This window comes from Salminus brasiliensis, chromosome 6 (assembly GCF_030463535.1).
Source record: "Salminus brasiliensis chromosome 6, fSalBra1.hap2, whole genome shotgun sequence".
Lineage (NCBI taxonomy): Eukaryota > Metazoa > Chordata > Actinopteri > Characiformes > Bryconidae > Salminus > Salminus brasiliensis.
In genome coordinates this window covers 10,828,636-10,946,264 of record NC_132883.1, presented here as the reverse complement: position 1 = coordinate 10,946,264, position 117,629 = coordinate 10,828,636, and the positions used below count along the sequence as shown (strand labels likewise).

General features: G+C 40.8%; 8 protein-coding genes across 15 annotated transcripts; 1 reads left to right on the top strand and 7 right to left on the bottom strand.

The window, feature by feature from the left end:
* Positions 1-11,535: 11,535 nt before the first annotated feature.
* Positions 11,536-17,015, bottom strand: LOC140557306 (uncharacterized). Its single transcript, XM_072681620.1, has 7 exons — positions 16,888-17,015; positions 16,324-16,662; positions 15,570-15,635; positions 15,033-15,098; positions 14,256-14,354; positions 13,320-13,372; positions 11,536-11,970 (listed from the first exon to the last, which is right to left on the bottom strand). Exons 1-7 carry the CDS (start codon positions 16,922-16,924, stop codon positions 11,812-11,814), a joined length of 819 nt encoding a protein of 272 aa, XP_072537721.1. The 5' UTR covers positions 16,925-17,015; the 3' UTR covers positions 11,536-11,811.
* A 1,190-nt stretch (positions 17,016-18,205) lies between these two features.
* Positions 18,206-24,910, bottom strand: LOC140556802 (polymeric immunoglobulin receptor-like). 2 transcript variants are annotated; one of them, XM_072680869.1, is made up of 7 exons: positions 24,786-24,910; positions 24,327-24,665; positions 23,339-23,677; positions 21,914-22,234; positions 21,012-21,104; positions 19,205-19,274; positions 18,206-19,040 (listed from the first exon to the last, which is right to left on the bottom strand). In XM_072680869.1, exons 1-6 carry the CDS (start codon positions 24,862-24,864, stop codon positions 19,243-19,245), a joined length of 1,203 nt encoding a protein of 400 aa, XP_072536970.1. In that variant the 5' UTR covers positions 24,865-24,910; the 3' UTR covers positions 18,206-19,040; positions 19,205-19,242. The 2 variants fall into 2 exon arrangements, with proteins under 2 accessions (XP_072536970.1, XP_072536971.1); XM_072680870.1 differs by lacking the exon at positions 21,012-21,104.
* Positions 24,911-27,869: 2,959 nt separating this feature from the next.
* Positions 27,870-36,912, bottom strand: lmod1a (leiomodin 1a (smooth muscle)). Its single transcript, XM_072681606.1, has 3 exons — positions 36,560-36,912; positions 29,342-31,267; positions 27,870-28,956 (listed from the first exon to the last, which is right to left on the bottom strand). The coding sequence occupies exons 1-3, from the start codon at positions 36,806-36,808 to the stop codon at positions 28,930-28,932; spliced, it is 2,202 nt and encodes a 733-aa protein (XP_072537707.1). The 5' UTR covers positions 36,809-36,912; the 3' UTR covers positions 27,870-28,929.
* A 900-nt stretch (positions 36,913-37,812) lies between these two features.
* Positions 37,813-68,929, bottom strand: kdm5bb (lysine demethylase 5Bb). 5 transcript variants are annotated; one of them, XM_072681600.1, is made up of 28 exons: positions 68,587-68,929; positions 61,424-61,501; positions 60,948-61,070; positions 59,318-59,488; positions 58,643-58,699; positions 56,803-56,943; positions 56,270-56,372; positions 55,962-56,080; positions 55,658-55,816; positions 54,794-54,913; positions 54,104-54,262; positions 53,204-53,385; positions 51,166-51,328; positions 49,869-49,988; positions 49,239-49,433; positions 47,916-48,097; positions 47,590-47,714; positions 45,938-46,088; positions 45,654-45,768; positions 44,283-44,653; positions 43,242-43,380; positions 42,859-43,038; positions 42,487-42,645; positions 41,867-42,340; positions 41,157-41,232; positions 40,718-40,914; positions 39,913-40,173; positions 37,813-38,868 (listed from the first exon to the last, which is right to left on the bottom strand). In XM_072681600.1, the coding sequence occupies exons 1-28, from the start codon at positions 68,737-68,739 to the stop codon at positions 38,731-38,733; spliced, it is 4,611 nt and encodes a 1,536-aa protein (XP_072537701.1). In that variant the 5' UTR covers positions 68,740-68,929; the 3' UTR covers positions 37,813-38,730. The 5 variants fall into 5 exon arrangements, with proteins under 5 accessions (XP_072537701.1, XP_072537704.1, XP_072537702.1 ...); XM_072681603.1 differs by having other exon boundaries at positions 37,813-38,813; XM_072681601.1 differs by having other exon boundaries at positions 41,157-41,229.
* Positions 68,930-71,975: 3,046 nt separating this feature from the next.
* tuba5 (tubulin alpha 5) lies at positions 71,976-77,432 on the bottom strand. Of its 2 annotated transcripts, XM_072681598.1 has the most exons (5): positions 77,324-77,432; positions 74,327-74,549; positions 73,814-73,962; positions 72,797-73,477; positions 71,976-72,615 (listed from the first exon to the last, which is right to left on the bottom strand). In XM_072681598.1, exons 1-5 carry the CDS (start codon positions 77,324-77,326, stop codon positions 72,322-72,324), a joined length of 1,350 nt encoding a protein of 449 aa, XP_072537699.1. In that variant the 5' UTR covers positions 77,327-77,432; the 3' UTR covers positions 71,976-72,321. The 2 variants fall into 2 exon arrangements, with proteins under 2 accessions (XP_072537699.1, XP_072537700.1); XM_072681599.1 differs by lacking the exons at positions 74,327-74,549; positions 77,324-77,432 and adding an exon at positions 74,615-77,275.
* Positions 77,433-79,215: 1,783 nt separating this feature from the next.
* Positions 79,216-93,052, bottom strand: klhl12 (kelch-like family member 12). Of its 2 annotated transcripts, none has more exons than XM_072681597.1 (12): positions 92,758-93,052; positions 91,111-91,360; positions 88,501-88,654; positions 86,239-86,456; positions 83,903-84,052; positions 83,526-83,640; positions 83,206-83,312; positions 82,015-82,210; positions 81,449-81,607; positions 81,074-81,172; positions 80,768-80,954; positions 79,216-80,574 (listed from the first exon to the last, which is right to left on the bottom strand). In XM_072681597.1, exons 2-12 carry the CDS (start codon positions 91,291-91,293, stop codon positions 80,448-80,450), a joined length of 1,695 nt encoding a protein of 564 aa, XP_072537698.1. In that variant the 5' UTR covers positions 91,294-91,360; positions 92,758-93,052; the 3' UTR covers positions 79,216-80,447. The 2 variants fall into 2 exon arrangements, with proteins under 2 accessions (XP_072537698.1, XP_072537697.1); XM_072681596.1 differs by lacking the exon at positions 92,758-93,052 and adding an exon at positions 92,601-92,747.
* Positions 93,053-95,792: 2,740 nt separating this feature from the next.
* On the bottom strand, positions 95,793-101,154 carry adipor1b (adiponectin receptor 1b). The gene is made up of 8 exons (XM_072680868.1): positions 100,779-101,154; positions 99,570-99,776; positions 99,143-99,313; positions 98,852-99,023; positions 98,392-98,578; positions 98,002-98,189; positions 97,625-97,818; positions 95,793-96,939 (listed from the first exon to the last, which is right to left on the bottom strand). The coding sequence occupies exons 2-8, from the start codon at positions 99,705-99,707 to the stop codon at positions 96,811-96,813; spliced, it is 1,179 nt and encodes a 392-aa protein (XP_072536969.1). The 5' UTR covers positions 99,708-99,776; positions 100,779-101,154; the 3' UTR covers positions 95,793-96,810.
* Positions 101,155-102,207: 1,053 nt separating this feature from the next.
* Positions 102,208-116,904, top strand: ptpn1 (protein tyrosine phosphatase non-receptor type 1). Its single transcript, XM_072681594.1, has 9 exons — positions 102,208-102,476; positions 103,527-103,617; positions 106,306-106,406; positions 111,298-111,396; positions 112,271-112,408; positions 113,209-113,418; positions 114,023-114,184; positions 114,681-114,862; positions 115,823-116,904. The coding sequence occupies exons 1-9, from the start codon at positions 102,420-102,422 to the stop codon at positions 116,142-116,144; spliced, it is 1,362 nt and encodes a 453-aa protein (XP_072537695.1). The 5' UTR covers positions 102,208-102,419; the 3' UTR covers positions 116,145-116,904.
* The last annotated feature ends 725 nt before the right edge of the window (positions 116,905-117,629 follow it).

The following is a 117,629-nucleotide window of genomic DNA, read 5'->3' as shown; positions in this document are numbered from 1 at the left end:
ATTAACATGGTGCACGTCCTCCTATAGATTGAATAAGGGAGAGCAAATAGAGTCTACAAAAAAGTTTTGATGTCACAGTGGAAAACCACAAAGCCAAAGTTAAGGCTGCAGTTTAGAGCCTATGAAACCTTTGCTTAGCTAGCTGGCCAGCTATGTTAGCCAGCTCATTCGATCTGCAGGTGGCTAGCTTAAAGTACCATCAACGGTTGGTGTAATGTAGTTGGTAACACCATTTTCCTCCGGGCAGCAGGTGGGTGTTCAGTTCTCTGCCCAGGCTACACCACTAGGAGACCCTGGGAAATGCTAAAATATTAAATATAGGTCAAATAATTTAATGTTTATATATATATATATATACTTGACTAATTGAAGGCATTGTCAACAACACATGAATCTCAGGAGATGGTATGCACAAGATGTCACAGGTGGTGGGAGTCACTGGGGTCATGCCAACTGAGTGGTAAAAAAGACATTTAGTGGGAGCATTTAGTGTGAACATCAAAATCATGAAAGAACTGTTGTACGACTGTGTATACAAACAGTTTTAGCATTTCTGAAAGCTCAATAAGTTTAGTGACATGCTAAGTTCAATAAAAAGGGAATGCTAGCAAATCTGGATCAACCAGTCTGCTTAATGTGCCTAAAAAACAGTCTAAAATACTCCTAAGAGCATTTACTCTACTTTGTGCTCTCATATATGAGACTTTATCCTCTAAATATGTGAGATTTGAGTCTCAGTTAGCTGGATGTTCCGGGGTACACATCAATGTCCATGGATCATTGGTTCTTTGGTAATTTGGTTAGATCACTGTCAAGTCTAACTGCCTTTAACTTAAGCCGTTTTCCCACTGCTATTTTGCAGAATGTCTGACTAATGTCTGACTGAAGGGGACAAGTTCCAGCATGAATGCCACATCAGTGCATACCCTCTATACTGTTTACACCCCTGAAAAATATTTCAAGAAAATCAATAGTTATGCAGTGGTGTGTGCCACTAATGCAGGTTAACTGTTTGCAAGTTAAAGCAAAAAGCATGTCCTCAAAGTTAGGACTTTTAGAGTAGTTTAGAAAACTCCAGCTTCACAGGTAAACAACATAAAACCATAACACCACAGCTACCATTTTAACCTCATGTTTTGAGAAGACTTTAGTTTAAAGCAGAATCACTGCTTGGTGGTTCATTACAGGCATAAGGACCAACTTCACTGTTAAAGAATTCCTATACAAGAACAAGTTGTAGGGCACCAATATGGCTCTGCCTGCAGTACTCATTTTCATCCATCAGAACAGCAGATTCAGTATCACAAACCTGATCAGGTGGAAGATCTGAGATTTGATTTTCCTGATCTGGTGGTTTCAAAGCTGAAACAAAAATAAGTAGTATGTGAAGTAGAAGCATGTCTCAAATGCCTTAGCAGCAGCAACAGCAATGCTTTTGCACATACACACACACACACACACACCAGCCACTATTTTTTAAGGTCTACCTTTGTTAAGGATCAGTTTCTAAACATGGAACCACTCTTGGGTGTATATTTGTGGGTGGTGAACAACTCCTAACACAGCAACTCTGCTGTGCTAGACACACTGGTTTCAGCATTCAACCACAATATTACAAATCAATGTCACTGGTGTATCACCCCAAAATAATCAATCAACAACAGTTCATATACACTAAAAAATAAAGGTGCTACAAAAGCTTCTTTTAAACGATGCCATAGAAGAACCACTTTTAGTTCCATAAAGAACCATGTTTGTATTAGAGATGTGACCTATACAATAATAAATCATCTTTACATTAAGAGAAGTTTTAAAGGTTCCTCACACTCACACATTTCTATGATAAACAGGGTTCTTTGGGCCCTGTGTTATATATGTACTGTCTATCCTCTCATATGGCTACATCTTTTAAAAGAACAATTCTACAGTTAACATCAACACATAGCTGAGCCTCACATATTTAATCCAAAAAATAAAAATTGATTATCGTAACCGATAATATAGATCATTAATTTGAGCTACTACCAATTGCACACAACTTTTAAAAAAATCACAAACTTAATTTGTCTTTAGTTCTACCCTACAAATGGACAAGCAAATGAACCCTGTTAAGAAACACATTTCTAGTTGACAACGTGTTGTCTGAACATGGTAAATTGGTAAATTAAAATATGTCTTGTCATAAATTAAATTAAAATAATGTCTTGTCTCTTTCTTATTGGAGAAAATCTATAGCATTAATGAATAATTTATTTGCCCCATTTTATCTCATCATGTATAGTTTGTCTACTTTGCATTTTGTTTTATTATTAATAGAATACATTTTAAAATCTCATTAATTTATTTTAATCATTGTATTAAAATTATAAAATTGCAGGTAATAGAAAATGGAAATCAAAAGTGCATGTACCAACCTGGGATGTGTGCACTGGGCTGTCTCCCATAAAGAAACGCGAGAGTCACAAGAGCACAGCATAGCAGCAGCCCAAGCACACCTCCATAAACAGGAAGCTCTGGTAAAAGAAAGGGGAGCTGAAAGTGTGATTTGTAAACTCTGGTTTACAAACAGTTCATTCTAGCCACTATTAGTGAAAATGATCAGCAAGTTAAGATTGATATTCATATTCCTATTGTCTGTTCAGGGTCCGTCTTTGACCATTAAAAAAAGAGATTAAAGAAAAGATTTCAGAACAGAGCTAGAATATTAATTGAAAATGGAAACAATTAACATCAATGCTTACTAAGCAGGCTGGAAGAATGCGTGGACTGTGTTGTCAGTGAGGCTCGGTCAAGTGCGGTGGATTTATCTGAAAAAATATATACAGATACAAATATTGCGATTGCTGTAAAGTGCCCAATATCTAGTTTTGATTTGTATAAGAAAAAGGAACAAAGAGCGTCATGCAAATGAAGACTTACTAAAACTATTTAATCTGACATTTAACATTTTGTAAAACAACATAATTTTTAACTTAAGGCCTTAATATATTATTAGGTAAATAATTAAACAGGCAAGTAATTTAACTATAACTATTAAACTATGCAGTTTCACTTTTAAAAGATGAATTTGCTTCAAAACATTGAGAAAATGCAAACTTTTTTCTCTGTAAATTAGCCAATTCATTTGAGGTCTAGATTACAAATTTATTAAGTAATATGTTCATTCTTAAAGTAGCACATACATCCTCTATTCTCAAGGAGCAAATGTTAATATTAAACACAAAAATATTTAATGTATTTAAATAAATAGTAATTACTAAAGTAGTTTATTAGTACTTTCTAGAACTACTGTTTATGTGTAAATTATACTGTGTATTATTTCTATTATTACATTTTTTTATACACATAATACATTAAACCTAATTTATAATTTAATCAAAATATATAGTGATATTTTGGGAAAATCTGTGTAAATTTTCATTAAATGTACTTTCTCCTTGATGTACAGACTGACAACACTGGTGGCACAATGTTTTGGTAAACTCTTTCTGTAAAGTTATATTTACACAGGACTTCTCAACTTTGGATGCTCCTCTGATCGTGGATATGGTTGTTGAAAAATGAAAAATGTTGAAATCATTGTTCAATCATTTATCATTTATTGATTCTGCTCATTTTTTAACAATGGCTTAATGATCATGGTATTTTGTATAGATGCTCATTTTATTTACCTGTACCAATCTGTGAAACTGTGAAAGCACTGGACAGGTCTGTGGGTTTAGGGGTCAGAGGAGTGGACAGTGGAGCAGCAGTGGGCTTTGGAGTAGCTGTAAAAAATCAACATGAAACCAGCAACACTCATGAAGGCAAGGCAAGGCAACAGCATTATTTGACTGGATTCAGGAGTGATCTATGATGCACAGCGTAATACAATTTAATTTCAGGTGTTGTAATCCAGTGTAAAACATCTGTTAATCTATATTATATCTATATATAATATCTATATATATTATATTCAGATTAAGAACAAAATGTTTCTGACATGCCAGTTCTGATGTTTAGGTGTAGGAAGTTTAATTAATGCTTACCTTTCCTGACGATGACCTCTACGTCAGTGAGGATGTCTTTTCCCCATTTATTCACTCCACAGTAATAAACTCCAGAGTCTTTCAATCTGAGGTTTCTAATGGTGACAGAAATGCTCCTTGCAGACACAGTGTTTACTATAGAGTATCTGTCATTAAAGACGACTTCTCCATCCTTCTGTGCCCCAATTAAAACATCAGAATGACCACATGGATCACGACAAAAATATTTGGACATATAATGGTATGTATCTGGATAGCTGCAGTATATTTCCACGCAGCCTCCTTCTGTTCCAAAAAACACTTTTCTAGGTTTCTTCTCCATGGCTGAACACATCAGAACTGGTAAAACAAAATAAATAAAAAGATACATTAAAACTTTTGTAAAATTTGTAAAAAGCTGTTGAAAATGAACAATGTTGGAAACAGGGTTTGTTCTAAATGCAGTAGAGGAGGGTATTCCAAGACTTGATAGGTTTAAAGCTATATTCATATTCAAGACCAGTTTTTTGTTTTATGTATGAGAGATTCTTCTTTTTATATACTAACATTTTTCTGCTCGTGTCACATTTCATATTTCATCTAGGCAAAGAGAAAATAATAGCTATGTCAAAGAAATAATGATATTTAAACAATCTGTTACTTAATCTGTTTCTTGTAACTTTTTAAATTTTGCAACTGGATCAACAGATTTATTAACTTACCTTGAAACAGTGTCAGAATCAGAAGGGCTACTTTCCCTCTACTCATCATAACCTTTCAAAATTGCTTCAGATTGAGTAAAGCCTAGAACTCAAGACACTATGAACTACATAACTTGTGTGTAGTGTCATGTATAAGCAGAGAGCTGCATGATATGTGACGTGAACACCACTGCATGCAGGCAGGAAACAATAGCTGAAGGCCAATGTTCTGATGCACAGAACCCAAAAGCTAAACCATACTGCTCAGGCAGACCACCACCTCAATTACAGGACATAAATAACGTTTATTTAACAAGTATTTGATATAAGCTATACGATTTTCCTCCTGGTGGCTTGCAATCAACCCTACTGCCCTCTTTATGTAAACCATTATTTTCATGATATTGACTATTTAGTGTCCTAAATATCTTAGTAATACATTGTAAAATGAAATACCTCTTTTTAGATATGACGACCCCTAATTCCACACAGGCATAAAACACCACATGAAATTCTAGGCCAAGTCACCTTAGACAAATGAAAAATGTTATAGTTATTTTTTAAAGGTGTCTATTTTCAAAGATTAGTACATTTAATAAACGTAAACAACGTTACTTAATATACATAATTCTTACTAATAATACTAATACACAATATAATACTACCACAAAGTTGAACAAGGAATGCATATAGTCTAAAGCATTTGCCCCTCTGAGAACTAGAACTTTGCATTGATGAGTAGAGAGACCCCTTGTTTCAGAGACATGTCTTTCATATTGGAAAGCACTGCTATTTCAGTCATGGGAATTTACTGTTGTACATCACATAGTTCAGTCACTGAAATACACTAAAGAACATTCTGATAAGGCAGGAATATCTTTGTGGTGACAGTCTGACGTGCAAGGGGAAAACATGCCCAGCAGCCGGCAGCCGGCAGACGCTTTGGCTTCTTGTATTCAGTGTACTTTCCATTTGCAGGGTTTGTGCAAATGTTTGCAGCACAAAAGCTGCAAGAGGAGATCACAAAGCAAATCAAAATGCCACACCGGAAATACTGGGTAGGGGCACACTCACCCAAACGTTAGGGGCAGCTTCAGAAACACTGTAAATGTGGCATTAGCATACAGAAGCTTCTCAAGCCACTTCTAACTTCTAGTGCTCTGAAGGACTAGGAAACATTTTCATTGAAGGAAAGAAAACTGAATCCTCACCTGACATCCAATCAACTTTCCAAGGCATAAAAGGCCCAAGTCATAGAAAACTGGGTTTTTTTTGTTTTTTGTTTTTTGTTTTTTTTTTACAGTGAAGCAGTGAAGTCATTGCTAAATTTCTAAAACTTGTGTAAATCCATAGTCCATGTTGTGCATTTACAGAAAAATAAGATGTAAAATTAATGTACATATCACTCTCAAAGAGAGGGGGGTAAGTAATTAATTCACATAACTCCACCAAAAACATTCCTCAAAAGTCTAGTTCTGGGGTTCCGAGTGGTCCAGTGGGACATGCTGCTTGCCATCAGTAGCCAGAGTCAGAGAGAGCACAATTGGCTTTGCTCTCTCAGAGGTGGGTTGATGGCTCTGCATTGATTATTATAGGAGAATATTACAAGCAGTGTTGACTATGTGTTACATGTGTTACTGGGGTACTATGTGGTACAGGCCAGTGTTTCCAGCACACAAAACTGGACATAGTGACTTAAGAGCTACATAAAAGTGTATGTTTACTAGAATGAAGCTCATCATTACAGGCATATAGTTTCACAAGGACAAGGAATATGACAGTAAAATCAAGGCTAGATCGTCTCTGAACTGCCCCACTGAGAACCTCCTCTTCTTTTGACAAGTAAAATAAAATAAAAAAATTGATCTGGAATAACACAACAACTTAATGTATATTTACTATTAATCTCATCAATCCATTTTTTTTATATTACATTTCTTTTTACTTTATACACACTACCAGATTATTATTTTAGATGTGTCCTTTTTTCAACCTCACCCTTTTATTTGCCCCAAGTCAAAAAATAACATGCTGACCTTTCTGACCATTTCTCTAACAGACACCATTGTTTTGAATGCCCCATATTGAAAACCACGGTGACCGTTCTCAGGTATACTATGTTGGTATACAAATGATGGTTGTCATATTGTGTACATTTGCTTAATACCAGTATTGATATTTGTCAAATACTGTGATCATAAAGCTGTGATATTTTCTGAGACAGTTATCATACTGTAAAAATCCTAGTGTAGCATCACAAAGTTCAGCCACCCTATAACAAATCCCTCTAAAAAGATGTAAATGTGCTCCTCTGTGTTAGCAGTCTGATATGCAATTCTAGGAGAAAATCTAGGGGGGGATCTCTTTCTTGGGCTTGCTAACTTGTTGGGCCTCCCTAAATTTACATGTATTGTGTTTATTGAAACCGAAATCATGGTAAAACAATTAGTCACCACGCCAGAAATGTCCAGTTTCCCCATTACACTACGAGGAGTAAAGGCTAGCATGTGCTTACTCAGAGTCATATGAAGCAATGTCACTGGAGAGGTCACCATGCATTCAGAACATTAACTGACATTACTACAATGTCAGCTAAGTTGGAGGGAGGGAGGCCCATTTATGCTGTCTTGGACTCCTGGCCTCTGTGACACTGTAGTAGACCAAATGTGTGATCTCCCAATGATAGAGACCTACAAACAACTGACATCCTGAGAGAGAGAGAGAGAGAGAGAGAGAGAGAGAGAAAGAGAGCGAGAGAGAGAGAGAGAGAGAGAGAGAGAGAGAGAGAGAGAGAGAGAGAGAGCGTGAGAGAGTAATTTGAATAGAACACAAAGACAAAAAGGCAGAGGAGGTAAAGGAGGGGAAAGCGCAACAGGAAGGAAGGGTGACGCAGAAAGAGAGTGAAAGGTGTAACCTGAAGTTGACCAAGGAGAGAGAAACTGTTATAAAGGACCTGCTTAACAATAAGGTATGTGTCCACAAGCCAAAGGACCCACTGCTGGTTATTTGTGAGGAACTGTTTTCTCTCAATAGAGGGTATGCATTGACATCACATTCCCACTGGAACTGGAAAGGGGCGAAAACATTCTGGGAAAACGAAAATGAAAAAAAGCAATTATCAGCTCAGGTTAAAGGCAGTTGGACTCAATAGTGACCAAAGAACCAATGGCCTGTAGACATTGATGTGTACGTCCAACAAACTGAGGCTCAAAATACACCTGTTTATGGGATAAAACTTCTCACGGTCGAGTGAATGGTCTTAGGAGTGTTTTGGACTGTTTTTAGGTACATTTAGTGAACTTGTTTATCCAGGTTTGTTCGCTTGGATTTTCACACACAGGTGGTCTCAAATCTGTCAAAAAAAGAAACCAGATATGTGGAAAACAAACTTGATGGATTATGAGTGTCAACAACAGAGAATCCCACCAATATTTTCAGAGTTTTATGCAAAATATGCAGAAAAACCCAGTGACACAGCTCGGCCGGATGCACTTGTAGCAGTGGCACACACACTACCATGCCATTACCATGTCTGTGTCACTGAATGGTACACCATCAAAATAACATCTGGTCACTGTGGCTACGCAGTGTTGAATGGTCTCCTGTAGAGAACCACAAGAGACACAAGAACACAGCATAGCAATGCACCAAACCCCTCTGTAAACAGGAAGCTCTACAAGCTGAACAAAAAAAGTTGTAATCACTGAAAATTCAAACAATATTTCACAGAAACACCTTTGAATGTGTGGGACTCACTCTGGGAATGCTTATTACTCTTTCTAGGGGGCAGAATGCCCCCCAATGCTGATAGCATCAGTTGATGAAGGGTGATAGCTGGTGGGTGGATATTGCAAATGTATACATTTGGGGTGAAAACTGGGACAGTAAGTACGTGAATTTGCCTAAATGTTGTTTAACAAACCTATTTACAACCCTGTTATTGTGGCTCAGAATGAAACACTGATTTTCTCTCATGGATAGAGCATACTAAGCTCTGCTTCTTATTGGCTGGTTTAGGGCACTGCAACAGCCTCAGAGAAGCAACATATTATAGCATAAAAACACTGTAATTATTCCAGTCTTACTGACATGTGTTTAGCTACAGTTTGGTAGTCAGCTGAGATTTTAGGGAAGCAGACAATGGAGATAAGAGATGGTAAAAGCTAGTATCCTATAGCATGAGTGTTAAGCCGGTAGTGGATCAATGTTTGCTCCCCCTGGCTTTCACTTTGATGCTTACAGAGTTTGAGCTCTCCTTCTCCTTGGCTGATAGTGTTGTAGTACTAGAGTCTCCAGACCATAAACGAGTGGTCTCGGTCTCGTCTCAACCATAAGCTGACTTTCAGAGAGATCTGGTCCATCTTGGCACCCAAACAGACTGGTGTTGGTCGTTAATATGCATGAGCTCATTTACAGGTCAATTTTATTGACTTTTTCTGAGATACTGTGGTGGCGGAAAGACAGCAACGAGCTGTGAAACACTACTGGAACTATATGAACAGGACCTAAATACTGTGCTGCTCATTGCAGAAGGTGTAGCTCTGATACTGCAGAATAGGGCTGCACACGCTATTTTGTTGTTCTGCAATGTTTAAAATTACATGAATTCACCAGATTTGTTGTGATATTATTAATGCATTCTGTGTATGGATGATTGGAATAAAATCTGCCTCTGGGAGAGATATCATGAAATATGAGTATGAAAAACAGTGTGAAGTTTCCTTTTGCATCAAGCAAGTTGGAGCATGATGTGTATGATTTAATTTGTCTTATGTGACATTGAGAAGCCTTATTGCCGAGGTTTATGAATCTGGCCCTATGTGTTTTTATGTGACTTTGACAACAGACAACTAGCATAATCTTACCCTGGAAAACTGAAAAAGAGGTCAGTCAACTTTCAGGTTGTGCTGAATATAATGTATGATTACCAAACATTAAATATTAATTTATTTTGAAACTAGTCAAGTGTTGATGTTAACGACAGAGATCAAAACCACATTCAGAGATTTCAGTTTGGATCTTTAGAAGTAGGTAAACATGTTCACACTTACGTGTCCTGGTGAAGACAGCTAGTTCAGTGAGGCTGTCTTTTCCCCATTTATCCACTCCACAGTAATTTACCCCAGAGTCTTCTAATAATCTAATTTCTGATGGTGACAGAAATGCTCCTTGTAGACACTGTGTTCAGTATAAAGGATCTGCCTTTAGAAATGACTTCATTAATCTTCCTCAATCTGTGTTTCAATTAAAACATTAGAATGACTACATGGATCACAGCAAAAGTACTTGGACACATATTGGTATGTATCTGGATAGCTGCAGCTGATTTCCACACTTCCTGCTTCTGTTCCAACAAACACAGTTCCAGCTTTTGTTTTCAACTTACATCAATACTAAAAAAAAAATAATACAGATTCATTACAAACCGCAACACAGAGATAAGTGTTGTTAACAGAAATAATGCACAGTCTCAGAAACCTTTTTATTATTTATATATATATATATTTTATTAATTTTACTTATTCTTTCAACTTATAGCATTGGCAAGTTTGCAAGAGTTTTTTTTTTTTTAATTGCCACCATTTACTGCAGGTCTTCCTTAATGTAGATCTTAATTTGGTCAAAGGAAAAATGTTGTATTGGTTAAAAGTATAATCTCTAACTCTGACACACTTCTGTGCTTATGTGTGGTCATAGTGGTATTTTCCGGTGTGTCTGTACCCTGTGATGGCAATGACCACTGATGCTGGGAGTCGTCTTCTTTTTTTTAATATTTTAATAATAATATTTTTATATTTTTATATTTAATATTTTTAATATTTGTTTTAATATGTAAACATTTTAGATGACATCAAGCCTGTACATTTAAATTGCTTTAAACTAGTGCAATATTGAATATAGAGAGTATGTATAATGTATGTAAAATGTATGTATAATGCATAATGCGTATGTAAGATAAGATAAGATAAGATAAGATAGATAAGATAAGATAGTCCTTTATTAGTCCCGCAGTGGGGAAATTCACAGTGTAACAGCAGAAAGGGATAGCAGGACACTCAGTTACAAAAATTTGGATAAATAATTTACACTATGTACACAATATAAATAAGAATTAAAAAAGCAATAAACAATATTATCTACAGCAAAAGACTCGCACATGGGGGTGGGATATTGCACATAGTATTCCCTGAACATGAACATGTGTGTGTAGTTAAGTGTGTGTGTATGTGGTCCGCTGGGAGCAGTGTTGGTTGTGTAGTCTGACGGCAGCAGGAAGGAAGGACCTTCCTGCTGCCGTCAGACTACACAACCAACACTGTGTATAGTATATATAGTATTTATATAAATAAATATTCAGTATTTCTATGGTGCAACAGATAACACCACTACCACACCATGTGGGAGACCAGGGTTCGATTCCGGGGCTGGGTATCTATTCTGTGCTACACCAATAAGAGTCCTTGGGCAAGACTCCTAACACTACACTGGCCCAACGCTGTAATATAAGTATCCTTGTAAGTCGCTCTGGATAAGAGCGTCAGCTAAATGCCAAGAATGTAAATGTACTTGAATAACTAAGCAGTTTATCAGAGCAGAGATCTCATGCGTTTCTCATTTGTGCCCAAAACACCTCACAGTTAAACTCTGGGTTGACAAAGCTGTAAAATGTGTTGAAATGAGCTAAACACACATCAGAAGGGAAATTACCGACTGATTTTACTTGGTAAGACTTGAGAAGGCAAAAAGCTAAACAGCTACAATTTCTTCAACTTGCTAACAGCACATCCCGCTGATGAACCAAATGATGGGACGATAACACTGGTAGGTGGTAACACATCTGGTAGGTGTTTTATTTACAGTGTTAAAAACTATGCTATAATATGTAGCTTCTGCAGGATATTGACATCTGTTTCATTCTGAGGCAAAAGAACAAGGTTGTAAATAGGCTTGTTTAACAGCATCCTGGCATTTTCTACACCCTAACCAAAGTCAGTCACTTCTACTTACTACTTAAACAACGTCAAAATTAAAAATACTAATAATAAAAGCACTGTTTGGCACATTAAATTATTAAATAAGATTAAATTGGGCTCTTTTCCTCTTCAGTGAGGAGCAATGACAGAGTAAAGCGAGGAGTCTTCTTTTGCTGGAGGAACATGCTGAATGACTGAGTAGGTCACTTCTGAAGGGTCATCCTCAACAGCTGGACCAGCTAAACTGTACACAGCCAGCATTTCTTCATAATCATGGCAATCTTCATCCTTCAGTGAGAGAGAGAGTGAGCAAAATGGAGGGTGACATGCTATTCAAATCAGAAACAACGAGCCAAACCAGGCATGTGCTTATATAGTGCTTGTTGAGCAGAAGAAAGAAGGAAGAAAGACAGAGAAAAACAGCAACATGAGGGAAGACCTAGAATTAGAAACAGAGTGAAGATGATTTGTTGACCAAAGTGAGACAGAGTAACTGACAGTTAACTATTCTGCTCCATGGGATGATCTTTTCGGTGCAAATGCTGCAAATCAGTTGCACCATTTGCTTCACAGCTGTGTGTTTAGCACTTTTTGGATTCGAGTTTAGATTAGTCTTTAGTGTGATATAGACACCGGTGGAGAAAATACTCTTGTATTTGTAAGTAGACATGCTCTGAAAGTCCTCCAATTATATTTCTGTTTGAGGTAAAGTGCATAACACTTTTCTCTGATATTAAAAATGTTGTTCTAGATATTCTAGACATATACAAGTATTAATAGTTGTGTAACTACAGATAAAATAAAGTTTAAAAAAGATATCACTCAGAAACAAGTGATATTTAAATGTTTTGAAATAATGTAGCAGCCAACTGTTTCTTTTGCCAATAGTCGAGTATACCACACAGTGCTTTGTTCATGTTTACGACCTTGAAATTCTTTTTTATAGCAGTACATTGAAGACTTTTTTACATTTAAATGCAGATTTATAATGAAACGCAGAATGTAAATTAAACAACCGAATTTCCCCTGTGGGTGTGCATACTTAAAGACATTTCTAAATTCAAATCAGAAGTTGTTTTTGCATTTTATTCCTGTGTACAATGGTTTACAACTTTAGTATGCTTTTGAAATTTTAATATACCTTAAATTACCAGCTATGGTGCTGTCCTTGTAAAAGTACAGTGAAAGCAAACCAAAAACCAAATTTGTTTTAAAAGGAGAAATTTATTTATTAATTTATGGATTTATTGTTTGTTAATATTATAATAATTGTTAGAATAACTTATATATCAATACATGTACTGTGTTTCTTTCTGATGTATGACCAAAAGTGTGTGAGGCTGTATCCTGTCTGATGATTTGGAAATAAAAAAAGATACTGTTAAAAAAAAAGCTGAAAGCACAAAATCAGCTCCCAACAGTCCTTTATACTGTTGAATCCTTTACCTCTCTGCTTGTGTCTTCGATTTAGGAAATGGGTCAAATTTTACTATACAGATATTGTAAGTTGCAATGTATTGGACTAAAAAGTCTTTATTTACTTAAATAGTAAATAAAGTTTAAAAAGTAAAAAAAAATAAAAAATAATAAAAACAAGCTCATTTTCCTTTTGCTGAAACAGAATTCTATTCACGTACCTGATCAGGTGTTGGATCTGAAAATTGATTTTCTGGGGTAGGAGGTTTCAAAGCTGAATGACAAAAACACCACAGATGTGTGTGAGAAACACTAATAATCATACCTTACATGTTAACAGAAACAGCAGTACTGCTTAAAATCCTCTACATTATGCTCTAACCAGATAAAAATACCAGCAACACTGCTGCTGCCTGATGCATTTGTGTCAGCACCAAACATACTATCATGCCAATGAAATATCAGTGCTGGTCCTGCTATTATTTAGATCTGAGAATCTAAATGATATCTGGATAATTCACCAATGAAATGACAGAACAGAAACGGGTGTCTGTACATCTATGTAGTGGACCTATATGTTATGTGGTTTGCCTAATACTTGCCTATTACTTGATTCTTTCGGATTGTGTGTGGTATTGGCCTTTATTGCTTTATTCAGGATTTTTGTTATTATTCAGTACACCTTTTTTTCAGACTGTCAACTTTTGATTTTTGTTTCTAAGAAATATCTTAGATATTATATATTGCACATTGTATTGTATATAGTATTTTGAAATAAATCAGTTTTTTTGGGCTGAAACCTACTAGAATTGTACCTTCATTTAATCTGTGAATGCTCATGATGTTCAATAAAGTAAAATAAAGGCAAAACATTAAATGTTATTTTATGTGGTCATTGTTATATTTGATCAACTCTACCACAGGTGTGAAACTACCAACTACTATCAGATAATATACAGAGCTATGCAGTCATCTTTGATTTTGCTTTAAATTCTAGCTAGTTTAATAAATCAAGTCAGGTAGCTTTTTCCAATCCACAGCTATTGCCAAACTAAAATATGTCTTTGAATGGTGACAGAGTAGATGTACAAGTTTAGTGTTTCTATTCAACTGAATGGTGAGTGTAAGTTGAAAGTGTATTTCAGAACAGGGCTTACATGTGGAGTGTGTGTGGGACCATTTTCTGTAGAGAGCCAGAAGAGCTGCAAAAACACAGCACAGCAACAGGCCAAGCGCCCCTCCATATACAGGATGCTCTAAAAAAAATGTGTGAAAATGATCAGTGCAGTTTATCCCATGGCCAAAATTCTAACAAATCTACACTTCTTTCAGAAAATGCATCACATTTGTTGCAAATGTTCCACTGTGCGCAACATTGTAAGATGTTTACAGCCCATTGCACTGTAGATAACCTCCCTGGATGTGGACGGAATAGAAAAACTGATGAAGATTTCAATGAAGCATTAGTCTAATGGTGGCTTAATTAATTGGGACACTACAGTAGGAGATCCTGGAGGACTTCACTGTCACCCACACAGAGACACAAAAAAGCCAGAACTTACGTAGGATATAGGCTTAGACTGTCTGTGAACAGATGTGATCGAAACTGACCTTTTGGAAAGCACCATTTACAGGAAATGAAATGAGGCCTTAAAAAAAAAAAAACATGGTGGAGGTCCAAAGACATCCGGGGTGGAAAAGAAAAAACATGTGAAACCAAAGTATTTGTAATTGCAACAATGATCTGGGTGAAGTCATGCATTTGCTGAAAGAAATGCAGGGCTGCAAATATTTTGTGACAATAAACTGTAAGCATTTTTAATTACTTACTTTTAATGAGAGGTCTATTCAGGTCTTGTCTTTGAACAACAAAGATACTTTATAATATAATTTAAATAATAAATAAAAATGAGCAATCAATACAAATTATTCACCATGCATGACTGATGAATGTATGGACTGCATTGTGGATGATGCTCTTTCTCGTGTAGTGAAATCATCTGGAAAATATAAAGTGTCACACGTTGCATGTGCTATAAAAATGACAAAATTAGAAAGATTATTTTAGCAATTAGACATTTTTACCAGTAGAAATTTCTAATTTCTAATCTAAATTCTCAAATCTATGTGATTTCTATGACATTTTGTTATCTGTAGAAAAAAAATAACAGTAGCAGCCACCTTATAGCTTGAGTTGTCTCTTGCTTGGTGTTATCCATTATGTCAGACAAGTATCTTTGTAGCTCCAATGCAAAACTTTACCATCACTTAGTTCTTGTGACTAAATAAACCATTTATCTGGTATTTTACTGATGCTCCCAACTGATTAACAATCTTAGCATTTTTAATTGCTCACTCTTAATGAGAGGTGTATTCAGGGCTTGTCTTTAAACAACAAATATAATTTAGAATATCATTTATAAAAATTTTAAACATTTATAAATAATTAATAAGTAAAAGAAATTATTCACCATGTATGCCTGATAAATGTATGGACTGCATCGTGGATGAGGCTTGTTCTTGTTTAGTAAAATTATCTGGAAAATATAAAGTGTTTAACAGTATGTAAAACACTTGTGTTAGACAAATAGCTTTGTAGCTCCAATGCAAAACTGTAAATTTAACATATTTACCATCGTTGAGTTCTTGTGACTAAATAAACTTATCTGGTATTTTATTATACTCCCAACTGATTAACAATCTTAGTGAGGTTTTATAGATGGCATATTGGAATACGTGCCTACTGTCCAGTACCTACATTTACATTTATGGCATTTAACTGAAGCTGTTATCCAGAGCGACTTACAAGGTTACTTGTATTACCGAGGTGGGCCAATGTAGTGTTAGGAGTCTTGCCCAGGGACTCTTATTGATGTAGCATAGCATAATCACCCAGACTGGGAATCGAACCCCAGTCTCCCAGGCTCTACACCAACCAATGCCTACAGAAGGTTTAGGGCTTTGATGAATAGACTGTGGAGTAGCAGTTGGCTCAGGGATGATTAGATCAAACAGAGGTTTTGAGTAATTAGTCTGTACTGCTTCAAGCAGAAAACACACTAGATAGCAGTTTAAATAGACTCCTAATGTCAGAACACTGGAAAACACACAAAGTTTAGAAGATGCTTATACAGGCTTTGATTGGCATACAGCATAATATGAAAGTTAGAAGAACTATTTTTCATTCATCTCACATAAAAATGTTCATGTTCTGTTCATGCTTACCTTTCCTGACAGAGATCACTGCTTTAATAAGTTTGTCTGGTCCCCATTTATCCACTCCACAGTAATAAACCCCAGAGTCTTCTAGTCTGAGATCTTTGATGGTGACAGAAAAACTCAGAGATGATGTAGTGCTTAGTATGGAGTATCTACCTTCAGAGATGACTTTATTAATCTTCTCAGATTTAATTAAAACATCATAATAACCACATGGATAACGGCAGAAATATTTGGGCGTGTGTAGGTATCCGTCTGCATAATTACAGGACAATTCCACTCTGTCTCCTACTGTTCCAGAAAAGACGTTTCCAGTGTCCCTTTGTGTTTCAGCACAGATCAGAACTAGAAAAATAATACAAAGCCCTTACAAATTTCAACCCAACAAACTGAATTTGCATCAACACAGCATCAAAAACACTGCATCAGAACTGAAAATTATTAAGGAGATTAACGAGTCTTTAACACTTTATTATGTTCATCTCAGGGAAATATAGTAACACCCAGCATTAAACTTAAAGACAGTAATGTAACCAGGTCAAACTGGACAAAAATGTCATTGTAACTTACCTTGGATAAGTGTGAAAACCCCCAGAAGTGTCCACATTCTGCTTGTTTTCAAAGACAGATGAGACCTGAACTCCACACAGAGTATGTTACACAACTCTGACTTCTGACTTGCTTTAAAATAATCAAGAGGAAGAAGCAGTGGCATGAACTCTGAAGGAAGGAAACACCTCCACCTCTGATTAAACTTGGTGATATACAAACATCTACAGTGTCTCCACAATCCAATAGAACATCCTTTTTCATGAAACTCTGAGAAGGTCTTGGGGGCACAAGGTCCTTTTATTATATAAATCTTTTTATAAATTATTCTTTATTATGAAATATTCTGAATCTTTATTAGATGCATGTATGGTTATCTCTAGTTTTAATTGTTTCACTGAGTTATAGCAACACTATGCAGCATGTTTACCTTAAACAGCTTCAAATCATTGTGAGGCTACATTGATTTTGGTGAAGTGGGCAGGACCATGCTCGCCAGGAAGAGGCGCTGTCCAAGATTTCGGGCCCTATAAAAATATATTACACTGGGCCCCACACCTCTAACAATTCTGTTAAATGTTTAATCAATATTTTTAATAATTACTTATTAATAATACTCAGTTAATACACTTTAAGGGCTCCTGTCAATCACAGGCCCGTAGAAACTCCCCAATATACACTCAGGCCCACTTCCAGCACCCCTGCTCGCCAGAACTGGGTAATGCTGCATAACCAAGACAGGACAAACATTCACCATTTTGTGTTGGACACAGATGGAATTTGGCCTCTGCCTTTAACCCATCCGTGCAGTGGAAACACAGTGGTAGCTTGCAAATCCTAGGCATTGAACCCATAACCCTACTAACCACTAACTAACTGCTGTGCCACCACGGCCCACATTGCCCGAGTCATACTTGTTTCAAATCTAGTAATATTACTCAACAGCCTCAGTCTTCATGCTTCCCTTACTTTAACTGCCGGTTGTGCATCTCCCAGCATGTCAAAGTGTGAGTTACACTTCCTGACAGTAGGGGGAGCTCATGAGCAAGAAATACAAATTCTTGCATGATGCAGCTTTAAAGTAAGAAATGTAAAATATCCTGGTATAGGATGGCATAGCACAATAGGTCTTTGACATTTTAAATGGCTTTGCAACACAATAAAATTGTGGATTGTTTTTGTTTACGTATAACCCTTAGTGGACATTTTGCTGTAAATAGCTTTTGTCCTGGGCTAAAACAACTGGTTTCCTTTGTCTTTTTAGTTCTGCTTTTGGTTGCAGGAGATGGAGGGTACCATTGTACTACAATATGAACAGTAAACAGCAATTACTATGAAACATTATATACATTTTTATTCTTCTGTATAAAAGTAGTTTTCTTGAACAAGCACTACACAATTAAGCTTTTTTTTAGGCTCATTACATTTACAGTATGTGGCACAGAACTACAATCATCCTGAGGGTCATGCATTTTAAATGAATTGAAAGCAAATCATTTCTGCTTTTGATTTGTCCCTATTTGAGACACACTGCTAAGATTTTATACACCCTACATAATAGAGGGCAGTAAAGGCGTTAAGTTACAATGCATATTACAATAGCTTTATTTACCTTGTTTACATGTGTTTCAAAGGTGCAGAAAGCTAAACTCTTCACAGAGAGAACAGAAAGAGCACATACTACACCCTCCACCCTTCACTCCAAACACTGTTAGACCAGCTTCAGACTCTAAAGAGGAACAGTAAGTGATGTAGGGCAGCATATTCTTGTCTATAAATGCTTGGAAATCACATTAGAGAGACAGTTTAGTCAGCAATACTAATGTTGCTAAAATGAACCACCAAAGTAAAACGTTTTTGTAGTTTTGCAGGACCTCACCAGCATCGCTACACAAGCCATGTTCATGAGGTCCTGGGTTCTGCATCTAAAATCATCTAAAATCTGTCATCTATATCTTAAGGCTCTGAGGGCAAGGCTTGAGTCCTTTACCAGGCAGGGTCACATGAAATGCTGCATGAACATAACATGTCATTTTTTGCCACAGAATCTTTCAAAATAAAGAGCAGATAATTTTTATTCCCAAACTCGACGATGCCATCGACGATTCTGTGCAGGAGATGGCCGATGTCCAGCAAAAGCTAGCCTGGGTTCTTGTTTTCTTAGTGTGTAGTTGCTGTTTTGGAAATACAAGGGTTTTTTTTACATGACACTGACAATATACAGTATTAAGCATATTAAGACAACATTTCTTGCGCGCAAATCTGTGCGACAGAATAGTTGCTGTTCACTGATTCATCAGTGTGATTCAGAAGCCTAACGAGAATTTGAGTGATTTACCTGAAGGACTTGAAGAGGCTGCTATGAGTTATAGTACATCATGTTTGAATACAGAATACAGATGGTGTTTCTACAAAGCAGAAGCAAATGTGGCATCAGCATTTTGTATTTTATCCCTCAACACCCACCACACACCCAGCCAACTAGCTGGCTAGAGGCTAAATACAACAGCTCCTTCAGGAGACTATAAAAGTGTAGCTAACAAAAGGTTAAAAGTTAACACTAGGGCTAATGAAGCAAGAGCTAATGCTGTTATTAGGTGTTCTAGAGCTATCACTAGACCAAGGTGCTAAAATTTCTTCAGCTAGCTAACCACACACACACACACACACACTGTACCAACTGGACAGCAACACAATCTGGTAAGATAATTCATGTTACCGTTCTAAGCGATGCTACCCCACTACAGCAAGCCATCTCTATGATATATAAAAGCAGAGCTCAATTTCTCACAAGCCCACCATTTAAACAAAAGGTTTAAAAAACAAAATATAGGGCAAAATAATAGGGTTGAAAATAGGCTTGTAAAACCATATCTGGAGATATTTCACCCCAACCCATCACAGTTTGTGAAGCTTCAAGGCAGAGGCAGACATACTTGCAGGAGTTGTTAAAAGAAAAACAAAAAACAAAAGTGTCAGGCTGGAACAACAATCAAATACTAAAGCTAACAAACTAAAAAACAGTCCAAACAAACACACTAACTAAAGCTAACAAGCAAACTAACAAAGAAAGCAAACAGGGTAGAAAGAACAACACTGAAACTTAACTTAGACACAAGCAAATAGGCCAAACTAACATACCATAAACTGGCATGAACGGGCAACCACATGAACATGCACAATACACAGGGACACTCAAGGAACACCTGGGACTACCAAGTGGGGCATGGCTAGTGAGAAGACACAGATGGGAACACTGACGAACAGGCGGGGCAAGGACTGACAAACGAACAGAGCCATGTGCTTGAGAGCCCATGGTGAGACCAAACAAAGGGGCAGGTGTGACACAAACAAAATCACACACATACTATCTATACATTAAATACATGATAAAAATACATTAAATACTCAATACATGCTTTCTTTGCCACTGGCAACTAATTTTATATCAAATTATTTTGACACAGTATTCACATCCTGACATCACAGTTTATTCTTATTGTCAAAAGAATTTGCATTCTTAAATGTATCTGCAAAATATTAAAGAGCACCATCAACTGTCATACCAAAAGTCCATACCAACTCAAGTCTCACAAATATGAATCATGTGATTTGGTCTGACAGCTGTCAGTTTAGCAAGTATAGGGGAAATGAAATTGTGAAACCCAAAGCAAAACCACAGCACACAATGAGAACATCCACAGTACACCCCTTCTAATGAATGCATTCAGCTACTTTAGGTTGCACCATTTGCTGACACACACACACAGCTTGTACTGCAAATAGAATAGGACTCTATGGAACAGATAAACATGAACCTATTGGCAACATGCTAGAGGGGTATAAAGCCCCCCAGCATTGAGCTGTGGAGCAGTGAGAACTGTCTTCTCTGGAATGACAGTGCTCCATCCAATACCATTGGGATGAGTTGGGGAGTTGGGGATTAGATGGGACAGTGAAGACAGATGCGGGTGTCCTAATACTTTTGTCCATACAGTGTAAGTCTGATTTGAACAGATTTATACTTTGAATACTCTCAGAAAATGAAAACAGTATGATTTTAGGTTTCCCCTTTCAGATCTGCTGAAATGAGTTTGATTTCTAAATGTTTATGTCCTGCATCATAAGAGGATTAAACACTGTACCTGTTGTTAGGGGTTCAGATGTGCTGGATGTGTGTTTTCTGCTGCTCTGTTTGGTAGATGCTGGGGCATGAGTGGATGTAAAGTGAAATGGTTCTGTGGGCGGAAATGGAGATGAGCAAAATAGAGAACACAAATGGTTGTGGACACCCCGTCTAATGAAGTTGCAACCATTGCACAGATGTGAAAATGCACACACACAGCTGGTATTGCCAATAGAATAGGACTCTCTGGAGCAGATAAACATATTCGCACCATGCTGCCTAATGCCAGGTGTGGGCTAGAGGGGTCCCTCCCAACATTGAGCTGTGGAGCAGTGGAACTACTTTGTTCTCTGGAATGATGGTGCTCCATCCAATACTTGTGGGGGAGTTGTGGATGAGGTGGGGTGGTGATTATCCAACATCCTGACCTCACCTATACACATGGCACTGAATGCAATCAAATCCTCACAGCAATGCTCCAATCAAAATGTTTATGTTCTGAATAAAGAGAGGGTTGAACACTGTACCTTGCCTTTATGAATCTTACTTTGTGCACTGGGGCGCAGTTATGCTGGAACAGAAAAGGGCCTTTCCCAAACTCCACAAAGTTTCCACAAAGTTGGAAGCATTAAGATTTCCCTGTACTGGAACTAAAGGGCCTAAGCCAACATTATCCCTCCTCAACCAAACCTTACAGTTTACCACACCCAGACTTATCCATCAGACTGTCAGATAGAGAAGCATGATTCACCTCTCCACAGAAAAAGAATTCATTGCTTCAGAGTCACGAGGTACAATGTACATGTGCGCAACCACCTGGATGCAGTAAATTGATGCTACTGTATTTGCTACCAGCTGCTATAGTAACATACCAGCATTTACAATTTGATGAATTTTCAATTCATCAAGACTTTTACGCACCTCTGCTGACGAACACATTCACTTTATCCAATATGTCGTGACCTGACATTTCCACTCCGCAGTAATACACTCCAGAATCTTCTTTTACAAGGTTTCTGATGGTTACAATGAAGTTCTGTTCGGTCACATTATCCAACCCAGTGTATCTTATTGTTGAGTTGGAGCTCTCGGATTTAATTAAAATATCATCATCATCTTTACAAGGATTGCGGCAGAAGTACTTGATGTAATCTTGGTATCCATCAGGATAGTGACAGCAGATGTCCACAGAGGCTCCCTCCATGCCAAGATAACTGTCTTCCAGTTTGTTGTTCATTGTCACTGGAAAACAATACAAACAACACCAAATTACACACAATTGTTATTTTTTTGTGTTCCATAGATAGGCTCACAGTCCAAGGGAACACAGAGTCAAATATTACAAATATTACAATATTACAAATCATTAAGCAGCGTTTGAATGACAAATATATATACATATACACTGTATATATATACACCAAATGCACAAAAGTATTAGGACATTTGCTCAGTCACTGTTTCTTGTTTCCAAAATCAAGGGTATTAAAAAAAGAGTTTATCCTGCTTTTGTTGGACTAACTGAGGATTTTACTGCATTCAGTGACAAGAGCATTAGTGAGGTCAGGCTATTGGATGATCCCCATCCTGCCTCATCCCAAGTCCCCCACTCATCCCTAAAAGGGGTCTCCACATCTATTTGGACATATAGTTTATGCAGCACGGCCTGTTCTGAAGTTTGGACACCCTAAGCATTGCAAAGGCTCCGATTATGTTTTACAAGTTCTAAGACCTTGATTAGCAAATAAGACCTGAGGCATGTCTTGTAATTAGTTGTAATTATTAACTGTCAGCTGAAGCAAAACTAGCAGCAGGCTGCTATTAGTAATAGCACAATGCTCTAAAAAAAGTAACTGATGTCCACAAGACAGAAGGAGAAGTTCAGCCATGTAACTCCTCTGCTGTGTTCTTTTCACTGGCTTCCCGCAGCTGCTGCCCAGATCAGATTCAAAACCCTGCCGCTGGCCTACAGAGCCAAGAATGGACCAGCCTCTTCGTATTTGATGGCAGTGGTCAAAAGCCGATCAGTACAAAGAGCCCTTCGAGCTTCAAGTATGGCTTGGCCTTGACCTGCCAAGATCCACGGAAGACAAGCATCCAGGCTTTTTCTGTTCTGAAACAGAAGTGGTGGGATGAACTTCCTCTCGGTGTCTGAACGGCAGAGCCGCTCGCTGTCTTCAAATGCAGACTGAAGGCCCAGCTCTTTTGTGTTTAGTAGTATAGCTTAAAGGTATTTTTTGGATCTTAGCCAATACAAACTAGCTAAGGAAGTGAAGCACTTTTGTAAGTCAATAATAATCAGAATGAGAGTGTCTGCTAAATGCCTTAAATGTAAGAAGAACTCACCTCCACTGATGAACACCTTCACTTTATTCAGTATGTCATGACCTGATTTTTCTACTCCACAGTAATAAACACCGAAGTCTTCTACTATGAGGGTTTTGATGGTGACAATGAAGACAAGTTTGGACACACTGTCCAGCCCAGTGTATCTTTCTTTTGAGATATTAGTACCAGAGGTGTCAGATTGAATTAAAAAATCATCATATGTACAAGGATCACGGCAGAAGTACTTGATGTAATCTTGGTATCCATCAGGATAATCGCAGTAAATGTTCAGAGTGCTTCCTTTTGTCCCAACGTAGGTGTCTCTTGATCTCTCATTCACTGCCACATAGGTCAAATCTAGTAAAAGAAACGAATATATTATATTTGGGCACAGGTTTGCTACTCAATTTGCTATATTTGCTCGTCATCACACTCGTAAAGCGATATACACACCCCATGTTGGATGGTGTCTCTTAGCCTACATGTCTCAACCACGTTCTCACACGTTTGCAAGAAACAGCAAAGCCAATCCTGTTAGTGATGTGGTTTAGGGAAGCGGGGGATTGACTAGACATTGATAGACCACTGTATTTCAATTTTTGAATAAAATGAATTCTATGGACAGTCGCTCCATATTCTACTCCCTTGCTGTTATATAAGGAATTCTTTGAAAAAGCTTAAAGGGGCCATAGAATGTCAAATTGTGTTTTTTCCTGCCATGGCTGACCAATCTGGAAGATTATTGTCTCCTCTTTCAAAAGAAAATGTGGCATAATCTAAAAATGGTTATGTTTAACAGTGTATTTACTCTCCAACTCTCCACACACCCAGTCCACCAGCCAAAGCCCCAGTCAAATGTGGCAAAATGGCAACATGCAACAGTAGCACAGTAACAGGAATCTATGCTCAGCTAAAAGCTAACGCTAATGTCTTCTCTCCAACTTCCATACCCTTGAAAACAAACTGGACTACCTCAGCTGACTACCAAACTGGAGCTCATACTCACCTCCACTGACAAACACCTTCACTTTATTCAGTATGTCATGACCTGATTTTTCTACTCCACAGTAATAAACTCCAGCATCTTCCATTGCGATGTTTTTGATGATGACAATGAAGACAAGTTTGGACACACTGTCCAGCCCAGTGTATCTTTCTTTTGAGATATTAGTACCAGAGCCCTCAGATTGAATTAAATAATCATCATATGTACAAGGATCCCGGCAGAAGTACTTGATGTAATCTTGGTATCCATCAGGATAATCGCAGTAAATGTTCAGAGTGCTTCCTTCTACACCAACATAAGTGTCCTTTGGTTTGTTGTTCGTTGCCACAAAGGTCAAAACTAGGAAAAAAGACAAATTGAAGTATTATACTGTTTTTTAATGGATTTCGTAAATAAGCGCAGTTGTAGATAATGCTGTAGCAGACAAATGGCAGTCATAGTGGAAAACGGTGCATTTACCTTGGAACAGTGATATAATCCTCAGAAGTGAAATCATTTTACGAAGCTCCAGATGATCCAGATGATAAGATACAAACATCAACAAGCTATACAGTCTCTCTCTCTCTGTTTCTGTATATACTGTCTAAAAGGTGAGAGACATTACTCCCATGGTTTAAAGTTATATTTTTTTACTTTTAAAGAAGGTTTTTGAAAATGTGAGCCCTACTAATGTTATTTCTTCTGGTTCCGCACAGTAGACGAGCAGACAAGAGGAACAAAAAGTTGAGGAAGGAAGCCTCAGAGGGGCAGCCTTGCAGCACACCAACCAAACACAGCTATGTCATACATATATAAACCCTTTATATAAACCACCACACAAAGAGCTCCTTAGTTCAGTAGTAGGGATACTGCAAAGGGCAAAATTACCCATTTCTACATGTTTATGCAAAATCTGTTTTGCACCAAGCCATTCAAACGTTTTTAGACAAGACATTCCTTGAAATATCCTACAATCCAAATACAATAGTAGGCAGTAGTAATTTACATTATACAGTATTATTACATGCCTGTCTTTTCTGGAGACTTTTACATTGAATTGAAATTAAATGTGATATATATATATGTGATATATCAGATACCCAGATATATCAGTTATCAGTAGGTGTTAGTTTGATGAAAGTCATTAAACTGAGACCTTTAGTTAGGGTGACCAGAAGAAGAAAACACTAGAGACACACATAGGCATCCGTCATTGTTAGGATGTTGTGGCTAGCGGGGGGTTAAGTAGGCCCAAATTGTGTGTATGTGTGAGGGTAGGTAGGGTAGGTTTTGCCAAAACTAATGAATGGTCTAATCTGCCATACTGCTAAATAATCTCCTTACACTTTCAAAAACATGTAACAAATAACATGTATTTAATGTTTGTGTGAGTGTAAAATAATATTAATAAATGCATTAATTAAATAGAAAAAGTCAGATAAGTCAAACTGATTTGTGTTTATTATTTAGTGTTTGGGCATTTTCAGGCTGTGGTCAATCGGCTACGGGAGGCAGCTTGGCCAGTGGTTGACGTCGTTGCAGATACATGTAAACCCATAGTGGCGGTAAGAAGGCCGGATGTAAGGAGACGTGTTTAAAAGCTGTAAAAATCTGCACGCTGACGTGAGATCAGTGTGAAATTCCAGCTGGACACATTTTTCACATCCCAAAAAAATGTCTGGGGTAAGTCTGGGTCACCCTCTGTTATTGGCCCTGCTAATAATACACTTACTGCCAATATTATGTTCTTACCAGAAGCAGTGCAGCATGACTGGTAAAGCAAATGTTTCTGCTGTTGTTTGTGAACTAGGTCTTTACTTCCAGCAGAACACAAGCAATGCTACCAAAAACAGATCTGATGCATAATCAAGCGTAAATTGACTGATTGCATGCTTGTGACGCCATCATTAGTTTAGGTGCTGAGATAACACTGGAAACCTATTAGTGTAGCAGACATTAACATTATGCAAGTGATATACATATACAACCAAAACCTAGAGGCATTCTCAACACAAAGTATGCCAAGTTCAGATACCTAACCCTAACCCTAGTTCTTGGTAGAACTGACTTGGCAGATTAGACACGTGAGTACGAACTCTGTGTATGTACCAACGCTGTACAGTAATTTTGCGATTGAAACAGCAGGGTAGTACATAATGAATTCTGGGATATTTGGCTGTGCCAAGTCCACACAAGTCACATTCTGATGCATCCTCGATAGCACGGGTGGACAAAGAACAAATCTGGGCTGTACTTGACTAGTTGTGAACTGATGATGTTTCCACTGGAGTCCACTGGAACACGAGTACAGACAAGAACACAGATTGAGAGTTGGCCCTAGTCAATGTTGCTAATAACAGCTATATGAAGGTAAAATATGTAGCTAGTTAATATAAGGGTTTTTTGTAAGAGCTGAGGAAAAAAACTAAGTAGTGGTGTATAATTTCACTGTAGTGCACTGTGTAATACATTCACCACGCCAAATTACTCTCCTGTAATACTGGAAGGTTCAGAAAAAAGACACTGTTTGCTTTTTTATTTTGATTTATAACCAAGCATTTACTCATCCAAACTTCATAAACACTGTGTGTCATTTATTTACACATTGACCAGCTAGACAACCTTTGGCGGTAGCATTAGTCCTTGATGTTCAATAACAAACATTTTGGATTCAAATGCGAAAAGATGGGAATCAGTGGCTCTGATCAAATTACCTGTACAATATAAAGTCCATTATACACTAGATTATTATTGATGGTAAAAATAAGGGATCTGGGCATCAGAACTCCATGTGGTGCCACCTTAGTTGATCCTCAAGGACACAAGGTGACAGTTTTATTCGATGACTTGTTTGACGTTAAGCGAATGTTAACTTAAGGAATTCAGCTATCACAGGCTAGATAACCTGTCCTGACTCTCATTGGTGAAGTATGTTATTTTATCATGTCATTTCTTAATGTTGCCTAAAGTGCCCAAAAGACTGAACATGATTGTTTTTTTCTTTTCCATTCTGCTCTACAGGTGGTTTACTTCCAGTCTAAATGTCCTGGAACCATCCTCTACTTTGGGCAGGACTTAATATAGAAAAGCGGTTATTAAAATAAGTTTTAAACATCAGGTTAAAACATGTCCTGCACAATGTCTTCGTAAGTGCCATTATGAAACCAAAAACTAAAAATGACCATATCCTCCTGACACCCAGCAATTCATTTTTTGGCCTCTGTAGTGGACATTAGTTTGAGAGACACAAGTCAAGCACAATTCATGCAATCTATTTGAACCCTACTGTACTGTCAGGAGGACATGTTGTGGTTTCTAGTGATTGGAGATGTTATACATTTTGGCCACAGAGTGCACAAACTTGCCTATAAGGACTTTGTAGTGATGCCCTAGTTGTAGGGGTGTGGCTAACAGGGCAGGATCTTTATTTTCAAAATGGGGGACACCACAACTTTCACAATATATGGCAACAAAGGGTGCAAGTGTTATATTCGGTTCTGCTGCTAATAATCAAATTGTTTCTTCAATATGAGATTCCTAACTTCAATTTATTTAGTGTTCAGAAATCTTAGCACACAAACCAACAGGAGGTGCACATCTCAGAAGGGCACCTTTTAGTGTTCAGCTGTGTTTCCTTTATCCAACTTTTTTAAGTTCATGAAATGAAAAGAATGTTGAACAAAAATCCACATGTAAATGAATTCAATGCCTTTATATTACCTCCACATTTTGAGCACAAGCAACACCCGGTGTCCAATACAAGGAACCACAATACTTTAATTATCTAAAAAAAAAAAAAAAAAAAAGATAAAATCTGGGTCTCAGAAAGATGTGTTGTTGTGAAAAATCAGTCTAATCACTCTAAACAACAGGTAAAATATTATAATTATTATAATTATTACTGTTATTCATGTAGACAATATTTTATCATTTGTAAACTACTTTGAGTATTTTAACTCCTTGTATTTTTGATGTATGACAGCAATCAGAAGGAGGAGCACAGGGGTTTCTAGTGTGCAATTACTTGTCAGTGGTCAAAAAACTAAATACTTACATTAATAACAACAGTGTCATTGTCATTTCTACTGTTGCTTCAATTCTCTCTCAAAACATATGATTTCAGTCACATAATGTCTGTTTCATTGCATTTTTTTATATTAAAATATTTTCAAAACATTTTAACAAACATTGTGATGAGCCACATATGTACGTTTCCTTAAAGTCCACACGCGCACAAACAAAACAAACTGAAATAACGTACACTAGTTTAGTATCATGTGCTCATTATAATCCTGCATCACACTTTTCTTCCTTTCTTCCAATTCTGCATTATTTTCCAACTTCCAAAATGTTCATTTCTTTCAGTGGACTCTGAAGTGGCCCCCTCCCCAACTGAGCTGTAAAATGCAAAAAATACTTTTAGCTATTTAGTGCATTAAGTGCGCAGATTAGTCTGTCAGACCATTCAGGATCCAACTGATTAGTATGAACATCACTCTGATGCATAAGCGCTCCCTGACAGCACTGTAACTGCTGTCGGCCTCACGAAGTCAAACGCATCAATGACTTCCCATAAGTCGCTGTTAAAGTTGTCTCAATCCTCTTCTGTTTTTCCTGCCAGCTGCTACCTCAGACGCTTCGGAACCTCAACCTTAGAGGCAGAGAAGGGTTTCGGGGATGGTTGGGGGATTGGAAAAGAAAAAAAAATGTTAAGATCTTATGTCTAAATAATCACCAAGGCTTGAAACACACACTATATGGACAAAAGTATCAGGGCACCTGCTCATACATTGTTTCTGTGTAGTGTTATAGTGTATCTACACCAGCACATTCAGTCTTAAGCCTGCCATCTCTCAACTCTAGTTTCATTAGCAGTTGTGCAACAACCCTGGATACAATTCAGATTTTCTTTAAAATATTATTAGAATATTGAATTGTAAACCTGATATTGTGGCTTAAATTTAAGATAAGATAAGATAAGATAATCCTTTATTAGTCCCACAAACTTGGAGCTTAAGAGATTCCTAGTTTCTTACCTTTTTGAGTGCGTTCACACTGCAGTTCCTGATGGAGTCCAGCAGCTGATCCCTGGAGCTCCTCTCTGTTCCACGGCCTGAGACTCTGCTGCTGTCTGGTTTGCGCTGGGAGACGGGGGTCAGCGACCTTCGCAGGGCCTGAACATCCAGTGCTGGGGCAGGAGGGGGAGGTGGAGCAGGGGGAGAAGGGGTTGGTGGGGGTCCTGGGCTTGACTGCACTTTTTTGACTCCACCTTTCTTACCTGGTGCGCTAGAGGATACAGGGCCAGGCGAGGGCTTATTTGAAGAGGATTTAGGGTCTGTGGCAGGATTGTTAAATTTGGAAACTTTTGTTAATATGGACTCCTTCCTCTCAGCATGGTTGGACTTTGGTGGTGCTTTGAGCTTGGGTGTTTCAGGTAAAACCTCTTTTTTCTTGCCTTTTGGTGAGGCTAGGCAGGCTTCCTGCTTTGCGAGCCGTTGTGCTTCCAGTCGTTTCTGGCGCTGGCGGTCCATATTACGACTCAAGATGTTAGTCATAGTCATCCGTGGCCCAGCTAGCTCAAAGTGATACCCCAGCTTAAGTAATGAGGTGTTGTCCCGTAGAACCTTAGTCATCTCCATCTCTGTCTTCCCTCCAAGGATGTGCCTCTGGTTGTGAAAGCGAAGCTGTGTGAGAGTTACATTGTGCTGCAAAGACTGAATGATGGCCAGGATGCCTTTGCCAGTGAGATGGTTGGAGTCCAGATTGATTTCGGTCAGCGTCACATTGTTCCGTAAGGTCCCGGCAATGGCGAAAGCGACATGATCGTCTGCCCTCGTGTTAGCAAGAGCGAATGTTTTGACATGAGAGTTGCTGCGGAGTCCCTCAGCAAACTGAATCAGTGTATCTGTCTTAATAGCATCAGAGTTGTTAATGTTGAGCTCTGTAAGTTCAGGGTCATCACTGCGAACCTGCTCCAAGAGGTCATCAAACATACTGGAACCAGTGTCGCTGTCCAAACAATCATCTCCGTCGTCATCCTCGTCGTCATCCTCAGTTTTAATAGACTGGTCATCTGCACTCGCACAGTTCTCTCTGTTGCAAGTTTCAGCTTTTCTCACTACGTCCTTCTCTTTATCTTTCCCTCTTTCTTGCTCTTTCTCATCTTCCTGCTCTTTCTTTCTCTCTTTCCACCTGTCTCGCTCTTTCTCTCTCCCTTGCCATTTCTCTTGCTCTTTCTCTCTCTCCTTCTCTTTCCCTGTTCCAGCTGTATCTCTTGGAGAATACAACCTCTTTTTCTCATCGTTCTTCTCCTGTTCCTTCTCTTTTTTTTCCTCCACATCTCTTTGCCTGTTCCTCTTTTCTCCCACTCTGCTGGCTTCTGTTTGGCTCTTTGCTTCCTCCAGCCTGGACACAAGGCCTTTCGTTCTGCTCTCTCTCTTTTTCTCCACATCTTCCTCTTTTTCTCTCTTTTCCTTGTCTTCTGCGTCTTTATTCCCCTGTAGCTTGGATATTAACCCCTTGGTTCTTAAGTTTTCTCCTCTCTTGCTCTCATCCTTTTTCTCCCTCTCTTTGCTATCGTCCTTTTTTTCTTGTAGCTTGGAGATGAGGTCTGAAGTCTTGCTGCTGCCTCGATCTTTCCTGTTTGCTTCTTTCTGTTTTTCTTTTTCATTTTCTGCCTCTCTTTTTATCTTCTCTTCACCTATTTCCTTTGCTATTTTTTCCTTTTTCTGAAACTCTAACTTTGTGTTTTGGTTAGACTCTTGGACTTCAACTCCTCTGAACTTCTCGCCATCCTCACAGTTTTTGTCCACAGGTTTTTCCTCGTGGCTCTTTTCCTTTTCATTCACTGCATCATCCATGTCGGACGCCTCGCGGCTTCGCGACCTGGAGAAGCTCCTATGCTCTCTGCTCCTCATCCTCCTGAGCCGGTCTCGTCTACGGCCTTCACCCTTAGACTCCCCCTGTGGCACAATCACAACACAGCATACATTTTCTGTAAATACACATGCATGACGGACTAATGGGGCCAACAGCTGCTTTTTCATTAGTTTATCTACAAATGTGTAGTGAGCAAGACCTTTAATGGTAAGTGTCGTCTCTCAGCCTACTTGTCTGATTTGCCTTTGGCTCATCATCCTGGGAACACTGATAAAACTTGGCTACACACTGTTGATGCTCGCACTTGAACTGCATTCTGTGATTCGAATTATTTTATAAAAGCTGTAGTTCACACAAAAGCAACATGATCATGAATTATGGCTGGTTGCAGTTGAATGCAGAGTGCTATTCTTAGCCTCCATCAGCAGGGAATGAGCTTGGCAGATTTGTGTGCCATTGTTTGAAGATGTCTAAGAACTCTCAGACGTGCCCTTATAAGGCAGCAATGCACGGAACACTCACGCCTGGAATTCCACCTACCAGAGTTCTTCAACATCTGGCTACGTCCTAATCATTTTCCCCTCCAAAGGCAGAGCAACACTGCCACAACCTGATTCCCATAAAACGCTGAATCAATTTAACCCATTAAACCCTTGGCTTCTTTGTGAGTTTCAATTTTAAGACCTATTATTTAGTAACTGCTAGAAAGCATTGTGTTACAGCTATACATTATTCTGTAACTTCTATAGATCATTCAGTAACTGCTAGAAAGCATTGTGTTACAGCTATACATTATTCTGTAACTTCTATAGATCATTCAGTAACTGCTATAAATAATTCTGTAACTGGTATACATTATTCTGTAACTTCTATAGATCATTCAGTAACTGCTAGAAAGCATTGTGTTACTGCTATACATTATTTTGTAACTTCTATAGATCATTCAGTGACTGCTAGAAATAATTCAGTAACTGCTAGAAATCATTCTGTAACTTGTATACATTATTCCATAATTGCTAGAAAACTTTCAGTAACTGCTAGAAATCATTCTGTAACTGATAGCATTATTTCATAATTGCTAGAAATTATTCAGTAACTGATGAAAATCATCCTGTAACTGGTAGGAATTATTCAGCAACTGCTAGAAATCATTGTGTTACTGCTGTACAGTATTCTGTAACTTTTATAGATCATTCAGTAACTGTAAGACATCATTCAGAAACTGCTAGAAATCATTCTGTAACTGATAGACATTATTCCATAATTGCTAGAAATCATTCAGTAACTGCTATTATTAATTCATTAGAGGACTGAAATTATTCAGTATCTGCTACAAAAATAATTCAGTTGCTGCTATACATTACTCAGTAGCTAGGTAAAAAGTATTCATTAACTGTTAGACAGTATTTAGTAACTGCAATGAAACGGCACATAAAACCCTACTGCAAGAATGTTAATGTAAAACGAATACCGGCTACTAACTGACAACACTGGTTTCATTGACTTGTTTGTGAAAGATAAACAATGATAAACATTTACAGTGATTGCGGTTGCTATTATCATGATCACTGGACATTTCTGCTTAGCAACATTAAAAAAAAAAAATAATGAAACCCCAGAGTAAGCAAGTACCAGAGCTGAAGCCGGTGTATCCTTGCTGTGCCACGCGCATTTCAAGCAAACAACACGCTGTCTCATCAGAGTTTAAACAGAGTCTCAAGCCCTTTTAGCGTGTCTCATATTACTCAAGCCTTCAGCAGCACCTGTTGAAGCCTGTAGCACTCAACTCCTAGTTCAAACACAGGCTCAATGCATATTTAAGGTAGATATATGCTACCGGAGCTGTATCATCAAGCAGTTGTCAGGGTTAACTCTACTTTTGGGTTTAACAGAGTCTGGATCTGGGATAAGCTTAACCCACTGCTGTATTCACAGTAAAAGTTTTATAATGGAGCACAGGCTATTACAACATCACAAGGCATTATACGGCATTCCTTAATTTCAGATCTAAGGAAGGGAATAACAAGTCCTGTGGTGTCCGCTGCTTCAACGAAAGGGTGGAAACTCAACTCTGGGCCAGACCCGTGTTTACAGCAATGTAAACACAACAGAATCGCTGAGAGCTAAACTAGGCCTCTGGGTCGCCTTCAAGTAGAGGCAAGGCACATTTGTAGGATTCTCCTCTAATGACTGTTTGACTGAATGTTTGCACTTTGTCCAAAGCGGTATGTGAAAATAAGGATGCTTTGGGGAATGAAACTGTATCGACCGTGAACGTCAACACTGACAACTTAAAACTGTTCAGTTCCGAGCTGGTCTTTGGCAGGAGCCAAAACCTGGATTACCTTGATGGGTAGCTCCAAAAATACATTTTCAGTATTTCAAAGTGACATTAGCAAGCCTTCATAATGTCCACAGAGCTTCTCTGGGCTTGGCAAAAACACAGTGAATGGAAAAAGAAAGTTTTAAAAAAGTGATAAGCAGTCATGATGAATACTGAAGACTGGGACACTTCTAGATCCTCAATCATTGCAAATATGTAACAAATTAGGCATAAACAATTATTACTGAGCTCAGCTTTGGTGGTAAAGTGTTACTTTGGTGTTTGGTTCAGTACTAACTGAAATGACATATGTCTAATTAGGCTTTTTTTTCTCAAATAAACAAGCTTGGCTTTCCAAAAATCCAATGAGGCCATCACAGAATCATGGATACACAACACAAACAAAAGTATTGGGACACTTGCTTATTTATTGTTTCGTCCAAATGAAGGTTACTTAAAAAAAAGAGTTTAAGCTGCTTTTGTTAGAGTGACTGGATCAGGATGTTGGAGATCACCACCCCACCTCATCCCCAACTCCCACTCCCCATGGAGCATCATCCCTCCAGAGAACACCGTTCTTTCACTGCTCCACAGCTCAGTGCTACCCCTCTAGCCTACGCCTGGCATTAGGCATGGGGCCAATAGGCGCCTATTTATATATATATATATCAGGGAGAAACAGGGGAGAGCCATTTGAGCTGTTATATAGGGGCTTATGGGTAAATACAGTTTTGTTGCTTGCTAATTTATCATTTATTTATAGAGGTTTCTAGCTTTTTTTTACACAAATAAACAACAAGCTTGGCTTTTTAAAGAACACAAAAAGACCTGAACAGAGAATCTCAGATCTATCATAGAATCCCAGATATCATCTATAAACATAAGGGTGTTTCAAAAGTGCTGTATGCTGTTAGATTTAATGAGATTGAGATCATGGTAAAACTTATGGAGAAAGTAATATTTCTGATTCTGATTCTAGTGTCCCACCTAATCAATATTCATCTAAAAGAAAACAGCTGCGAGTCATTCTTTATGCAGATCAGAAAGAGCAGGCACTTTAAGGCTGTTGAAATTATGCTCACTAACTTTGTGAATGCCCAACACTAAAGTCTGACCATTAAGTGTCTGGTGCTGATAGCTGTCCCCTATGCAGACCATCTGCCGGCAGTAAGCACAGTGTTGATAAGAAAGATCTCAGCAGCATGCCAGGCATCCCTGACTGACTGATCTACACAGGGCCCAGCGCTCTGCGACTCTCTGGCTGAAGTACATTCTGTGTTCGGCGTCTCCTTAGCAGCCTTGTAAACTCTGTACTTTGCTTAAGCTCTGCTTGTCCTGGCACTCATAGACACAGACCAGTCCGCCATGCAGAGCTGTGAAGAGAAGCCATCTGATGGGTTTTTGGCCTTTACACAGATTAGTAAAACAGACACCTACATGGATGCCCACCTGCCCTGTAAGCCTAACAAGCCATCAGAGTACAGTCAAGTTGGCTATCAGTGATGTGTTGATATGTGATAAAGAGAAGCAGGTAATAACTGACAAATTGGTGCAGTTAAGAGGATCTAGTTACACATCTAAGGATACTTCACAAATATTTTAGCAGGATAGCTCTACTGGACACTGTCTCAAAGAAACGCCTCTTGTCACTCCTCCTACTGGACAGTTCTGACTTTCGGATCACGTCATCTGGCAGAAACAGAGAGATCTTGCTATATGATATTGCTCTGGCTGATAAAGAAAGAAGTCCAGATCAAATCCAGAAGGCCAGATCGGAGGTCATCGGTTTTAGACATGAAGGGCCAGAATTCAGCATAGTTTGGTGACTGCCCTGCTCAAACACACCTGATTCAACATAGCAACACCTGGTACCCATCGGCACCACTGTAAACGCACCATTTCACATCAGAACACTCTGAACAACTTAAGAGGTTTGCTTCCTTGCATGAAGCATGACGCTAAAGCAGTGGAAGTTCACCAAAACCAGTGGGTGAGGATTTTCCATGACTTTTTTAGGTTCAGTTCAACAGCAGTTGAACAGCTGTAGAAACAGACAAAGGACGTTTGGCATAGATTGGGCAAATTAGATTCTTCGGTAGAATTTGAGCTGTGAACAAAGTCTGGTCTGAAATCGTGTGCTGCAGAGAAACGTACTGACCATGCTGGTGATAGGAACTAGGGTTTAGGACAGTGGTCACCAATCTTATCCGTAAAGGGTCGGCGTGGCCTGCAGGCTTTTTATTCCAACCAGGCAGGAGCACAGCCTGTATAACTAACCATTATTTTTTTCATTTTTAGGACTGAGACTAGTTGACTTAACAAGTAGAATCAGGTGGGCTTCTGCTTTCTGGAATGAATACCTGCAGCTACTCGGACCCTTTGTGGGTGAGACTAGTGGCGCCTGGTTTAGGATATCTATGCAGCAAAAATAGCCATTTAATTCACTGTAATCTAAAACAACCAGGTGTTACCTGAACTGATATGTATATGTAATGTTAATAATGGTAAAATAGTGGGAAATCTGAAAAGAAATATATGCATTTAGGGACTATTTGGCCTCATAACACCCTGTGTGTACCTCATAGGTTTGGAAGTGATGTTTTAGGTAAAACCTTTATTTTATTACATTTACATTTAAGGCATTTAGCAGACGCTCTTATCCAGAGCGACTTACCTTACCTTACTTAGTCAGGACTTTGCTATTTACCCAAGAAAAACCTCAGCTAGTTTGAATAGACTAATAATTCATCATTTCATCATCAGTAATGATCATCATCAATTCAATCATTACTATTTATGAACTATCAATCATAAAACAAGGTCTCAGATATCTGGCTGTGTGTCCATGACCAATTTCCTTGTCATAACGGTCTGTCTTGTAGCCCTAAGAGGCATAAAACTCTTCAGATGCTTGGTTTCTATCACCATCGCTGTAAACAGTCCTGACTAGGCTCCTCCAGAAAGGAGCTTTACAGATCAAACTACCACGTAATGATGCAGGAAACACTACACTGCACCAGTCTAGCGTGCAACAGTTCTGCACTGGCATCACCTCAAACGAGAGCTCCCTCTCTATGAGCTTCTTCGTCTCCCGTTCGCAGTAGTCCAGCATGGCCTCTCGGTCGTAACCCCGAGTGGGCTGCTTCTCGGTCTGGTTGCGCTGCCTGAGCCCCACCGGCACGTTCGGGTCTGGGTCGATGAGAAGCATCTCCCTCTCCAGCTCCTCCACCTCGTCAGGGGAGAGGGTTGCCAACAGACTCTCAAGGTCCGAGTCCTCGCTCACTTCTTTCCTCCTCGACATGTCGGATAAAAGCCCACCCCGGACCCCGGGACAGCGTCTTTACCCTCAGCTGTTCCCCTGGCTGTCTGGTAGCGCTGTCTGTTAGCTCGCGCTTCCACAGCTACGGTTTCTGCTCCCAGTTGTCTCTGAATGCGCTGCTGGGACCGCTGAGTGCGCACGCGCGCGCCCGTCCATCAGCAGGAACGGCTCGAGCGCCAAGACATTCCAGCGGCGCTCGCGCATCGGCGCATGCCCAAATCCGGACCGAGAGCAGCGCGTTTTAATCCAGCGGGAGATTTTCTTTAATCCCACTGAAACCCAGGCGCTGGATTTTACTGATAAATTCTCACAGGGTTTTAAAACTGTTTTTAGAAGCCAGTGATCGCTATAAAAATGTAAAATTAATAAGAAAGTCTGTTATTAAAAATAAATATGAAAATCCGATTTAAGGTCTTAAAACCTGCATTTTTCCAGTGTTTTATTATCTTCCTCTGAGTGGCATTTATCTCAGAAACTCAGAAAGCATGGGGTCAGCATTTGGACCCATTGTCTATAGCAGAGTAAATTGGGCCGTAATTATAGGGGTGTAACTATACACTCAGCCCAGGATTCAGTCCGACTCACCATACTAGGTTCGTGATTTGATATTCTCATGATTCTCATGAAACTTACATGAAGAAAAATGATGAGCGTACCTGATCTGGGAGGCAGGATGAGTGTGTCACATGAAATTAATGGATGTGGAGTGGATGCTGATTGGTGTTGGTTTGTATAAACTTGGATGTTAAAACAACGCATGGACAGCGTATCAGAAATCATAGAAAGAACGCCCATGTCACATAATCTGCACTGTTCTGCACTGTTACACGAGTGAAGATGAGAGAAAATCTTGTATGTATGCCTTTTTGCTTCCATTTATACCAACAGGTCATGATATCACTGGTAAATCACACACACAGACTTGTGCACAGAATGAAAACAGACCTTTTTTTAAGATATTAGACCAAAATGTTTTTATTCCACACTATAAACCGGGACATCTTAAACAAGCTTAACCCAAACGCCCAATCCTCCCTCCCACCCCGCAAAATAGCCCAAGCAAGTTTTGTGGCAGTTTAGTTTGTACACATGTCTTTCCTCTGGCTGCTACATCGCTAGTCACCACCCCAGACTGCACCATCTACGTTTTAGGCCTCCTGTACAGAGAACCCTCATCGTCTCTAAAGTACCAGCACACAGTTCATACACATGCTCAAGCCTCCGAATGCTTACTGACATTATTATTATTGCTCAGATAAATAAACTAATCTACAAAACGAAACAGAAACAACAGAGAAAAATTATACCATCCCAGACGCATGTGTACTAAACAGTGGGTTTTTTTTCCAAAAAATAAGTTTCTCTTTTCTCTTAATTATTTATTGTAGATTTTTGGTGAAAAATGATTGTTGCTGTGTGTCCTGTGTCGTTGTGTCTCTGGTTCAGCATGCAGAAATCCCCGGGAAAAGAGAAAACCTTCCTGGTTTTTTTTTTTTTTTTTCCATAACGTGCTTTGAGCGTTAGCCTTCTTGCAGCTCACAAACGGAAACCCACGACATCTTCCCACTGTGACTCTTCACTTAGCATTAAGTCATTTAGCTTTTTTTTTCTTTAAAAGACGACCACACAGTTCAAATAGCAGGAAAAAGCTGTAAAAATACAAAAAAGTGACCAAGTAGCATCATCCAGAACAACAGATTAAAAAAAAAAACTAACAAAAACAAAATAGAGGAAATAGCACCGTTGTTACAAAGATCAGAGGTCATAAGTCATAGGGAACCTGGGACGGTCAGTTACACAACCTGGAATGGGGTAGTTCGTAGGGAAGGGCTGAGGAAAAACGGGAGCAGACGGACTGGCTGTTCTCCTAGTCCTCTGCGCTCCCCCATCCTCTTCTCTCGCTTTCATTTCCGGTGTTGGCCCAGATCTCGTGCGCTGCAGGTGACGCACATGTAGTCCTCCTCTGCTGCCATCTTTGCAGAAACGCCTACACAAACCATATGGAACCACTGGTTACAGCAGTCACACTGCACCCAGTACACCTGCAACAGAGAGACGACACACTCAGAACACACACACGCACAGACACACCTAGGCCTGGGTGATAGGACAATTATAAGTGTGAGGAAGCTTTGTTTTGATGACAACAGCGCATGTCTGCAATATTGGGCAACAGCATTTGCTGCCGGAAAGCAGCCACAGTCACTTTGGCACACTAGGTGGCGATGTGCTGCATTTGTTTTCTCTATGGGGGACAGGAGTCTAACCATTCATTGTGGGTAAACATGTGGACGAGGTGTCTTTCCTAAAGTATTTATATATAAAAAAGTCAGTGTCTGGATAAAGGAAGAGAGTGTGTGGATATTTGCATTGCCTAGGTTTTTAATCTAATGTTTTTATACACAGTGACTTAAATTAGGTTCCTGTGTTACAGTCTTGCCCAAGGACATGTACTAGTGTAAAGTGGTGTGCTTATCCAGCCTTAATACTTGGCGTTGTCACCTACTGCACTATACAAACTGCTTAATGTATGTGAAACAGTGTTAATTTTTTTTTATTCTACTAATGAAAAATGTCACCAGAATGAATTTTGTACATGACTTTTTTTTCGAAAAGGCTTTTGTTTTTATCCTAGATATATGAACATATCAAATGTAAAATTGCAAAAATCTGAAAATGGGTCAAATTAATTTTAAATGGTCCAACGTGTCTTGTGATCAGTTCTGTGCTGAAAGGCTTTTGGAAAACCCAGCCCTATAGCTGATAACACAGATCAGAACACATTTAAATAACTGCATTAATGTGTTCACGCTAAAATTAGTGGTGAATGAATCAAAATAAAGAATAAAGATTGATCTAATAATCAATAAATGTCATTATTATATAGTCATTTATTGTAGAAATGTGAGGAAAAGCACATAATTACTGTTACCAAATGATATGGATATCACCCAGCCCTACACACACACACCCACACAACTGATCCACACGTTCTAGGTGCAGTCTGACAGCTGTCATTTTTACAGATATTACAACCCCCAACGTACCGATAACACAGGAGAATATGGGAGCATGCGCATACACACCTCATCTCCTGCTGGCTGTAGACAGCTTTCAGCTGGGCAAAGGATCATGTCCTCCTCTGAATCGTCTGATGGGGACAGATCTGACAGGTAGCTGGGAGATGCAGAGACGGATGCTGCTTTCCTCTCTCTCCTCTTCTCTTTGCTCATTCTCTGTTTCTTCCTTTTTGACATCCCTCTCTCCCTCACCTGTACCTCCAGTCCCAGCTCTTCTCTCTCTATCCGCCGTTTTGCTTTCTTCTCCGCTGAGGTGACGGCGTCCCTCTATTAAAGACAAGTCAAGAGACGAAACAGGACAAGACGAGACTGAGTTAAAGTTAAAGCCTCACTGTAGCCCATCCATCTTAAAGTTCAATGTGTTGTGCATTCTGAGATGCTTTTCTGCTCATCACAACTGAATAGAGTGGTAGCCTCTCTGTCCGCTCCAACCAATGTTTTACCATTCTCTGTTGATCTCAAACATCAATGCTGCATTTCCATCTGCAGTACTGCTTAGTTTTATTAAACCACTCTGGAAAAAAAAATCCCAGGAGAACAGTAATTCTATAAATACTCAAACCAGCCCATCAGGCACCAACAATTATGCCACATTCACATTCAGATGTAAACAGTGCAAAGCATGAAATCATGTGGATGCAGGTCAGCAGCTTTAGGTACTGTTGCCACATAACTAGCTAATTAGATAAGTGCGTACGTGAGCAGGTGTACATGTGTTCCTATTAAAGTGCCTATTAACATACGTTACACAAAGGTGTATTTGTTTGATTTTGATTTGTTTACTGGCCATAGTCCTGACCTACAAACTTACCTCCCTGTGAGGTGAAGTGTGTTCCTGAGATTGGTAGGGCGTGTGTTGTGGGCTATGCTGTGCTGCGATTGTGTGCTGAGGGCTGCGCTGGACAGGAGGGCCGTTCAGTAGCAGTGTGTACAGCTGCTCAGTCTCGGGCAATGAAACCTGCAGCAATAATCCCTCCACCATGAGCTCCTCTAGCTCCGCACTCAGACCTGGGAACAGAGAAACACATATTTTACACAGCACCTGATTCAAGTCAAGAAGGGCAAATGCCCAGCACTGGTTGCTCACATCCTATCCCAACTTAAACACACCCGCACCAGGCTTTCAGTAGATGTGCTGGTCCACTGAAATCATAACCCTGGAGTGTGGTGTACCACAGCATTAAATGGCAAAAACTTAAATATCATGCTGATACAGTGCACATTGTTATCCATGCTGCATCAGTACATACCCTGCAGAGGGATGCAGGGCTGCTCTTTGTAGAAGACAGACTGCTCCTGACTGCACCTGCTCCAATCCTGAGACTGCTGAGGAGAGAATGCACACATCATATTACTCGATCATTATTCAACGTCAATCAAAACTGTTCATGTATGAGACTAGCTTCTGTGAGAGAAGAACAGTGTTCTCTAAAATACATTTTCTAATACCTTTAATTGCAAATACAGTGTCATTCACTTTTACACCACTGCTGCAAAATACACGTCACACTTTCAGCGCCCCCTCATGGACAGCTGAAAGCGAAAGACTGAAAGTGATGCTGACTGAGCATGTAGAGTAATATTATATGATTACAGGTTACGCAGCGTTACCCAGTTCTTGTGAAGGGACTAGCAGCTCCACCAAACGTAATTGCTATATAAAGGCACAGTAGAGTTGTAGTGTTGCACAGTAGATTCTCAAAACAACAACCCATCTCACAGCACATTGGGACAGAGCAGAAATGTGGCTAGTATATTGCTTATCCTGATGCTTGTGTGCCACAGTTCTTAAAACCTTAGTAGCTGGCAGCTAACTGGCGGACTGAAGCTTCCACTACTTTGAACCTTCAGACACTTATGTAATTAACTACAATTGGAATAACAAAATTGTGTAAATAAAGTTTTTGATGTCACTTCAAAAATATGCAACATTTGAGCACTGCATGAGAATCCCACTGACCTTTGCGCTGCTGTCTGCTCCCCAGTGCTTCTGTGGTGGTGAGCTATCCCTGTGTTCCTGAGACTTGGGCGAGAGTTCGTAGCACGCCATGACCTCCCGTGCTCGCCGCTGCCAGCTAACTGTGCGCTCGATCATGTACCGCAGCGCGTCTCCTTCGGGCAAACGCACACGGATCCTCTGCAGAGACGCCAACAGCGGCAAGATCTTGTCCAAAGGTGGTCTAGATGAACAGTGACATGATTGACATAGCCATGGCTCAGCATTGTGGGTGTCCGCTGGCCCACCCATACACACAGCGTGAAACGCGCCCCGGCACAGCTCACACTGACGCATGGCGCCCATGGGAGCCTTCTGACACACACACACTTTGAGAGCACTGCAGTCGGCTGAGGGGAGGAGTTTGGATTCATTAGCTGCACGGAGCGTCGCCACAGACTCCAGCTCCTTCAAACGCACCTCAGCAAGAGTCGCCATCTGAGAGAAAGAGAGAGAGAGGAGTTGTGTTGAGCAAATATCCGCAACATGGCCCATCAAGAGTGAACCTGTCTTTGACCAAACCGATAAGTATAGATTACATTTAGGCCTAGCTGGTGCTGACAGTGGCATGTGTCATAACTTACAGCGGAGGCGGAATCTTTACTGTCTGAAAGCGCTTTCTCTACATCACTGAGACTGTCCAGCCGTCCTGTTCTCTTCTTCCCACATGGCACTGCATCACCCTTTGTCTTCTTCACTTTTCTCTTCAGAGAGTTCCCCACCTCACACCGTGGACACAACACCTGCAGAAGAACACACAAGCACGTGAGAGACAAACAGAGACGGAGATGTGTTGAGCTTCATTACGAGAAAAAGTTCCAATGATTCACTCTATAGGAAATTTAACACATCAAAATGCCACTTGAAAACCTCAACAGCTACTACTAAAGCTGAATTAAAGCCATATTGTAAGGCTAAGCTGTGACCCAAGTGTTGTTTGTGAGCTCAGCACATACCTCCAACAAAGTGAAGGAGGAGTTTTTCGACAGGAACGTTTTGGCTGCAGATTCCTTCCAGGCTTGGACCTCAGAGACCAGTGCTTCCAGCCGCTCCAGAGGGTCCAGCTGCACAGGAATTGCCCGGCCCCTGAGCACCATGTCTGACAGCGTGTCTAAAACAGGAACACGGCCTCCCACCTGCACACAGAAAGAAAATTTAATGATCTATTTCAGAATTAATTATTATATCACTTTGGATGGTGTTAGACCAGTGTCATCAAGTATTTACGTATAATACTAAAATTTCAAAAATAACACCAGTTAGAAGTGTTTGAATGTTTTAACAAGATGTGTTAGGTCCTCAAGAAGGCCACTGTTGAGGAAAAGTGCACAACTTTTACCTGTAGAGCATCTGCCTCGTTCAACCATTCTGTGGCTCTATTGACGGAGTCTCGCAACAGCAGACAGTTGGGCAGGTATGTAGGAACAGCCTCGATTTCTTTCAGTGTGTCAGACAGAGACGTCACACTCTCCGGAGATCTAAGAAAAGACAAATGAAGCTACAGTCAATATTAAAGCAAGAGCACACGCCTTCCTTTCTGATTTTAATCATTTATGTATAATCTTACCCCAATTTATACCCTGGAAGGCCAATTTCCCAATCCCTGTTCATGTGAACTCCCCCGATCACTAGCAATGCCCTCTAGCTGTCACTGGTATTTTCCCCACATTTGTATATTTTTGTTTTTTGGATCTGAACCACAAATGTTTCCACTGATAACAACCCATAGCATTCTTAAGTACCCATGCTGACTTGGGTTGCCAAGCAAACTGTACTGAAAAATATAGATGGCAATACAAACAGTAAAAACAGTAAAACTGGTTTTGTGCTGAGTGGTACGTTACTTCATTAAACAGCTTCTGTCACTGAACACACACACGTTCAGCTGTTTGGCTAAATTATAAATTATGTATGTTTGGTGGTTAAGAAGACGATGCAATGCATGTTTCATTGCTATAAAATAACCAGTAGGGAATTTGAAATGTGAAAATAAAAAATAAATAAATACATTGTTTGGAATAACTAAATGCCTAGCGATCATGGCAACATCTATGCAGTCAGAGCTCCTTCAAGACATTTTATAAATGCACACATTGGATTTATTAAAGGAATCTATCAGCTAGCTATCAAAGCCTTTTCTATTACCAAGAATGTGCAAGCTGTGCTCATGTGTGCCAGGAATGTTGACATATTTAGGGCATATCTGTTGTACGGTAATAAGCAAAGCCATACATGATCATGCCCGAAACTGTTTACTAAATTCAGGTCCCTAGATTGGTGCTCTATACAGTGATCCAGATTTGTAGAGAACAGTGATTAGATTAGTTTCAGACACATTGATCGGTTGCATGCAATTTGAGTGGCCCAATGCTGCCCCCACCTGGCCCTGAGCAGCGTCTGCGCTTTGTCCTCCCATTGCTCAGACAGAGTGAGGAGCTCCTGGAGACGGGCCATGGCACGCTCCGTGGACGGGTGAGGGCTCAAACCCACTCCACGGTCAATCAGCCGCCGCATGCCATCCAGTGAGAGGCCGCGGGGGCTGTTGGCTGAATCTTCAGCCTGTCGGACAGCCGCAAGCCAGCGGGCGAGCTCCAATCGTTCTCGTAGCTGAGGAACCTCCGGCAGACATATGTCAAACTCCGAACTCTCATCCAGCAGAGACTGGATCTCCCCCACCAGATCAGCGCTAACGTCGTCAGACAGGACTTTCTCGCTGTGCTGCTGAAAGTCCTCAATGCGGTTCAGCAGCTCCTGTAAAAAAGAAAGAGGCTCGTTTTATTATTGTTTCACTGATCCGCTAACTGAACCATAATGTACTCAGCAGTATTTCAGTACTGTACAGAACTGGTGAACTTGGTAGCTTTGAACCTTTGCTAATTGTTTGCATTCAATAGACAGGATTTCCTTAGGTATCCAAGTCCACCATTTCTTTCTGAAGGAGATCAGGGGAGATCCCAACCAAAGGGGTAACAAAATGGTTATAAGCTTTACAAATCATATGCATGAACAGAAAATCTATTAATTATGTAAGAAAAAGCTGGGAAAAAAGACATGCAACACCAAAACAGAAATTCAAGGTAACTGGGACCATGCCTATATATTTTGAGTGTGTCCATGAATTCAACCATTCTGGAAAAATGTGGGACACCTAATGTCTAGTATCTTGATATATTCTTTTACTCTGTATGTAAGGCAGTAATCAAATGCTGGCTGCAGATAGATCCCCCTACTGTGGACCTATTTACTGTGGAACTGTCAACATTTACACCTTCCAACATTTACATTGTTGGGAGTGTTACATTCAGAACATGGGTACACAGATTAGGCAAGTGCCATGTTTTCCTCCCTTTCTTTCCACTCTCTTTCTCTTATATTAAGCATCATCACTAAAACTATTCCAGTCTAGTTAAACTGGAAATCCTGGAGAAAGGCCATCATTCTCAATATATATTCTCTCTTCTGTGTGCACAGCATCAGCACTGTTAGGTAAACAAATTCATTTTGGCTAACAGAACTACTGAGCAAATACACTTTTTCCCCTTTCTAACTGCCGTAGCCTCAAGAGGACAACAGTGTGTCAAGATAAGGTACTGTAGTTTGGTTTAGCAGGTTTTAGTCATTAGTATTCAAGGACTGTCTGTTTCACACTGTGGATAAGGTTGGCTGCTGTGAAGAGTTTGTATTGTTTGGCTCCTACTGAATAAAGTCTTCCTTAGGCAGAGCTACAGTGCATCTTGTTTATGCATGTTACCTTCAGTAACGGTGCCTGTGTTAGGCTGCAGGGGAGGTTGTAGAGCTGACGGACAAAAGACCTCATTTCCTCTACAGTCAGTTGGTTCTGAGACTTCCCTCCAGCAATGCGGTACCTAATGAGACACAAAACAACTAACACTTACCTTTCCGTAACACTGTGATGCACATACACCCAGGTCACATTGCTAAATACACAAATATATCATACAGCACCCTCCCAAAGCCAGAATCTGTGATTGGCCTGTTTGAACATGTGGCTGACGTGAGAGTAAGTGTTGGTACCTGGTCTGTCTTTTGCCATTCAGGAGTTGCTGGGCCACTGATGAACATCTGTCTGCATCCTGTGTGACCAGTTTTAGGTGCCGTAACAGATCGTTATCAGGGAAATGATTTTTATCTGACGTGTCAATCAGAGAACGGAACACACAGAGGTCTAAAAAGAAAGAGCAAAAGAGAAAGAGAAAGTAAGAAGATTGTAATACTGGGCATTACTTTATTATTAAGTTATTTGCCCATTACTATAAAATTTGCCCAAGATATCATGTTTTCTAAACAGCAACATTTTAAGGTGCACTAGAATGGAAAACTGTATTTATCTTGACATAGTTGAATAATGAGAGTTCGGTACATGGAAGTGATGCACCATTAACCTAAACAAGAAACTAAACACAATCTATATGGACACAAACTATTGGAAGACTTGCTCATTATTTGTTTATTTCCAAATCAAGGGTATTTAAAAAAAAAAAAAAAAGGAAGGGAAGTAACTACTGGAATAACTATCCAGGGAAAGCATTCTACTAGACTGCTGGAGCATTGCTGCAAGTTGTATTTCTGCAAGATTGTAATTCAGTGACAAGAGCATTAGTGAGGTCAAGATGTTGGATGATCACCACCCCAGCTCACCGACTGGAGCATCTAAAAAGACTAAAAGCTAACCCTGCCAGATACTATCCCTTCTGCTAGCTTACCGCACACCGTATCAACTGGACACAGAGAGGACCCAGAGCTAGTGACGGCTAGAAAGACTTTTAATCATTTAATAATAACATCAGCAGACCACATGGCCACACAGCAAAAAGACTTGAACAAGGGTTAAAAAAAAGTACCAAAGAAAACCACCATTTTAAAAATATGATTTTCAATACGAAAGCTGTTTTCGAGCACGTCTGCAGTCTACTACATGTGTGGATGTTATCTACTCACAGTGCTGTGTGTGGTGTGCCTGACTGGTTCATTTAGTCACATGACTGCTTCGACTTAGTGCCTGCCTGCCTAAAATCCTTCTCCTATGAAAACAGCTCCTTGTTTGCAGGTGTTCCTGCAGTGTAAAATACCATAACTCCAGGAAGCGCTGTTCTTTCGCCGCTTGAGCATTTGTAAACAAGGAAAAGCAAAAATGTGTGCAGAAAAGTGGCATGCGAAACTGCATGAACCATGGGTCTTATGAAATTCATCTGTGTGAAAGCAAACCAGCGAAAATGAGACCCTCCCCCATACAAACCCGTAATCAGTCCTGGCTGCGGACTGTGCATATGAAAACACCCTTATGCACAGCATTCAAAAGTGTTCAGACATGCCGTTTCAGATAAGGGGGCAGATGAATCGGACAGGATTTCTGCCTACATTTCAAGGCGTGAATCTCTTAAAATCTTTTTTTGTGTGATTTTAGGCAAAGCAAAATTACCCATAGAAAGTACAGGTGGGAAATAACTGATTAGCATCATCTCTGAGTACGTGTTCCCATACGCAGCTGGCATGATTAACTACTGCCTTTGCAAACTGTACGTTGAGATCACGATTGCATCAAGGTACTTTTTTTGCGCTGCAACTACACCTGCACTTGCACAAACAATTAGCTGAAGGAACTTTTCAGTACATTTCCCACATTTCTTCAAGTGAAGCTCACCACAGTCAACAAAGTGAAAACTCACTGCGTTTCTTGTCCAGTTTGGCCTCCAGCACCTCAGTGACACGTGAGGCCCAGTCGTCATAGGGCTCAGCCCTCTGCTTCACCGCATTCATCATGGGGTAAAGGTCATCCAGCGTGAAGCGGTACCTGTGGCAGTGGACAGATACAGTAGCAGTATCAGAAAATGAGTATGCCTGTTTTTGGTAGTGACTAATTACCACCATGAAGATATTAAGTACCATTTAATTGCAATAAGTAAATCTACGCTACTGTTATTCTAAAACATGAATCTTCTCAGAGTTCTGGGAGTTGACAAAGAGCTGAATGGTGTTTCCATGGAAGACTCACTTCAACGTGTAGTTGGAGATGAGGCAGGAGCACAGGTGGTTAGCGTGGTGCAGACACACCTGTTCACCTGGCCGACAGGGACAGGTGAGGGCAGACAGGTAACAGGTGGTGCGACACTTCACACACTGTCTCTCATCATCCTGCAGCAGGTCATATTGGAACAATTCACACTGCACCACTCCCTAGGGATAGTGAAAGAGAGGGAGAAAAAACACACACAAACACACAGTTAAACTGAGCCTGAAGATAATCAAAGTGTTTTCAGAAACAGTAAGCATGCAGTGGCTCCCCTTGTTGTTTAAGCAACAATCAGAATAGCACTAATGTTTACTCTAAGAAAGACAAATGGTACTGCTTTAAATTAATAACTAAGGCAGATGTTTCCTGTCACCCCTCTGTCCACTTGATGGAACAACACTGAGGATTGGTTGGCTAGCAGATTCAGACCACTAACCAGAATGAACTGGAAAAATGGAGAGTACTGTAAATGACTGCAAAACACAAACTCTGATTTGTCAACCAAAGCAATGCAAGACCTTCCAAACCAGACACACCCCAAACAAGACAAACCCCTTTTTCGTTGCAGAGCGAAAAATTAAATCTTTGTGAAACGGCTTAAATACAAAGAATTTGACTTTCTTAACTGTTTGTACGTAAATAATGGTTTGAATTCATGTTTTTGGCCAAGATTATCTCTTTAACTCTAGATCTGTCAAAAAGACGGTCATTTTACCTATTAGAACTGCAACTGCTGTAAGAACCAGGGTGACCAACACCAGCCATCTGCCGAATGTTGGTAAACGTTTACACTTGGCAAGTATACTGGCATTACCCGCCACACAATGCTTAAATATGATAATGGACATACAATTGCTGATTAGATTACCATTGTAACCTCCCAAAATCCATATTTTCTGCATACAGTCTTGCCTCTCGCAAGATATCACTGCGTGATACTATCGCAAACAGTGCTTCCAGTAAACATTAATAGTGCAGTCAGATAAGAGTACAGGTGTGGACTGTTTATTAGGCAGTTGTGTGGCGATACAGTGAGTGTTCAAATGCAAGCTGTTAACAGTACAGAAACCAAAGTGAAACAAAAAATAGACTGTTTAAAGGGTTGAAATATGATGTTAGAAAAGGTGGGGAATGTGTGCAAATCTGTGCTTTGATGAGCAAAACATGTTAATCAAAACAAAAAAAAAAGTGTCTTAAGGCTTTTGACTCTCTTGCAAGATGTGGGCATCCACAATACACTCTGGCAGGCCAATGAAAAAGATTATTAGCCACCCTGATCAGTTATTTTGAGATATCCAGTCTCACCATTTTGCGGATTTGGTCTCGTAGGTCCCTCTCCTCATTGAGCATCAGCACCATGTCTTTGTGTACAGCTGATGCCAGCACCACATCCAACTTGTCTGCTTTGGCAGCCATGTTGCAGATCATCTCATCGTGGGAAAACACACAGTAACGATGCAGCAAGCGGTAGTGATCCACACACTGACGGCCCAATGGCATCTGCACAAATCCACACAGAGGAGGTGGATTATCTAACCAAAACCTAGCTCAATTTCATGAACTATGGTTAAACACAACAAACACTGAAAGCTGGAGTTTAGATGTAAATCAAACATACAGAACAACAACATTATGCAGCTTCATTGACTTTAACTTGGAGAACACCGCTACTGTACTATGTAACCGTAGTGAAGTGCTTTTTACACCTTGCAAAATAAGTGTGTAACGTGAGTCATTTTTAAGTACAATTTTGCTAATGCTGATCTACATTAAAGTGAAATAAACATAGTAGGGTGCCTGTTCTGTATCTTAATCTCTTATCTCCGTATCCTAATTTGTAATTACATTCCCCACCTGTAGGAAGAGCAAAAAATTTTAATTCTCACATAATGCTGCTTTAATGTGTCTGAGACAAGGGTCATTCTTCATTCTTACCCAGTCCACAGTGCAGAAGTTTACCGCCTCTGCAAAGTTGAAGCCTTGGTTGAATCCACTGTGATAGGCCCGTGGAAACGTGATGACAAACTCTCCCGCACACTGATTGGTCCGGTAAATCTAGAAAGAATGAAGAGGAAGATAATCAGCAACTCTGTGAGTGAACATTGTTATTACTATGGTGTGAGAGTAAGAGAGTGTGTGAGGGACAGAGATAAAGAGACGGAAGGATGGAGGGTAAGTGGTGCGAGGGGGGAAGCCACATTCAGACTTCCCAAAAGCTGGGCTCATTACTGGGTAACCTTTACTAGTAATGTTGGGGATTTGAAACATTGTATAATTTCCCTTTGCAGTAATCGTGAGTCCATTGTATTTCCTTTTCATTTGGTATTGAATTCTGCTCACAAATGATCCCTCCTAGTAATTTCCCAGGACATTTAAAAAGTCTTGTATAATTTTTGAGATTTTGACTCTGGTTTAGTTTCGTCCCTACCCACTTCTTAAATTTGTTGCCCTTCAGTACCTTAGTACCTTAGGGCTGTATATTGGTAAGAACTATGTTATGTACCATGATACAGGGGTTACAATTTAATATACTGCAATACTGTGAGCAAGACGATATATTGAGTTTTCCAATACTATGACAGAAAAATAAAAAACAAAAAAGAAAACACCATCATATGCATAGAATCTGAGAAATAGATAAGTTGACTTTTTATCCAATTAGAACCGTGGGATCTTTAGATTCCAAGCATCGCTGTCGTGTGGCTAGCTCCCTCTCACTCATCACATCTCCACCCCAAACAAATACACTCTATACCATGCACTTACTGGAACTGTGACCTTTTTTCAGACCAGAACTCAGACTTGAATTCCCATCTTATCCAATGTCTATACGTAAATACTAATGCAAACATTTCATACATTACAATAGTGTATGTACAGAGTATGTATAGAGTAGGTTAATGTGAATATATTCTGCATTTCTTATTTTGTATATATTTGTATTTATTTTTATATTATTTTGTGGGGTTTTTGTTTTTTCCCCCCTTAAATCCCTAGTACAAGTGTAATGTGTGGCAAGAAAAGCAAGAGATGGAGAGAGAGACTGAAAACATGGACAGTTGTACATGCTGTTTTTCAGTTCAAGTGTCTTTCATAACAGACCTTTTCACACAACGTGTTCACAAAGCAGAGAGAAAGACACAGGAAGTAAGAGAGGGAATGATGTATACCAAGTGTGTGTGTGTGTGTGTGTGTGTGTGTGTGTGTGTGTGTGTGTGTGTATATGACTCACTGGCACTCCATGGGCCATGAGAGTGTTGGGGTTCATGATGGTTACAAGCTGGTGTAATAGATCAGGCTGTGACTCGAACAGCTCAGGAGCTAGCTTCTTCATCACTGCTTCCAACTGCTCAGCTGCGAATCCTGGAGCTCCATACCAGGTCTTTGGTTCTCCCCTAAAATACAAGCACACATCAAATCAGTGACCTAATCAGGTAGGAATTCTGGGAAGATGTAATATAATGTAATATTCTACATTACTGTTAATAGAAATGTTTAAAATCAAATACTGCATCTCTAGACAGTATAAAGGTGAAAAGTAAAACTGGCTATTTTGGTTAGATATCAAATGAAAAGTGAATTGCTGTTGCATACAGATTTAACCATAATATAAAAAAATGCCTGTTTTGCATTTAGTTTAGTATCGTGACAAACAGTCGACATTCATCTGTATTCAAAGTTCATCTTTTGAGTGAGGCTTTGAGGTAGACTTCATAAAAACTAGAAAATTGCCTCTGATGGAAAAGCCATTTTGAAGTTGATATTAAAGTAAACAACAATTTAACCATTGCACACTGAAAAAAGGCTGAAAGGGGAGTAAGCAATTTGTAATAACAAGGCCCTTTAAGGAAGACTACAACAAATGATGACAAAAAATCATTAGAACCATTAGCGGTAAAGCTAAGCCCAAAAACAACAAGCAATGGCGGACAATCAGACAATCTATAGACCGCAGGGGATGGTATCACTATTGACTTTTCAAAAAAGACTTAAAGAAAAAAGAAATTTACATTAAGATGCAAATCGATCAACAGAAAGGCCAAACTGGAATTTGAAGAGAAGCACAGAGATAGAGGTACAAAGTTTTGCAGAGAAATAAACCTTTATAAAGGTGATGCTAATGCAAAGGAGCATTGCAAATGATCCTAAGTACCCAAGACATTGTGATGGTTTGGGCAGGCATGGTTAGCTCTGAAGCTGGCTCATTAGTCTTTATTGATGATATACGTGATGATGGTAGAGTAATGAAGTGAACAGGAACAAGAGGTCCTCCATAATCATCAAATGGCGGTGCATAATATAGCAAGACAATGACCCAAAACATAATGCTTACAGCTCATCAGAAAGAAAAAGTTTTAAACTGAGCAAGTCAGTCTGCTGATTTAAATCTGAAGGAGAGTATAGAAAGCAGAAACTGAAGGCAGTAAACTAAATTGGCAGAAGGCCAATAAGAGAGTAAGGCATTAGAAGGATGGTGATTAAACATGTATGTAGCATGTGACCAGATTAAACTAAATAACTTAAACTGAATTAAATTAACTGACAACGTTACACTGCCAGTACTGTTCACTTGTTTTAGGCAACTGTGTAAAATTTGAATAAAAAAAGCTTGTTATCTGGGAAGTAAGTGTTTATTTGCTCAGAAAAACACTGGTATTAGAATAAATACAAACAACTCATATAAAAAGTAATGCTCATTAAATAATCTCCAAAGCTCTCCTCATGGGAGTGTAATTATTTATAGTCCACACCTGGTTTGGCAAATCTGTGCGTAATGATGTTAAAGCAGGTGAGCTGGTGATGAAATTGAGCAAATTTATGCACTGGCTGGAGGTATCCAGGAGCCCAGCTTTGGCTCACAAGATCACAACTACTTTCTTCAAACTTATAAATTCTTATTAGTTTTTAAAATTTATTTTAACTGGCATCTGTTCTAATGTGATCTGAGCTTTTACAAACAAAAACTGAAATAAATGTTTTTAAATAATGTGCCTGGGTGCCTAAAATGTCTATACAGTACTGTGTGTGTCCTGATAAACACAAAAAAATACCATTAAAAAAATCTAGATATAACATTTAACAAAATTATCATCTATAATATTTAGATCTTTCTACTATTACTACTACCTATACACAGTAATCCCACTGGTGCTGCAGATTTATCTAGAATAGCCTGAGCAGGTACAGCATCACTGGCAGCACACAGTGTTGCTAGGATACATCCAGCAGCGCTACAAAGCACAGGTGAGGCATTAGAAAGCAGAATTTACCAGTGCAGGTAGTTGATGGAGTAGCTCCAGTGGTCCTCAATATGCCAGCAGAAGGAAGAAAAGCACATGCCCACGTAGAGCCAGGGCAGGGTCATACCACAGATGTCCGCTGTCACATGGGTCAACACGGACGGGTCCATCATGGCCATGTTATTCAGGTTCCAACCACAGTTAAGGTATTTCTACAACAAGCAAGCATAACAATGTATATGACAGTGATTTCACTACAACACCAGCCATGCACTACACAAATACACCATACCTGCCTTACCCACAGTGAAAATGAAATGAATGACTGATAGCATATCATAACTGATGTAGAGGCTAATAAATGTAAACATGTTATTCAGCTTCCCTTTGACTTAGCAATTTAAAAACAGCCTGCCCTCATGGATTCACCCAAATGTCAAAATTCTTACCACCTTCAAGATTCATCACCAGAAGGGGGTCTTTAACAACCAATAAATTGGGCTCTAGAGCATCCCTTGTTCTGGAGGGCCCTTTGTCCTGCAGATTTGAGCCTTCACCCTGCTCCTAACACACCTGATCCAGCAAATCAGTTAATTACAAGTTTCTGTTGAAGCTACTGTGTTAAATATGTAGGGCAGGGGGTCCTCCAAGACCAGGTCTGGGAACCACTGATCTAGAGAGTACAACATCTCATCTGTAACAAGGCAAGTAGGCATGTTTACAACAGATTTGGCAATACTTTAAAGTGTTAATTTTGGCTAAAGTAAGTACTAAAAAGACTGAAAAATTGATATTTTGAAGGATAGATTCTCAGGGAAGCTGCCTTTATTAAGTATGCTACCAATAGCCAATAAAGATTAGAAAATATTTCAAGTAGGTGCCATCTAGTATTGGTCAGGCTGTATGTGTGCGTCTAGTGCTTCAGCTTACCTCGTCACTGGGCGCAACCTTGAACCTGCCACCCCTGATGGGGAATCCACTTCCGAACTCCTTGGAGGCAATATCAGCGCCATACTCCACAGTCACATCCTCCTCTATAGTGCCCACCAAGCGCCAAAACTCCTTCTCCACTAGCTCAGTGGGCACCATCTAAACACACAAACACAGAGACAACACAAAAATGTAAAGACACAGCGGAGAGGAGTTAGAAGTATGTGAGTAAGTAAAGTAGAACAATTAGGTTTAATCTTCATACTGATATTTATTTCCATAATTTTAATATAATTCTCCCAAGTGGTCACTAGTAAAGATAAAGATGTCAAATAATTTGATCTCTAGTGATTTCTTTAGTGATAGTGACAACCTTGCAATAGCTTGTTCTTTAAAAAAGCATTTCTAAAGAAGATGTAAACAGAGTGTGATGAAACCTTTACACAACTTAAATTTACAGGACCTCCACATAATGTCAGCCCATACAGAACCTTCCTAAAATGCAGAGGTTCTTTCAACGGTCTTTAAACAATTCTTTACATGTGCTTCCTTCATCCACTGAAAGGTTCTTTAGATAACAAAAACTGGTTCTCTAATTAAATGACTCCAAAGAACCCATATGGTACCTTTATTTTTAAGAATTTTAACAGCTTTACTATGATTCTGTGCATTGTGAGTTTTGGAGCTTACGTGAACAGGCATGTTGAAGTAGTCAGACTTAAAAGAGTCAGCCATTTCCCCAAATGACTTAAGTGAGTAGTCTCTGCGTGCCTGCTCGAAGCCAAATGCCTCCTGTGGCTTACTGCATTCCTGTATGGAGACATTTACCAGCAATTGGTTAATCAAAAAAAAAGAAAATCAGTGAACAAAAGCCCTCAGACCTGTACGACTTCACTTGCTGCCAATCTACTGCTGGATTTAGTTATTCAGTTTACTAACAATGCAAGCTGATTAAACCAGTGATTAAACCAAAATGAGGGTCTATTAATACATTCCTCCATTGGCTGCTAACTGTGGTGACTGCAATGAAGCGGATGCTTAGACTAAAGGACATGACACTGCAACCCTGTCTGACAACAGAATGGTTAATTGTGCTCTTTGGGACCCCATACAGCATATGCCATGCACAGCAGAAACAATACTATGGCAAAATGAGCTTCTCCATGGACCTTTTCATTCTATTCTCACATTTCATTTGGATTGGGTGACAAATTAATAAGATGTAAAAAAAAAAAAGAAATACCAATAATTAAATATCTAACCATGCCATATCTGTAATCAGTAGTGGGGCAAAAATGCATTGGGATGGACTAGTGTGAAATGAATTTTAACATCAATTCCAATAATCAATTTAAAAATGATTCAATAAAATAAATATTTGAACAATTACTTCTTCAAATTTATATAAAGATGTACAACGTTAAAAACAACAAAAGAGTCGAGTTAATCAGTACCTTGAATCTTTCCAAGACTGCTAAACATAACATTACCTAGTGGAGCAAAAGCCCTCCATTATATGCTGTTAGGAAACCATCCTTCCCCACCTTCCCTTACCTGTGCCAGACACTTGGGGCACCTCCAATCACCCTTAGGAACATCATTTAGGGGTGGGATCAAGCAGAATGTGTGGTAGCTGTCATCACAGCCGTCGCACAGCAACAGCCTATCCTCATCGCTGCCACTCCCACATACTAAACACACGTACAGATCCACCTAGAAGAGGAAGAAAGACATGGTTGGGGGAGGTAGGAATGAAAGGAGTGGTTGCGGGAACACTAGCATACAGAAACAGCTCTTTAAAGAGTATACAGTCCAAAAAGAGAAGTATCAAAGCAAGGCAGTAAAGCAGGAGACTCACTACACTGACAGGTGCTGGTGGAGTGTTTTTCTTATGGCGAGGTTTGGTCTTCTCCGGCTCCGGTTGCAGTTCTTTACTCTCCACTGGCTCTTGTTTGATCTGAATGGGGATTTCCTTCACTACAGATTGTGACACAATGTGAAAGAGCTTTTCATTAGACTGGGCTCACTGGGCTTCATGTGCTCAGACGTCAGTCAAAGCAAGGTGTATAATGTTGCTGATTTCTCTCTTTGGAATTTCTAATGCATGAATGTTAAACCACAATCAAAGAAGCGTGTATAGGATGCCAGGCAGAGGGAGCAGCTCACCTGGTTCAGGTTTGGCTACGAATGAGCCCATCCTCCTTCTCAGATTGGGCCTGTTCTCAGACACCTCTCCTCCTGCACTTCCCTCAGACTTCCCACAGCCAGACTACAGACAAAGAGAGACGAAGGCGTTGCTTTGAAGACTTAATCTACTTTGCAATAGCCGAGAAAAGCAACCATACTGTATTAAAGTGGTTTAAGGGGAACTGTGTCAGCAATGGGTGCAACCTAAAAGAGCTGAATGCATTCATTAGAAGGGGTGTCCACAAACATTTGGACATTTAGAGATTGATGTGATCTCCACTTCTGCATTCTGGATATTATGTTTTTTTTTTATTATACAACCAATTCTTGATACACAACTTTATTTCCTATTTGAGCTAGTTAGTGTTCTTTGTCTTTTAAAATAATCTGTGATTAATTGGATTTAAGAAGAAGAAGAAGAAGAAGAAGAAGAATTTTATACATGTATGTGCAACAAAACTCTAAATGGTGCAAGAAATTCTGAATAGTAATGTGTACTGCTCTTCCTCTACCTCAGTCTTCATCCGTTTGGCTCTTCGGGAAGGTGTACATGCATCACTGGGTTGCACCTGCGTGTTCTGCCTCTGCACCAGATCGTGAGGTTTGTATTCTTTATCATCGTCACTTTCCGGCAGGGAGTGGTTCTGGACGAACTGGGGTTAAATGAATCAAACAAAACCAACATTGCAGTCAATTCTGTGAAACACCTGCTAAGGAACACTGATAAAAGCGCTCTCTCTGAACTGTATAACACCTTCTCAGAATTTACAACTACAAGACAACTCTTTAGGCCATGTTTTCCCTCAAAATTAAATGCTCTTACAAAGGTTCTTTGAGCAATGGTTCTTTGAGCAAAGGTTTTCCACTCATACGCACACACACACACAAAATAGTTATTTTATGGCATCACTCAAAGATCCCTTTGTAGAACATTTATTTTTTAATAGTGTATCTGCATGAAAAGGTGCAAATATTGGTGAGACTATCCAGTGCAGGATACACATTTAGAGACTCCTAGATATCCACTTGACTAATCTCACAACCCCAAAAAAGAGGATTAGCAGGTATGAATAGTATCAGTGAACAGACAGCAGCATGCAGCAACAGCAGCAGGATGAGAGAAAGAGAACAGGGTGTTTTTACCATTCTAGTAGCAAAGGTACATATTCAGCATGCAGCCATTTACACTTCATTGATAATAAAGATTCATACTGTTCTGGTTATATGAAGATATACTCCAGAAGATTTTCATTTGATTGGGCATTTAACAAAAAAAATACACACCAGTTTATATCTCTGAAGACAGCTTCCAAACAACCAAAATACCCTATAAATTAATTTCGGTCCAAATGGTGCTCCCAGGAAAAACATCCTATACTGTATTACACTACAGATTTTGGATGAAAACTGATTCTAAACTGCAGAAGAACATTATCTCTTCTTCACTGACTTGCTTGCATGCTAATATTCTCTTTTCCTCATAATGTAAGGCAGACAAATGAGCTCAGTAGCGGTGTCTCCTTCCACTATCAGATTACTGGATAGAACCGACAGGAGGAGAGACAGGGAATGACTGTGACAATACAGTGCTTGACCCAGAGGGTTCTCCTTCATGAGGATAACACACGTACACACAAAGTCAGCAGGGAGAGAGAAGGAGGGGGAGAGGGGCAGAGAGAGAGAGGTAACAGCTGGTGGTTTTAAGAGCTTACTCCCCACTGAAACCAGGTTATGGCTCTAAGGGCTGTTTGAGGGTGATAAGGAGGAGGAGGGGAATTAAAAGGTAGGTAGGAACAACAAGAGTAAAATAACAAATCATCATCTATTCATTAATTCATTCACATTCCACAAAAGTGTAGCATTTGGCAGCATATTGGTGGTGGTTGCGGGGGATTGGGTGAGAGGGAAAGGGAGTGAAGTGTAGGCAGGGGGAAGGTGTTAAGGGTCAAAAAAGGTCATAGTCTGTCAATCATTCAAATACCAACCCACTCTCATGTCACCAACAATAAACCATAATAAAGACAAGCGGGAGGAGGGGGTGGATAAAAAAAAAACAGACACTGGTAGTAAAAAAAAAAAGCAGTCAAAAGTGAATTTTAAATGGTTAAACATGAAAAAGGGTTAAAACTTTTAGAGATATAAAGTGAAGTGTGACAAACATTCACTTAGATTTTGAATGATCTATTGGTCTTAAATGTTTGGTTATTAGGGTAATAACCACTGTTTTGGGAGCACTGGTAGATTTTAACATTTTTATACAATAGATTCATAGACTACACAGCCCCAGTACGATATAATCACAGCCACCTCCAATGTTAGACTCTCGGTCATGGATCAGAAAAGCAAACATACCTTCTCCTGCTCAGGAGCTGCCCCAAAACTCATCAGTTTAGCTGCTAGCTCTTGTTCCTGGGCAAGAGAGAGTGCCGAGAGTTACACATGAATTTAGGCGACCTCGGGGCCAGAGGTCACCAACATCCAATCGAGCACCTCCTCTTGTGGAGGAATATTTGAGGGTGGAGTGAAAGGTTAGGAGGTTAGGGCTGAATTGAGGAAACACAGTATAATCAAGGGTTCATCATTCTAAAACATTAAGACAATTTGTTTTAATGAACTCCCTGTTTGTGTCAAATAACTTGCATGATTTATTTTCACAACAGACATTTCCTCTTTTATACATTTTATACATTTTTCTGAGTTCTGCTGTAGCTGGTGGCCTGAACAGATCTTACCGATACCTAGAGTATATGTACATTGTTAAAATTCAAACGTTAAAGCATTATTAATACACGATTAATAAACATTCTGGCCGGTTTTTGCACAGAAATAAATGTTGTACCAGCTTATCATTGGGGAGGTGCAAGTCTGTTGCCTTTTAATCTGCAGGGAAATACTGAGAACTGCAGTTACTTAACCCTGAACATCCTCATGAAATGCTGGATTGGCACCTTATCTTTAGTCTCGATTCTCTGGGTTTTGGTGGACCTGCAAAATATTGACAGTGAATTGGATGATGACAATACACACCAGCAGGTTGGCTCCAGACTGGAAGAGGTTGTAAGGGTAGAGGACCCTCTCGTAATGTGAGCGCAGGTGCGAACCAACTGCCTTGCCAGGGGCGAAGCCCATTGTCATGGCTATCTTTGTCCATCTGCGGTCCTTGCAGACTATATCGAAACCGCCCTCGTCGGCAACCAGCTACAGAGAGCGAGAGAGATAGATAGAGAGATACAGAAATACAAAGACAGGGAGATAATCCCCATATAAGCTTAATCATCCAAATTACTTTGGCAAAGAAATTAAATTTCTAAGTACAAAATGTTTCAAGATTGACACCAAGTGCATTTTAAAGATATCAGTACACATTACAATGTGGAAGCCACATAAGCACATCTATTTAAGACTACTTAACAACTCAATGTGGTTTGAGGCAAGTGTGTGACGAGGATGCAGCTTACACAGGGCTAACAGGTGACGTTTCTCACACTCTTAGCTGCATTAGGCTGTGTTCAGACAGCAGAGTATATTCTGGCAAAGAAATCTAATCTGAACTGTGAGCAATTTGCCTGTGACAAATTATGCAAAGCAGACAGGATTCTGGCATTGTGCTATGGGTGGCAAGTTCAACACCTCATCACACTTCAGACTAAACAAACAGAAAACAAAATGGTCAGAATTATTGCACTGCTTTATCGAGGAGAAGAATACCTCCATGGTGGCCACATAAAGAATGATGAGGGTGTGAGCACATTAATGTTTATCTCCAATAATTTGTTTATTAAATCACAAACATGAGCAAATATGTTGTATCAAACAGTCCTGTGTTTGCCATCCAATTCAATTTCACCCCTTTTTTGAATGGCTTAGCTTATAACCAGTGACACATGACGAGTGGAGCTTGTTCAAGGGTTCTTCAGTAAAAGCAACGGTTTTACAATGGATCTAAAATAACGATTTCAGAGCCTGAATGGCACCTTGTCTGGTTAAAAGGGTTTTTTTTTTCTATGATGCAAAATAAATCTGTAGAGGTTTTTTTTTCAACCTTTAAAGAAATGGTTCTATATACACACACACAATATGGACAAAAGTATTGGGACACCTGCTCATTTATTGTTTCTCCCAAAATCAAGGCTATTAAAAAAAGTGCTTATTCTGCTTTTGTTGGAGTAACTGTTTCTACTGTCCAAGACTTTCTACTAGATTTTGGAGCATTGCTGTGAAGATTTGATTTCCCTCAGTAACAAGAGCGTTAGTGAGGTAAGGATGTTTGATGATCACCACCCCAGCTCATCCCGAAAGTAATGAATGGAGCACCAGTTACATTGCTCCACAGCTCAATGCTGGGGGGCTTTATACCTCTAGCCCACACCTGGCATTAGGCATTGAGCCACTAGGTTCGTGTTTAACTGCTCCATGGAGTCCTATTCTATTGGAAACGCTTCCTTACAGGGACAAGACAAGCTCTGTGAGTACATTTGCATATCTGTGTCAGCAATGGGTGCAACTTAAAGTAGCTGAATGCATTCATTAGAAGGGGTGTTCCCAAACATTTGAACATATACTGTACCACTTAAATGGTTCTATTATTCTTACAAATAAAAGAAAGCTTATAAGTGCCATACAAACCATTTTGCCTGGTTAATCCTGCTGGGCTTACCTTGTTTAGTTGATACAGGTCTAATATTTTTCGCTCTACGTGTGGAATTTTGAGTGTGCATCCCTGAAGCTCCCAAAACTTTGCGATCTGGTCAAGAAAATTAAGCTTGACCCGAGTCTGTGCCTGTGTCAGAGGGAAAAATAGACAGGACGAGAAGGGGAAGACAAAGAAAGAGGACAAATAGACATTAATCACCTAGAAAATGAATACACAATGATAATGATTAACCGGTTTCCTTAGTTGCTTTTACTGATGTGGGGAGGAATACATACTGGTTAAAAAAGGCCTAAATTCTGCTGACCAGTGTTCTCAAAAGAAAACCTGTGTTCAGCTCAATGCCATACATCTCTGAGGCTCCTTAGGACACTTTTACTCTAGAGAAAACACAGCAGAACCCTGCAGTCCCCCTCACCCTAGTCCCAACCCCCTCCATCCCACACTTACTCAGACGAAAGTGAAATTTGGTGTGAAATTACCTCCAATTCATTGAGCCTCTGGATCCGAGGAGTGAAATGGAGTCTGTCGACATCACATGCAAACGGAGGCTGCCATTCCTACACACACACACACACACACACACACACACACACACACACACAAAACACAAGAAACAGTATTTAGCAAAGCAAACATAGCACAAATGTATCAACTGGGATTCCTCTACTGACAAATGCTGCTCTACTGGGGGGCGGAGTATTCAAATTGCTTCTAATTTGATGTTCTTCACAGCTCTCAAAGCCCAACCAGGAGCTGAATATGAAGATCCACTGCATGGACCTCACACACATTTAGTTCAGTAACATTGGCTATACATATAGTACCACTGCAGAATAACTGCAGAATACAAATGGTATGAAACAAGCTTTTTCTGAAACTCTACTGTGAGTTTTATTTTCCAGATATTAAGCAAGTAGCCAAGAGCAGCATATTTATCTCAATGTCTTCATAAGCAGCGCTTCACTCTGCCATTGCTCAGCCAGTGTAATAAACAAGCTTTAGGTTTACGGCAGCATAAGACAGAAATCTTCCCCTGCAGTCAACCCAACCACACTGCTGAATCGTTTAACAGTTTTTTTTGTTGGCACAGGCACACGTGGAAGTGCTAATACACCAGTTAAAACGTGCTGCCTTTGATTAGAAAACAGCAGTTATTCGTCCTACAGAGATAACAGTAAACAATGAGACCGGTCATGAAGCTAAACAACATCATACCATAGAAATCACAATTTTAAAAGCTTGGGATAAACTAAACTTTACAGTCACAGTTGCAATTGAAAAATGTTAAACCTCATTGCAAATTAGGTTTATTAGCAAAAGGCACAAATTTCAGCTGTTTGCAATAAACCAATCAAAGATAAACACCAACATTTTGTGTTGAATGTGGAGAAAACACTTGTTATACTAGTTGTGTTGAGCTATTAAAATTGGTCTGTTTGATTGGTTTATAGTAAGCAGCAGAAAGTGTGTAAACGTAGTGTGAATTTAGCTAAAAATGCACCAGTATTTTACAACAGTATACAATTGTACTTTTTTAAGGTTTTTGTAGCAACACTGACGTCACTGTTATGCACAGACCTTTTAGCCCCATCACTTAATATCGGTTATATTTAAAGAAACATCATTCGTGGTCTAGGAAACTTGGTTAGCTTTGTGCATTTCATAGAGCCAACATCGCAGAAGTCCGATTCGGTCCTTTCGATCAGAGTAGCTAAATGCTGAGTATCAGCCACAACCAATCTAATCCAAAATTCATGTTTCTCTAAATAATACAGCCACACAATTTAGGTAAGATGCTGCTAATAAATGCTGAATGAAAATCACTTTGTTTTAGTAAACAGTTTATATAATAGCACATACTGTACCGATTTATTTTGTTTAGTAACTATTTATTAAATGACCATTAAATAGTGTGTTGAATAAGCTCACCGGACAAAACAGTCACTGGTGAATGAAACATACCTCCACGAGCACAAACAGCTGCAATGAAATTTGGCATGGACTTTGACAAAGTCCCTGGATGTAGGCACATCAATATTCAGCCACTCAAAGAAAAGAGTTGTACATTCGGCCAGATGCCTTCCCAGGCGTTTTACTCGTTGTTCCAGGTAGTCCCAGAGATTTACAAGAGAATTCAAATCTGGGGATTTAGCAGGCCAGTCCAAATGTGTTCTCTGACCATTGGCACGCCCAAACGCAATCACTCCTTTTCTTTTTGCCAATCATAAGCATCTGCTTTGCACCCCATTTTCAACCTATCAAATTGTATCAGATCGTAACTCCTCTTCTCAATCTATCACACACTCCGCAGGTATTTTTAGTCTGATCATGTTCGAGCCTGAAGTTACTACCACGTGCAACATGCAAGATGACATATCTTCTAATACATTCAATACTCCTCAGTTACTTTAAAACGCTGCAGTGAAATCACTTTCATGTGTGGTGTGTTTATCGGCACACACACAGAACTGATATTTTGGTTTTTTTTCTCGACTATTGATGGGAATGACTATTTTATAGTGTGGATTAATGTGCTATAAATTGGTTTTCTGTGACGCGTGCATGTTAGTCTTCGCCGTGAGAAGGACATGGCATGAGAGTATGATTCCACATGGTTTAGATGACAGAGACAGACCGTTACGTTTTTTGGGAGCCCATAAGGACTACAGATCGTCTCAAATGAAGCCAGGATCCATTTTGCCATCTTTTAGGCTACACTGTGTGAACATTTCATAACAAATGATGAACAATGAGGGCTTAACTCCATTACTCAATGTTAAAGGTAAAATGCATTTTGTCCTTTTATTATAAAGTTATACTTTCATAGATACATGATTTTGGATCTGGAATTGTATTGGCTAATTTCACATACTGAAACAATGCTGACCTTCCCCCCAAAAAAAAAAACATTGCAGTGTCAACATGAGCTTTTTGAACAAACTGCTCAACTGTTCATTTAACGGGTTGAAAGCATCGATTCATGTCCCAATTGGGAACAATCTTCATAACTGGTTCACTCATTTTAACATTAAGGAGCTCGATGTGGCTTGACGGCCCAGCACTCACTACTAAACACACTATTGCTTGTGTCCATGCTACATCTCGACCTACAGACCTAGAAAACTGGTCTCGGATAGAGTATCAGTTTAGACTCTCCTTCACATGTGGCCCTAAGCTGGCAACGAGCCATAACATTCCTGAGCTAGTCCGCATGTGTAAAAGGGGGTTATTGATATGCAGCGTGTGGGGAGGGCTCACCAGTGAGAGGCTCTTTAAGAGCCTATTGGTTCAGACAAATGGCCCCTTACATATGGAAGGGCACAGACTGCAATAAATGACCACAGGAGCTAGAGAACCTCAGATCTAATGAGGAAATGAAACTCGTTAACTCACTAAAATATTGATGGCTTCTGCAGAACCCAGCCTTGATGAAGCATAATGAGAAGTAGTCAAATGTAGTCAAATCAAATGAGCTATGCAGAAGTACAAGCTGATCTTGATTCTTGTTATTGCAACAAATAAAACTGGAATAACCGGAAGAGCTTTTAGCTAATGCTCACTGGTTCCACGATCCATCTCAAGCCACGGGGAAACAGCTGAGTGACGGCACTGGCCACCTACAAAATTCTCCAGCTGAACTTGGGTCACACCTGTACCGACGCAGCTTGCTTTAATTGAACAATAGTGTTATTACTGTTTAGGAAATCATTGTAGGAAACAGCGACGTAGCTCAATTACATGACTGTCTCCATGTTCAGGAGGATTCAGAAGGTAGTTTAAATTAAAAGTACGCTCAGAATCCTCATTTCGGGCCAAGGTTTCCTGCTTCTACTAAAACAAAATCCAACCCAGCCACAGCTAGTAGCACTGCTGACACAGTCGTTTGTGGGTCATCGCTTAGTCGATCTCTCTCTCCCCCCCCCCCCCCTCTCTCTCTCTCTGTCTTACTTTCTAAAACCATACCCTTTGAGACCATCAACAACGGTGCACTTCCTCTTTTGTAACCGCGTAGGTGAGATATCTACAAAACCGCTTCCTCTCAAAATGTAAACTACAGCACCCTCTCTAAAAACAGACAGAGGATCCTTATCAGAAAATATATAAATATACTAAAAATTCATTTTACAGATGCTTCTTTTTTTTCCCTGCACACACAAACACACACACACACACACACACACACACACATCCGCCCTAACAGTTACTGCGTAAAACGAAGCTCATCATCGTTCCTCCTCAGATCTTCCAAAGCATAAACACCTAAACAAAAAAAGTCTTCTCATCTCCTCAGACCTTCTACCAAACTCGGTAAGCCATCTTCACCCAGGCCTTTTTCTCACCAGCCCCCTCACATCCACCCACACCCCACCGCCTGTCCCCGCCCTCACCGTTTTCCAGAGATGGCGCTACACAACAATACAAACAATACACAGCTTAATGCTGACTACACAACCCCACAAAAACACACACACAGGCACGATGAGAGCAAATAACAAAAAAGCTTACAACACTGAAGGTAATTCGCAGCTTGTTTGCCCGAGCCTGCCAGTGCGGTGTTATTAAAGCCACAGAAAAGAAAAGGGAGCCATTCTGCAATGCAAACACTCGAGCAGAATTTCTAACCGATTACCAATAAGAAAACAGAGGTGTATTTCTGCAGTTTGAGGGGATTACTAGGTTGGGAAATTGTAATTATCAGAGGCTGCTGCGTTACGTAATGACGGGCTGGCTGTATAATGGAATAAAAGGTGTGTGTGGGTGTAACAGGAATTAGGGCACAATCATTTTGGATAATGATTTGATTCGTAGGGGTGGTCTCATGATATCAGTGGTGTATTAGGAGTTGGGAACAGGGGTGCCTTCAACACTGATTACCTAAATGTGCATAGGTAATTACATTACGGCTCAAATTACAAAGCTTAAATAAAATAAAATACAAGACGGTGATAACAAAAACCCTACCATTATTAACGACCATTATTATACTATAATTATATACATTAACCAGATATATACAGTTATATAGAAAATGATAAAGGACGTGCTTTATTTTATTCACAAAAGTTAAATACTGTAGCTCACTGTAGGATATCACACATATTAAATTATAAGCTATTATGAGCCTGTAAAAAAATCTGATTTACACTTATATTTCGTGGTGTTGTAAGTTATTGTACTTCCAGCTGTACTGTGGTCTCTTTTGTGAGGATAAACACGCGCACACCCTGAACCTAGACCTGAACCTAGACCAGTGGGCTTATATAGTTCCCCATGTGCGTTTTAAAGGGCTTGGACAAGTGAAGAAGACATAAATACAAAAGGAAAAGACGAATTTCCACATTTTCATCCGTGTTTGGTGCACAACAGATATGGCGTAGACGCACAAAATGGCCAGATGGTCCACTCACTCCACAAAGGCAACATGGAGGACACCACCCCGAAACAAGGCCTGTTGAGTGGGTTCTCTTCAAAAAGGCTAAACACCCCGTTTCCGTCGAGTTAACACCACAGTGGCACTCTCCTCTGAAGAACTGGCTTTTTCAGAAGATGGCAGGATCTATGTGAGCAAGTGGCCCAGACACGAAGGGCAGGCGGTTCACTTTTCCCTACAAGCAGCGCTGGAAGACGTGTAAACGTGAAGGGGGAGCCGCCGGAGAAAATGAGGGAGATATCTAAGCACTAACGTCTATTGTAAGACTGCCGTGTGAAACCAAGTGGCGGGGGTGCCGTGTGTGTGTGTGTGCTGTCCTGGAGCTTTTCAACTCCGGGTTTGGGTGACTTATTAATCGGAATTTGCCTCGTTAGATCGTGTTGTTTTCACTTTCCTTCGACCCGAATCTGTGAAACATGTCGCGTAGCCTCTCCCCTGCCTCTCTGAGCATGCGTTATGGTTTTATTCAGAATAAATATTAATCACAACTGCGACGAAAACGACATCTACACACTTCACATCGTGCTGTGTAATTTAAAGATAGCTAAGTCTCATAAGGACTGAAATGGCGACGATTTGAGTCGTTGGGGGTCGTTGTGTACATCCTCTATTCTAGATATAATCAAAAATAACATCCTAAACCAAATGGGGAAATTTTACAACCCAACCTTTTACTTTCGGCCTTTTCTCATGGAGCTGATCTAAATAATAATAAATGAATGAATGAATAAAATCAATAAAACAGCAGTAAACTGCCCAGCACTGAGATAGCTAGCTATATACAACAGCTAGTACCAGTCCTCAATTGTTCACCACTAGGCTCAGTGTACCGTGTGAGGGTTTACGTAATATTTCTTGTCGCCTGCAAAACATACGATCCTCTAACCTACGCTCACGTAAATCCAACCGTGAATGTGGGTGACAGAGTGGTGGCAAACCATTGATGGAGGCTCCTTTTACTAAGTCAAACTTCAATGTCAGAGTGATGTGCTAATGCAATATCCTCCTTTTCAGTGTGTGTGTGTGTAGTCTGTGTATATATTGTGTGTGTGTGTGTGTGTGTGTGTGTGTGTGTATTTTTGCTGGCTAAACGTAGCTAGCTGTAGATGTTCAGAATGGCACGTCTTGGCACGTCTTACACTAGCTAGTCAGCCAGCTATCGCTAACCAGCTGAAACACAGGAAAACAAAAGTACCCCCTATAATAAAATCAACGAGTTACAGGGCTTTCCTGGGTCACCCTCCTAATTTCAGAGGCTTCAAAGATACCCTAGGTGCTCTAACATAGCTACCAGGTGGTCTGATAATGGGTGTTGTGTGCCAACTTTTTGTTAGCTAGCTAGCTAGTGCTAGCACTAGTCCGTTCAAACTAACCTAGCTAGCCAAGTCTCCTCATCCTTCCCGTAGAGAGGACTGCCTACAAAGCCACTTTGCTAGCTAGCTGACTGTAGCCACGATTAAATAAAAACGCTTGTAAACATTAGCTAGCTAAAGATCAAGTTATTGAAGTTTTGGTGGCGAACACGCGACAAGTCACAGTAGTACGTGTGTAATTGCACAGCTAGGTCAGCTTAGCTGTATTACTGCTGTCATAACGCGAAACAGTGGTGCATAACACAGCTACAATGGTCCTCACATGGCGGTAGAGAAAGGCAGGCAGGTATTAGCATAGTACACAAACAAATAGTCCACTGTCTAATAAGTCTCCTGGGTTAACTAGCTAGCTAACTTGTTATCTAGCTAGCTGGGTATAACGGACTAAGCAGCCATCGTTGCGTTATGAAGAGAGCTGGTTATCCCTCTCCAAGCCCTTAACTAGGGAGCGAGCGAGCTAGCTAGCACTCCCTCAGTCTCATCATCTAGGATAGCTATAGCTACATTCCCTCCTATTCACGAGAGGCGACGAAATCAGGCACCCTGCTGCAGACCAGGGCTGATTCTAGGCGTGTAGCTTGTTATTTGGGCTCAAGCCTAGCTAATGTATATATCTAGTGACTGTAGCAGAAGACTGAGCACATCTCATGAAGCAAGGCACACAAAGCAAACCAGCTGCTGTCACTACGCCGCCATGTTGAAATTTTTCCCTTTAAATCTTAGCTACTCAGCCAGCGACTCTCGTACAGGAGGAGAACATCGACAAACTGCGGCTGAGGCCGAGGCAGCGCGACCGATGCGGGTCGGGCCGTGAGCGCTCCTTCTTGAACGCACTTACCGGAGGAGGTCGGACTTTGCAGATGCCAGTTTTCTCCGCGATTGGCCGTATCTTATTGATAAACGCGAACGGATCGGCAAATTCCTCCCAGCTAGGCTCGAAGACCGGGCACTCCGGAGGCGGCTTGAACTCGTCCGGCCGCGGATGGCTCATCCTGGAGCTCCCCGAGCAAGACGGACACGGAGGTGACAGAGAGGGTACTCAGGTTCGGCTCTCGGGTCAATGGCTTCGATAACTCCCCTGTCTAATTCCCACTCACTAGAACAATCAGTATCAACATACGCTGGCTTAGTCAAACACACACACACATATACACACACACACACACACACTTAGTCCGTGAGACGATTGCTCTTAGGCGCTTACCACATCCGCCCCAAAAAATAGAGACCAAGGAAGCTTGCAAATCGCACAAACGAGTAAATTAACCTTCATACAACCGAGCTGAAAGTTTAGTTTTTGTATTGTCACAGGTACTATAACACCTAAACCAACATTCAGGTCAATTTAGATGGTTTAGGAGTGTTTTATAACCTATGCAAGCGAGGTACTAGATCTTCAAGTTCACACACGATTTCGTACCCAAGGCTTTCACTTACCCGCTTACACACCATATGAGAAATACTTTATTTAACCATTAACATGAATTTTTATATTTACTTTCAATTTCACGGTTTCTAGTTGATTTAAACTTCTTAATCTACTTTCTTTTAAAAGTTGAGTTTTTAGCTCTTTTGGCTACACCAGGGTACCCAACTACACAGTAGAGCTGCCACGCTCCTGTGTTTCATGGCAGACTGCTGTTCCTAGAATTAACAATATAGTGAAATAAATAGTAAAAAAAAAAAAAAATAACACAATACATTTTAAATATACATTAAAAACTTTTTGTTATAATTGCTCTTATCACACTGTAACTCGTTTACAATAAAGAAATAAAGATCGTGGTGGAGATGAGCCAAGTTCTTAGTTTTATTCATTAATCCCCTCCAATCATTTTCACACTACATAATAGTATTTACTTCCGCGGATGAATACCTCCAGGTGACAGCCAACGGTGGCCGGGACTTGCTCTTTAAATAGACCCTCTGCAGCAGCTGATTGGACGCCGTTCTTACGATCAGGCTGATGTAGAGAAGTGGGAGGATCGAGCAGTGAAGCACCCACGGGAAAGAAAAGGCGGGGCGGGAGGAGAGGAAGTAGTGGACGAAAGTAGAGGAAAATACCTCTACGATAGATCGTGATCCACAATCAGACACTCAAAGCCCAGTTTCTGGTGTAGCGTTCTTGCAAGATTTCTAAAATCCAGAGAAACCGAGACTTGCCCTGGTGGTCTGGCACGTGGATGTGCTGTACGTGCAGTAACACAGCATTGTACGAGTATCCATGTCAGAGCAGGCCCTCTCAGCTTTTTTTTTTTTTTTTTTTTACATAAGCAACACTTATTTTATTTGATATGTAAGATTTTGTTCAGGGCAACTTTAAAGTTACATTTTTATTAAAATATATATGAAATATTTACATTTTATTTAAACAAAATGACAGGTTGATGTAATATATACACATTGCTATATATATATATATATATATATATATATATATATATATATATATATATATACATTGCATGTATGACTACAGCACTTTTCTGAACATTTTTTGTGATATCAGGTAAAAATGTATTAAAAGCATGTCTGATATGATCTGATATGACAGCTAAGCCATGTCCAACTTAGATTTCTATATGAATACAATAAAGACAAAAATGTAATAGGTATGATTTGATCAAATGTTACTGTTATTTTCTTTTGACGCAAACTCATCAGTGATGTCTTTAGGACTTTTTGCCACTTGCCATCATCGTTATAGACATTATCTATAAATATATTAACCATAGACCTGCCATGGCTGAGGAACTGCTCATGCTGAAAGATACAGAACTGCATAGCCTGCACAATGTAAGGCCAAATGTAAGTCAAGCCCTTTCTTACATTAGCTGATGAAAGCAGATATCTATCTCAACAGGTTCTAAATTTCAAGTGAAGACAGGATTGCACTTGAAAACAACGAATGTATGAATCAGTAATCCACGTCATGCATTGTGTAATAACTTAATGTGTGTTGCACAGAGTGAGGCCTATGCAGATGAGGCAAAGCCAGAGAGCAGCAGAGAGAAGACATGGAGCAAAATGTTGGGTGGAGGGCTGGGGATCGGAAGGTTGAGGGTTTGAATCCCAGTGTGTACAGGAAGTGGGGGCAAGGGCTGTGAAGGAACAGCGCTGTCTTCTTCAACATTTATGGCTGAGGTGCCTTTTGAGTGTTGGATCTAACCCCCTGGGTGCTGGGTTGGCTGCCCATGGCTCTGGGTGTGTGTGGTTGTTCACGGTCATGGATGGGGTAAATAATAATAATATTAATAATAGGGTAATGTCATGGGTCCATTTTAAATGCAGGTGACTGGATACTAGTCTGGCCTTTAATCTCACTCCAGTCACATTTGAAAGCCATCTTTCTTTCCAGTTAGTCTTATTTCTACTATCATTTCTTATACACATTTCTTTTCCTGGTCAATGCTTCATCTGGGAGTGATTTTATACACTCAGACTCACTCAAATGTCAAGACAAAAGTAATAAACTAACCAAACCAGAAGTAATAAACCTTACATAACCAAACTAAAAACACTTGTACAACAGAGTGTGCACAAAGATCATCCTGACACATCCTGGAAGGTCATTTTCAAATGATTCAGTCATACACCTAAATTAGCAGAGAGCAAACAGAGGATTTCATAAAACAACCATGTCTTAAGGTCACTTTGTCAGGAAATGAAATGCCTGTTAAATTGACGCAGCATTAGATTACCAACAAAACGACACAATTCTGTGCTGTCTCCATTTGAATTACGCTGTAAAGGGAGCCTTTTATCAGAACAGCAAGTAACAGAATTAACATATCGGCACCTCAACATCTGAACCCGATTTTTGTGGCTCCAGTGTAAAATCAGATACTGCACTGAACCCACACCTTTTCACAGCACTCTGGAGGCATGCTTTATTCATGTGCACAAAAAACAATATTTAGCCAAGCTGTAAGAGATTTGCAGTGACATCTGGTCTTTTGGTTGAATTTAACAATGGGATTGAATGACTTTTAGTGTAGCAACGGTGATCCAGGCTTGTCCTGCCTCTGTAATACCTTGATATGGGAGAAGAAAATGGATCACATCATCCCCCCCACCTTAAATTATGTTACTTTGTGAAGTCTCACAAAGTCTCATAGTTGAGATCCAATGTGCTTCGAATTTTATTCACACGTTCACAGCATTTGTTTAATGTATGCTATTATGTTTTCTTTCCCAAATATACTGTGTGAATCCATAGAAACAGACTTTTTAAAATGAAATTTATTCAGAAAAAGAATATTGCACAATCAGTTGCAACATATCCACTGAGGCAGTCAGTGTGTTACAGTAAAAAATTATACTGTAATGAAACCAAAATGCCTTTGGCCACTCTGCAAAAACATACACATAAGTGTACCAAAAACAAAAGATGTAAATGGATGAAGGACACCACTGACTGAAGGAAAGGATAAAACACATACAAAGAAAATGGAAAGAAAAGAAAGACGAGACAGAAGAGACACTGTTCCCTTTCTTCGGGACAATATGTAGGTGGCAGCCTGGCCCTGAAAAGGTAAACTACCACAGACTTCTACTGCTGGCCTCCTGAAGATCAATACTCCTCTCCCTCCTCCTCATCTTCAACCGAATCAGTGCCAACCTCTTCGTAATCTTTCTCCAGGGCTGCGAGATCCTCTCTGGCCTCAGAGAACTCCCCCTCCTCCATGCCCTCGCCCACATACCAGTGCACGAAGGCCCGCTTGGCGTACATCAAGTCAAACTTGTGGTCCAGGCGGGCCCAGGCCTCAGCGATGGCTGTGGTGTTGCTCAGCATGCACACAGCTCTCTGCACCTTGGCCAGGTCTCCACCAGGAACCACTGTAGGAGGCTGGTAGTTGATGCCAACCTGGCAGAAAGAGACACATGCATTTTTTAAGAACATACCCTTAAACCATCCAAAAGCTCCACTTAATCCACTCCAGGACTTTGTTTCAGAATTTTTATCTTCCTCAAGCCTCACAGAAAAGCTAGAGGAAGCAGCAGTAGTAACCATTTAAATTAATGTCTCCCTCTTTCCTTCTCCTTACCTTGAAACCAGTGGGACACCAGTCCACAAACTGGATGGAGCGTTTGGTCTTGATGTTGGCAATGGCAGCATTCACATCTTTGGGTACAACATCACCACGGTACAGCATGCAGCAGGCCATGTACTTGCCATGGCGAGGATCACACTTCACCATCTGATTGGACGGCTCAAAGCAAGCGCTGGTGATCTCAGCAACAGACAGCTGCTCGTGATAAGCCTTCTCGGCAGAGATGATTGGTGAGTAGGTAACCAGGGGGAAATGGATTCTAGGATAAGGCACCAGGTTGGTCTGGAACTCTGTAAGATCAACGTTCAGAGCACCATCGAAGCGCAGAGAGGCGGTAATCGAGGACACAATCTGGCCGATAAGCCGGTTGAGGTTGGTGTAGGAGGGACGCTCAATGTCGAGGTTTCTGCGGCAGATGTCGTAGATGGCCTCGTTGTCGACCATGAAGGCACAATCAGAGTGCTCCAGAGTGGTGTGGGTGGTCAAGATTGAGTTGTAAGGCTCAACCACAGCCGTAGAGACTTGTGGTGCAGGGTAGATGGCGAACTCCAGCTTGGATTTCTTGCCATAGTCAACAGACAGACGTTCCATCAGCAGGGAGGTGAAGCCAGAGCCTGTGCCTCCGCCAAAACTGTGGAAGATCAGGAAGCCCTGGAGACCTGTGCACTGGTCAGTCTATGGAAAAAACGAAATGCAAGCGTAAGAAATGGAAAAAAAAAGAAAAGAAACCATTTTATTATTAAAGTCCCAAAAAGATGAAATTGTATGAAAGAAAAAAAACAAAAGATATACAAGTATGCTATACTTTGACACTGTGTTTAAAAAGTAAACTTTATGATTTACACTAGTTTACTGTTTTGACAGAAAACCTTTTGCAACCATTTTCTGGTCATTTTAGGAGGCTGAAACTGCAGTCCATCCATTCTTATGCTCCACACTGGTGACCTGTTAACATTTAATGGGCAGAAACCTGAGAAAGTCATAAGTATGTGAAATAAAAAAAAAACTTGCCAGTTTGCGGACACGCTCCAGGACCACATCAATGATCTCCTTGCCAACAGTGTAATGGCCACGGGCGTAGTTATTGGCCGCATCCTCCTTCCCAGAGATGAGCTGCTCTGGATGGAAGAGCTGCTTGTATGTGCCAGACCTCACCTCGTCTGCAAGGTACACACACAGATTAAAACAACCCCCCCACACACTGTTCAGATACAAATTCACACTTTAATCCAGTATAAAACAAAACAATTTTTTCAGTTAGACTAAAGACACGCATTAGATCTAGTCTAGAACTACACTAAACTGGTTTCCAGGAGACCAGCATTAGTTATAAGAATTCAAGTACACTCAATGAATGCAATGCAATCGACAATCAACAACTTCACACTCTTGCAAGTTATACAGCACTATTCAAGGCCAGTTACGTTGAAATTATGGCATTTACCTAAAAAGGGAAAAGAAAAAAACTAAAAAAGGACCATTAAGTCTATAAAGTTTCTTCTGCCACCAGTCATATCCACTTACCAATGACGGCCGGCTCCAGATCCACGAACACAGCTCGTGGTACATGCTTTCCAGAGCCAGTCTCGCTGAAGAAAGTGTTAAAGGAGTCGTCCCCACCACCAATGGTCCTGCCGCTTGGCATATTGCCATCAGGTTGGATACCATGCTCCAGGCAGTACAACTCCCAGCATGCATTGCCAATCTGCACACCAGCCTGACCCACGTGGATGGAGATGCACTCACGCTGCACGCGCACACACACCATGCAAGGGAAGAAGAGAAAAACCAACAGTTAAACCGGCTGCTTACCCACCACGGTGGGCTCCAGATCCACAAATATGGCCCTAGGTACGTGGCGGCCAGAGCTGCCTGTGTTGAAGAAGGTGTTGAAGGGGTCCTGACGGGAGTTGGGCAGTGAAGCCACATCCTGCATCACACCGTCAGGCCCCACGCCATGCTCCAGACAGAAGAGCTCCCAACATGCATTGCCAGTCTGAATGCCAGCTTGGCCCACATGGATTGAGATGCACTCTCTCTGTAGGCCAATAACAGCAGTAATCACAACCATTTGTTTCCAAGAGCCAATTCTTATTTCAACGTTGGTTTAAAAAAAAAAAAAAAAAAAAAGAAGAAAAAAAAAAACTTTTAATATTTTTGTGTAATGGTGTCAATTATAGTATTGATTGACCAATAAATTTTCTTTTTGATGATTGAAGTGTAAATAAAGATTTAATTACTTAATTTTAATGACTTTAAACAGAATTAACATTTAAAACTGTACATTTTGCAAAGCACTAAATTTGAATCTTCAGGGCTTTTTCCATGAAACTGACCCACTAGTCTAGTTCTGCAAGCTATCTGTACAAACATAAAAAATAAGATGCACAAAGAAGTTAGAGACTTTAGCTGCTCAGCTTGTGGGAAAAGCTTGTATTTGACAATTTAATCACAAATTTAATTCAACTCACAACTGCACGATACTGTGGGGAAAAAAGGACATCATTTTGTTGCTCTGATATATATATTACATTGTTTAAGCTGGAGCCTCTTCTAAACCTCTCTCTTTCTGTAAGAGTTGAGAAGCGCCACTAATAATTTGTACAAATCTCCATAAGTGAAGGAAATCTGTCTATCTAAAAGATAAATGCATAAATCTTTCCACAAGATCTGTCCATTAAAGTTAAGTAATGTTTAATAAATATAATTTCAGTTTCATAATTTACATTAGCAAATTTTTAAGCCCTTAAAAAAAATGTATTGGAAGACATCCTTCTAGTAAAAACGTAGCTAATGAGCATTAGACATTCTCTGTAAACTGGAGACCGAGGGGCTTATGCTGTAAGGCCACCCACATGATCTACATGATGAACTGCTGATATTTGAAGTAATAGTTTTGATTTATATTTTTGCAGCTAAAACAAAAGTGAACAGATTTTTTCAAAGAATCAGAAACAATTCTCCATTGTCTAACTTTCTAATTTTGCATACTTACATTTCACCTGATAAAGTATGTTATTTGGCAAACGTTTGCCTAATGTTTAATAAACACTACCACTTATTTGTAGCCATTCTTGTGTATTAGGTGGCATCAGAGTTCACAATTCTGGACGCAGTCTGTGCGTTTTTAAGCATGAGCCCATGAAACCCCGTGAAAGCGCAGCTCTAGAGCAACCTGCACCAATTCAAAAAAGGATACCAACGGCCCAGTCCAGGCGAGACATTTTAAAGGGTGGATTTTTGACATTCCAACTCCATGACTTGAGCGTGGTATGCCGGGAACAAAAGTCACCCTGCGACCTTCTCCCAGCGTTATTTTAAACCAGATTGTGAAATGAGGCCCAGAGATGGACTTGAAACCGGAGCCGGAGTTCAGTCATAAAGTGGAATACTGAAAACACCTGGACAGATTTAAAGTCTGGCACAAAAGACCACCTCAATATGTGTGTGTGTGTGTGTGTGTGTGAGGGGGGGGGTTCTATCAGACTGCAGATAAGGTTTAGTTGGTCACAAAGGAGTGTGAAAGGACAGCGGTGGGCCTGGTACGAAAAGGGGGCATGATCTGGCTTGGCTCCAGGAATGGAGCTGCAGGAGCAGGAGTTCTGGACTACAGAAGATAAAAATGAAGGACAGAGGCGAGGGGCGTGCCATGTCACACCTCGTGGAAGAAAAAAAGCCCCTTCCTTCCTTCTTTCTTTCTTCTCACATTTAAACAAAGGAAAATGACACTATTACCATTAACATCTCCTCTTTAAAAGGGCGTTCAACACTCATACCACGTCTGACATTTGGGAACAGCTTAAAATCATTAGACTCTCAATCCAGGGTTTAAAACGTGTTGGGGCAAAGTCTCAACCTGCCACCCACGAGAGCTCAGTATCGCTGCAGCTCGGCTTTGGCATCGCGAGATTTTAGTCAAAATGGGCGACAGGAAGTTAAGACTGTGCAATTTTGATACACGGTGGCCATGAACGATTTTACATAACGGTAACAGTACAGCTAGGCCATGTTCAACTGTGGTCAATCCCTTTAGAGTTATACTGAAGTTTGCCCTTAGTGTCGAGTCTGCTCCCATCCCCCACCTCCTCTCCTTCCCGCTCCGCAGAAGCAGCAGTGGGGCCTCCTTCCACAGCATTCCGCCAAAACCCTCCACATATAATCACGTTAGTGCTCATAATCATCATTAGTGACTAAACCATTTATAAAAACACAAAAAAGCAGGCAAATGTAGTTTATAAGATAAAAATAACTTGTACAATTATATGTTTGATAGGGACGTAATACAAACGTGCAGAATTATATATAAAGTTGCTATATATTTATTTAAAGAGTAATAAAAATAAAGCTATTAAAAAGGTTTTACTGGAAAAAACAAACAAACAGAAAACTCGAAGCAGAAGCAAACTTCAGCTTCACATCAGAAAGTATGCCAAGCATTCGGTCGCCTTTGCTGGCTCTGGTCAAAAGTTTGTTAAATATTTAAATATAAAAATAAATAGAAGCGAAAACAAAAACACTTACCATTTTGGCTTTTAGTATTTAAGTGACACAAAAAACTGAAAATGAAAAAAAGGAGAATAAAAAAATGAAGACTGCAGAGCTCCGTTGACTGTAGACGCGTAACGTGTCTCCGCCAACACAGCAGTATGAGGCGCTTCCGCGCGCTGCGGTGCTTTTATAGATTCCTGCGCTCTCGCGCCTCCTGTGCTGCGTGTGATTGGACGGCGCCAGCAGGGGTACCTGCGATTGGTGTAACCGAATGCTCTTTTAAAAGTTACAGTAAAGGCAGTCTCGCGACGGTTTTTAAGAAGATTTGCACTGGGAGGCACCGTCCCGTTTGGGTAACGACGATACAGCAAGGGTAGGAGATACAGGACTGCTGCTCTACTGCTGTCTTTAGTGTTGGAGAGGAAAAGGGGAGGTCCTCTGTGAATTTCAAATTTCCTTTGAAGTCAGACAGGTATGTGCTTTCTGGGGCAGCTTTCTTCAGTAACCCACCAGAACCAAGGTCTGTAGGGGATAACACACACACACACACACACACACACACACACACACACACACACACACACACAGATACTGGGTTGGGACTCCTTTTGCTTTAAAATAGCCTAATTTCTGCCCAAGTGGATTCCTCAAAACGTTGGGATCGCCCCATGTTGACATTTCTGCAGATTTCTTGTAGCTGTCCTGTTCTACCACATCCCAAAGAACCAGAACAACCCTGAACACATTGTCACATTAATGACACCAGGATAAGACTTTTGCTTTATCATGGGGCAGTGGTGGCTCAGTGGTTAGAGCGCCGGGATATTGATAACAGGGTTGTGGGTTCGATTCCCAGGCTCGGCAAGCTGCCACTGTTGGGCCCTTGAGCAAGGCCCTTTACCCTCTCTGCTCCCCGGGCGCTGGAGTTGGCTGCCCACCGCTCTGGGTGTGTGTGTGTACTCACTGCCCCTAACACATGTGTGTGTGTGTGAGTGTGTGTTCACTACCAGATGGGTTAAATGCGGAAGACACATTTCGCTGTACAGTGTACACTGTACAGTGACAAATACGTGCACCTTTACCTTTACTATCATGCTGGACATAGCCATTAGATTGGGAAGACTGGGGCCACTAAGGGGTGCACATAATCAGCAACAACACTTAAATTGGCTGTGGAAAAAACCTGGCATCTCCAAAATATTAACATTACTGCAGAAGGAAATAGCCTTCTTTACTTTCAGTGAAAGTCCAAAGGTTTTATTCCAAGTAGTTCCATTGGTCCTTTAGAGTTTTCTGCAGCATACAAACATTGTTAACAAACAAAATGCAACATTCACCCACAAGACGCATTCTGAATCAATTTTTGTGGACCTTCTTATGTAACTAAGGGTATTAAAGAGTGTATCCTGCTTCTGTTGGAGTGAAATGACAAGAGCATCAGCGAGGTCAGGATGTTGGATGATCACCATCCCACCACATCCCCAACTCATCCCAAAAGCATTGGATAAAGCACCATCGTACCCCTCTAGCGCACACCTGGCATGTTGCCATGGTAAGCATATTGCCAATATGATCATGTTTATCTTCTCCATAGTCCTGTATTCACATACATAATGTCTCTGCCTACCACAGTTTAGCCCCACCCATTCACACTGAAGTTATATGGATCATTTTAGCACCATTTAAGGAATGAGGAACGAGGAACAATACAGGAGAGCTGAAGCCAAGAGAGCTACTTTACAGTCACTAAGGCACAAATCACACAAAACAAAAACAGCACATTTGATTCTAAAGACCTAAAGAGAGATTGGATAAATGATAATGTAAACAAGGATCCAGTACAAACTTACAAACCTTACAGGATCAACTCCCTGCCATAGCAGTCCAGCTTACATGGCAGGGAAAAGAATGGGCATGTCATCTGATTTTGACTGATGTACAGACAATTTATTACACTTCTTTATCGTGGTGGCAAACTATTCACAATTAGATCGGTCTGATTACATCAGTACACCAAACATACCGCAACACATTACACACCATAGCTCAATCAATCGATCATAATGATGGGTACATATCTATAGAACAATACAAACACTTCACAAATGTTCATGAGCAACGTTTCACCAACAGTTGGTACAGAAGTCAAATTCCTCCATTCTTTCTGACTCACCTCTAAATGCACTTAAACCGGTTTACGAAAACACTGCAAAACTGGCTAATAAACATCTTTGTGGTGCTGAATACACAGTACATACATGGTGTTTGTGGTAAGACAATCACGTTGATTTAAAGGTACACCAAGTATACTTTATGACTGACTGACCGCTAGCAACATAGCTACCAACAAAGCTGGCCACATGACCACTGTGGAAAAGGCATTGTCTCAACACATACATTGCCATGAACGTTTAGGTCCCAGCATCATATTCCACACTTATGAACTTTTCTTAATATTCATTCTCTTTCTTACTGTACCTTTAACTGTGAGGCAATGATGAGGGCTCTTGCATTTCAAAGTATAGACTGGGAGGCCCGAAATGCACAAAAGAACAATAAATGTCATCGGTTCCAGAGAGCCCAGCCGAACCTTGAACCCAAGAAGACCGTTCACTTACAGTCAGAAATGGTGGCACCTTTTTTTTGGATCCTCTCCTACAGTTATTATACTCAAAGGTCAGAGTAGGCCGAAGCCCCGTGGTTTGATTTGGTAAAACGTTTGCCGCAAAGGCAATAAGGCATATAGCAGCAACAGCTGAAGCACGCTTTATATAGTGCTCTTCTGCGTTTCCAGTCTTTTCTAGCAGTAGATCAAAATATTGCACTTTTGTAGACTCGTCCACATGAACCTAGCACATAACCGCCGCCGAACCACAGGGTCATGTATGGAGAGCGAAGACATCTTGGTAGGTCACACGCAGGGGGTGCATCACAAACTTTACACTTATCTCAGATGGCAACAGAACTAAGGTCCAAAGGAAATGACTAGAGCGCAAATGTAAAGTGGTAGTCATGTGATCTGCGGTTTCCAGCTTGCTCACTCTTCCATGCTAATACAAGTGGCACATAGTAGATCAGATGTTAGCTGCCAATCACCAGCACAAATGCTTCCTCCATGTGTCTTTGTCAGTTTAAAAAGAGTCCGACAGCCACATTCTCATTTCTCTCGCAGCACGCAAACCCCTGCATCACATCGCTGAGTAGCCATGGAGGTCACTACCTCCCAGCTGTCCAGGACAGGGTCGTAACATTCGATACTGCTGAGCAAGGAGTTGCCGTCATATCTGCCAACGGAGTAGAAAGTAATGATAATACAAGATACATTTAGACTTTAGTTCCTGTGCTATAAGAAAGCTGCAGGACACACAGCATGCATGAACACGCATTTTGCATTCTTTGAGGAGTTACTCAAGGTTCAAGTCCAAGTTTTAAAATCCACCCACAATTTTTAAAGATATGACTGTGCTGAGATCTTACCCCGCAATGGCATATAGTCGTCCCCTAAGTACAGTGGCTCCCACGTAGCAGCGTGGCGTTGTCATGGGCGCCACTGTCGTCCAATAGTCTGTACGGATATTGTATACCTCTACAGAAGCAAGATGAGCTGTGCCATCAAACCCTCCAACAACATAAATGTGGTCATTTAGCAGAGCCACCCCTGCTCCTATAACAAAATAAGACATAAATGGTTACTGTGAGTAAAACATTAGTGTAGAACAATGAATTTCACTACACGTTACCAGATGTCTACGAAAGAATTTAAACTGCAACAGATTAACTCACCAGAACGTTTGTTGGCCATGGGAGTGACACTGGTCCAGTGACCAGTGTGTGGGTCGTAGCGCTCAACTGAATTCAGAATGTTTAAGCCATCATAGCCACCTGTAATCATGTAACAGCAACTTAATAAATACCTAAAAAAAACAAGAATTAACCACAACCACACTGAAGTCATCTATCAGTTCTAGCTGTGATGTTAGTTGTTTAAAACTGAAATATCAGTATTTCTATAAATACAAAGTACTATTTCCACAGTTATTCCTGTGAACGATGCCTTTTACTTTCATATAACACTGCACGAACATGCTGGTTTGATGCTAGAATACACCAGTATTTTGGGTGTCCTCAAAATCCGCCATTAGTCAAGGTCCCACGTACCTAAACAGTAGATGAGCCCACTGGCCACTACAAGTCCCGCTCCCTCTCTGGCTGTTTGCATATCCCCCAACATGCTCCACTGGTCAATGTTGGGGTCGTATCTCTCCATGCTGGTGTGCCGCCTACTTCCGTCAAACCCTCCGGCCACATAAATCATATCTGAATGAAGGGATGTACAGACTCAGTCAGTTTATAAGTTAGAATTTACAATTTACAGGATGTACAAATGCCTTCCAGAACAAGAGTACCCTTACAGTCATTACTTACTCGGGTTTGAGAAACAACAGTAATGGATTAACACATGAGCTGGTTTGCTTCACTGACAAGGCAACAAATACAGAGTTTGGGCAATCCCTGGGCTAAGAAGCTTCTCTGTGTTGAAATCAACAGCTCCCTAAACTTGTTTGGTAAGCAGATCCGGTTACAGGCTTTATTATTAGAGCTTGCAGTTTTGGTCTTACACTATAGTACGACACTTCTCCAGAATAATCTTGGGACAACCTTTACAAGCACAGCCCTTAAATTTATAACAACGTTCTTGAGATAAGGATCAAAGATGGTTAAACCTCCAAGCGTAGTTGCTCCTGCCAGGCCTCGTCGTACATTCATGGTGGCGACGGTGTACCAAACCCCATCTTCATCCGCTGTGTAATCCAGACACTCGACAGAGCTAAGGCGTGACCGGCCGTCATAGCCTCCGATCACATATACACGGTCATTAAGGGAAACAGTAGCAACGTAACGCCGCTTTCGTGCAATGTTCTAAAACACAAAGAAAAACATACATTTTTAAAACCTATATACCCAAATGTGCAAACACATCCATCTTGCTTTTAGCAAGGTACACACTTTTAATGAAGCTTTTTAAACTAACTTTAGCTCAGCTGAACACCACAGCAGGGCTGGAGAGTCATTTGTGACTCTACTCCTTTATAGCTTTTTTTTTTTTATAACCATGAGACAGTAAATCCTTTCTGCTTTCTCCAGCACCCTAGCCTCGTGAGCTTCTGATCCTGAGATAAGTCGTCACAGTGGAGCTCCCTATAATGATTACACTTCCAGTAATTAAGGCTACAAGACACATTTTCCACTGCATTACACATACAGCATATTTTCATCAGACAGTTCAGCGAAACCGCTACAACTGCTTCACATTTTAATTTCAGTCCAATATTAATAACATAATAAAAAGTCTTTTTGAATGAATGACTTTTCTGTAAAACACTTCCATCACCTTCAAGCCTTGAACCTTCAGAAACTCAGGAAGTGCAGTGCACAAAGCAATGAAAAGATAACAGAGGATCATATGACCACAACTCTTTCCTCGGGCATGTGCTTCCTCTGCGAGGAGGAGCAGTGTGAGACATTTTAAAGCTGCACTCATTTTGCCAGTCAGTAACACATTACATTATACTGCTACAGACATATTGCTTTTAGTGCTTTTAAAATGTAACATTTACACATTTAAAATATAAACACACATCAGTAGAAATATAAACATACTATTTTACCTAGAACTCTTTGATCTTACCTGACACAAAACATAGCACACTGGTAAGTAGTTAGGCAGTACTGAGGCTCTTCTGGACACAAAACTGCATTTCTTCTGAAATCATGTGTAGCCTAACCTGCTTAGATGATGAGTTCATATTGCCTAGAGTGTTTAATTACTTCTGCATAAAAGAAACGTTGATGACATTTCTCACCAGTGGGCCTAGACCATGTTTGTTTGGAAGCTTCTGCTGAATTTCACTTACGGGCAGAAAACTCCACTCTTGGGTTTTGGGATCGTACTTCTCCACAACATCAATGGGCGACTGCTGACTGCCAAACCCACCAATTACCAGCAGAACTTCTTTGGCACCTAAAACCAAATCAGTAAAAAAGTACAATCAGGGTTACTGAACAAAGCTCCATTGGTATCTAACTGTGCATATAGGTGTTGCAGGGTTTATGCCATTTTTTAGGCAGATATAGTGTGCACCTTTTTGTGTAGCGTCTAGTACAGGACTTGTTTTAGTGGAAGAACAAGTTTAACTTGGTGGTAAAGCAAGTAGAAATATGAGCAGAAGCTCACCTAATCTTGCTTGAGTTCGAGGCCCCTGCATCTCACTGCGTAACTCAGGCCGCAGGTGAAACTTCTTGGCTTCATCCACAAGGTCTCGACAGGCCAGACTGCAACGGATAAGAGGCTAAACACAAAACACAGATGCATACACTTGACTAAAACACTCAAGGCTCAAGGGGAAGCACAGAGAATGCAATTGGTAACACAGTCATTGAGATGAAAGGTCACCCTGTTTTACTGGTGTTTACATTGGCCGTGTAGCAGAAATAGACTCTTCGTAATGTATGAGAGGTTCTATGAAGTCAACAAGTGAGTGAGAGAACTGAAGATCGGCCTCAAATAGCAGGCATTATCGCAGAGGATTAAAACATGGCTGCGAGTCTGACCTCAGAGTCGATGACGTCGGTAATGTAACGTGGCGTGAGCAAAGGCATTCGTACATATTCCAGCATATCAGACAGATATGGCTCTCGCTCCTTCCGGTTGTGCTTAACCCAGTTTAAGACGGCCTCAAACACCGGCTCCTCAGAGTCCACCTAATAAAAACAAACTCACATTAACGCCAATATTTATACTACTGACATGCAAGAATTGTTTTTTTTGATTTGGAAAAACAACTAATGCTACACAAAGAGGAATGCCTTTTAATAAACACATACATAAATATATATTTACATATTTTGTATACACATTTTGCAACTTCAGCAAAAAGACCCATATACATCATTTGTGCCTTTTTACATAATGTTTATCTGTCTTGTTAATAAATATACACAAAAACATCAGTCAGTTATCACTAGAAGTGTATGTGTACTGTGTTCGATGCACACAGTCATACAGATGATACATGCGATAAGCTATAGCTGAAGCGCCCACGCAATGTTGACTGATGAATATAACACGGAACCCAGTTCCACCTAGAAACCTTAAACTGTAGGCCTTTGGCAAGTACAGTTAGGAGTTACATGATACTGTGGGAATCGTAGTTTCTTTTAGAGTATTGCTATCATAATGGTGATTTTGCAGTCTCTCTCCCCTGCTACCTGACATCCTGGTCTATCTTATTTAAGCTTAAACAGACCTAGCTCACTGTTGGTCGTTTCATGCATTTTGAGTATCAGGATTACATCTGGAGAAGGTCAAGCCACATAAAAATGCAAGTGTGAACAAGACATGTTTAAACCAGATACAAATCTAATTACTCAAACTACTTCAGAAGGTGGTCCAAGACACATATGAGCCACATTTGAGTTATATCAGTGTAAACGTATCTGTCTCTCCAAGTCACACTCTACAACACTTTTTTCCCTACTGTACTAAAATGCCGCCCAAACAGTGGTGTAAACCGAACCATTCATCACTATTTTTTCTTTACACATGTTTTTTACATATTTTTTCTTTACGCAGGAATTTTGTAAGCAAGCCTGAACACAGGAAAGAAAATAACAGAAAATTAATAACATTAAATAATGCAGTTTCCTCTTTCTCTCATGAATAAGAACTACCTGTCAGCATGTCTGATTGTCAGTGGCGTGTTTAATATACAGTACGTAGCAATTTCTGTAATCATACAAAGACGGAAAGATTCCCTTACACTAAAGCTGACAGCCTATAAACCTAACCCCAGCGGGTACAATTATACTTTCAGAAGAGAGACGACAGCAAGAGAAAAATTCAGGATGAGAAGAGTTACAGCTTTCATCAGTCCTTTGTGATTGGAAGTCAAGCAAATAAGCAAGAAAGAGAGGAATGTGGAGAAATAGAGAGGACCAGGATTAAGTGGAATTACAACAGGCCCACACTTGAATTTTATGCTCTCTAATAGTTTGTGGTTTTATGAAGAATAACACAGAATAACAGATTCAAACTTGTGGTCCTCCTCCCTGCCCCCCTTCAGTCTCTTAAAACTGGCTTCAGCTGGCTACCTTTTGTGTGTGAGCATGTCTGTGCCAGTTCAGCGTATCAACCACTAGCCTGTTGCAGTCCACACTCTGATTAGATGAGGAATGAAACTACACTCAGGTCACCTGGAATGTCTGCATTACTGTGAAATCAGATAAATAAATAAATACATAAAAATGAACCCTGGCTATAATTTTATTTTGGTATGGTTTGTTAGACCATGTGAGAACTTTGGTGGAAAGAGCACCAAGACCCCCTTTCAAAGGGTTAGTCTCGATCTGTGTCCAAACAATCTCTGATGGGGTTTGTTAAAATAAATGCAATAAAAGAATCCATAAAAGAATGCAATATGGACTAAAAAAAAAAAAAAAGTCTTTATCTCTTCATGAACTCATGACATTCTTTTGGGTTTAAAAATAGCACATTTTAATACACTGAAATAGCAGCACAGAGCTTCTCAAAACTTATAAAAATTACTGTTTTTAACTTCACTCTCTTTAACTCAGGAAAGCCTTGAAAATTAGCCAGTTACTTGGATCAGGTTCTGGAAAAGGGACGAACCTAAACTGTGCAGGGTAGAGGGACTTCATGACCTGGATTGAAAAACACAGAGCTAACCAATCTGCAGGGTCACATGAATAGAGTTGGGTATTTAGGGCATAGGCACAGTTTTAAACTTTGGTACAATGGATGGATTAATGGGTTTCATATCCACATCCAGAGTGGCGAAATCAACAAATATCAAGTCAACAACAAGAGAAACTAAGTATAACTGTTTTTGAGATATCAACCAGCTGGACAGCGGGAGTAAATGTCTTACCTGAATCTCATCACATTTGATGAGCTTCTCCACTTCACTCTGGCTGAGGAGCATGAACTCCTCATGCTGCACCACCTCAGAAAAGTGCTTCTGAGAGAAAAGCTCTGCTGCCTGCATCAAGTCCACGCAATTATGCGTCTCCGCAAAGTCTCGAATGCCCAGACAGTTGGACGGGTCCAGCTGACTGTTGAGGAAATCGCAGCAAGCCCTCTTCACCCCTGTGCAGGATGAGAAAAGGAGATGGTTTACACAGAAATGCAAAAGGGAAAAAAAACGAAAAGGAAAAACAGAGAAACTACACGAACTGCACAGATCAGATTCAGGCTTCTGAATATAAATAGGCCTACTCAAGCTCTGATGGTAGAGTCAGATGTATCGATCCCAAAGACTCGAAGATATATCTGGACTTCTCATGAAAAGAAAAGGTGAAAAATACATAAAAGCAACAGCCCACGGCTATTCGCCATAAAAAAAAGTATCCTGGCAGCCTGGCAGCATATCAAAACAAGACAAATGCATCTTTCATCGAGTGTAGGGTTTACACAAGCAAGCCTGTGGAACCTCTCCAAGCCTGCACAAAGCAAAGGCAGCAAGAACAAGTGCCAAACGATCTTAAATTTAGCAAAGGCTAACAAACAACTAGCAGTTAATTTTGTGTGTTTGTTGCACCTGCTATATTTTTAGACAAAAGAACTAACCCAAAACTAAGGCAGTTTAAGTTGTCCTAGTCTACAACACCTTACACACCAGAACTGTACTGGGTACAATGTTAATACATATAAAGACTTTGTGAGCATTCTTTTGCATTTCGTAAAGTCAAATAGAACAGTTTAGGCACACCAGGCCAAAATGATATGTTTTGTAGATTAAATAAATACATAGAAACTGTGTGCAAATGTAATAAGCTTTTTGCATGTTTCTCATTTCTATGTGCAGTTTTTGATTCCAGCTGCCATGAACCTAGCAGTGTATACACTGCATACATACTATAGTGTACTCACAGTGAGTACAGAGATGCTGTGATGGAATGCTGGCAACTGGAGCTTGTTCGACTTCATCATCGTCATGAACTTACGCCACTTATTTTCACTCAGGGGGCTGACCCAGTTAAATGCAGACAGTGAAAAGCGCACACCATCTCCACACACAACAGAGTCCCAAATCCTCAGTGAGCAAATCAGCCACAGCTGAGTGGTAATGACAGGCTGCAGTGGGCCATTTCCCGCCCGTTTTCTCACAAGCACAGACCTGCGCTGGTCGTCTTCTTGCAAAGAAACTCAAAACAAAGGGCTCCAAGCATGCGGGTCACCTTCAGCTAGAAGCTCGGCACCACATGAGAAACGTTTCATTTTATACTTAACATTGCAGCACTTGCTGGATGAAGCACTGGAACCATTTACAATGCAACGTGTTTGAAAATGGAAATGGGAAACTGCATTTCTCTTAGTATAGTTGAATAATGAGAGTTTAGTACAGGCTGGAACCTCAAACACTTGTTTCTTCATTGAAAAGAAAATCTTGCAAAACCAAAACAGGGCTGGAAAATGACCCAAATCCAAAACCTCAAAATTGTTTTAGATCAGTCTTGGGTCAATGGCTACTACAGCAGACCAGAGGAAGGAGCATTGCAGGTATACGTGTGGAGAATCCAGCTGAGAATCCACTCTTGTGGACCGCAGAAGGGAGAAGAGCCAACCAGAGCATGCAGCAGGAAAGCTATGAAAATGAGCAGGTGCTAGGCTACAAGCTGGCCCAGCTGACCAGCTACAATCTCTTCAGCTAAATAACAGCACAAGAGGAGCCAAGAGGACACTTGGAGGACAGCAACGCTATACAGTAAGACTGCATATACTGTTCCTGATACAGTGCTAAGCTATGCTAGGTTGGGCTAGTCAAAGCAATGCAAGGCTAAGTAGTTAATGTCTGTTTGTGGTGACGTAAACCATCCAAAACAAGCAGAGCTTATTATCAAAGAGCAACAAAACATGTCAATTGGCCAGGGGTGCTCTGTATGTATATGTATGTTTATATTCATGTATATTCTGTATGTATGTTCTTCAACATGCTGTAAGATGACACCAAAATATGGTCCAACTGCAAAAGTTTACAAATATATGCTAGACAGTGTTCGTACTAAGATTAGCTAGCTCAAACACCATCACAAAGATTTCCAAGTAGGCCAACTGGAGCGTAACCAAAAGCATGTGTGGTGGGCAAAGTTTCAGTCACATGACCTCAGGAGGCCATTTTGTGAGTGTTTACCTTTAAGCTGGAGCAGACAGGCAGCAGGAAGCAGCTCCTGCACATTCTCCACAGTAACCAGAACAGTCTCTGTGTAAACAAAGTCCAGAAGAATCTCCATGGTTGAGGCAGTGAGACCCTGAATGTCCACAAAGGATTTCCCTTTCTCGGCCAGCTACAGGAGAGGAGAAGGGTAGAAAGAAATATAATGCACATAAAATAACATGACTTAACTACAAAGCACATCTCACCACTGCACAGGGCACACTTAATTTACAGCACTGTAGAGCCATTCCATCATCTTTACAGCCAGGTCAGCCTGAACAGGTTTATGGTGGACAATGCTGAGCTTTCAGGGTAAAGGCTTAGTTACAGGTCAAATATCCTCACCTTGTAGCTCTGTGAAGGGCATCAGCATTACAGAAAACAAGCAGATTACACAATCAAAGCACAAAGCAAAGCTCTGACACAGGCATAATCGCCAGAACCAACTAATATCATTAAACTACAACTTTGACATGAATGCTAAGATGCGATAAAGAGGGGGGACTAAGAAAAGAGACGGCTTAAAGCATTTGGTCAAAACCTCAAGGTATTCAAAACAGTGGGATCACCACAGAAAGACCCCGTCAAAACTCTGCTCATTTATCTTAAACTGATCCACAGACGTTCTCCTGTGGGTCACCCGTTCCACTGCACCCACTAGTGGACAAAAACAGGAGTACACACTAAATCTCCCCATTTTCTGAAGACCAGCAAGTGGCACAGCACCTCAAACTATTTCATATAGAGCAAACAAATGTAACCCTAACAGGAAAATATGAATTCTATAACATCTAAATATTATATATTTTTTCTTTACATTTCAATTTAACACTCAAACATGTTTTAATGGAGCTACACAATATAAAAAAAAAAACTTGGCAGCATGGTGCCAATAGGCTCATACTTATCTGCTCCGGAGATTCCTGTTCTATTGGCAAGACAAGCTGTGTGTGTGCATTTACACGCCTGGGCAATGGGTGCGCATGGAGTAGAGTAGCTGAATGTATTAATAAGAAGGGGTGTCCACAAACATTTCTCCATACAGTGTATATAAATCAAACATGGCCCAAAACTGTTAAAAACATTATCTGTTCAATATCTCTTACTTTACTCATTATCTGACCACAAGTTGGTAGTCAAATCTACTATCGGTTTCCATCTGATAACAATCCTGAGTGATCCTGCTAGCCACTGGTGGATCTACCACAACATCCCTGGTGAGATCATGCAATCGAAAGATCAAAGCAAGTCTTGCTCTGTTGTATGGACGTAATACAGTCAGTACTACAAAAGAATTGCATTGATACACCCAGCCCACAAAGCAAACTGATTTTCACTGATTTAAACAGGAACACTGTGGTGTTTCTGTGGTCGATACAGTATCTGCCAGATTAAGACATCCGTGCTTGAAAACCTTGTTTTCATGTGTGTCTCAGAACCACACAATTCTTGACTGACAGACTTTTAAAGACCACAGACCAGTAGTTGGTTTAAGTTGGAGGTGCATTGATTGTAATTTTCTTCTTCGATTCAGATTTTCTTTCTTTCTAAGAATTATAAATGAGAGCATAGCGACAGCTTCATTATAGGTCAATTTTTCATTAATACTCTTAAATAAATTACTATTCAAGTTTAAAACATCTGTTGCTAATGCTTACATGGACTTTGTGAAAGTATTACCTGCTACCGGATTTTCTGTTTATGGATTTTGCTGCTGAGCTCTGTACAGCGGTAAACAGCATGCTGCAGCAAATATGCAGGGTCACACATAGGGTCAACTTTTGCATAACACACATAACACAGCCAAGACAATCTTGCATTTCGTCCATGTTGGAGGGACTTCCACACTTTACTGCGCTCATGTTTGCTGTGCTGAAGTCCAACAAAACTTTTTGAGGGAGGCTGAAAACTAGCAAGCGCTCGGTCATACAGTGCAGCTAGATGACACAGAGACTCTAGGACAGGACTAAAGAGGGGGTGTGTGTGCCTGTGCCTGTGCCACTGGCGGCCTCGTGCAGTGCTCAAGTGTAAATATCACTGGCACAAAATCATGCTGATCGTTAAAGGAGACTGATTGGTCAGTGATTGGTTATGGCGGATCATGCTGAAAACTGCTCGATTCTGGTCACCGGCCGATTCCTCTGCGCATCTCTAGTTAAAGCCAATAGTTTTACCAGCTGTTTCTCACATGAGCTATTTGGCAGATGATCAGATGCAATGTCTGAATGAAAAACAGGAGTTTACATTCTACATATGGAAAATATAACATATAATAACCACAAACTGCTCACATTTTAGAGACTAAAACTAGTGCCTTTCCTGACAAAGACATTTTGGTTATTTTATTGTATTTCCCCCCCTTTTTCTCTGCCATATAGAGCAGTTTACCTCTACTTGGAAAGGCTGAAATGAAAAGTGGCAGCATTCTTGCTAAAACACCATGCTTGATGACAACAATGCAAGATATAAAATCATCCAACATCTTGCATCGTCCTTGTGTCTGAGCCTGAGAAAAAAATGGGAGACTTGTTGTTGTTAACGCTGCTGGAATCTATTGGTCACTGATGTTTCTGCCTGTATGGTTACCTCACTGGTGAACATGGCACAGAAGTAATCGCTGCAGGCAGCCAGGACGATGCGGTGGGCAGGGAAATCTGTGTTCTCCACCCTCAGCGTGATGTCACACAGTGTGTTACTCTTCCTCAAGGCGTTCATGGCATTCAAGATGGACTTGGCATGCGAGTTGGTCATGATGTCTTTGGGCGCCATGGCAACTGGCGACGGGGGAGAGCGACACTTCCACAGGCAGTGCAGGATGATGAAGAACGACTTGGGTCTGTGATCGTGAAACAACACAATTTAACGGATCAATCGAGTTCGGATCAAACACTCACTGATTACACAGATACGCCATACGTGATTAAAAGCAAGAAATAACATTGTTGGAGATGCTTGGTGAATATAATTTTACTCACATGAAAATTCCTATTCTTAGAGTACAAACTTTGCACAGCAACTAAGTAGACAGGAGCTCTAAACATGAGGAAACGCGTTTCCCTCAAACTACTTGTCTACTGTGTGTGCAAAGCTCATCAACCATCAAACCACAATGTTAAAGTAAATCTTACAGTAAAATGACTGCCATCCAATATATTCAGGGACTGGGGAAAAAAACCCTATACAGAAGCCTTCCAATAACATCCAACATAAAAGTGAAATCTTTAAACCCTATATTGTCTTTTCTTTACCTTAAATGAGCCTGAATACACCTAAATAAGGATGTTAACACAGTCACTCAAAAACCTTGCATCTTGTTATTTTCATTATGTCAAAATGTCATGAATGGATCCATATAACGGACTAACTCTCATGTAAAGTTGTCATTTTGGTGACAAGGCTTTTGCGCAGGTGTGATGAGATATACAATGATAAAAATGACAGACAACAACATCAGACAAATCAGAACCAAGCCCCCTCTCTACGGTCATATCTTTTGTCATTGCTCTGCATACAGACTTTCTTAATCCCATTCATTTCCAGCCAAATTATTCAAAGACTTTCCCAATCACAGTGATCACACACAAAGGGACACACATCTTTTAGGCTTAGTGCTCCTTTAGAAAGAGCTGAAGTATGACCAGAATGCCTGCACTTATTTATCAGCTAGCTTGGTCTACAGTTCAGACTTTTGGTGTTCAGTCTCTTAGGCTAGAGGCATCAACACCGCTGCGTTCAGCAACAAGGCCCGCTCCTCCACACACACACACACACACACACACACACACACACACACACACACACTACAGGACTACAGGCAAGCAGTGAGTTAACGTTAGCTGGAGCTGCCTAGCTCAGCCTAGATGGACAGAGCTAGCTAGCTAGAACAAATCTAACAGTGAAGATACCTACTCTAAACAGTGTCCACTGGTTAAAGACCCTTTGGAAACCCTGCTGAAATACTGTCTTAGCTAGCTAACTGTGTTCTTCAGTAGCTAGCTAGCTAGATATCTAGGTAGCTAGCGTTAGTGCGCTAGCAGGCTAGCTACTAGCTATTAGCTAAACGCCGTAGTTCTCACCTGGATGGAGTTAGCACTGATGCTAATAGGGTTAATGTCCCATAATTACCATACAGACTGAGCACACGTGAATGTACGGATGCAAGAGCAGTGTTTCTGCTCATATCAAGGTATTTTAAAAGAGTTTTAATAAATAGCAAACCCTCATTTAACGCACCGGCGGCCGCAGAGGAGAGAGAAAGGGAGAGCCGGAGGACCGTGGGCTGTAAGCGGTTGGTCAGCGCTACAGCAGCCGCCTACAGAGCTTCATACTCCAGCGAGACTGACTCTCTGCCGGACGCGTAGAAAACGATTAAAACTAGACAGAAAACAGCGCACTCTGTCTAAATACTGCGGCATACATCTAGTTTGATCCTCTCCTCTCTCGAAAGCCCTCAAGTTTCCCGTTTTTTAAAGTTATCGCTCAGAAGTGGCTCTCTGCCCGCTGCTCTCTGCCCGCTGCACTCTGCCGCCTCCTCAGCAACACGATGGCAACCAAAACACTGCTACGTCACTACGCACACCGTGGTGACGGCGTAGGGCGATCAATATAATAAAAACCATTAAAATGATTAAAAAAAAAAGATAATCACAATTTTTTCTGCGAAGTGGGGATGATTTCACGTGCAGCTTTTAGGTAACACTCGCGTTAAATTAGATGTAGTGTGATACATGCCCTTAGCAATGTAAGTGGCGCCCTCTGGTGACTGGAAAAGTGAAGGGGCATTTATGTTCAGACACGACTTCTCTGTGGGTCGACGCGTCCAGCAGATCAGGCTCAATCAGAGACAACAGCTTGGGTAGGAAAATTCACTGTCAAGTCATGTCAAGTCAAGTGGGTTTTATTGTCATTTCAACTTCATACAGAGTACACAGTGAACCGAAACAACGGTCCTCCAGGACCATGGTGCAACATAGACACAGTGCATACAGAACACAGCGTACAGTAAAAAGTAAAGTAAAGTAAAGGTGCACGTATTTGTCACTGTACACTGTACAGCGAAATGTGTCCTCCGCATTTAACCCATCTGTTAGTGAACACACCTCACACACACACATGTGTTAGGGGCAGTGAGTACACACACACACCCAGAGCGGTGGGCAGCCAACTCCAGCGCCCGGGGAGCAGAGAGGGTAAAGGGCCTTGCTCAAGGGCCCAACAGTGCAGCACAGTACAGACAGAGAATAATAAATAATTGGGGGTAGTGTGCAAATTATGCAGTGTGCAATAAATATTGAGTCCAGCGAGGTAGTAAAGTTATTTGTGCAAAAATGCTTCCCATATTGTCTGGGGTAAATGGTTGGAGAGAGAGAGAGAGAGAGAGAGAGAGAGAGAGAGAGAGAGAGTGTGTGTGTGTGTGTGTGTGTGTGCATGTAACAGAAAAGACATCAGTTCAGAAGTTGAGTTGAGTTGAGAAGTCTGATGGCTTGGGGGAAGAAGCTATTGCAGAGTCTGGTCGTGTTGGACCGGATGCTGCGGTACCTTCTTCCTGATGCTTGCTGTCTTCTTCCTGCCTGAATGCTGGTTGCTTAGCGGATGCAGCGGGCAGTGTAAATGTCCATGACGGAGGGGAGAGAGACTCTGATGATACTCTCAGCTGTCCTCACAATGCGTTGGAGGGTCTTGCGGTCAGAGGCTGTGCAGGTCCCAAACCAGGCAGTGAGGCAGCTGCTCAGGATGCTCTCTATGGTCCCTCTATAGAAGAGGGTGAGGATGGGTGGAGGGAGACGGGCCTTCCTCAGCTTCCGGAGGAAGTAGATGCTGCTGGGCGAAGCTGAAGGCTAACGGTGCTCACATCTTAACCATATAGAAAATGGGATTCCTTTAAGCTTAAGAAGAAATAAGTTTTTCTAAACGTAGCACAAAAAGTAAGGAAATCTGTGTTTGGTGGGTTATTTCTATGTTGTAACAATGCTTATTGGCAATACATCTTATACTGTTGGAAAGCCTGGTAATTTCCCTTTTAAATGGTTTGCAAGGACATGCAGATCCTCTCTGTAGTAGATGTAGATGTAGTCAGTAGAATTAGGTACACCCCCGTACAGCAGCCAGCCCACCATCCGGCACACCTTGAAGCAGTCGGCACACCATCCAGCACATCTTATAGGTTCTGGCAGACCCAAAAGGAGTTATTGGTACAACACAGTAGAACTACCCATTTCCCTAAATAATCTTTCTTTAGAGAAACTTTTAAACCACTTTTAAATGACCAGCTCTGGACTCTTTTAGGGCTCTTTGCTCTTTGCACTGAATGAATGGAGAACCTTTGAGAAAGTTGTAATTTCTTAGGAGGGTCAGAGGGTCCAAATTCATTCATCACATTAATATATTGTTATTAATTTTCACCCGAGATCACGGGTTTGTTTATCTCTACAGCTGTTGAGATTTTTGTCCAAGCGCTCTTTACGCATCTGGTGCGTTTTTACGCATTGACGGTGCGCAAAACAAGGGAAAGACTGTTGAGTACAACCAAAGACTTGCTTTTTCGTCTCCTTGTGCGGTGTTGATGAACGTGTTGATGAACGTGTTGATGAACGTGCTTCCCCACCAAAACGCAGCGCCACTAATGTGGGAAGTTCCACGTTACGCTCCCCTAAAACGCACGGATGCATCAGTCTAACGGTGGCGAATTCAACTGCACCGATTTGTGCAATATTATAATCGATCATATTGGCATTTCGTTTGAATTTTCACTAATTTTTGAAAAATTGTCAATTTTGGTCCATTAATGAACCACCTATTATTAAGCGCCTTCACTAAAATCGCTCGTATCACTAGCTAACAAATAGCGTCTCAGTGTTTGTCTGCTGCCACGGCAACGCCAGCCAAGGGCCTGAGAGATCTAACAGGGCGCTCCTGGACAAGAAGATATTATGATATTTAGCTGTTTAGGTAAGGGGACTGTAAGGGCCATTCCAAAAGCCTCAGTTTGTGTCTCTTCAGGCAGTCCATGGTAGGTTTGGCTTGTCCAAATGTTCTGTAGCAAACTTCCATCACTGAGTATTGTGATAAGGTGGCAGGTGAGCTTTCCTTTATTGTGACTTTTCCACCAAGATTATGCAGCACAAGCAAGGGAAACAGCGTGTCACCTACTGGACTCAGCTAAGCTTTCATGCAAGGGGGGGGGGGGGGGGTCATTTACACTTCTTACCAGTGTACAAGCAGTTCTCCCCAGTTTTCTTAGTGTTTCAGACCTCATCTCACCCTCCACTGTCCCCCTGAACTGCTGTTTCTTTATAACCATCAGCTCTGTAGAGCCTGCAAGCTCAAAGAGCTTCCTACAGGCTTTCCCTGCCTACTTTTGTCTTCCATTCTTTAGACAGTTGCTTAAAATAGCCAGTGGCTGAGGGCTGATTTACCTGGCAGTTACTGATAATTACTGGTGGCATGCTTCTGCCTGATTTGCTAATCAGGGTCCGAGACCCTGTCAAAACTGCAGCACAGGCCACATTTAAATTTTTTAAAAGGATTTTCTGAAAATACTGTGTTTTATGCTTGATGAGCTACAGAGGCTGTGTTCACTATTTATTAATAATAAATCATAATAATAATTAAAAAACATTGCATAAGACAGTATATATAAAGAATGAGAGAGACATCTTGATCAAGAGATCTTACAGGAAAATTCAACATCAAAAAACTATATATATATATATATAAGACATTTCAGCTCACAAACTCTATTGGTCACATGAAATTGTTTACAGCAGATAAAGACATTCACATTTTTATTCCTGTTCCCTTTAAATTCCGAAAAAGTAGATATTTCTGAGGAGTCCATAACCTGTAGCTACTACTCCCGGATGTGGAGCCCGCTTACCCAGCAGTGTGCAGACACCAGAAAGGAAGAAAGAGGTAGTGCTGTTCAGACAGCTCTCAGTGCTCGATGACTGAACTTCTGTTAGGATGGACTTCTTGACAGCGTGTTGAAAACGGAACTGTGAACAAACACTTAACTGAGCTCTGAGATGTTTCCTAATTAAGGTTTTCAAGTATTTCATTACTTTAAATCCTCTGCGATCACCAACCTTTTAAAATATCTGCTATAAGCCATTAAAATCAATTAACACTTGATTATGGTTCGGTGTGCGGTCAGTGGGCAAGTGCACTGGCTGTTTTTTCCAGCTGCTGCTGATTCAGGAGTGTTCAAACCGGTTAGCGCTCTAGTGCAGAAAAGAAGGGAAGATGCAGTGAGGAGTGGGAAACAAGGGGAGAGCGGGACAGTGTTGTTTAGAGGAGGGAGTCGTCTGTGCAGCCTCCTCCCAGACCGTAGCGGAACTCCTGCAGGTTGGAGATGCCGTAGAAGTGAATAAATGCTGCAGCCACTACCAGCACATGGAATATCTGATGGGACTGGAACTGTGGAAAGGAGAAGGAGAAAGAGAGAGAAACAAGGATTGTGGCTACACTGTGGATTTGCCTTACTCATTGATGTCCATATGTGAAACAGGCAGGTTCTCTGGGCCTGAGCTCAAATCTGAAATCACTTTTTTTTTTTAAATTAAGCAAACTAAAAAGCTTAAAGAGAGTTTATCATTTATCAAATAAAGGGCCCATTTATGTACGTAAACATAAATAACACACGTAGTACATATTATACGTTATATGTCAAAATGTTGTGGACACCCCTAATCTAATAAACGCATTCAGCTACTGCTAGGTATTGCCAATAGAACAGGTCTCCTGGACGAGATAAACATAAACCTATTGGCAATATGCCTAATTCCAGGCGTTGAGCAGTGGAGCTGTGTTCTCTGGAATGACTGTACTTGTTTATGTTTATTTTTATTTTATTTAAACAATGAATGAACAGGTGTCCCAATACTTTAGTCCATATAGTGTATCATAATTCAACATTACATCACTAATGATGTACACACACACACAACTAACAAGTTATGTGGCATTTTCCTTTTCATACTATATTTAGTTGGACAAGAATGGACTCAGAAATAACATGAGCTAGAGTTTGTCGATTAGTCTGACCACTTGCATACTGCAAATTTAATGGAACATTTTTACGTTATTTAAGCTGGAATCTTACCCAGATGTCACATTTGCCAGGGAAGAAGCGTTCAGGGATGCGTGCAGCATAGAGTCCAGCTCCAGTTACATACATGGCGCCCATTAGAATGAACCAGCCCATCTGGCCCACTGTTGTGGCTTTCACAAAGCCCTCCGCGATGGTGAAGTGCATGGTGGGAATAATGCCACTCAGCCCCAGGCCAAGAAACACACCTGAAGATGTAAAGATGACTCCCATTACTTAAACCTTTCAGCTATTGTTTTTATTTACTGAATAAACAAGAACAAGAACTCAGAACATGGACATTACTTAAGCTTAAAGACATTTGGGTCGTTGGGGAGACTACAGCAGTCTGTTTTTGGCATGGGTAGGCTAAAGTGTAGCATATGTGTTACCTGCACGTGTAGGTCGGTGACGTGGCGTGGCGAAGCGGTCCCACTGTGCCACGATGATGGCGGCAATGCCCAACACACACACCACGGAGAGGTAGATGAGCCGTGGTTGCGGGGAACAGTAAAAGGAGTAATACAGCCACGGCACAAATGAGCCCATTATCAACAACGCTATGCCAGAGTAGTCCAACCTAAAATCAGAAACATGTACACACTCAGGGGTCAGTGAGTATACAAATATGTAAGCCTATCTTAGAGCAGAGTCTGAAAAATACTCTGCAATAATCTGTGGTCATCAGACAGAACTGAATCAGCCAACCAAATCCCTTGCATTACCAAACCTCATGTACTCAGATAGTACAACAGCCCTTTATTAATCACATAAACCCTTACTTTGAGAATGTTCTGGAGACTTTCTCTGAATGGCAGTAGACTGTATGGAAGAGCCAAGAGAAGCAGAGGCAGAGCACAGCCCCCAGGAAAAACATCCCCAACACCACCTTCTCCTGCAGAGGAGCCATGAAGGACACATTTGGCCGCAGCATGGTCAGGGTGCCCAAAAACAGGAACAAAATCAGACCTGAGAAGAAGAACATAACATGATCATAAATGTGATTACAAACATTGTGGAGGCTCCATTTACTGCCATTACTATGGTTTGATTTTCTCATTTCGTTTTTGAGTGTACTCTCACACTACTGCAGGTAGTGGTCATCATTTGAAAAGCAAACATCAAAGCTATAATAAATGTAAAGGTTTTAAAGAGATAGCAGGCAAATTCTAAATTATATAGTGTAGATGTGGCCCAAAACGACACATGGCAGTACACACAAACATGGTATTAGCTACGGACCCAGCATATGTGACCAGATGTTCCCCGTTTCTGTGTGGATTCTGAAGATGCTTCCGAAGCAGGCTCGGAAAGATGGCATGGGTGGCCGGTGACCGTGAAGTAGGTAGTCGTTATCTTTCAGCCAATCTGGAAGTAGCTGGTATGGGATCACTCGCCAACGCCCCTCCCACACCTAGAACAAAAACATTGTCAAATTTATGTGAGGAAAAGTGCTAATCTAGGATCACAGGTTTTCATATCCTAATGCAACATTACATGCAGAACATTAAATATGGCCTCAGATCTGTCTACCTTGTGCACAAACTCCTCCATCTTCTCCATGGCATGGTGAGCTTGCAAGGGCAGCGTGACCACCCGCAAGCCATGTTCCTCATCATCGCTATCGTCGTTATTGTCACCATCTGCGCCATCATCGTCATCTACACCTGGGTATGCTCTTGCAGCCCGTTGATGCAGATCAGGCTTCAAATGAAAAAGAACACTCATGGATGACAAGAAGATACTCTTAAATGAGATCATATTCACACACGAATTCTGTTGATCGCATTCAACCCAGTTGCAGCTTTGGTTGTCGAAAGTTTTTCCCTAATGGGCTGGGTGTACATACATTTCTGAGACGTAAATTAAAAAAAAAAAAAGACTCAAGACTGTTATGTCATCTACAGGTCACATTTAGTAGGTCACTACTACTACTATAAAATAATAATATAATACTCACCCTAGATGCTGACTCTGGACTGGTCAGCAGCGGTCCCAGCTCAGCGAGCTCCACATCCTCCATGTCCCCCTCGTCCTCCGAGACCCGCCACTCGGCATCGCAGGTGGAGCCGCTGTTGCCATGGTGCCGTGCTGTCATGGGGAGATGAACCTAAGCTCCCCACAGACCCCACCTTTCCCCACAGCTCACAGTCAAAGTCCTGAACTCCTGTACAAATACGACATTGAAGAAGCAAAAAGTTATAAACACATAAAATAATAATAATATATATATTTATTTATTTAAAACACTACTATATAACAACTATATATATATATATATATATATATATATATAAAAAATTATTATATAATATATTGATAATAATCTAAAAATGGGGCAGATTAAAGGCTCAGGAAAAAGGACAGGAAAAAGGCTCTCCTTAAAATGCGATATGCTGTCACAAAGTCATGTTTAATTGGATGTAATTACATGTTTAGTAGGTCTTCTAATCGATTTTGTGCATTTAGTAATAGTGATATTAACTTTATGTGTATAAATTAACTCCCTCCACCTTCCCCCCAGGGTACGGGCTTTCTAATCCTTTATATTCCGAACCAGATGTTCATAAAATCGCTCAAATTAAAAGCGCTGCCATCAATATTTCTTCCTGGACAGTTTAAACACATATTAAACCCAAGTCAGCCTAAAAGATATCAACAAACTTATTACATGACGTGGCACAGCTAGCTATAGCTAACTAACTCGTTTTTCGAGTAGCGTTATTTACAAAGACAGGACCAGCCAGCTGGGCTCACAGTGTGGACTAGCTACATAGAAATGAACCATCTGTAAGCAAAGGTATCCGACTTCTAACACACGTCTAGCTGTTGGGCTACACATGCTCTGTAGTTGTCAGTCCAGTCGACTAAACACTTCATAACACAACAGGCTATGAACTGCCAGAAGTGTAGCCAAGCTTCTAGCTAGCTAGCGAGTGGGATCCAGGAATCCAGCTCCGGAAAGTATAAATCCACCCCCGTCTTTGTTTCAACCGACTCGGCGGATCAGCTGCAGGTCGCTGAACCTAAATCCTGGAGTGGAGTTGTACTTTCCGGAGCTGGATCCTAGCAACCTTTACAGCTAACTAGCGATCTGCTTATCAAATCTGCCCGTTTAAGAAACGAGAGATCGGTTAGCATATCTATTATATTATATCACTCTCCATACCTGTTTGGGGTGGCTGTTAAGCTCGGCAGCGCTGGATTTCCCACACTCGGTAGACTACTGTCAGCAGTAATTCCTGGAAAAGAAAGTCGTTGGCTACACATTAGCTAGCCAAGTCAAAGCAGGCAGACTGGACCGTCTAGTGCTAGCTAGCTGCCCTTAGCTGTCCACGACGCAGTCGTCAGGAAGTACAATTGGTCGATGTCGATTCCAGACGTGTACAAGAGACGTTAGTAGGAAAAAAGCCTCTTTTTCTGGATCTGATGTTTTAACACGGCTCCTGGGAGCTAGATATCTTCCCCTGACTTCGCACAATGATGGTTAACGTGGCTACAGCTAGAGAGAGGCTCCGGTGCTTCCTGAAAGCGACTGTCTGTCAGCAGCACAATGAACTGGGACACACCAATTACTAAACGGTCCGGTAAAAGAGGGACAGACCGGTTAAACACGAGCTACCACGATGCAAAACACCTAATCTAATGCATATTTTAATTTAATTTATGTTAAATCTAATGCATTAAGCACCTCAGGTTGCACTTTATAACAGGCCAACATTTGCTTATATTCAGTGTCACAGCCAAAACAACAAATACAATATATTTATTATTAATGTAACTATTATAGGATGTCAGAGGGAATAAATAATTAATCTGATCTGCTCCTGTATTAGATCTAACCTGAAAAAAAATTATGTAATGTCATGTTGTTGGCTGTCTATTCACCGTGTTTGAGTACTTTTGAGCATTTTCAGGTCTTCCTAAATAAATGATATAATAATCAATAGCTCATTTAAGGCTGAATATTAATTCAGTACAGTTATCATATGTATCAATATTGAAAAAGATGGTATGTACGGTCTCGAATAACTGTAAACAGCACTAATGCCCATCAGAGGTGAGATAAATAATACATATAAATGAAATAAATAAATAAATACTGTATGAGACAGTCCTACAGTTCTGCCCTGCACGTTGGAGTGTTTTCTCTGCTTAACAAGCCAACATGCAGGGCAGAGATACTCTTAAGGCCATGCCAGGACATGCTAAGTGTCTCCTAACATTGCCTTATACTATATTTCTAAATCTATAAACCTCTGTATAGAAAAACTGTTTACCTCAGCGTGGGCATGATAATTACTTTTATTCAGATGTGGGCACAAAGAAAATGTTCAGTGCATTTATACTCCTTTAGTAGTCAGTTTGACATCAGAACTACACCACACACAACCCTGCAGTACTACAACACCCAAGGCAGCCTGCGTGTTAACGCTGCGAGCTCCGTTTAGTCTCAGTGGTGTCCACGCCCCGGTGCTGCTTTTTGATTGGCTTTGCGCAAGCGAGTGCTGCCGCTTCCACCTTGTGATTGGTTGGTTTAGCCTCCCCCTCGGGTCGATGGGCGGGGCCGCGGGCAGACGCTGTTGAGGCGCAGCGGCGCGGGAGGAGCGTGCGGCGTGTTTCCGGTAAGAAACAGGCCGAGAGACAACAGCCCTGTTAAAATATCCACTCAGAAAACAAAGCTGTAGTTTGTTAAAAGCGTTCCCGGCTCATGTAATTTGTTCGCCGAATATCCAGGGTAGTTGTTCGTGTCCTACAGGGAGTCCTCATCGATCGGCAGCAGGGGGAGCGGGCTGGTGAACGCACGGCAATGGAAGCCGAGTTTCGGGAAATTGATGAATCCGGGAACTGGAACGCCATTTACCAGGTAGGCAGCTTAGCGCCCCACAGGCTACCCGGAGTCCTGCTACTCGTACAGCGCTCATTTACAGCAAAGCTGGAGATGTTCACCTGCGTAAATGTCATGCCGTTGTGCGTAACGTCCTTTTCGGCCTTACGGCAACGAGCACATGACACTTAGCCTGCTGGCTAACGCAACCTGCCCCGCTAGTGTGAGCCGAGCTGATAGACTGACGAGCTAACGAGTAACTAGCTGGCTGCCGACCAAGCCTCTCAGTCCTGTGAAGAGGCTTTAGACACACGGCAGCGGGCTGTAGCTTCTGTCCGACGACAGCTAGTGCTAGCTAGCGAGCTCTGTAGTTAATAGGTAGGGTGAGGAGCGTGAGGAGCAGCAGCAGCAGCAGCAGCACACAGGTCAGGAGGGGTGGGTTAGGTTGTGGGTTTGACGAACCTGTGTATTTCACAGCCTGTAGCACGGTTGCTAATTGATTAAGTGACCCTGCTCTTCTCCTCCCCTGCTGAAATGTCTTACGACGATTAGAGATATTGAGTTTGTTACTGTGGGTGCGCCACTGTTTGGGTGTATTTGTCATGATGGTGCTGTCGGGTATTCAAATGAACAGGAAATTCAGCATCCCTCTCTGTCGGCCTCTAGCAGAGCAGTCAGTGTGGTCAGAATTGAACAGAGCTCCTCAGTAGGTTACAGTGACTTACAGAGGCCTACCCTAGCAAACATCAATACAATGCTCTATTTAAGCCCAAGTTCTGTATTTCATGTATGTAGAGAAAAGCTCATGGCACCCATTGCCTGTTTGACTGATCTCTTCTAAGAGCTATTATTGGACATGTGCAGTATGTTGGTGAAGAAGCAAAAGCGAGGTGTGTGTGTGTGCGTATGCACATGTGCATGTAACCACCCATGTGTACCAAAACAGGAAATTAGTTTTAGAGATTCACAGTAGCAAAATGTATGCGACGCGACTCTGTTTTTAAGTAGGTGGTGTTACGCTTCTATGAATGGTTGCTGATTTGGTTTCTGCCGTGGTCGTGACAAATATTTCTTTGTGTCTTTCTGTAGGAAATCAGACAACAGTCAAGTGAACTGCCCTGCAGGATTGCCAAACTACCAGAAAACAGAAGCCGCAATCGCTACAGAGATGTCAGCCCGTGTATGTGTAAATGTTTGTTCTAAAATTATTCATAACAACATAACTAAGACTAATAATATAAAATATTTTTATTTTAAGAATATGTTTATGAAAACCAGCTGCCTACACAGCTATATGTCAAAAGGAGGCTCTGTCAAACACAAATGGAAGATTTCATATAAATATTATTATATTTGGATGTTTAATTTATGATTATAATATCTATAAAATATTAATAGTTAAGTTTTTAAATGAGTTTTGTGCATAACCCATAGAGAGGGAAAGTGAATTTTAAAGATAGTATTTATCTAATATAATACAATTTATTAGCACAGGGTAAGTAAAATGTTATAATTGCAAATTATCTAACTTAACTTATTACAACTCAGTAATAAAAAAAAGAATAATTAAGATGCAAAATAGTCCTCTGCATAGAACACACCATGGCACACTAACACACAAGTACTGTTTATTTGCTGAATTGAACATATTTGGGAAAAAATATCACTGTTCTTTAAAAGTAGCAGAAAAATCATGTTTGTTTACTGTACGTCTATTACAGGATGTGTTCAGATATTTTTAGATTCACAAAACATGTAATTTGATCGGGGTGCCCAAACTTATGCGTATGACTATGTATGTGTGCACAAGTAGTAAAACACAGCAAATCCTAATTCATGGTAACAGTGTTTTTCAAAACATAAAATCATCAGTGTGGTGTTTGCTAAACTTTAGGCACCCTAATCATTTATTTTTATTTTATTTTAATTTTTTGGCCTGGTTAGCAAGTCGGGCTTGAGGCATGTCACCAATAGAAATTAGACCAACACTAGCACTGTGCTAACACTCTGCAACAATGGGCTGCTCTAAGCAACTGTCTAATGTTGTAGTAATAATGAAGAGCCCACAGCACTAGGGAAGCCAAGCATTTTCAGCTTGCGTTTTTCTCAGTGTGGGATGTTATTAAGAAATGAATTCAGGGGAACTGTGGAGGTCAAGACCAAGAAATCTCAGAGAGAGCGAGAACTGCCCGAATGCTGGTAAGCCATGCATAACAAATTGTTTTCCAAGAACCTGCATGAATGTTTTGCAAGTCGAGAGGGTGGTGCACCATTCCAGTGTACAGCATTGCTTGCACAAACCTAATTTTCATGGAAGATGTGACCTCTTTAGAAAGAGGAGAAAACAAAACTCAGTGTTTCAAGTATGTTACGGAACAACCAGGCAAGCCAGAAGAGTTTTGGAAACAAATGTTGTGGGCTGAAGAAGTCGAGAGAGCACTCATCGACCATAGTCAACAACAGTATGTTTGGGAGGAAAAAAAAGGAACTGCCAAATGTCAAGCAGGGTCATGATTTGGGGGGTGTTTTGAAACCTGTGGCACCTGGTAAAAGGCTGAAATTGAGAAGAAGAGGTCCTCTACAAACATACTTCCAAACCAATATAGATAAATAAGTATGTGTGTCTATACACACAGACACTCACTCGCTAAGCAATTTATTATGTACATACAGTTTCCTAATTAGCCAATTGTGTGGTGGCAGTGCATAGATTCATACAGCCATTAGCCAACAGCTTCAGGTAATGATCATATCCATCATCAGATAATAAAAAAAAACATGAACTTAGTGAGCTGCTGATCTCCTGGGATTTCAATGTACAGCAGTTTCTAGAGTTTACTCAGAATGCTGGAATAAAGAAAAAACATCCAGTCAGCAGCAATTCTGCAGACGGAAACATCTTCTTGTTGAGAGGGGTCAACGGAAAATGGCCAGACTGGTTTGAGCTGACAAAGGCTACGGTAATTCAGAGAACAACTCTGTACAAACGTGGTGAGCAGAAAACGCATCTCGGATCACGTCAGACACATTGAGGTGCACGGGCTCCGACAACAGAAGACCATGTGGGGTTCCACTTCTGTCAGTCAGGAACAGAAAGTTGAAGCTGCAGTGGAAACAGGCTTGACAGCGAAATGCTGGAAAAAACTGAATCCGAATGGCCTGGTCTGATGAATCTCAATTTCTGCCACAGCACGCAGAAGGTAGGGTCAGAATTCAGTGCCAACAGCTTGCATCCGCTGGACCCGCCTTGACTTGTCCAGGTGGTGGAGTGGATTACTTTCATGGTACAGTGTTGGCCTCAGTCATCGCTTCTATACCACAGCTTGTGTATATAGACAGTTACACTGTCTGCATCCATGTGTCTACAATACACTGATGTCAAGCTATGAAAAAACACTTAGCATCTTTTTTTTTTTTTTTTTTTTTTTTTACTTTTCGCTCATAGCATGTTCAGAGAGAAAAGCTGATGTGGTTTCCTCTTGTTTTCTCTCTTACACGTCTCTTTTTTTGGTCCTGAAAAAGCTCTTAGTTTTTAGTGCAAAAACCATTGCACACACAGGCTCCAGACATGTTTGCCACAGATAAGCCACTGGTGTTCTAGCCTCTTTACAGTATTGTTCTTTGCCTAAGCTTGTGTTTTTTTTTTTTGTTTTTTTTTTTATTTGGTGGAACTGAGAAAAGGACCTGAAAAAAACCTATGGTGTTTATGCTACCGCAGAGACCTCTGGGAATTCCTCCTCAGCTGCACCTGTGTTACTGCATCACTGTATGGTACTACATCACATGATGACTTTACAGTGTAAAAATGATCTCTCACTTTTTCCCCTCCCCCTTTCTTTCTCTCTTGCTCGCTCTCTCTCTCTTACAGTCGACCACAGTCGAATTCCTCTTCAGCTGGGCAGCAATGACTACATCAATGCCAGTCTAATCTCCATGAAGGAGGCACAGAGAAGCTACATACTCACTCAGGTTAGACACAGGCCAAGTCCAAGTTTGGAGAGTGGCCTTCTGCACTTCCCCTAGAATCCTCACTACTTCTCCTAGTTGTCTCTCTGTGGTTGTGCTGCGGAGGAACTCGGGTGTGTTACCAAAGTAACCTGGCAAATGTTAATCTCATTGTCCCCCCCAGTGTTTATCTTCAGCACCAATAAGGCTCACGAACGTTCATAAGATGCCCAGGCTCTTGGGATGACGGTGTTAATCACGGTTTGTTTATTAGCCGCATGGCTTGGGGTTTAGTTCTTGATGTTGTGTGGATTGGAACTCTCTCTGCCGTGACTTCACACCTCAGCAGTTTCCAAAACACAATAAAATGAGTATAGACTGGATGGTACTCTCAGAATATAAACAAGTGATTAGCGTTTGTCAGGTTTGAGTTTTCACTGTTTTTTTTTTATGTATTGTTTAATAAAAAAATAATGTAATATATATTAATTATACACATTGACTTAATTGATTTTTTTATTTCCAAAAGTACAGAAGTTTGAAACTTTCCTCCTTTCTATTTCTTGCCTTTCTACCTTTTCTTTAAAACATTTGAACTGAGGCAGTACATAAACTCTACATTGACAGGTACCAAAATAACATTAGTTAAGCTATGTGAGCTTGAAGTTACTACCATAAACAATCCATGAACATTCGTATTGCCGTATCTTGTATACTTTTTCTGGAGTAAGTAACTATATTTTAATGTTACCGGGCTTTACATAAACACGACAGTCTAAATCCGGGACGAGAATGAAGCCGGTTGATTATGAGCCCTGTGACAAAAAAGACTCTCTAAACGATCAGATGTCGCTGGTACCCACAAGTACGCTACTAGATAGGACTCCACAATATATCATTTCAGCATCTTCATGTGTAGTGCAATGGCATGTAAGCACTGTTCTTGCACATTTCTTATTTTCCATCACAGATCTATCAGAGGCCCCCCCCCCCCCCCCCCCCATAGAAGTAAAGGCTCAGATCCATAGTGTTCCTTATATGACCACATCCATAACTACAATTTGATGACGTAACTTCAGAAGTCAGAGGTGTGTAGAGGTCATTCAGAGGAATGTGGGAAATGAAGGAAAGGTGAAAGGTCAGACTACATGCGTAATGCTACCTACAGACCTAACTCTGTTCACTTAAAGAAATGCTGCAGTGTTTTTCAGTCTAGTCTCCATCTTCTGCATCATCTGTAATGTCATTTTGTAGAACACAGAGTTGTTCTGTTCAAGAACTAATGAATGTGTGCTTCAGAACAAAAGCAGTAAAACTGCGAGTAGTACCCCCACCGCCCTGATGAAAGAATTTGTGCTCTTGGTGTGGGTGGATTTATTTTACATGTTCCGGACAGTCATGCATGGATAACGGAAAACCTTAGGGAAAGTGAAAGTAACCAGACACTAGTGGTTGAAAGTATTCAGATGCTTACAATGAACAAAAATGCCATGGCATACAAACAAATTTTTTTCTTTTTAGGGTTTTTCTGGGTCGAAAATACTTGGCTAAATGCATCTTCGTTAGTAGCACTATTTCTATTTGGTGGCCATCAAGCAAGAGTTCAATTAATATAGCTAGTTTGTCCGGCACGGATCTGACTTTTAAACCCAGTCCTCGTAGAGATCAGGACTTTGAGGGAAGGCCAGTCCAAAAGCTTGTCCAAAATGTTGCCCTGCTTTATCCATACCACAACCACCTTTGAGGTGTTTTTGGGGTCGTTGTCCTGTTGGAACACCCGGTTGTGCTCAAGTTTCAGCTGTCTAGCTGATAGTTTGCGGTTATGCTGAACAATTGAGGTAGTCCTTCTTTATTATTCTGTCCACTGTGTGCACTGTTCCAGTGCCACTGTCAGCAAAACAGCCCCAGCATGATGAGCAGGCTACCACCACCATGCTGGTAGCAACAGTTGTCCACTCAGTGTTCTTGTGTTTAAATGCCTTACCTATGCCTTACCTATGCCTTACTACTATTTCCAACATCTTTATTTGACCATTAAACACCTTTCTTTGTCTATGTTTTGTGATGTAAAGCTCGCGGGACTGTATACTGTACTGTGATACTGCTGTTCAGGCAACCTCCAGTTCATGACTGTTCTAACCAAGACCACTTTCTTGGGTCTTCTTCTTGACCTTGGCAAAGTGGCAACTCCTGACAAAAATAAACTCATTCCATATAAAAAGAGCTTATAGCAACACCTTCCAGTAACTTTAAACTGATGTATCAAACAAAAATTCACTGTCCAAATACTTATGGTCCCATCTGTGCGTATATGCGCAGATCAATCATAGCGTTAGCCCCGTCTGTCTAACATTATGTACCTCCATAACAGATCTGACCTTTCGAGACATGGACACCACAAGACCTGAAGAAACCCTGTGGTATCTGGCACCAAGACGTTAACAGCAGATCCTTTCAGTCCTTTAAGTTGTGAGGTGGAGCCTCCATGTATGGCATCATTGAGCCTTAGGTGCTCACGACCCTGTCGCCAGTCCACTGGTTGTCCTTTCTTGAACCAGTTTTGTTTGGTGCTGGCTCATTGCATACCACAAAAACCCCTCAAAACCTGCTTGATGTTCTGAAGGTGTTCTGACCCAGTCATCTAACCATCACAGTCAGGCCCCTGTCAAAGTGTCTCAGGTCCTTTTGCTTGCCTGTATTTTTTTCACCTTTAAGAACAGACTGTTCACTTGCTGCCTAATATATCCCGCCTCTTAACACATGCTACTGCAGTTGACGATTATCAGTGTTTTTCACTTCACCTACCAGTAGTGCTAATGTTTTGGTGGATCGGTGTACACAGTGTACAGCTCTAAAACAGTCATTTTCAATCAGCTCTTACATGTTATACATTAATATTGTTTTATTCAACCTACTGCTTAAGAATGCCCAAAAAGATACCAGAACAAACGAGCAGAAGTTTCCTAAAACTGATATCATTTATGCATGTTTGTTACATCTACGTGCCATACTGTTGAGCTGGTGTGAACGAGTGGTATTATCGAGTGTAGAATGAGGAGGAGGAGGAGGAAGAGGATTAGTATGATGATGTTTCAGAGTGCAGCCACAATGTGTGTGAGAAGTTGATGACTGATTCATGGAAAGAGCAGGAACTGTTCATTTGTTTTATTTCACAGTAGTGACGCCTCCTGGCCAGTCTGGAACCTGTTGTGAAATTCCAGAAAGCGCATCATAATCTCAAAGCTTTTCGACCCGTCTGTATAGCTTTTCATTCGCCCACACTGTGTATGGAAGGTGACAGACGCATCGAAGTGCCCAACCCTTGGGTTCGTTTGGGAGATTTGTCCCTGCTTAAACTCGCACACGTCATCATACACCACAAACTCGTATGCTTTGAGAACCTGGCACATTCGTTACCCAGTCAGACATTACGCACACTTCACAGCCATGCAGGCTTTTTGAAGTACACGTGTATACTCGTACATATTAAATTACAAAATGAGTATTTTCAGTTCTAAAATCTGAATGGCATTTGTGAAATCCGTTTTATACACTCAAGCCCACCGCACACATTAACTGTTAGCTGTATTAATTAGGGGAGGGCACCCATAGCCCTAACCCTAACCCATAGCTAGTCAACTAAAGATACACCTTAACTGTAAGATCACTAACACTTTGGCGTTTCTGTTTCGGTACTGTTTCGTCTGTGTTCCCCTTCTTTTGGTTTGTGCACTGTCCCTCCATTTACTCTTCATAGTCTTGTTGAATGAGTCTGGAACTCCGAACTATCCGTTTTCGTCATGTTCCATTCATTGAATGTACACATTATCTCATAGGTAGTCCGTGATTGTAAAATGTGTGTTGCACTTAGCAAACCATTTCACTGCTTGTTGTACCACGTATGACTATGTATGTGGTAAATAGGCTTTGATTTGATTGAGTTTCAGCATTGGCGGTGTCTTCTGTTAGTATCTGTAAATAATACCCCAAACTCGACATACTTCGGTCATAACCAAATTTGTGGCATGGCAGGAGCTGGAAATAACTCTTGCTTTCATCAAGAGAGCCTCAGTGGAACGTGCAGTCTTGCTTACTGTGGAGTGCACAAAAAAAACTCTTGGGAAATCACCCATTATTTTACATTCAGGTTCATGTTTTAAAGCGTGTCTCTATTTTTGCTGTTTTTAACTTTCTGACATAATGTGAATCTGGCTGTTGTTCTTTACATTGTGTCAATTCCATGATGAATGGACCAATAGAATTGCTCCAAAATTACATGGAATAAAATCTTTGAGTACATTGACTTCCATTTTTTGTTTGTTTGTTTTTTTCCCCCCCTTCTCCTGTAAAGCTGCAGAACAGCGCCTACATTGCGTAGTAGCAGTTCAGTACCTTGTCCAGGGACACAGTCTGGAATACCCAGTCAGTCCTGGGATTCAGACCTACAATCTTCTAGTTGCTAGCTCACGTCTCATACCATTACACTACCAGCTATGTACATAAGATCTAATACACTGTGTGTGGGTTATTGAAAACTGCTGCTGGTGCTGAGATCAGCACATATAATTGTTTCCTTTGTCTGTTTGTAACTGATGAACATGATTTTCATCAGTCCCTCAGCGAAGCTTGGACTTGGTCCACGTTTACTAAGGAATTCAGCAGAGCGAGTCTGTTTGGTTGTATAGAAAGTTAGGTTAGAAGGAAAAACGCTCAAACTAGTTTTAGCTCTTGATTTTAAGCAGTGTTTAGTCTTCCCCAAATGGAGGCTCAGATTCCATTACAGTGAAATATAAATCAAGGCTGTCAGAATGTTCTGCCTCAGGAGTGAATGAGTCTCTGCATGTACAGGAATATTTAACAATATCTCTCTCTCTCTCTGTCTCTCTCGTTCTCCCTCTCGACCACCACCTTGCAGGGTCCTTTACCTAACACGTGTGGCCATTTCTGGGAGATGGTGTGGGAGCAGAGGACCCGAGGGGTTGTCATGCTGAACCGTGTAATAGAGAAAGGTTCGGTGAGTGTCCCCCTCTATAATAATCTGTTCAGTTATTTCAGGTGGCCGGAGAGCACGCTAATAAATCCATACATGTACAGGCTCCAGCAGTCTGTCTGCTCCTGGTGCCCCAGGTGTGGTAGGTGTTATAATTGTTGTCATGATGATTTTCGGCAACAACGGTTAGTGATGAGGAGTCAAAGATGTGGTGTCTATACCAATGACTTGAGGATACTGCATGATCTACAATTATGTGGGTGCCCATGGAAACGTTTGTCTTTTAAAAATATATTTACACTTGGATATTTGATCATTAGAATAATGTAATTTACATGTTTCTTACTACTTTTAAAATTAGAATGGAGTTCTGAAATCTTTTAAAATCTCCTCTTAGACTCCTCTGCATCTAGATCCTTCTTTCCGAAGACCTCACAGAGCTCTTTGGATCTCTCATTCCACTCACTTCAACAATTAAGAGCAATCCAAACTCTGTGTCTGAGGTTTGAGTAAGACAGGCTTCTCCAAAATCCTTTTTATCCGTGTTCTTATTATCTGCAGCTGATTTTAATTTTAAGTGTGGGAGGTGTTCTAACAAGACAATTGCATTTCTCCTAATTACGTTTTACGAATAATTCCAAAAGACATTTCTTCAGTTTTGTGTGCTTAGGTATATTACCTCCATCTCCCAGCATTGTTCAAATGGAGATCAAATGTCCATATGTTTAAATATGTTAAAGATAAAGGCTTTTATGGGCTGTTCCAGTGTTTTTCACGTAACCGTATTTGTCTGACACTGACAAGCAGCCAAGTGAAACCATCACCAGTGCTGTGGAGTGCATTTTACAGAGCTGTGCTAACCACATGTTGTGGTGTGTGTGTTTTTTCTGGTGTTTAGGTGAAGTGTGCGCAGTACTGGCCACAAAAAGAGGAGCGAGAAGCAATTTTTCAGGACACCGACTTCAAGCTGACGCTGGTTTCAGAGGATGTGAAGTCCTACTACACAGTCCGGCAGCTGGAGCTGGAGAATCTATCAGTGAGATCAGTTTTTATGAAGCATTCAGTGTGGCACAGTGGTTAAAGGCTCTGTTCAACTGATCAGGATTGCTGGTTTGAACTCCAATTAGTACTGGACAGCTGTAAACTAGGGGTGTAGGGGGGGTGGGGCAAAAACAAATCCCCCAAAGGCGCAAGACTAATTTTTGTGACTTTTTTTTATTTTTTTTTATTTTTTATTTTTTTTAGACATGTAACTCACAGTTCCACCTAGTTTGATAGTTCTCCCCTGAGGTAGTTGATACAGCATGTAATGAATTAAGCAGTACATAAAAATGTTTACATCTTTAATGTGTTTCCGCAAACCCACCCTACAACTGTCCAACAATGTGTAGACCCCGTCTGTGTCCGACTCACTTTGGGTCCGACCCACCTTCATAGTTCAGAATAATGTGGAAAAAGGTCAGAATGCTGAAATGCGTGATAGAAGGTAGGTAGGATAGGTAGAACTTGCACTTGTAAAACTTGGTTCCACATTACATTCATCAGTTGTCGGCCACCATTTGGACACTTCTGCACTGCTTAACCTGAAGCGTAACATTCGTACCATCTGTACACGTACCGTACTAATTATGCCTTTAAGCTGCAATTCCGTACTGCCGTAACTACTTAGATTCTGAATCCAAATCCCTTTATGATTTAGTATCTGATTACAATCCAAATCTCTTCATTTCACAGTTCGCACATGTTTGACATGCTTCTGCTGGAATAAGGATTAACGTTAATAACCTAATTAAAAACCTCAAGTTCAGAAGGTTATCCGTTTGTTTCTGTTTCCAGACTCAGGAAACCAGGGAGATTCTCCATTTTCACTACACCACCTGGCCAGACTTTGGCGTGCCTGAGTCTCCAGCATCCTTCCTGAACTTCCTGTTCAAGGTGCGGGAATCGGGCTGTCTAAACTCGGACCACGGGCCTGTGGTGGTCCACTGCAGCGCCGGCATCGGCCGCTCTGGAACCTTCTGCCTTGTAGATACCTGCCTCCTGCTGGTGAGAAGACAGCCTTATAGTTTTATTATTATTTATTTAAATGACCTTTTTTCCTGCTGCAGTTAATTGTACTACTGAAATCAAGGTTGTATATTTTTTGCAATCCAACCCCCAAAAGAAACACAACCCTTGTCAAGATGGCAGTAAAATGTTGCCAGTTTATTAGGTACACATGCTTACAGACTGTAATAGGGCTCAGTTGTGCCATCAAATGAAAATATTGCCCATAAGACCATCAGCTCAAAACCGATGTAGTATATGCTGGTACATGTGTACAGCAGCTCAGGTCTTTGTGTGCTTTAAATAGGTTTAGTGATTTGGACTTGGAGACGTGATCACCTAATCAGATGAAAGCAGGTTTTCATAGGGACACTCTGTAAGGTCATGTGCAGAGTGTTCTTTCACTGTTTGTCTTTGAAAATGTTTCCAAAATTGTTTTTCTATCCTTGCTGCAGTGGGAGTTTCTAGACTACACAAATCTAATTTCTGAATTGCTGTGATGCCTAGTCTGGCTGGCATGTTTGAAAATGGGACAAAATAAATCATAAAAAAGTTGGCTTCTGGTTACAATTGCATCCAACAATATTCCCCCTTGATTGTGTAGATGTCTTTACGGAAAGACCCATCCTCAGTCCAGATTAAGGACGTTCTATTGGACATGAGGCGGTACCGGATGGGTCTGATCCAAACAGCGGACCAGCTCCGATTCTCCTACCTCGCTGTTATTGAGGGAGCCAAGTCCATCATGGGAGACACATCTGTGCAGGTGAGTCCAGGCTCCTGCGTTGTTGACTGGAGCTTGGGTTTTACAGAAGTTGTGTGGTATATTTTAATGCATCGGTTTAAGATCAGGTCTTTTGCAGGTCTTTGTTTTAAGATCAGTGTTTGACGCGCCATCTGGTGGCCTCGAGGCACCATTGATGGACTTTATTGTCCAGCTGGTAGCACTGAGGAGCTTTTAGTGGAACATGAAAACTAACCATAATTTAACATAATAAACCAGCATTGAACATCGCATTCAGAACCGAGTGAAAGCTAACGCTAATGCTAATACACACTTGCTGTAGAAACCCAAATCACAGCATATTCACTCACTATATCAACATCCTATTTAAATGGTGTTTTCATATTAGTAGTCGACAAACCACAGAAAATCTTCCCAGAGTGTGTACCATCATTCGTGTGTGTATATATATATATATATACATACATATTCTCTTTTATGTACATTTTGTTTTTTTTTTGTATCTGTGTGTACATAGGAGTCATGGAAAGAGTTATCAAATGAGGAAGACCCTCCTCCCGAGTTTACTCCCCCACCTCGACCGCGGCCCCCAAAAGATCCCCACAACGGAACGGGTGACCCTGTAAAAGTTGAGACCATGCCTCGTTTCTTCCCCGAGCATGAGATCATACAGGAAAGGAATGAGATCCACATACACAGGTAACACATACGTATAGGGGCGAGCAATATGGAACAAAGTTCAGTATACATATTGTGATTTATTTTTATTATTATTATTTATTTGATTTTATTTTTTGAAGTTGGGAAAGTAAAGTAGACAGCAGTGCCACGTTAAAAGAAATTATTACAGTAGAGTGTACAGTGTCTAGCGTATTGTACTGCACAAAATCCAGTTACACAACAGTAATTATGCGCCTTCAGTAATAGAGTTGGTCACTTGTCAGTTGATCAGCATCAAGTGCAGAGTATATTCAGTGTGCTGAGAAAAGCACATTGTGACCGAATTAGTCACGGCAATATATTGTCTAACTGCCCACCCTAATACACTTTCACTCTTAAGGCCTCCATGTAATCTTTGCTTAGCTTCATCTATATGCAGTTGTACTGTTCACTTATTCACCATACACTTCCTACTACAGACAGCCCATGTATGGAAACAAATTTTCAGATTTCCATTTTATCATGGTTGTGATGTCACAAGGCAGCAACAATTATTTTATTTTTTTATTTTAAGGGATTAAGAAACCTTTAGGGATGAATCATGCATTGACATTATGCAGTAGGTGGTATTTCTTGTTCCTGGGCTCCCCCTACAGCAATTGTAATTCGTGCTTCGAGCCACTGCTAAAGTACACACTTCACACATGCATTTCTGGACAAGCTGAGACACACAGAACTGTCACTGTAAGTGACAGAATCCTGTAGATTGAGACTGTACAGTAATATTACAAAATTGTACACACTTGACTGGGGTTACAAAGAGTTGCAAGCCTTGTCCAGGCTTGTCCAAGTTAGATAGTGTAGTTCTCCCTTTTCACATGTCAGTGGAGCCTCACAATGATTTTGTAGCTGTTCTTTTGACTGAGAATCTCTCCTTGTTGAAAATTCACCATGGCACAACTTTTTATTTTCTTTTTCCCCCCCTCCTTATCCCCCTAGTGCCCCTCCAGAAACTGAGTTGCGCAGGCGGCCAGTGGCAGCAGGAGCAGATGAGGAACAGGTCACCAGTATGGCGAAGATGCCTGAAGACCAGCCTGACAATGCCAATGCTGTAAAGCCAAGCCACACTGTCCCAGCAACAACAGATCTGACAGAGCCGACAGCACCTCCAGCCAAACCTGCGCGGTCGCCCCCGGAGACATTCGCAGTCCTGCCTGAAGGAAGGGCAGCCGGAGAGTGGAGCCCCTTCCTAACCAATGTCTGCATGTGCACCGCACTCATTCTGGGTGCTTACGTCTGTTACCGCGCCTGTTTCCACTGATTTTCTCTATCTCTCTTTTCTTTCTCTCTCTCTGTAGTACTCTCTCGTTCTCTTTCTCTGTCTGTCTTCCCTATCTCTCTCTGTCTCTCTCCCTCCATCTTTGGGGGTGGGCAAATATAGGTTCTGCTGGCCAGCCAGCCCTCTCTACCTCCTATGAGAGAAAGGGAGAGAGAGAAAGAAAGAGACATTAGCAAAGCAGAGAGATGAAGGTGGAGAAAGAGGGACATTAGCCAATGAGGCCTGTCTCTGCATTCATTTAATCCCCCCCTTTTTTCCCTTACAGATTTTTTTTTGGGGGGAGGGAGAAAAGACTTTCTCAGCCAAACTGCTGTTGTGCCCCCACCACACATGCATACATATATACACACACACACACACATACAGAGTCAATCTGTTTAATAGCTCAGGGCCTCACATTTCAGGTGTCACCAACTATGGCATCCAGGTTTTACTTAATCCAAATAAACCCTTTTATTATTGCTGCAATAAGCAAGGGAAAGTTTGTGTGTACACTGTGTGTGTTTGTGTGTATACAGTGTGTTTTGTTTTTTGTGTGTGTATGTATGTGTATGCACGCCAGGGTAGTAGAGTGAGTGTATGTATGTAGAGTGTCACATGTTAAGCCTGCATTTTAAAGGCAATGCAATTTGCATATAACTGCCATAAATTCATAAATGGACTCCTCTGGCCCACATTCAAAGTGTGTGGGGTGCTGTGCGTGTGTGATTGTTGGGGCGTTTTTTTTTTGGGGGGGGGGGTGGGGGGGGGGCTTTTTTTTCCAGCTACCCTTGCTCTTCAGAAGAGCCCAGAAGTCTGTGTGTGTGTGTGCGTGTGTGGTTGAGGATGGTCAGTGACGTATCCTGAAGCTCTATTCTCACCTGCTGTTGTAGTGAGAGGCCGTTTTTGATAAAATCCTGTTTTTGTAGTAATAGCCCCCCCACCCCCAAACCAATTCACCCTTTTCCATTTAATATCGGTCTCATTGTATGGAGATTTTGAAAACTTAGTGAGCGAGTTTGTAAAGCGGTATGTGAGGAAGTAAATGTGTGTATGCGCATGCATGTTTGTGTGTGTGTGTGTTGGGATTGTGATAGAGATTGGGATAGTGCCCTAGCCCTATCTCCTTCTGCCCGCTTCCAAAGGTCACATTTGCACTTAGCCTTTTTTTTTTTTCCTTTTTCAAAAAACAAAAATGATAAATACAAAGGTAAGGCCTCGGTGGACGGGTCACGTACACCTGGCTTTTTTTTTTTTTTGCTTCAGCTCTGACATGGACTCTTGGAATGTGCTCCTCTTATGGTGTTGTTTCCCCCCTCATTCTCCTTTAGTTTCCTCTCTGTTCCGTTTGCATTCCCCATCAAGCTCGCAAACATTTGATCAACGTATTCAGGGACACTGACCTAGTTTTTCTCTTTAGGCTTTCATTCAGTTCATCAAAAACTGTTTTCTCTGGCTCAGAACCCACTTTTTTGCGTAACGTAGGGG

Excerpts from the sequence above, each read along its gene's own strand:
- klhl12 (XM_072681596.1), bottom strand. The coding sequence starts at position 92,704 with ATGAGCAGAAACACTGCTCTTGCATCCGTACATTCACGTGTGCTCAGT. Across the intron at positions 86,457-88,500 it reads CTGTCTGCTCCAGCTTAAAG|GGGTGAAGAGGGCTTGCTGC; the intron begins GTAAACACTCAC and ends CATCCTGCACAG. Across the intron at positions 80,575-80,767 it reads CGACTATATGCCATTGCGGG|ATATGACGGCAACTCCTTGC; the intron begins GTAAGATCTCAG and ends CTCCGTTGGCAG.
- adipor1b (XM_072680868.1), bottom strand. The coding sequence starts at position 99,707 with ATGACAGCACGGCACCATGGCAACAGCGGCTCCACCTGCGATGCCGAG. Across the intron at positions 97,819-98,001 it reads TCACCGACCTACACGTGCAG|GTGTGTTTCTTGGCCTGGGG; the intron begins GTAACACATATG and ends TTACATCTTCAG. Across the intron at positions 96,940-97,624 it reads CTGGCAAATGTGACATCTGG|TTCCAGTCCCATCAGATATT; the intron begins GTAAGATTCCAG and ends TCCTTTCCACAG.
- kdm5bb (XM_072681600.1), bottom strand. The coding sequence starts at position 68,739 with ATGAGCCATCCGCGGCCGGACGAGTTCAAGCCGCCTCCGGAGTGCCCG. Across the intron at positions 53,386-54,103 it reads AGGTTGCGCCCAGTGACGAG|AAATACCTTAACTGTGGTTG; the intron begins GTAAGCTGAAGC and ends TGCTTGTTGTAG. Across the intron at positions 48,098-49,238 it reads GAGACCAAATCCGCAAAATG|GGAGTGGTGCAGTGTGAATT; the intron begins GTGAGACTGGAT and ends CACTATCCCTAG.
- tuba5 (XM_072681599.1), bottom strand. The coding sequence starts at position 74,873 with ATGGTTGTGATTACTGCTGTTATTGGCCTACAGAGAGAGTGCATCTCA. Across the intron at positions 73,963-74,614 it reads TCTGGAGCCCACCGTGGTGG|ACGAGGTGAGGTCTGGCACA; the intron begins GTAAGCAGCCGG and ends TGTACCTTGCAG. Across the intron at positions 73,478-73,813 it reads TGGAGCGTGTCCGCAAACTG|ACTGACCAGTGCACAGGTCT; the intron begins GCAAGTTTTTTT and ends TTTTTTCCATAG.
- lmod1a (XM_072681606.1), bottom strand. The coding sequence starts at position 36,808 with ATGTCGAGGAGGAAAGAAGTGAGCGAGGACTCGGACCTTGAGAGTCTG. Across the intron at positions 31,268-36,559 it reads AGAGGGAGCTCTCGTTTGAG|GGGGAGTCTAAGGGTGAAGG; the intron begins GTGATGCCAGTG and ends ATTGTGCCACAG. Across the intron at positions 28,957-29,341 it reads GTGTGAACGCACTCAAAAAG|GTTGAGGTTCCGAAGCGTCT; the intron begins GTAAGAAACTAG and ends TCTGCCTCTAAG.
- LOC140557306 (XM_072681620.1), bottom strand. The coding sequence starts at position 16,924 with ATGTGGACACTTCTGGGGGTTTTCACACTTATCCAAG. Across the intron at positions 15,636-16,323 it reads AGTGATCTCTGTCAGGAAAG|ATAATTTTACTAAACAAGAA; the intron begins GTAAGCATGAAC and ends TATATTTTCCAG. Across the intron at positions 13,373-14,255 it reads GTCCCACACACACTCCACAT|CTTTGAAACCTCCTACCCCA; the intron begins GTAAGCCCTGTT and ends TTTGTCATTCAG.
- ptpn1 (XM_072681594.1), top strand. The coding sequence starts at position 102,420 with ATGGAAGCCGAGTTTCGGGAAATTGATGAATCCGGGAACTGGAACGCC. Across the intron at positions 103,618-106,305 it reads CTACAGAGATGTCAGCCCGT|TCGACCACAGTCGAATTCCT; the intron begins GTATGTGTAAAT and ends TCTCTCTTACAG. Across the intron at positions 112,409-113,208 it reads TGGAGCTGGAGAATCTATCA|ACTCAGGAAACCAGGGAGAT; the intron begins GTGAGATCAGTT and ends TTCTGTTTCCAG.
- LOC140556802 (XM_072680869.1), bottom strand. The coding sequence starts at position 24,864 with ATGTTTGTATCTTATCATCTGGATCATCTGGAGCTTCGTAAAATGATT. Across the intron at positions 24,666-24,785 it reads GATTATATCACTGTTCCAAG|TTTTGACCTTTGTGGCAACG; the intron begins GTAAATGCACCG and ends CTTTTTTCCTAG. Across the intron at positions 21,105-21,913 it reads GAATGTGTTCGTCAGCAGAG|AACCATTTCACTTTACATCC; the intron begins GTGCGTAAAAGT and ends TTCCGCCCACAG.